The following is a 144,179-nucleotide window of genomic DNA, read 5'->3' on the forward strand; positions in this document are numbered from 1 at the left end:
CTACCCTATATACAGTAGACATGCCTCCTCCTACCCTATATACAGTAGACATGCCTCCTCCTACCCTATATACAGTAGACATGCCTCCTCCTACCCTATATACAGTAGACATGCCTCCTCCTACCCTATATACAGTAGACATGCCTCCTCCTACCCTATATACAGTAGACATGCCTCCTCCTACCCTATATACAGTAGACATGCCTCCTCCTACCCTATATACAGTAGACATGCCTCCTCCTACCCTATATACAGTAGACATACCCTATATACAGTAGACATGCCTCCTACCCTATATACAGTAGACATGCCTCCTCCTACCCTATATACAGTAGACATGCCTCCTCCTACCCTATAGTACAGTAGACATGCCTCCTCCTACCCTATATACAGTAGACATGCCTCCTCCTACCCTATATACAGTAGACATGCCTCCTCCTACCCTATATACAGTAGACATGCCTCCTCCTACCCTATATACAGTAGACATGCCTCCTCCTACCCTATATACAGTAGACATGCCTCCTCCTACCCTATATACAGTAGACATGCCTCCTACCCTATATACAGTAGACATGCCTCTAGCTCCTACCCTATATACAGTAGACATGCCTCCTCCTACCCTATATACAGTAGACATGCCTCCTCCTACCCTATATACAGTAGACATGCCTCCTCCTACCCTATATACAGTAGACATGCCTCCTCCTACCCTATATACAGTAGACATGCCTCCTCCTACCCTATATACAGTAGACATGCCTCCTAGCTCCTACCCTATATACAGTAGACATGCCTCCTCCTACCCTATATACAGTAGACATGCCTCCTCCTACCCTATATACAGTAGACATGCCTCCTAGCTCCTACCCTATATACAGTAGACATGCCTCCTCCTACCCTATATACAGTAGACATGCCTCCTCCTACCCTATATACAGTAGACATGCCTCCTCCTACCCTATATACAGTAGACATGCCTCCTCCTACCCTATATACAGTAGACATGCCTCCTCCCCCTATATACAGTAGACATGACCTGCCTCCTACCCTATATACAGTAGACATGCCTCCTACCCTATATACAGTAGACATGCCTCCTCCTACCCTATATACAGTAGACATGCCTCCTCCTACCCTATATACAGTAGACATGCCTCCTCCTACCCTATATACAGTAGACATGCCTCCTCCTACCCTATATACAGTAGACATGCCTCCTCCTACCCTATATACAGTAGACATGCCTCCCTCCTACCCTATATACAGTAGACATGCCTCCTCCTACCCTATATACAGTAGACATGCCTCCTCCTACCCTATATACAGTAGACATGCCTCCTACCCTATATACAGTAGACATGCCTCCTATCTCCTACCCTATATACAGTAGACATGCCTCCTACCCCTAGACATGCCTCCTCCTACCCTATATACAGTAGACATGCCTCCTCCTACCCTATATACAGTAGACATGCCTCCTAGCTCCTACCCTATATACAGTAGACATGCCTCCTAGCTCCTACCCTATATACAGTAGACATGCCTCCTCCTACCCTATATACAGTAGACATGCCTCCTCCTACCCTATATACAGTAGACATGCCTCCTCCTACCCTATATACAGTAGACATGCCTCCTCCTACCCTATATACAGTAGACATGCCTCCTCCTACCCTATATACAGTAGACATGCCTCCTCCTACCCTATATACAGTAGACATGCCTCCTCCTACCCTATATACAGTAGACATGCCTCCTCCTACCCTATATACAGTAGACATGCCTCCTCCTACCCTATATACAGTAGACATGCCTCCTCCTACCCTATATACAGTAGACATGCCTCCTCCTACCCTATATACAGTAGACATGCCTCCCTCCTACCCTATATACAGTAGACATGCCCTCCTCCTACCCTATATACAGTAGACATGCCTCCTCCTACCCTATATACAGTAGACATGCCTCCTCCTACCCTATATACAGTAGACATGCCTCCTCCTACCCTATATACAGTAGACATGCTCTCCTCCTACCCTATATACAGTAGACATGCCTCCTCCTACCCTATATACAGTAGACATGCCTCCTCCTACCCTATATACAGTAGACATGCCTCCTCCTACCCTATATACAGTAGACATGCCTCCTCCTACCCTATATACAGTAGACATGCCTCCTAGCTCCTACCCTATATACAGTAGACATGCCTCCTCCTACCCTATATACAGTAGACATGCCTCCTCCTACCCTATATACAGTAGACATGCCTCCCTACCCTATATACAGTAGACATGCCTCCTCCTACCCTATATACAGTAGACATGCCTCCTCCTACCCTATATACAGTAGACATGCCTCCTCCTACCCTATATACAGTAGACATGCCTCCTCCTACCCTATATACAGTAGACATGCCTCCTACCCTATATACAGTAGACATGCCTCCTCCTCCTACCCTATATACAGTAGACATGCCTCCTCCTCCTCCTATATACAGTAGACATGCCTCCTCCTACCCTATATACAGTAGACATGCCTCCTCCTACCCTATATACAGTAGACATGCCTCCTCCTACCCTATATACAGTAGACATGCCTCCTCCTACCCTATATACAGTAGACATGCCTCCTCTCCTACCCTATATACAGTAGACATGCCTCCCTCCTACCCTATATACAGTAGACATGCCTCCTCCTACTCCTATATACAGTAGACATGCCTCCTCCTACCCTATATACAGTAGACATGCCTCCTCCTACCCTATATACAGTAGACATGCCTCCTCCTACCCTATATACAGTAGACATGCCTCCTCCTACCCTATATACAGTAGACATGCCTCCTCCTACCCTATATACAGTAGACATGCCTCCTCCTACCCTATATACAGTAGACATGGCTCCTCCTCCTACCCTATATACAGTAGACATGCCTCCTCCTACCCTATATACAGTAGACATGCCTCCTCCTACCCTATATACAGTAGACATGCCTCCTCCTACCCTATATACAGTAGACATGCCTCCTCCTACCCTATATACAGTAGACATGCCTCCTCCTACCCTATATACAGTAGACATGCCTCCTCCTACCCTATATACAGTAGACATGCCTCCTCCTACCCTATATACAGTAGACATGCCTCCTCCTACCCTATATACAGTAGACATGCCTCCTCCTACCCTATATACAGTAGACATGCCTCCTCCTACCCTATATACAGTAGACATGGCTCCTCCTACCCTATATACAGTAGACATGGCTCCTCCTCCTACCCTATATACAGTAGACATGGCTCCTCCTCCTACCCTATATACAGTAGACATGCCTCCTCCTACCCTATATACAGTAGACATGGCTCCTCCTCCTACCCTATATACAGTAGACATGGCTCCTCCTCCTACCCTATATACAGTAGACATGGCTCCTCCTCCTACCCTATATACAGTAGACATGGCTCCTCCTCCTACCCTATATACAGTAGACATGCCTCCTCCTACCCTATATACAGTAGACATGCCTCCTCCTACCCTATATACAGTAGACATGCCTCCTCCTACCCTATATACAGTAGACATGCCTCCTCCTACCCTATATACAGTAGACATGCCTCCTCCTACCCTATATACAGTAGACATGCCTCCTCCTACCCTATATACAGTAGACATGCTCCTCCTCCTACCCTATATACAGTAGACATGCCTCCTCCTACCCTATATACAGTAGACATGCCTCCTTCCTACCCTATATACAGTAGACATGCCTCCTCCTACCCTATATACAGTAGACATGCCTCCTCCTCCTACCCTATATACAGTAGACATGCCTCCTCCTACCCTATATACAGTAGACATGCCTCCTCCTACCCTATATACAGTAGACATGCCTCCTAGCTCCTACCCTATATACAGTAGACATGCCTCCTAGCTCCTACCCTATATACAGTAGACATGCCTCCTCCTACCCTATATACAGTAGACATGCCTCCTAGCTCCTACCCTATATACAGTAGACATGCCTCCTCCTACCCTATATACAGTAGACATGCCTCCTCCTACCCTATATACAGTAGACATGCCTCCTCCTACCCTATATACAGTAGACATGCCTCCTCCTACCCTATATACAGTAGACATGCCTCCTCCTACCCTATATACAGTAGACATGCCTCCTCCTACCCTATATACAGTAGACATGCCTCCTCCTCCTACCCTATATACAGTAGACATGCCTCCTACCCTATATACAGTAGACATGCCTCCTCCTACCCTATATACAGTAGACATGCCTCCTCCTACCCTATATACAGTAGACATGCCTCCTACCCTATATACAGTAGACATGCCTCCTCCTACCCTATATACAGTAGACATGCCTCCTCCTACCCTATATACAGTAGACATGCCTCCCTACCCTATATACAGTAGACATGCCTCCTCCTACCCTATATACAGTAGACATGCCTCCTCCTCCTACCCTATATACAGTAGACATGCCTCCTCCTACCCTATATACAGTAGACATGCCTCCTCCTCCTACCCTATATACAGTAGACATGCCTCCCTCCTACCCTATATACAGTAGACATGCCTCCTCCTACCCTATATACAGTAGACATGCCTCCTCCTACCCTATATACAGTAGACATGCCTCCTCCTCCTACCCTATATACAGTAGACATGCCTCCCTCCTACCCTATATACAGTAGACATGCCTCCTCCTACCCTATATACAGTAGACATGCCTCCTCCTACCCTATATACAGTAGACATGCCTCCTCCTCCTACCCTATATACAGTAGACATGCCTCCTACCCTATATACAGTAGACATGCCTCCTAGCCCTATATACAGTAGACATGCCTCCTAGCTCCCTATATACAGTAGACATGCCTCCTCCTACCCTATATACAGTAGACATGCCTCCTCCTACCCTATATACAGTAGACATGCCTCCTAGCTCCTACCCTATATACAGTAGACATGCCTCCTCCTACCCTATATACAGTAGACATGCCTCCTCCTACCCCTAGACATGCCTCCTCCTACCCTATATACAGTAGACATGCCTCCTAGCTCCTACTCATACAGTAGACATGCCTCCTCCTACCCTATATACAGTAGACATGCCTCCTCCTACCCTATATACAGTAGACATGCCTCCTCCTACCCTATATACAGTAGACATGCCTCCTCCTACCCTATATACAGTAGACATGCCTCCTCCTACCCTATATACAGTAGACATGCCTCCTCCTACCCTATATACAGTAGACATGCCTCCTCCTCCTACTCATACAGACAGCCTAATTGCATAGTTCTCATTTTGCGGCCTTAAATTAAAGTATAAAAAGTGCATTTATTTGGGATCGTTTTCCACCATTGATCAATATAAAAACTGTCACGAGGCGCTTTGCATCTCACTCAGACTGAAGTTCTCCTCCCTCTTTACCTCCCAGGATGGCGTCTCCCGTGGGGACCAGCATGCTCTGCTCTCTGTCTCGCTACAGCCGTTACATCTCCGTCCTGGACGCCGACCGGAAGACCCTCCGTTGCCCCGGCTACCGCGGAACCCTCCTGGCCAACGTGGCGGACCACCGAACACGTCTGCGTCGAGGTTCCACCTACTTCCTTCATCTCCAGAACGTGCTCAGTAGACTGGCTTCCCGGGCCTTCCTCCTTAGCTTTACGCATCACCTCCACCTTCCCATCAGCCACCTGGAGGAGAGACGGGAAGTGGAGGAGAGGACGAGAGGCTTCCTGAGGGATCAGCTCAGGCTCGGAGAAGACGACTGTTCCATCCTGATGTACCTGAGTCAGCTGATCACACAGCATTACCTGGACAGTACCTCAGGAGGAGCCGTTACGACACAACCCCACCTGGAGAAGGAGAACACACCTAGAACCACACAGCAGGACCTGGACAGTACCTCAGGAGGAGCTGTTACTACACAAACCCACCTGGAGAAGGAGAACACACCTAGAACCACACAGCAGGACCTGGACAGTACCTCAGGAGGAGCTGTTACTACACAAACCCACCTGGAGAAGGAGAACACGCCTAGAACCACACAGCAGGACCTGGACAGTACCTCAGGAGGAGCTGTTACTACACAAACCCACCTGGAGAAGGAGAACACACCTAGAACCACACAGCAGGACCTGGACAGTACCTCAGGAGGAGCTGTTACTACACAAACCCACCTGGAGAAGGTCAACACACCTAGAACCACACAGCAGGACCTGGACAGTACCTCAGGAGGAGCCGTTACTACACAACCCCACCTGGAGAAGGAGAACACACCTAGAACCACACAGCAGGACCTGGACAGTACCTCAGGAGGAGCTGTTACTACACAACCCCACCTGGAGAAGGAGAACACACCTAGAACCACACAGCAGGACCTGGACAGTACCTCAGGAGGAGCTGTTACTACACAAACCCACCTGGAGAAGGAGAACACACCTAGAACCACACAGCAGGACCTGGAAGCTAACAACATACTAGACCCTACCACTGGGGGCACTATAAACTCAGAGCAGTACCTAGACCCTACCACAGGGGGTGCTGTAGACCAACAAGACCCTGAGTCTAATACTGGAGGCAGACTGAATACAGGGCAGTACCTAGACCCTACCACTGGGGGCGCTATAACCCCAGAGCAGTACCTAGACCCTACCACTGGGGGCGCTATAACCCCAGAGACGGGCCTAGACCCTACCACTGGGGCCGCTATAACCCCAGAGCAGTATCTAGACCCTACCACTGGGGGCGCTATAACCCCAGAGCAGTACCTAGACCCTACCATCCATCAGTCTGCTACTAGGAGCAGAGCTCCACCCAGCTTCACCTTTAACTACACCACCAGTCTCCTATACAAGATCTGATCTGAAACACTGACTGGGAGTCGAACATCCTCGAGAGCCTTCAAGTCCTCTCTACTCACCTCCTCAAAACAACACCGGAGGAGACAGATCTGCGGTAGATTCACTCTGGGTTGGAGATGGGAGGACCCATCTCTGTCTCCTAGGTAACCAGGAGAGACTGGAGGGCCTGTCTCTGTCTCCTAGGTAATCAGGAGAGACTGGAGGACCCATCTCTGTCTCCTAGGTAACCAGGAGAGACTGGAGGGCCTGTCTCTGTCTCCTAGGTAACCAGGAGAGACTGGAGGGCCTGTCTCCTAGGTAACCAGGAAAGACGGAGGACCCATCTCTGTCTCCTAGGTAACCAGGAGAGACTGAGGGCCTGTCTCTGTCTCCTAGGTAATCAGGAGAGACTGAGGGCCTGTCTCTGTCTCCTAGGTAATCAGGAGAGACTGGAGGGCCTGTCTCTGTCTCCTAGGTAACCAGGAGAGACTGGAGGGCCTGTCTCTGTCTCCTAGGTAACCAGGAGAGACTGAGGGCCTGTCTCTGTCTTCTAGGTAACCAGGAGAGACTGAGGGCCTGTCTCTGTCTCCTAGGTAATCAGGAGAGACTGAGGGCCTGTCTCCTAGGTAACCAGGAAAGACGGAGGGCCTGTCTCTGTCTTCTAGGTAACCAGGAGAGACTGGAGGGCCTGTCTCTGTCTTCTAGGTAACCAGGAGAGACTGAGGGCCTGTCTCTGTCTCCTAGGTAATCAGGAGAGACTGAGGGCCTGTCTCCTAGGTAACCAGGAAAGACGAAGGGCCTGTCTCTGTCTTCTAGGTAACCAGGAGAGACTGGAGGGCCTGTCTCTGTCTCCTAGGTAATCAGGAGAGACTGAGGGCCTGTCTCTGTCTTCTAGGTAACCAGGAGAGACTGAGGGCCCATCTCTGTCTCCTAGGTAATCAGGAGAGACTGAGGGCCTGTCTCTGTCTTCTAGGTAACCAGGAGAGACTGAGGGCCCATCTCTGTCTCCTAGGTAATCAGGAGAGACTGAGGGCCTGTCTCCTAGGTAACCAGGAAAGACGGAGGGCCTGTCTCTGTCTTCTAGGTAACCAGGAGAGACTGAGGGCCTGTCTCTGTCTCCTAGGTAATCAGGAGAGACTGAGGGCCTGTCTCTGTCTTCTAGGTAACCAGGAGAGACTGAGGGCCTGTCTCTGTCTCCTAGGTAACCAGGAGAGACGGAGGGCCTGTCTCTGTCTCCTAGGTAACCAGGAGAGACTGAGGGCCTGTCTCCTAGGTAACCAGGAGAGACTGAGGGCCTGTCTCTGTCTCCTAGGTAACCAGGAGAGACTGAGGGCCTGTCTCTGTCTCCTAGGTAACCAGGAGAGACGGAGGGCCTGTCTCTGTCTCCTAGGTAACCAGGAGAGACGGAGGGCCTGTCTCTGTCTCCTAGGTAACCAGGAGAGACGGAGGGCCTGTCTCTGTCTCCTAGGTAACCAGGAGAGACTGAGGGCCTGTCTCTGTCTCCTAGGTAACCAGGAGAGACGGAGGGCCTGTCTCTGTCTCCTAGGTAACCAGGAGAGACGGAGGGCCTGTCTCTGTCTCCTAGGTAACCAGGAGAGACTGAGGGCCTGTCTCTGTCTCCTAGGTAACCAGGAGAGACGGAGGGCCTGTCTCTGTCTCCTAGGTAACCAGGAGAGACGGAGGGCCTGTCTCTGTCTCCTAGGTAACCAGGAGAGACGGAGGGGGTTTAGTGAATGTAATGTAGCAGTGTTCACGTCAGTGACGTCACAGTCATGCTGTCCATCAAGTCCTCCTTCCGATGAATGCCCTAACCTTGGGGGGGGGGGAACCTGGACGCTGATTTTGATTGGTTGACAAGTCACTATGAACCGTCCTTCTGATCTGAGCGAGAAGTGTGTGTGTGTGTGAAACGTTAATATGAGGCATGTTCTGTGTGTGTGTGTGAAACGTTAATATGAGGCATGTTCTGTGTGTGTGTTGTGTGTGAAACGTTAATATGTTCTGTGTGTGTGTTGTGTGTGAAACGTTAATATGTTCTGTGTGTGTGTGTGAAACGTTAATATGTTCTGTGTGTGTGTGTGAAACGTTAATATGTTCTGTGTGTGTGTGTGAAACGTTAATATGAGGCATGTTCTGTGTGTGTGTGTGTGAAACGTTAATATGTTCTGTGTGTGTGTGTGAAACGTTAATATGTTCTGTGTGTGTGTGTGAAACGTTAATATGTTCTGTGTGTGTGTGTGAAACGTTAATATGAGGCATGTTCTGTGTGTGTGTGTGTGTGTGTGAAACGTTAATATGTTCTGTGTGTGTGTTGTGTGTGAAACGTTAATATGTTCTGTGTGTGTGTGTGAAACGTTAATATGTTCTGTGTGTGTGTGTGAAACGTTAATATGTTCTGTGTGTGTGTGTGAAACGTTAATATGTTCTGTGTGTGTGTGTGTGTGAAACGTTAATATGTTCCATGTGTGTGTTCGTGCCAGTCTGTCTCCCGTGACGTTGCATGTTGTCCACGGAACCACAGTACTACTACAGTTGCTTAGGAACGGTGACGTTGTACAAAGACCAGCTTGGTGCCCATTCAACACATCTAATCTAACAACAGAGGATCAAAGACCAGATTGGTGTCCATTCAACACATCTAATCTAACAACAGAGGATCAAAGACCAGATTGGTGCCCATTCAACACATCTAATCTAACAACAGAGGATCAAAGACCAGATTGGTGCCCATTCAACACATCTAATCTAACAACAGAGGATCAAAGACCAGATTGGTGCCCATTCAACACATCTAATCTAACAACAGAGGATCAAAGACCAGATTGGTGCCCATTCAACACATCTAATCTAACAACAGAGGATCAAAGACCAGATTGGTGCCCATTCAACACATCTAATCTAACAACAGAGGATCAAAGACCAGATTGGTGCCCATTCAACACATCTAATCTAACAACAGAGGATCAAAGACCAGATTGGTGCCCATTCAACACATCTAATCTAACAACAGAGGATCAAAGACCAGATTGGTGCCCATTCAACACATCTAATCTAACAACAGAGGATCAAAGACCAGATTGGTGTCCATTCAACACATCTAATCTAACAACAGAGGATCAAAGACCAGATTGGTGCCCATTCAACACATCTAATCTAACAACAGAGGATCAAAGACCAGATTGGTGCCCATTCAACACATCTAATCTAACAACAGAGGATCAAAGACCAGATTGGTGCCCATTCAACACATCTAATCTAACAACAGAGGATCAAAGACCAGATTGGTGCCCATTCAACACATCTAATCTAACAACAGAGGATCAAAGACCAGATTGGTGCCCATTCAACACATCTAATCTAACAACAGAGGATCAAAGACCAGATTGGTGCCCATTCAACACATCTAATCTAACAACAGAGGATCAAAGACCAGATTGGTGCCCATTCAACACATCTAATCTAACAACAGAGGATCAAAGACCAGATTGGTGCCCATTCAACACATCTAATCTAACAACAGAGGATAATTTGTCATGATTTAAGTTTTGTAACAAACCCACGATGTAGTTACTTAAGTCCCGATATATTGGACTGTTTTTCCCTGCGTAACATGTAGAAGATGTCCCCCTTTTCAGGTTTAGAAGAAGAGGTGACCGCTAAAATGCTAACTCCCATCCGTATAAGCTGGTAGCATAGCTAGCATACAGAAATCGTTGATGGTAGGTCATGTCGTTTTAAAAAAAAAAACGAATGCACTTGATTGGTGACGATGACATGAGTTGATGTTAACGTCCACACAAGCATTTATACCTCAACATCGTGTGAAATAGACAATAGCTAATAGACAATAAATGTAGGCTAATTTAGCTTTGGGGTAGGGGTAGGGGGGTGGGGACAATGAGGAAACTCTGGACTGCTGATTGCTTTGTTTTGGCCATTTAGAGGCTTTAAGCCACCGGTCGGCCATTTTGACAGTCCTCCGTAGGATTGCATGGAATTATACAGCATTTCAATTAAAGGTTTCGAGGACCAAATTACATGTATTTCAGTATTTGTTGTTGTTGTTTTGTGTAGCTCACGTGTGTAAAATTATATATTTAAGGTGTATAATGGAATAAACGTGTCAGAAATGAATGTTGTGACATTAGTAAATGGATTTCTATATCTTCCAACATATTATTTACAATTGAGAGCCAAAATGGCTGCCTGGTTGCTTCAATACAGCACCCCCCTGTCAGCCATCCAGGGTTTATACACAGCATTAAGGAGAGCCAAGATGGCTGCCGGTGGCTTCAATACAGCACCCCCCTGTCAGCCATCCAGGGTTTATACACAGCATTAAGGAGAGCCAAAATGGCTGCCTGGTTGCTTCAATACAGCACCCCCTGTCAGCCATCCAGGGTTTATACACATCATTAAGGAGAGCCAAGATGGCTGCCGGTGGCTTCAATACAGCACCCCCTGTCAGCCATCCAGGGTTTATACACATCATTAAGGAGAGCCAAGATGGCTGCCTGGTGGCTTCAATACAGCACCCCCCTGTCAGCCATCCAGGGTTTATACACATCATTAAGGAGAGCCAAGATGGCTGCCGGTGGCTTCAATACAGCACCCCCCTGTCAGCCATCCAGGGTTTATACACAGCATTAAGGAGAGCCAAAATGGCTGCCGGTGGCTTCAATACAGCACCCCCCCGTCAGCCATCCAGGGTTTATACACATCGTTAAGGAGAGCCAAGATGGCTGCCTGGTGGCTTCAATACAGCACCCCCTGTCAGCCATCCAGGGTTTATACACATCATTAAGGAGAGCCAAGATGGCTGCCGGTGGCTTCAATACAGCACCCCCTGTCAGCCATCCAGGGTTTATACACATCATTAAGGAGAGCCAAGATGGCTGCCTGGTGGCTTCAATACAGCACCCCCCCGTCAGCCATCCAGGGTTTATACACATCATTAAGGAGAGCCAAAATGGCTGCCGGTGGCTTCAATACAGCACCCCCCCGTCAGCCATCCAGGGTTTATACACATCGTTAAGGAGAGCCAAGATGGCTGCCTGGTGGCTTCAATACAGCACCCCCTGTCAGCCATCCAGGGTTTATACACATCATTAAGGAGAGCCAAGATGGCTGCTGGTGGCTTCAATACAGCACCCCCCTGTCAGCCATCCAGGGTTTATACACATCATTAAGGAGAGCCAAGATGGCTGCCGGTGGCTTCAATACAGCACCCCCCTGTCAGCCATCCAGGGTTTATACACATCATTAAGGAGAGCCAAGATGGCTGCCGGTGGCTTCAATACAGCACCCCCCTGTCAGCCATCCAGGGTTTATACACATCATTAAGGAGAGCCAAGATGGCTGCCTGGTGGCTTCAATACAGCACCCCCCTGTCAGCCATCCAGGGTTTATACACATCATTAAGGAGAGCCAAGATGGCTGCCTGGTGGCTTCAATACAGCACCCCCTGTCAGCCATCCAGGGTTTATACACATCATTAAGGAGAGCCAAGATGGCTGCCGGTGGCTTCAATACAGCACCCCCTGTCAGCCATCCAGGGTTTAAACACATCATTAAGGAGAGCCAAGATGGCTGCCGGTGGCTTCAATACAGCACCCCCCTGTCAGCCATCCAGGGTTTATACACATCATTAAGGAGAGCCAAGATGGCTGCCGGTGGCTTCAATACAGCACCCCCCTGTCAGCCATCCAGGGTTTATACACAGCATTAAGGAGAGCCAAGATGGCTGCCCGGTGGCTTCAATACAGCACCCCCCTGTCAGCCATCCAGGGTTTATACACATCATTAAGGAGAGCCAAGATGGCTGCCTGGTGGCTTCAATACAGCACCCCCCTGTCAGCCATCCAGGGTTTATACACATCATTAAGGAGAGCCAAAATGGCTGCCCGGTGGCTTCAATACAGCACCCCCCCGTCAGCCATCCAGGGTTTATACACATCATTAAGGAGAGCCAAGATGGCTGCCGGTGGCTTCAATACAGCACCCCCCTGTCAGCCATCCAGGGTTTATACACATTAAGGAGAGCCAAAATGGCTGCCGGTGGCTTCAATACAGCACCCCCCTGTCAGCCATCCAGGGTTTATACACATTAAGGAGAGCCAAGATGGCTGCCGGTGGCTTTAATACAGCACCCCCCTGTCAGCCATCCAGGGTTTATACACATCATTAAGGAGAGCCAAGATGGCTGCCGGTGGCTTCAATACAGCACCCCCCTGTCAGCCATCCAGGGTTTATACACATCATTAAGGAGAGCCAAGATGGCTGCCTGGTGGCTTCAATACAGCACCCCGTCAGCCATCCAGGGTTTATACACATCATTAAGGAGAGCCAAGATGGCTGCCGGTGGCTTCAATACAGCACCCCCTGTCAGCCATCCAGGGTTTATACACATCATTAAGGAGAGCCAAGATGGCTGCCGGTGGCTTCAATACAGCACCCCCCTGTCAGCCATCCAGGGTTTATACACATCATTAAGGAGAGCCAAGATGGCTGCCGGTGGCTTCAATACAGCACCCCCGTCAGCCATCCAGGGTTTATACACATCATTAAGGAGAGCCAAAATGGCTGCCCGGTGGCTTCAATACAGCACCCCCTGTCAGCCATCCAGGGTTTATACACATCATTAAGGAGAGCCAAGATGGCTGCCGGTGGCTTTAATACAGCACCCCCCTGTCAGCCATCCAGGGTTTATACACATCATTAAGGAGAGCCAAGATGGCTGCCGGTGGCTTCAATACAGCACCCCCCCGTCAGCCATCCAGGGTTTATACACATCATTAAGGAGAGCCAAGATGGCTGCCGGTGGCTTCAATACAGCACCCCCCTGTCAGCCATCCAGGGTTTATACACATTAAGGAGAGCCAAAATGGCTGCCGGTGGCTTCAATACAGCACCCCCCTGTCAGCCATCCAGGGTTTATACACATTAAGGAGAGCCAAGATGGCTGCCGGTGGCTTCAATACAGCACCCCCTGTCAGCCATCCAGGGTTTATACACATCATTAAGGAGAGCCAAGATGGCTGCCGGTGGCTTCAATACAGCACCCCCCTGTCAGCCATCCAGGGTTTATACACATCATTAAGGAGAGCCAAGATGGCTGCCGGTGGCTTCAATACAGCACCCCCCTGTCAGCCATCCAGGGTTTATACACATCATTAAGGAGAGCCAAAATGGCTGCCTGGTGGCTTCAATACAGCACCCCCCTGTCAGCCATCCAGGGTTTATACACATCATTAAGGAGAGCCAAGATGGCTGCCGGTGGCTTCAATACAGCACCCCCCTGTCAGCCATCCAGGGTTTATACACATCATTAAGGAGAGCCAAGATGGCTGCCGGTGGCTTCAATACAGCACCCCCCTGTCAGCCATCCAGGGTTTATACACATCATTAAGGAGAGCCAAGATGGCTGCCGGTGGCTTCAATACAGCACCCCCCTGTCAGCCATCCAGGGTTTATACACATCATTAAGGAGAGCCAAGATGGCTGCCGGTGGCTTCAATACAGCACCCCCCTGTCAGCCATCCAGGGTTTATACACATCATTAAGGAGAGCCAAAATGGCTGCCGGTGGCTTCAATACAGCACCCCCCTGTCAGCCATCCAGGGTTTATACACATCATTAAGGAGAGCCAAAATGGCTGCCCGGTGGCTTCAATACAGCACCCCCCTGTCAGCCATCCAGGGTTTATACACATCATTAAGGAGAGCCAAGATGGCTGCCTGGTGGCTTCAATACAGCACCCCCCTGTCAGCCATCCAGGGTTTATACACATCATTAAGGAGAGCCAAGATGGCTGCCCGGTGGCTTCAATACAGCACCCCCTGTCAGCCATCCAGGGTTTATACACATCATTAAGGAGAGCCAAGATGGCTGCCGGTGGCTTCAATACAGCACCCCCCTGTCAGCCATCCAGGGTTTATACACATCATTAAGGAGAGCCAAGATGGCTGCCGGTGGCTTCAATACAGCACCCCCCTGTCAGCCATCCAGGGTTTATACACATCATTAAGGAGAGCCAAGATGGCTGCCGGTGGCTTCAATACAGCACCCCCCTGTCAGCCATCCAGGGTTTATACACATCATTAAGGAGAGCCAAGATGGCTGCCGGTGGCTTCAATACAGCACCCCTGTCAGCCATCCAGGGTTTATACACATCATTAAGGAGAGCCAAGATGGCTGCCGGTGGCTTCAATACAGCACCCCTGTCAGCCATCCAGGGTTTATACACATCATTAAGGAGAGCCAAGATGGCTGCCGGTGGCTTCAATACAGCACCCCCCTGTCAGCCATCCAGGGTTTATACACATCATTAAGGAGAGCCAAGATGGCTGCCGGTGGCTTCAATACAGCACCCCCCTGTCAGCCATCCAGGGTTTATACACATCATTAAGGAGAGCCAAGATGGCTGCCTGGTGGCTTCAATACAGCACCCCCTGTCAGCCATCCAGGGTTTATACACATCATTAAGGAGAGCCAAGATGGCTGCCGGTGGCTTCAATACAGCACCCCTGTCAGCCATCCAGGGTTTATACACATCATTAAGGAGAGCCAAGATGGCTGCCGGTGGCTTCAATACAGCACCCCCTGTCAGCCATCCAGGGTTTATACACATCATTAAGGAGAGCCAAGATGGCTGCCGGTGGCTTCAATACAGCACCCCCCTGTCAGCCATCCAGGGTTTATACACATTAAGGAGAGCCAAAATGGCTGCCGGTGGCTTCAATACAGCACCCCCCTGTCAGCCATCCAGGGTTTATACACATTAAGGAGAGCCAAGATGGCTGCCGGTGGCTTTAATACAGCACCCCCCTGTCAGCCATCCAGGGTTTATACACATCATTAAGGAGAGCCAAGATGGCTGCCGGTGGCTTTAATACAGCACCCCCGTCAGCCATCCAGGGTTTATAACATCATTAAGGAGAGCCAAGATGGCTGCCGGTGGCTTCAATACAGCACCCCCTGTCAGCCATCCAGGGTTTATACACATCATTAAGGAGAGCCAAGATGGCTGCCGGTGGCTTCAATACAGCACCCCCGTCAGCCATCCAGGGTTTATACACATCATTAAGGAGAGCCAAGATGGCTGCCGGTGGCTTCAATACAGCACCCCCTGTCAGCCATCCAGGGTTTATACACATCATTAAGGAGAGCCAAGATGGCTGCCGGTGGCTTCAATACAGCACCCCCCTGTCAGCCATCCAGGGTTTATACACATTAAGGAGAGCCAAAATGGCTGCCGGTGGCTTCAATACAGCACCCCCTGTCAGCCATCCAGGGTTTATACACATTAAGGAGAGCCAAGATGGCTGCCGGTGGCTTCAATACAGCACCCCCTGTCAGCCATCCAGGGTTTATACACATCATTAAGGAGAGCCAAGATGGCTGCCGGTGGCTTCAATACAGCACCCCCCTGTCAGCCATCCAGGGTTTATACACATCATTAAGGAGAGCCAAGATGGCTGCCGGTGGCTTCAATACAGCACCCCCCTGTCAGCCATCCAGGGTTTATACACATCATTAAGGAGAGCCAAAATGGCTGCCTGGTGGCTTCAATACAGCACCCCCCTGTCAGCCATCCAGGGTTTATACACAGCATTAAGGAGAGCCAAAATGGCTGCCGGTGGCTTCAATACAGCACCCCCCTGTCAGCCATCCAGGGTTTATACACATCATTAAGGAGAGCCAAAATGGCTGCCTGGTGGCTTCAATACAGCACCCCCCCGTCAGCCATCCAGGGTTTATACACATCATTAAGGAGAGCCAAGATGGCTGCCGGTGGCTTCAATACAGCACCCCCCTGTCAGCCATCCAGGGTTTATACACATCATTAAGGAGAGCCAAGATGGCTGCCGGTGGCTTCAATACAGCACCCCCCTGTCAGCCATCCAGGGTTTATACACATCATTAAGGAGAGCCAAAATGGCTGCCGGTGGCTTCAATACAGCACCCCCCTGTCAGCCATCCAGGGTTTATACACAGCATTAAGGAGAGCCAAAATGGCTGCCGGTGGCTTCAATACAGCACCCCCCTGTCAGCCATCCAGGGTTTATACACATCATTAAGGAGAGCCAAGATGGCTGCCCGGTGGCTTCAATACAGCACCCCCCTGTCAGCCATCCAGGGTTTATACACATCATTAAGGAGAGCCAAGATGGCTGCCCGGTGGCTTCAATACAGCACCCCCCTGTCAGCCATCCAGGGTTTATACACATCATTAAGGAGAGCCAAAATGGCTGCCCGGTGGCTTCAATACAGCACCCCCTGTCAGCCATCCAGGGTTTATACACATCATTAAGGAGAGCCAAGATGGCTGCCGGTGGCTTCAATACAGCACCCCCCTGTCAGCCATCCAGGGTTTATACACATCATTAAGGAGAGCCAAGATGGCTGCCGGTGGCTTCAATACAGCACCCCCCTGTCAGCCATCCAGGGTTTATACACATCATTAAGGAGAGCCAAGATGGCTGCCGGTGGCTTCAATACAGCACCCCCTGTCAGCCATCCAGGGTTTATACACATCATTAAGAGAGCCAAGATGGCTGCCGGTGGCTTCAATACAGCACCCCTGTCAGCCATCCAGGGTTTATACACATCATTAAGGAGAGCCAAGATGGCTGCCGGTGGCTTCAATACAGCACCCCCTGTCAGCCATCCAGGGTTTATACACATCATTAAGGAGAGCCAAGATGGCTGCCGGTGGCTTTAATACAGCACCCCCCTGTCAGCCATCCAGGGTTTATACACATCATTAAGGAGAGCCAAGATGGCTGCCGGTGGCTTTAATACAGCACCCCCCTGTCAGCCATCCAGGGTTTATACACATCATTAAGGAGAGCCAAGATGGCTGCCTGGTGGCTTCAATACAGCACCCCCCTGTCAGCCATCCAGGGTTTATACACATCATTAAAGAGAGCCAAGATGGCTGCCGGTGGCTTCAATACAGCACCCCGTCAGCCATCCAGGGTTTATACACATCATTAAGGAGAGCCAAGATGGCTGCCGGTGGCTTCAATACAGCACCCCCTGTCAGCCATCCAGGGCTTATACACATCATTAAGGAGAGCCAAGATGGCTGCCGGTGGCTTCAATACAGCACCCCCCTGTCAGCCATCCAGGGTTTATACACATTAAGGAGAGCCAAAATGGCTGCCGGTGGCTTCAATACAGCACCCCCCTGTCAGCCATCCAGGGTTTATACACATTAAGGAGAGCCAAGATGGCTGCCGGTGGCTTTAATACAGCACCCCCCTGTCAGCCATCCAGGGTTTATACACATCATTAAGGAGAGCCAAGATGGCTGCCGGTGGCTTCAATACAGCACCCTCCTGTCAGCCATCCAGGGTTTATACACATCATTAAGGAGAGCCAAGATGGCTGCCGGTGGCTTCAATACAGCACCCCCGTCAGCCATCCAGGGTTTATACACATCATTAAGGAGAGCCAAAATGGCTGCCCGGTGGCTTCAATACAGCACCCCCTGTCAGCCATCCAGGGTTTATACACATCATTAAGGAGAGCCAAAATGGCTGCCGGTGGCTTTAATACAGCACCCCCCTGTCAGCCATCCAGGGTTTATACACATCATTAAGGAGAGCCAAGATGGCTGCCTGGTGGCTTCAATACAGCACCCCCCCGTCAGCCATCCAGGGTTTATACACATCATTAAGGAGAGCCAAGATGGCTGCCGGTGGCTTTAATACAGCACCCCCCTGTCAGCCATCCAGGGTTTATACACATTAAGGAGAGCCAAGATGGCTGCCGGTGGCTTTAATACAGCACCCCCCTGTCAGCCATCCAGGGTTTATACACATCATTAAGGAGAGCCAAGATGGCTGCCGGTGGCTTCAATACAGCACCCTCCTGTCAGCCATCCAGGGTTTATACACATCATTAAGGAGAGCCAAGATGGCTGCCGGTGGCTTCAATACAGCACCCCCGTCAGCCATCCAGGGTTTATACACATCATTAAGGAGAGCCAAAATGGCTGCCCGGTGGCTTCAATACAGCACCCCCTGTCAGCCATCCAGGGTTTATACACATCATTAAGGAGAGCCAAGATGGCTGCCGGTGGCTTTAATACAGCACCCCCCTGTCAGCCATCCAGGGTTTATACACATCATTAAGGAGAGCCAAGATGGCTGCCTGGTGGCTTCAATACAGCACCCCCCCGTCAGCCATCCAGGGTTTATACACATCATTAAGGAGAGCCAAGATGGCTGCCGGTGGCTTCAATACAGCACCCCCCTGTCAGCCATCCAGGGTTTATACACATCATTAAGGAGAGCCAAGATGGCTGCCGGTGGCTTTAATACAGCACCCCCCTGTCAGCCATCCAGGGTTTATACACATCATTAAGGAGAGCCAAGATGGCTGCCGGTGGCTTCAATACAGCACCCCCCTGTCAGCCATCCAGGGTTTATACACATCATTAAGGAGAGCCAAGATGGCTGCCGGTGGCTTCAATACAGCACCCCCTGTCAGCCATCCAGGGTTTATACACATCATTAAGGAGAGCCAAGATGGCTGCCGGTGGCTTCAATACAGCACCCCCTGTCAGCCATCCAGGGTTTATACACATCATTAAGGAGAGCCAAGATGGCTGCCGGTGGCTTCAATACAGCACCCCTGTCAGCCATCCAGGGTTTATACACATCATTAAGGAGAGCCAAGATGGCTGCCGGTGGCTTCAATACAGCACCCCTTTGTCAGCCATCCAGGGTTTATACACATCATTAAGGAGAGCCAAGATGGCTGCCGGTGGCTTCAATACAGCACCCCCCTGTCAGCCATCCAGGGTTTATACACATCATTAAGGAGAGCCAAGATGGCTGCCCGGTGGCTTCAATACAGCACCCCCCTGTCAGCCATCCAAGGTTTATACACATCATTAAGGAGAGCCAAGATGGCTGCCGGTGGCTTCAATACAGCACCCCCCTGTCAGCCATCCAGGGTTTATACACATTAAGGAGAGCCAAAATGGCTGCCGGTGGCTTCAATACAGCACCCCCCTGTCAGCCATCCAGGGTTTATACACATCATTAAGGAGAGCCAAGATGGCTGCCGGTGGCTTCAATACAGCACCCCCCTGTCAGCCATCCAGGGTTTATACACATCATTAAGGAGAGCCAAGATGGCTGCCGGTGGCTTCAATACAGCACCCTCCTGTCAGCCATCCAGGGTTTATACACATCATTAAGGAGAGCCAAGATGGCTGCCGGTGGCTTCAATACAGCACCCCCGTCAGCCATCCAGGGTTTATACACATCATTAAGGAGAGCCAAAATGGCTGCCCGGTGGCTTCAATACAGCACCCCCTGTCAGCCATCCAGGGTTTATACACATCATTAAGGAGAGCCAAGATGGCTGCCGGTGGCTTTAATACAGCACCCCCCTGTCAGCCATCCAGGGTTTATACACATTAAGGAGAGCCAAGATGGCTGCCGGTGGCTTTAATACAGCACCCCCCTGTCAGCCATCCAGGGTTTATACACATCATTAAGGAGAGCCAAGATGGCTGCCGGTGGCTTCAATACAGCACCCTCCTGTCAGCCATCCAGGGTTTATACACATCATTAAGGAGAGCCAAGATGGCTGCCGGTGGCTTCAATACAGCACCCCCGTCAGCCATCCAGGGTTTATACACATCATTAAGGAGAGCCAAAATGGCTGCCCGGTGGCTTCAATACAGCACCCCCTGTCAGCCATCCAGGGTTTATACACATCATTAAGGAGAGCCAAGATGGCTGCCGGTGGCTTTAATACAGCACCCCCCTGTCAGCCATCCAGGGTTTATACACATCATTAAGGAGAGCCAAAATGGCTGCCCGGTGGCTTCAATACAGCACCCCCTGTCAGCCATCCAGGGTTTATACACATCATTAAGGAGAGCCAAGATGGCTGCCGGTGGCTTTAATACAGCACCCCCCTGTCAGCCATCCAGGGTTTATACACATCATTAAGGAGAGCCAAGATGGCTGCCTGGTGGCTTCAATACAGCACCCCCCCGTCAGCCATCCAGGGTTTATACACATCATTAAGGAGAGCCAAGATGGCTGCCGGTGGCTTCAATACAGCACCCCCCTGTCAGCCATCCAGGGTTTATACACATCATTAAGGAGAGCCAAGATGGCTGCCGGTGGCTTTAATACAGCACCCCCCTGTCAGCCATCCAGGGTTTATACACATCATTAAGGAGAGCCAAGATGGCTGCCTGGTGGCTTCAATACAGCACCCCCCTGTCAGCCATCCAGGGTTTATACACATCATTAAGGAGAGCCAAGATGGCTGCCGGTGGCTTCAATACAGCACCCCCCTGTCAGCCATCCAGGGTTTATACACATCATTAAGGAGAGCCAAGATGGCTGCCGGTGGCTTCAATACAGCACCCCCCGTCAGCCATCCAGGGTTTATACACATCATTAAGGAGAGCCAAGATGGCTGCCGGTGGCTTCAATACAGCACCCCTTTGTCAGCCATCCAAGGTTTATACACATCATTAAGGAGAGCCAAGATGGCTGCCGGTGGCTTCAATACAGCACCCCCCTGTCAGCCATCCAGGGTTTATACACATCATTAAGGAGAGCCAAGATGGCTGCCCGGTGGCTTCAATACAGCACCCCCCTGTCAGCCATCCAAGGTTTATACACATCATTAAGGAGAGCCAAGATGGCTGCCGGTGGCTTCAATACAGCACCCCCCTGTCAGCCATCCAGGGTTTATACACATTAAGGAGAGCCAAAATGGCTGCCGGTGGCTTCAATACAGCACCCCCCTGTCAGCCATCCAGGGTTTATACACATCATTAAGGAGAGCCAAGATGGCTGCCGGTGGCTTCAATACAGCACCCCCTTGTCAGCCATCCAGGGTTTATACACATCATTAAGGAGAGCCAAGATGGCTGCCGGTGGCTTCAATACAGCACCCCCCTGTCAGCCATCCAGGGTTTATACACATCATTGATTTATAGAGCCCCATAGTGGTGTCATAATTCCCATAAAACCTAGCGGTCAAATAGGGAAATGGTTCCAATCATTTTTCCACCATGTTAATCTCTCTCGGACAAGGTGACTTTTATCAATATATTCGGCTCAGTTTACTCTGATTTGAAAATGCTAATTAGCATCAAAGTAGACAACATGCAAAACTACAAATCCCAGCATGCTCCTGCACGTCATCTCTAGCTGACACCTTTGCTAACAGGTATTGTGTCAATTATAAACTTACACAAGACAGTGAGCAGAATTGTCCATTTAAATGAAATGTAGCCAATTTATTAATAACCATAATAATAAATACGGTAGTCTAGTACGGTCAACTAATGCCTTAACTGAACATGACATGATAAAAAAAATGGCAGTTAATAAACTGTCAATTAGACATTTAAACAGCATTGTTTTAGTCAACAAATGGACATTATGAATGATGGTCAGTTGGGGCTCTGTTATATAAAGGATTTCATTTTTTTTTTAAAAGAGACATCTTTAAAATGAACCTTTCTGATAACAGGTAAATAAGTAACATTGGAACAAGGTGAGAGGTTCATACATGATACACTTTGGTATTCACTTTATTTTTGACTTTACCTTTAGCTAACATTAGATAGTTAATACAGAGATTCTTACCTTTGTCTCGATTCGTCAGTCTCTTGTCCAGATCATCATGGTATTTGTAGTTCTTTATGATAGCCACATTAGCAGCTAATTAGCATTTTTTTTGTGTGTGTGGGGGGTAAATAAAGGCAACCTATATTTGATTTAAAGAATCACCTTGTCCAAGAGAGATTTACACAGCCCTTATTTTAAGATCCTGGACTGTATTCTGGGAAAAACCATTTCCCTGTTTATTGGGTCCTATGACTGTACTGTGGTACTCTATAGAGGAGGGACTGGTAGATGGGAACGATTTCCCTGTTTATTGGGTCCTATGACTGTACTGTGGTACTCTACAGAGGAGGGACTGGTAGATGGGAACCATTTCCCTGTTTATTGGGTCCGACAGTTCCTACTCTGTCTGTACGTTCCTGGTTACGGCGCTACTACACCCGGGGGTGAAGCGTCCGACAGTTCCTACTCTGTCTGTACGTTCCTGGTTACGGCGCTACTACACCCGGGGGTGAAGCGTCCGACAGTTCCTACTCTGTCTGTACGTTCCTGGTTACGGCGCTACTACACCCGGGGGTGAAGCGTCCGACAGTTCCTACTCTGTCTGTACGTTCCTGGTTACGGCGCTACTACACCCGGGGGTGAAGCGTCCGACAGTTCCTACTCTGTCTGTACGTTCCTGGTTACGGCGCTACTACACCCGGGGGTGAAGCGTCCGACAGTTCCTACTCTGTCTGTACGTTCCTGGTTACGGCGCTACTACACCCGGGGGTGAAGCGTCCGACAGTTCCTACTCTGTCTGTACGTTCCTGGTTACGGCGCTACTACACCCGGGCGGCGGCAACCACTTTCCCCATAGTAACCATCCAGCGTCTCCCTGGACACTTTTTTTAAAAGTACTACTAAATGTGACGTAATTGAAACTGTTTTTTGAAGGTTGTCGTAGTAACGTTGTCGTAGTAACGTTGTCGTAGTAACATTGTGGGAGTGTTGTGACGTCAGCATGAGGGTGTGACGAAGTTCGTTTTTAAACGTTGACGGGACGACCACCATTTTACGGAGATGTTGACCAAATGTTTGTGGATTGACACAATAACCTGCTACCAGACCATTCCATCTATAATCTGTTACCAGACCATTCCATCTGTTACCAGACCATTCCATCTATAACCTGTTACCAGACCATTCCATCTGTTACCAGACCATTCCATCTATAACCTGTTACCAGACCATTCCATCTGTTACCAGACCATTCCATCTGTTACCAGACCATTCCATCTGTTACCAGACCATTCCATCTGTTACCAGACCATTCCATCTATAACCTGTTACCAGACCATTCCATCTATAACCTGTTACCAGACCATTCCATCTATAACCTGTTACCCAGACCATTCCATCTATAACCTGTTACCAGACCATTCCATCTATAACCTGTTACCAGACCATTCCATCTATAACCTGTTACCAGACCATTCCATCTATAACCTGTTACCAGACCATTCCATCTATAACCTGTTACCCAGACCATTCCATCTGTTACCAGACCATTCCATCTGTTACCAGACCATTCCATCTATAACCTGTTACCAGACCATTCCATCTATAACCTGTTACCAGACCATTCCATCTATTGAAGCTGTTCTGATTGGTGGAGAGCCAGCGCCTGATCTAGGACCAGTGTTAAACAGAGCTGAATGTCTGGTTCACACCATTAGAGACTGATCTAGGACCAGTGTTGTTGTTATAATTACATTAAATTGTTGAATGTTTCTGTCGATTTGGAAGTTCTTGAAGTCTCCGTCATTTGTTGTTTGTTGTTACGAAGACGGATCCATCCTGATGGTTCCTCTCCAGTCAGATAAAACACAGCCGGTTCCTCTACAGCCGGTTCCTCTACAGCCGGCTCCTCTACAGCCGGCTCCTCTACAGCCGGCTCCTCTACAGCCGGTTCCTCTACAGCCGGTTCCTCTACAGCCGGTTCCTCTCCAGCCGGTTCCTCTACAGCCGGTTCCTCTCCAGCTGGTTCCTCTCCAGTCAGATAAAACACAGCCGGTTCCTCTCCAGCCAGTTCCTCTCCAGTCAGATAAAACACAGCCAGTCCCTCTCCAGACGGTTCCTCTACAGTCAGATAAAACACAGCCGGTTCCTCTACAGCCGGTTCCTCTACAGCCGGTTCCTCTCCAGTCAGATATTGGGTCCTATGACTGTACTGTGGTACTCTACAGAGGAGGGACTGGTAGATGGGAACCATTTCCCTGTTTATTGGGTCCGACAGTTCCTACTCTGTCTGTACGTTCCTGGTTACGGCGCTACTACACCCGGGGGTGAAGCGTCCGACAGTTCCTACTCTGTCTGTACGTTCCTGGTTACGGCGCTACTACACCCGGGGGTGAAGCGTCCGACAGTTCCTACTCTGTCTGTACATTCCTGGTTACGGCGCTACTACACCCGGGGGTGAAGCGTCCGACAGTTCCTACTCTGTCTGTACGTTCCTGGTTACGGCGCTACTACACCCGGGGGTGAAGCGTCCGACAGTTCCTACTCTGTCTGTACGTTCCTGGTTACGGCGCTACTACACCCGGGGGTGAAGCGTCCGACAGTTCCTACTCTGTCTGTACGTTCCTGGTTACGGCGCTACTACACCCGGGGGTGAAGCGTCCGACAGTTCCTACTCTGTCTGTACGTTCCTGGTTACGGTGCTACTACACCCGGGCGGCGGCAACCACTTTCCCCATAGTAACCATCCAGCGTCTCCCTGGACACTTTTTTTAAAAGTACTACTAAATGTGACGTAATTGAAACTGTTTTTTGAAGGTTGTCGTAGTAACGTTGTCGTAGTAACGTTGTCGTAGTAACATTGTGGGAGTGTTGTGACGTCAGCATGAGGGTGTGACGAAGTTCGTTTTTAAACGTTGACGGGACGACCACCATTTTACGGAGATGTTGACCAAATGTTTGTGGATTGACACAATAACCTGCTACCAGACCATTCCATCTATAACCTGTTACCAGACCATTCCATCTGTTACCAGACCATTCCATCTATAACCTGTTACCAGACCATTCCATCTGTTACCAGACCATTCCATCTATAACCTGTTACCAGACCATTCCATCTGTTACCAGACCATTCCATCTGTTACCAGACCATTCCATCTGTTACCAGACCATTCCATCTGTTACCAGACCATTCCATCTATAACCTGTTACCAGACCATTCCATCTATAACCTGTTACCAGACCATTCCATCTATAACCTGTTACCCAGACCATTCCATCTATAACCTGTTACCAGACCATTCCATCTATAACCTGTTACCAGACCATTCCATCTATAACCTGTTACCAGACCATTCCATCTATAACCTGTTACCCAGACCATTCCATCTGTTACCAGACCATTCCATCTGTTACCAGACCATTCCATCTATAACCTGTTACCAGACCATTCCATCTATAACCTGTTACCAGACCATTCCATCTATTGAAGCTGTTCTGATTGGTGGAGAGCCAGCGCCTGATCTAGGACCAGTGTTAAACAGAGCTGAATGTCTGGTTCACACCATTAGAGACTGATCTAGGACCAGTGTTAAACAGAGCTGAATGTCTGGTTCACACCATTAGAGACTGATCTAGGACCAGTGTTGTTGTTATAATTACATTAAATTGTTGAATGTTTCTGTCGATTTGGAAGTTCTTGAAGTCTCCGTCATTTGTTGTTTGTTGTTACGAAGACGGATCCATCCTGATGGTTCCTCTCCAGTCAGATAAAACACAGCCGGTTCCTCTACAGCCGGCTCCTCTACAGCCGGCTCCTCTACAGCCGGCTCCTCTACAGCCGGCTCCTCTACAGCCGGCTCCTCTACAGCCGGTTCCTCTACAGCCGGTTCCTCTCCAGCCGGTTCCTCTACAGCCGGTTCCTCTACAGCCGGTTCCTCTCCAGCTGGTTCCTCTCCAGTCAGATAAAACACAGCCGGTTCCTCTCCAGCCAGTTCCTCTCCAGTCAGATAAAACACAGCCAGTCCCTCTCCAGACGGTTCCTCTACAGTCAGATAAAACACAGCCGGTTCCTCTACAGCCGGTTCCTCTACAGCCGGTTCCTCTCCAGTCAGATAAAACACAGCCGGTTCCTCTACAGCCGGTTCCTCTCCAGCCGGTTCCTCTCCAGTCAGATAAAACACAGCCGGTTCCTCTCCAGTCAGATAAAACACAGCCGGTTCCTCTCCAGTCAGATAAAACACAGCCGGTTCCTCTCCAGTCAGATAAAACACAGCCGGTTCCTCTCCAGCCAGTTCCTCTCCAGTCAGATAAAACACAGCCGGTTCCTCTACAGCCGGTTCCTCTACAGTCAGATAAAACACAGCCGGTTCCTCTACAGCCGGTTCCTCTCCAGTCAGATAAAACACAGCCGGTTCCTCTCCAGCCGGTTCCTCTCCAGTCAGATAAAACACAGCCGGTTCCTCTCCAGCCGGTTCCTCTCCAGTCAGATAAAACACAGCCGGTTCCTCTCCAGCCGGTTCCTCTCCAGTCAGATAAAACACAGCCGGTTCCTCTCCAGTCAGATAAAACACAGCCGGTTCCTCTACAGCCGGTTCCTCTCCAGTCAGATAAAACACAGCTGGTTCCTCTCCAGTCAGATAAAACACAGCCGGTTCCTCTCCAGCCGGCTCCTCTCCAGTCAGATAAAACACAGCCGGTTCCTCTGCAGTCAGATAAAACACAGCCGGTTCCTCTCCAGTCAGATAAAACACAGCCGGTTCCTCTCCAGTCATATAAAACACAGCCAGTTCCTCTCCAGCCGGTTCCTCTCCAGTCAGATAAAACACAGCCGGTTCCTCTCCAGCCGGTTCCTCTACAGCCGGTTCCTCTCCAGTCAGATAAAACACAGCCGGTTCCTCTACAGCCGGTTCCTCTCCAGTCAGATAAAACACAGCCGGTTCCTCTACAGCCCGTTCCTCTCCAGTCAGATAAAACACAGCCGGTTCCTCTCCAGTCAGATAAAACACAGCCGGTTCCTCTCCAGTCAGATAAAACACAGCCGGTTCCTCTCCAGTCAGATAAAACACAGCCGGTTCCTCTCCAGTCAGATAAAACACAGCCGGTTCCTCTCCAGACGGGTCCTCTCCAGTCAGATAAAACACAGCTGGTTCCTCTCCAGTCAGATAAAACACAGCCGGTTCCTCTCCAGACGGGTCCTCTCCAGTCAGATAAAACACAGCTGGTTCCTCTCCAGTCAGATAAAACACAGCTGGTTCCTCTCCAGACGGTTCCTCTCCAGTCAGATAAAACACATACGGTTCCTCTCCAGTCAGATAAAACACAGCCGGTTCCTCTCCAGTCAGATAAAACACAGCCAGTTCCTCTCCAGCCGGTTCCTCTCCAGTCAGATAAAACACAGCCGGTTCCTCTCCAGTCAGATAAAACACAGCCGGTTCCTCTCCAGCCGGTTCCTCTCCAATCAGATAAAACACAGCCGGTTCCTCTACAGCCGGTTCCTCTGCAGTCAGATAAAACACAGCCGGTTCCTCTCCAGTCAGATAAAACACAGCCGGTTCCTCTCCAGTCAGATAAAACACAGCCGGTTCCTCTGCAGTCAGATAAAAAACAGCCGGTTCCTCTACAGCCGGTTCCTCTCCAGTCAGATAAAACACAGCCGGGTCCTCTCCAGCCGGTTCCTCTCCAGCCGGTTCCTCTCCAGTCAGATAAAACACAGCCGGTTCCTCTCCAGCCGGTTCCTCTCCAGTCAGATAAAACACAGCCGGTTCCTCTCCAGCCGGTTCCTCTCCAGTCAGTTAAAACACAGCCGGTTCCTCTCCAGTCAGATAAAACACAGCCGGTTCCTCTCCAGTCAGATAAAACACAGCCGGTTCCTCTCCAGTCAGATAAAACACAGCCGGTTCCTCTCCAGCCGGTTCCTCTCCAGTCAGATAAAACACAGCCGGTTCCTCACCAGTCAGATAAAACACAGCCGGTTCCTCTACAGCCGGTTCCTCTGCAGTCAGATAAAACACAGCCGGTTCCTCTCCAGTCAGATAAAACACAGCCGGTTCCTCTGCAGTCAGATAAAACACAGCCGGTTCCTCTACAGCCGGTTCCTCTCCAGTCAGATAAAACACAGCCGGGTCCTCTCCAGCCGGTTCCTCTCCAGCCGGTTCCTCTCCAGTCAGATAAAACACAGCCGGTTCCTCTACAGCCGGTTCCTCTCCAGTCAGATAAAACACAGCCGGTTCCTCTACAGCCGGTACCTCTCCAGTCAGATAAAACACAGCCGGTTCCTCTCCAGTCAGATAAAACACAGCCGGTTCCTCTCCAGTCAGATAAAACACAGCCGGTTCCTCTGCAGTCAGATAAAACACAGCCGGTTCCTCTCCAGTCAGATAAAACACAGCCGGTTCCTCTCCAGACGGGTCCTCTTCAGTCAGATAAAACACAGCTGGTTCCTCTGCAGTCAGATAAAACACAGCCGGTTCCTCTCCAGTCAGATAAAACACAGCCGGTTCCTCTGCAGTCAGATAAAACACAGCCGGTTCCTCTACAGCCGGTTCCTCTCCAGTCAGATAAAACACAGCCGGGTCCTCTCCAGCCGGTTCCTCTCCAGCCGGTTCCTCTCCAGTCAGATAAAACACAGCCGGTTCCTCTACAGCCGGTTCCTCTCCAGTCAGATAAAACACAGCCGGTTCCTCTACAGCCGGTACCTCTCCAGTCAGATAAAACACAGCCGGTTCCTCTCCAGTCAGATAAAACACAGCCGGTTCCTCTCCAGTCAGATAAAACACAGCCGGTTCCTCTGCAGTCAGATAAAACACAGCCGGTTCCTCTCCAGTCAGATAAAACACAGCCGGTTCCTCTCCAGACGGGTCCTCTTCAGTCAGATAAAACACAGCTGGTTCCTCTGCAGTCAGATAAAACACAGCCGGTTCCTCTCCAGTCAGATAAAACACAGCCGGTTCCTCTGCAGTCAGATAAAACACAGCCGGTTCCTCTGCAGTCAGATAAAACACAGCCGGTTCCTCTACAGCCGGTTCCTCTCCAGTCAGATAAAACACAGCCGGGTCCTCTCCAGCCGGTTCCTCTCCAGCCGGTTCCTCTCCAGTCAGATAAAACACAGCCGGTTCCTCTCCAGCCGGTTCCTCTCCAGTCAGATAAAACACTGCCGGTTCCTCTCCAGCCGGTTCCTCTCCAGTCAGTTAAAACACAGCCGGTTCCTCTCCAGTCAGATAAAACACAGCCGGTTCCTCTCCAGTCAGATAAAACACAGCCGGTTCCTCTCCAGTCAGATAAAACACAGCCGGTTCCTCTCCAGTCAGATAAAACACAGCCGGATCCTCTCCAGTCAGATAAAACACAGCCGGTTCCTCTCCAGCCGGTTCCTCTCCAGTCAGATAAAACACAGCCGGTTCCTCTACAGCCGGTTCCTCTCCAGTCAGATAAAACACAGCCGGTTCCTCTCCAGTCAGATAATACACAGCCGGTTCCTCTGCAGTCAGATAAAACACAGCCGGTTCCTCTACAGCCGCTTCCTCTCCAGTCAGATAAAACACAGCCGGGTCCTCTCCAGCCGGTTCCTCTCCAGCCGGTTCCTCTCCAGTCAGATAAAACACAGCCGATTCCTCTCCAGCCGGTTCCTCTCCAGTCAGATAAAACACAGCCGGGTCCTCTCCAGCCGGTTCCTCTCCAGCCGGTTCCTCTCCAGTCAGATAAAACACAGCCGATTCCTCTCCAGCCGGTTCCTCTCCAGTCAGTTAAAACACAGCCGGTTCCTCTCCAGTCAGATAAAACACAGCCGGTACCTCTCCAGTCAGATAAAACACAGCCGGTTCCTCTCCAGCTGGTTCCTCTCCAGTCAGATAAAACACAGCCGGTTCCTCTCCAGCCGGTTCCTCTCCAGTCAGTTAAAACACAGCCGGTTCCTCTCCAGTCAGATAAAACACAGCCGGTACCTCTCCAGTCAGATAAAACACAGCCGGTTCCTCTCCAGTCAGTTAAAACACAGCCGGTTCCTCTCCAGACGGTTCCTCTCCAGTCAGATAAAACACAGCCGGTTCCTCTCCAGCCGGTTCCTCTCCAGTCAGTTAAAACACAGCCGGTTCCTCTCCAGTCAGATAAAACACAGCCGGTTCCTCTCCAGTCAGATAAAACACAGCCGGTTCCTCTCCAGTCAGATAAAACACAGCCGGTTCCTCTCCAGCCGGTTCCTCTCCAGTCAGATAAAACACAGCCGGTTCCTCTCCAGCCGGTTCCTCTCCAGTCAGATAAAACACAGCCAGTTCCTCTACAGCCGGTTCCTCTCCAGTCAGATAAAACACAGCCGGTTCCTCTCCAGTCAGATAAAACACAGCCAGTTCCTCTCCAGACGGTTCCTCTACAGTCAGATAAAACACAGCCGGTTCCTCTACAGTCAGATAAAACACAGCCGGTTCCTCTCCAGCCGGTTCCTCTACAGTCAGATAAAACACAGCCAGTCCCTCTCCAGACGGTTCCTCTACAGTCAGATAAAACACAGCCGGTTCCTCTACAGCCGGTTCCTCTACAGTCAGATAAAACCCAGCCAGTCCCTCTCCAGACGGTTCCTCTACAGTCAGATAAAACACAGCCGGTTCCTCTCCAGCCGGTTCCTCTCCAGTCAGATAAAACACAGCCGGTTCCTCTCCAGCCGGTTCCTCTCCAGTCAGATAAAACACAGCCAGTTCCTCTACAGCCGGTTCCTCTCCAGTCAGATAAAACACAGCCGGTTCCTCTCCAGTCAGATAAAACACAGCCAGTTCCTCTCCAGACGGTTCCTCTACAGTCAGATAAAACACAGCCGGTTCCTCTACAGTCAGATAAAACACAGCCGGTTCCTCTACAGTCAGATAAAACACAGCCGGTTCCTCTCCAGCCGGTTCCTCTACAGTCAGATAAAACACAGCCAGTCCCTCTCCAGACGGTTCCTCTACAGTCAGATAAAACACAGCCGGTTCCTCTACAGCCGGTTCCTCTACAGCCGGTTCCTCTCCAGTCAGATAAAACACAGCCGGTTCCTCTCCAGTCAGATAAAACACAGCCGGATCCTCTCCAGTCAGATAAAACACAGCCGGTTCCTCTCCAGCCGGTTCCTCTCCAGTCAGATAAAACACAGCCGGTTCCTCTACAGCCGGTTCCTCTCCAGTCAGATAAAACACAGCCGGTTCCTCTGCAGTCAGATAAAACACAGCCGGTTCCTCTACAGCCGGTTCCTCTCCAGTCAGATAAAACACAGCCGGGTCCTCTCCAGCCGGTTCCTCTCCAGCCGGTTCCTCTCCAGTCAGATAAAACACAGCCGGTTCCTCTACAGCCGGTTCCTCTCCAGTCAGATAAAACACAGCCGGTTCCTCTACAGCCGGTACCTCTCCAGTCAGATAAAACACAGCCGGTTCCTCTCCAGTCAGATAAAACACAGCCGGTTCCTCTCCAGTCAGATAAAACACAGCCGGTTCCTCTGCAGTCAGATAAAACACAGCCGGTTCCTCTCCAGTCAGATAAAACACAGCCGGTTCCTCTCCAGACGGGTCCTCTTCAGTCAGATAAAACACAGCTGGTTCCTCTGCAGTCAGATAAAACACAGCCGGTTCCTCTCCAGTCAGATAAAACACAGCCGGTTCCTCTGCAGTCAGATAAAACACAGCCGGTTCCTCTGCAGTCAGATAAAACACAGCCGGTTCCTCTACAGCCGGTTCCTCTCCAGTCAGATAAAACACAGCCGGGTCCTCTCCAGCCGGTTCCTCTCCAGCCGGTTCCTCTCCAGTCAGATAAAACACAGCCGGTTCCTCTCCAGCCGGTTCCTCTCCAGTCAGATAAAACACTGCCGGTTCCTCTCCAGCCGGTTCCTCTCCAGTCAGTTAAAACACAGCCGGTTCCTCTCCAGTCAGATAAAACACAGCCGGTTCCTCTCCAGTCAGATAAAACACAGCCGGTTCCTCTCCAGTCAGATAAAACACAGCCGGTTCCTCTCCAGTCAGATAAAACACAGCCGGATCCTCTCCAGTCAGATAAAACACAGCCGGTTCCTCTCCAGCCGGTTCCTCTCCAGTCAGATAAAACACAGCCGGTTCCTCTACAGCCGGTTCCTCTCCAGTCAGATAAAACACAGCCGGTTCCTCTCCAGTCAGATAATACACAGCCGGTTCCTCTGCAGTCAGATAAAACACAGCCGGTTCCTCTCCAGCCGCTTCCTCTCCAGTCAGATAAAACACAGCCGGGTCCTCTCCAGCCGGTTCCTCTCCAGCCGGTTCCTCTCCAGTCAGATAAAACACAGCCGATTCCTCTCCAGCCGGTTCCTCTCCAGTCAGATAAAACACAGCCGGGTCCTCTCCAGCCGGTTCCTCTCCAGCCGGTTCCTCTCCAGTCAGATAAAACACAGCCGATTCCTCTCCAGCCGGTTCCTCTCCAGTCAGTTAAAAACACAGCCGGTTCCTCTCCAGTCAGATAAAACACAGCCGGTACCTCTCCAGTCAGATAAAACACAGCCGGTTCCTCTCCAGCTGGTTCCTCTCCAGTCAGATAAAACACAGCCGGTTCCTCTCCAGCCGGTTCCTCTCCAGTCAGTTAAAACACAGCCGGTTCCTCTCCAGTCAGATAAAACACAGCCGGTACCTCTCCAGTCAGATAAAACACAGCCGGTTCCTCTCCAGTCAGTTAAAACACAGCCGGTTCCTCTCCAGACGGTTCCTCTCCAGTCAGATAAAACACAGCCGGTTCCTCTCCAGCCGGTTCCTCTCCAGTCAGTTAAAACACAGCCGGTTCCTCTCCAGTCAGATAAAACACAGCCGGTTCCTCTCCAGTCAGATAAAACACAGCCGGTTCCTCTCAGTCAGATAAAACAGCCGGTTCCTCTCCAGCCGGTTCCTCTCCAGTCAGATAAAACACAGCCGGTTCCTCTCCAGCCGGTTCCTCTCCAGTCAGATAAAACACAGCCAGTTCCTCTACAGCCGGTTCCTCTCCAGTCAGATAAAACACAGCCGGTTCCTCTCCAGTCAGATAAAACACAGCCAGTTCCTCTCCAGACGGTTCCTCTACAGTCAGATAAAACACAGCCGGTTCCTCTACAGTCAGATAAAACACAGCCGGTTCCTCTCCAGCCGGTTCCTCTACAGTCAGATAAAACACAGCCAGTTCCTCTCCAGACGGTTCCTCTACAGTCAGATAAAACACAGCCGGTTCCTCTCCAGCCGGTTCCTCTACAGTCAGATAAAACACAGCCAGTCCCTCTCCAGACGGTTCCTCTACAGTCAGATAAAACACAGCCGGTTCCTCTCCAGCCGGTTCCTCTCCAGTCAGATAAAACACAGCCGGTTCCTCTCCAGCCGGTTCCTCTCCAGTCAGATAAAACACAGCCAGTTCCTCTACAGCCGGTTCCTCTCCAGTCAGATAAAACACAGCCGGTTCCTCTCCAGTCAGATAAAACACAGCCAGTTCCTCTCCAGACGGTTCCTCTACAGTCAGATAAAACACAGCCGGTTCCTCTACAGTCAGATAAAACACAGCCGGTTCCTCTACAGTCAGATAAAACACAGCCGGTTCCTCTCCAGCCGGTTCCTCTACAGTCAGATAAAACACAGCCAGTCCCTCTCCAGACGGTTCCTCTACAGTCAGATAAAACACAGCCGGTTCCTCTACAGCCGGTTCCTCTACAGCCGGTTCCTCTCCAGTCAGATAAAACACAGCCGGTTCCTCTCCAGTCAGATAAAACACAGCCGGATCCTCTCCAGTCAGATAAAACACAGCCGGTTCCTCTCCAGCCGGTTCCTCTCCAGTCAGATAAAACACAGCCGGTTCCTCTACAGCCGGTTCCTCTCCAGTCAGATAAAACACAGCCGGTTCCTCTCCAGTCAGATAATACACAGCCGGTTCCTCTGCAGTCAGATAAAACACAGCCGGTTCCTCTCCAGCCGGTTCCTCTCCAGTCAGATAAAACACAGCCGGTTCCTCTACAGCCGGTTCCTCTCCAGTCAGATAAAACACAGCCGGTTCCTCTCCAGTCAGATAATACACAGCCGGTTCCTCTCCAGTCAGATAAAACACAGCCGGTTCCTCTACAGCCGCTTCCTCTCCAGTCAGATAAAACACAGCCGGGTCCTCTCCAGCCGGTTCCTCTCCAGCCGGTTCCTCTCCAGTCAGATAAAACACAGCCGATTCCTCTCCAGCCGGTTCCTCTCCAGTCAGATAAAACACAGCCGGGTCCTCTCCAGCCGGTTCCTCTCCAGTTCTCTCCAGTCAGATAAAACACAGCCGATTCCTCTCCAGCCGGTTCCTCTCCAGTCAGTTAAAACACAGCCGGTTCCTCTCCAGTCAGATAAAACACAGCCGGTTCCTCTCCAGTCAGATAAAACACAGCCGGTTCCTCTCCAGCTGGTTCCTCTCCAGTCAGATAAAACACAGCCGGTTCCTCTCCAGCCGGTTCCTCTCCAGTCAGTTAAAACACAGCCGGTTCCTCTCCAGTCAGATAAAACACAGCCGGTACCTCTCCAGTCAGATAAAACACAGCCGGTTCCTCTCCAGTCAGTTAAAACACAGCCGGTTCCTCTCCAGACGGTTCCTCTCCAGTCAGATAAAACACAGCCGGTTCCTCTCCAGCCGGTTCCTCTCCAGTCAGTTAAAACACAGCCGGTTCCTCTCCAGTCAGATAAAACACAGCCGGTTCCTCTCCAGTCAGATAAAACACAGCCGGTTCCTCTCCAGTCAGATAAAACACAGCCGGTTCCTCTCCAGTCAGATAAAACACAGCCGGTTCCTCTCCAGCCGGTTCCTCTCCAGTCAGATAAAACACAGCCAGTTCCTCTACAGCCGGTTCCTCTCCAGTCAGATAAAACACAGCCGGTTCCTCTCCAGTCAGATAAAACACAGCCAGTTCCTCTCCAGACGGTTCCTCTACAGTCAGATAAAACACAGCCGGTTCCTCTACAGTCAGATAAAACACAGCCGGTTCCTCTCCAGCCGGTTCCTCTACAGTCAGATAAAACACAGCCAGTCCCTCTCCAGACGGTTCCTCTACAGTCAGATAAAACACAGCCGGTTCCTCTACAGCCGGTTCCTCTACAGTCAGATAAAACACAGCCAGTCCCTCTCCAGACGGTTCCTCTACAGTCAGATAAAACACAGCCGGTTCCTCTCCAGCCGGTTCCTCTCCAGTCAGATAAAACACAGCCGGTTCCTCTCCAGCCGGTTCCTCTCCAGTCAGATAAAACACAGCCAGTTCCTCTACAGCCGGTTCCTCTCCAGTCAGATAAAACACAGCCGGTTCCTCTCCAGTCAGATAAAACACAGCCAGTTCCTCTCCAGACGGTTCCTCTACAGTCAGATAAAACACAGCCGGTTCCTCTACAGTCAGATAAAACACAGCCGGTTCCTCTACAGTCAGATAAAACACAGCCGGTTCCTCTCCAGCCGGTTCCTCTACAGTCAGATAAAACACAGCCAGTCCCTCTCCAGACGGTTCCTCTACAGTCAGATAAAACACAGCCGGTTCCTCTACAGCCGGTTCCTCTACAGCCGGTTCCTCTCCAGTCAGATAAAACACAGCCGGTTCCTCTACAGCCGGTTCCTCTCCAGTCAGATAAAACACAGCCGGTTCCTCTCCAGTCAGATAAAACACAGCCGGTTCCTCTCCAGTCAGATAAAACACAGCCGGTTCCTCTCCAGACGGTTCCTCTCCAGTCAGATAAAACACAGCCGGTTCCTCTACAGCCGGTTCCTCTCCAGCCGGTTCCTCTCCAGACGGTTCCTCTACAGTCAGATAAAACACAGCTGGTTCCTCTCCAGACGGTTCCTCTCCAGCCGGTTCCTCTCCAGACGGTTCCTCTCCAGTCAGATAAAACACAGCCGGTTCCTCTCCAGTCAGATAAAACACAGCCGGTTCCTCTCCAGTCAGATAAAACACAGCCGGTTCCTCTCCAGACGGTTCCTCTCCAGTCAGATAAAACACAGCTGGTTCCTCTCCAGACGGTTCCTCTCCAGCCGGTTCCTCTCCAGTCAGATAAAACACAGCCGGTTCCTCTCCAGTCAGATAAAACACAGCCGGTTCCTCTCCAGACGGTTCCTCTCCAGTCAGATAAAACACAGCTGGTTCCTCTCCAGACGGTTCCTCTCCAGCCGGTTCCTCTCCAGTCAGATAAAACACAGCCGGTTCCTCTCCAGACGGTTCCTCTCCAGTCAGATAAAACACAGCTGGTTCCTCTCCAGACGGTTCCTCTCCAGCCGGTTCCTCTCCAGACGGTTCCTCTCCAGTCAGATAAAACACAGCCGGTTCCTCTCCAGTCAGATAAAACACAGCTGGTTCCTCTCCAGTCAGATAAAACACAGCCGGTTCCTCTCCAGCCGGTTCCTCTCCAGACGGTTCCTCTCCAGTCAGATAAAACACAGCCGGTTCCTCTCCAGTCAGATAAAACACAGCTGGTTCCTCTCCAGCCGGTTCCTCTCCAGACGGTTCCTCTCCAGACGGTTCCTCTCCAGACGGTTCCTCTACAGCCGGTTCCTCTCCAGCCGGTTCCTCTCCAGACGGTTCCTCTCTCCAGACGGTTCCTCTCCAGACGGTTCCTCTCCAGACGGTTCCTCTCCAGACAGATAAAACACAGCCGGTTCCTCTCCAGCCGGTTCCTCTCCAGCCGGTTCCTCTCCAGACGGTTCCTCTCCAGACGGTTCCTCTAGTCATCTTTCTCTCTCAATGGAAACATGATAAATGTGTGTATCTGGAACCAAATCCTAATGGCCGACGGGCTCTACATCTACCCACAATGCTCTACTCATATCCATTGATCCACACATGCTACCTACAGTTCATCTCTAATCACATCCATTGATCCACACATGCTATCTACAGTTCATCTCTAATCACATCCATTGATCCACACATGCTACCTACAGTTCATCTCTAATCACATCCATTGATCCACACATGCTACCTACAGTTCATCTCTAATCACATCCATTGATCCACACATGCTATCTACAGTTCATCTCTAATCACATCCATTGATCCACACATGCTACCTACAGTTCATCTCTAATCACAGCCATTGATCCACACATGCTACCTACAGTTCATCTCTAATCACATCCATTGATCCACACATGCTATCATCTCTAATCACATCCATTGATCCACACATGCTACCTACAGTTCATCTCTAATCACAGCCATTGATCCACACATGCTATCATCTCTAATCACATCCATTGATCCACACATGCTACCTACAGTATCGTTCATCTTCTGAAGAAAAAGAGAAGGTAGAGACCGAGGTGTGTTCCACATCTTTGAGTTTTATTGGTGTTGGGTTTCATTACATTAAACCGTTAAGGCAGAGAAGGAAACACAGTCAGTCAAACTGTTAAGGCAGGGGACAAACCAGTCAGTCAAACCGTTAAGGCAGGGGACAAACCAGTCAGTCAAACCGTTAAGGCAGGGGACAAACCAGTCAGTCAAACTGTTAAGGCAGGGGACAAACCAGTCAGTCAAACTGTTAAGGCAGGGGACAAACCAGTCAGTCAAACCGTTAAGGCAGGGGACAAACCAGTCAGTCAAACTGTTAAGGCAGAGGACAAACCAGTCAGTCAAACCGTTAAGGCAGAGGACAAACCAGTCAGTCAAACCGGTAAGACAGAGGACAGCAGAGAAGGAAACAGTCAGTCAAACCGGTAAGGCAGAGGACAAACCAGTCAGTCAAACCGTTAAGGCAGAGGACAAACCAGTCAGTCAAACCGTTAAGACAGAGGACAGCAGAGAAGGAAACAGTCAGTCAAACCGTTAAGACAGAGGACAGCAGAGAAGGAAACAGTCAGTCAAACCGTTAAGGCAGAGGACAAACCAGTCAGTCAAACCGTTAAGGCAGGGGACAAACCAGTCAGTCAAACCGTTAAGACAGGGGACAAACCAGTCAGTCAAACCGTTAAGGCAGAGGACAAACCAGTCAGTCAAACCGTTAAGGCAGGGGACAAACCAGTCAGTCAAACCGTTAAGGCAGAGGACAAACCAGTCAGTCAAACCGTTAAGGCAGAGGACAAACCAGTCAGTCAAACCGTTAAGGCAGGGGACAGCAGAGAAGGAAACAGTCAGTCAAACCGGTAAGACAGAGGACAAACCAGTCAGTCAAACCGTTAAGGCAGGGGACAGCAGAGAAGGAAACAGTCAGTCAAACCGTTAAGGCAGGGGACAAACCAGTCAGTCAAACCGGTAAGGCAGAGGACAAACCAGTCAGTCAAACCGTTAAGACAGGGGACAGCAGAGAAGGAAACAGTCAGTCAAACCGTTAAGACAGAGGACAGCAGAGAAGGAAACAGTCAGTCAAACCGGTAAGGCAGAGGACAGCAGAGGTATGATGAGGTGACATGAAAACATTTCATCTTGAAAACAGGTCTTTAAAGTTCCTCCAGACCAGGCATGGGGAACCCCCCAGCGAAAGCCTCCACCTCCCCCCTCAGCTCTGATACCCTCTCCTGGTGCTTCCCCTCCCCTGCCAGGGCCTCCTTAAACTCCTTCAGGGTCGCCTTGGGCTGCAGAGAGGCCTGGAGGTCCAGGGTCATCTGGATACCTGTAAGAGAACGAGGGGTGAGAGGTCAAGGGGTTAGAGGTGGCCTTGGTCTGCTAGCTGGACATCTAGGGTCAGCACTATGTCTATAGACACAGAGGTCAGGGGTTAGAGGTGGCCTTGGTCTGCTAGCTGGACATCTAGGGTCAGCACTATGTCTATAGACACAGAGGTCAGGGGGTTAGAGGTGGCCTTGGTCTGCTAGCTGGACATCTAGTGTCAGCACTATGTCTATAGACACAGAGGTCAGGGGGTTAGGGGTGGCCTTGGTCTGCTAGCTGGACATCTAGGGTCAGCACTATGTCTATAGACACAGAGGTCAGGGGGTTAGAGGTGGCCTTGGTCTGCTAGCTGGACATCTAGGGTCAGCACTGTCTATAGACACAGAGGTCAGGGGGTTAGAGGTGGCCTTGGTCTGCTAGCTGGACATCTAGGGTCAGCACTATGTCTATAGACACAGAGGTCAGGGGGTTAGAGGTGGCCTTGGTCTGCTAGCTGGACATCTAGGGTCAGCACTATGTCTATAGACACAGAGGTCAGGGGGTTAGGGGTGGCCTTGGTCTGCTAGCTGGACATCTAGGGTCAGCACTATGTCTATAGACACAGAGGTCAGGGGTCAGGGGGTTAGAGGTGGCCTTGGTCTGCTAGCTGGACATCTAGGGTCAGCACTATGTCTATAGACACAGAGGTCAGGGGGTTAGGGGTGGCCTTGGTCTGCTAGCTGGACATCTAGGGTCAGCACTATGTCTATAGACACAGAGGTTAGGGGTCAGGGGTCACCTCTGTGGATGAACTCTGCGACCTTCCTGAAGTCGTCTTCAACCATTCCTCTGGAGGTCAGAGCAGGAGAGCCGAACCTCAGACCGCTGGGACGCAGCGCACTCTTATCACCTACACACACACACACACACACACACACACACACACACACATTATGTATATACACACACACACACATTATGTATACACACACACATTATGTATATACATACACACACATTATGTATACACACACACACACACATTATGTATACACACACACACACACATTATGTATATACACACACACACACATTATGTATACACACACACACACATTATGTATATACACACACACACATTATGTATACACACACACACACACATTATGTATACACACACACACACATTATGTATATACACACACACACATTATGTATACACACACACATTATGTATACACACACACACACATTATGTATATACACACACACACATTATGTATACACACACACACATTATGTATACACACACACACACATTATGTATATACACACACACACATTATGTATACACACACACATTATGTATACACACACACACACACATTATGTATACACACACACACACACATTATGTATATACACACACACACACACACACACACATTACGTATATACACACACATGTACAGACAACTGGGGACACAGAGCACTCTGACCACCTACAGAGGACTGTGTCTGTTACTATATACAGACAACTGGGGACACAGAGCACTCTGACCACCTACAGAGGACTGTGTCTGTTACTATATACAGACAACTGGGGACACAGAGCACTCTGACCACCTACAGAGGACTGTGTCTGTTACTATATACAGACAACTGGGGACACAGAGCACTCTGACCACCTACAGAGGACTGTGTCTGTTACTATATACAGACAACTGGGGACACAGAGCACTCTGACCACCTACAGAGGACTGTGTCTGTTACTATATACAGAGGACTGGGGACACAGAGCACTCTGACCACCTACAGAGGACTGTGTCTGTTACTATATACAGACAACTAGGGACACAGAGCACTCTGACCACCTACAGAGGACTGTGTCTGTTACTATATACAGACAACTGGGGACACAGAGCACTCTGACCACCTACAGAGGACTGTGTCTGTTACTATATACAGACAACTGGGGACACAGAGCACTCTGACCACCTACAGAGGACTGTGTCTGTTACTATATACAGACAACTGGGGAGACAGAGCACTCTGACCACCTACAGAGGACTGTGTCTGTTACTATATACAGACAACTGGGGAGACAGAGCACTCTGACCACCTACAGAGGACTGTGTCTGTTACTATATACAGACAACTGGGGACACAGAGCACTCTGACCACCTACAGAGGACTGTGTCTGTTACTATATACAGACAACTGGGGAGACAGAGCACTCTGACCACCTACAGAGGACTGTGTCTGTTACTATATACAGACAACTGGGGACACAGAGCACTCTGACCACCTACAGAGGACTGTGTCTGTTACCATATACAGACAACTGGGGACACAGAGCACTCTGACCACCTACAGAGGACTGTGTCTGTTACTATATACAGACAACTGGGGACACAGAGCACTCTGACCACCTACAGAGGACTGTGTCTGTTACTATATACAGACAACTGGGGACACAGAGCACTCTGACCACCTACAGAGGACTGTGTCTGTTACTATATACAGAGGACTGTGTCTGTTACTATATACAGACAACTGGAGACACAGAGCACTCTGACCACCTACAGAGGACTGTGTCTGTTACTATATACAGACAACTGGAGACACAGAGCACTCTGACCACCTACAGAGGACTGTGTCTGTTACTATATACAGACAACTGGGGACACAGAGCACTCTGACCACCTACAGAGGACTGTGTCTGTTACCATATACAGAGGACTGTGTCTGTTACTATATACAGACAACTGGGGACACAGAGCACTCTGACCACCTACAGAGGACTGTGTCTGTTACTATATACAGACAACTGGGGACACAGAGCACTCTGGCCACCTACAGAGGACTGTGTCTGTTACCATATACAGAGGACTGTGTCTGTTACTATATACAGACAACTGGGGACACAGAGCACTCTCACCACCTACAGAGGACTGTGTCTGTTACTATATACAGACAACTGGGGACACAGAGCACTCTGACCACCTACAGAGGACTGTGTCTGTTACTATATACAGACAACTGGGGAGACAGAGCACTCTGACCACCTACAGAGGACTGTGTCTGTTACTATATACAGACAACTGGGGAGACAGAGCACTCTGACCACCTACAGAGGACTGTGTCTGTTACTATATACAGACAACTGGGGACACAGAGCACTCTGACCACCTACAGAGGACTGTGTCTGTTACTATATACAGACAACTGGGGACACAGAGCACTCTGACCACCTACAGAGGACTGTGTCTGTTACTATATACAGACAACTGGGGACACAGAGCACTCTGACCACCTACAGAGGACTGTGTCTGTTACCATATACAGACAACTGGGGACACAGAGCACTCTGACCACCTACAGAGGACTGTGTCTGTTACTATATACAGACAACTGGGGACACAGAGCACTCTGACCACCTACAGAGGACTGTGTCTGTTACTATATACAGAGGACTGTGTCTGTTACTATATACAGACAACTGGGGACACAGAGCACTCTGACCACCTACAGAGGACTGTGTCTGTTACCATATACAGACAACTGGGGACACAGAGCACTCTGACCACCTACAGAGGACTGTGTCTGTTACTATATACAGACAACTGGGGACACAGAGCACTCTGACCACCTACAGAGGACTGTGTCTGTTACTATATACAGACAACTGGGGACACAGAGCACTCTGACCACCTACAGAGGACTGTGTCTGTTACTATATACAGACAACTGGGGACACAGAGCACTCTGACCACCTACAGAGGACTGTGTCTGTTACTATATAAAGACAACTGGGGACACAGAGCACTCTGACCACCTACAGAGGACTGTGTCTGTTACCATATACAGACAACTGGGACACAGAGCACTCTGACCACCTACAGAGGACTGTGTCTGTTACTATATACAGAGGACTGTGTCTGTTACTATATACAGACAACTGGAGACACAGAGCACTCTGACCACCTACAGAGGACTGTGTCTGTTACTATATACAGACAACTGGAGACACAGAGCACTCTGACCACCTACAGAGGACTGTGTCTGTTACTATATACAGACAACTGGGGACACAGAGCACTCTGACCACCTACAGAGGACTGTGTCTGTTACCATATACAGAGGACTGTGTCTGTTACTATATACAGACAACTGGGGACACAGAGCACTCTGACCACCTACAGAGGACTGTGTCTGTTACTATATACAGACAACTGGGGACACAGAGCACTCTGGCCACCTACAGAGGACTGTGTCTGTTACCATATACAGAGGACTGTGTCTGTTACTATATACAGACAACTGGGGACACAGAGCACTCTCACCACCTACAGAGGACTGTGTCTGTTACTATATACAGACAACTGGGGACACAGAGCACTCTGACCACCTACAGAGGACTGTGTCTGTTACTATATACAGACAACTGGGAGACAGAGCACTCTGACCACCTACAGAGGACTGTGTCTGTTACTATATACAGACAACTGGGGAGACAGAGCACTCTGACCACCTACAGAGGACTGTGTCTGTTACTATATACAGACAACTGGGGACACAGAGCACTCTGACCACCTACAGAGGACTGTGTCTGTTACTATATACAGACAACTGGGGACACAGAGCACTCTGACCACCTACAGAGGACTGTGTCTGTTACTATATACAGACAACTGGGGACACAGAGCACTCTGACCACCTACAGAGGACTGTGTCTGTTACCATATACAGACAACTGGGGACACAGAGCACTCTGACCACCTACAGAGGACTGTGTCTGTTACTATATACAGACAACTGGGGACACAGAGCACTCTGACCACCTACAGAGGACTGTGTCTGTTACTATATACAGAGGACTGTGTCTGTTACTATATACAGACAACTGGGGACACAGAGCACTCTGACCACCTACAGAGGACTGTGTCTGTTACCATATACAGACAACTGGGGACACAGAGCACTCTGACCACCTACAGAGGACTGTGTCTGTTACTATATACAGACAACTGGGGACACAGAGCACTCTGACCACCTACAGAGGACTGTGTCTGTTACTATATACAGACAACTGGGGACACAGAGCACTCTGACCACCTACAGAGGACTGTGTCTGTTACTATATACAGACAACTGGGGACACAGAGCACTCTGACCACCTACAGAGGACTGTGTCTGTTACTATATAAAGACAACTGGGGACACAGAGCACTCTGACCACCTACAGAGGACTGTGTCTGTTACCATATACAGACAACTGGGGACACAGAGCACTCTGACCACCTACAGAGGACTGTGTCTGTTACTATATACAGAGGACTGTGTCTGTTACTATATACAGACAACTGGAGACACAGAGCACTCTGACCACCTACAGAGGACTGTGTCTGTTACTATATACAGACAACTGGAGACACAGAGCACTCTGACCACCTACAGAGGACTGTGTCTGTTACTATATACAGACAACTGGGGACACAGAGCACTCTGACCACCTACAGAGGACTGTGTCTGTTACCATATACAGAGGACTGTGTCTGTTACTATATACAGACAACTGGGGACACAGAGCACTCTGACCACCTACAGAGGACTGTGTCTGTTACTATATACAGACAACTGGGGACACAGAGCACTCTGGCCACCTACAGAGGACTGTGTCTGTTACCATATACAGAGGACTGTGTCTGTTACTATATACAGACAACTGGGGACACAGAGCACTCTCACCACCTACAGAGGACTGTGTCTGTTACTATATACAGACAACTGGGGACACAGAGCACTCTGACCACCTACAGAGGACTGTGTCTGTTACTATATACAGACAACTGGGGAGACAGAGCACTCTGACCACCTACAGAGGACTGTGTCTGTTACTATATACAGAGGACTGTGTCTGTTACTATATACAGAGGACTGTGTCTGTTACTATATACAGAGGACTGTGTCTGTTAGTTACCTGGACAGGTGTTCTTGTTGCAGGCGATGGCAGCAGCTTCTAGAACCTTCTCAGCTCGTCCTCCGTCCGTCCCGTTGGGTCTCAGGTCCAGTAAGATCAGATGGTTATCAGAACCCCCTACAGCAACATTAACACAACCATACAACAACATTAACACAACCATACAACAACATTAACACAACCATACAACAACATTAACACAACCATACAACAACATTAACACAACCATACAACAACCCTACAGCAACATTAACACAACCATACAACAACATTAACACAACCATACAACAACATTAACACAACCATACAACAACCCTACAGCAACATTAACACAACCATACAACAACCCTACAGCAACATTAACACAACCATACAACAACCATACAGCAACATTAACACAACCATACAACAACCATACAGCAACATTAACACAACCATACAACAACATTAACACAACCATACAACAACCCTACAGCAACATTAACACAACCATACAGCAACATTAACACGACCATACAACAACATTAACACAACCATACAACAACATTAACACAACCATACAGCAACATTAACACAACCATACAGCAACATTAACACAACCATACAACAACCCTACAGCAACATTAACACAACCCTACAGCAACATTAACACAACCATACAGCAACATTAACACAACCCTACAGCAACATTAACACAACCATACAGCAACATTAACACAACCATACAACAACATTAACACAACCATACAGCAACATTAACACAACCATACAGCAACATTAACACAACCATACAGCAACATTAACACAACATTAACACAACCATACAGCAACATTAACACAACATTAACACAACCCTACAGCAACATTAACACAACCATACAGCAACATTAACACAACCCTACAGCAACATTAACACAACCATACAGCAACATTAACACAACCATACAGCAACATTAACACAACCATACAGCAACATTAACACAACATTAACACAACCATACAGCAACATTAACACAACATTAACACAACCCTACAGCAACATTAACACAACCATACAGCAACATTAACACAACCATACAGCAACATTAACACAACATTAACACAACCATACAGCAACATTAACACAACATTAACACAACCCTACAGCAACATTAACACAACCATACAGCAACATTAACACAACCCTACAGCAACATTAACACAACCATACAGCAGCATTAACACAACCATACAGCAACATTAACACAACATTAACACAACCATACAGCAACATTAACACAACATTAACACAACCATACAGCAACATTAACACAACATTAACACAACCCTACAGCAACATTAACACAACCATACAGCAACATTAACACAACATTAACACAACCCTACAGCAACATTAACACAACCCTACAGCAACATTAACACAGGTTACAGTCTGTTAACCACAACCCTACAGCAACATTAACACAACATTAACACAACCCTAGAGCAGCATTAACACAACCATACAGCAACATTAACACAACCATACAGCAACATTAACACAACCATACAGCAACATTAACACAACATTAACACAACCATACAGCAACATTAACACAACATTAACACAACCCTACAGCAACATTAACACAACCCTACAGCAACATTAACACAACATTAACACAACCATACAGCAACATTAACACAACCCTACAGCAACATTAACACAACCCTACAGCAACATTAACCCAACATTAACACAGGTTACAGTCTGTTAACCACAACCCTACAGCAACATTAACACAACCCTAGAGCAACATTAACACAACATTAACACAGGTTACAGTCTGTTAACCACAACCCTACAGCAACATTAACACAACCATACAGCAACATTAACACAACATTAACACAACATTAACCCAACCATGACATTATTGTCTCACCGGTGACGATCTTGTACCCGTGGTTGATGAGGGCGTTGGCCATCGCTCTGCAGTTAGAGAGCACCTGGTACTGATACGCCTTGAACTCTGGGGTCAGAGCCTGCTTCAGGGCCACGGCCACACCTAGAGAAACATTAACCCTTAAACTGGGGCCATCGCTCTGCAGTTAGAGAGCACCTGGTACTGATACGCCTTGAACTCTGGGGTCAGAGCCTGCTTCAGGGCCACGGCCACACCTAGAGAAACATTAACCCTTAAACTCTGGGGCCATAGCTCTGCAGTTAGAGAGCACCTGGTACTGATACGTCTTGAACTCTGGGGTCAGAGCCTGCTTCAGGGCCACCGCCACACCTAGAGAAACATTAACCCTTAAACTCTGGGGCCATAGCTCTGCAGTTAGAGAGCACCTGGTACCGATACGCCTTGAACTCTGGGGTCAGAGCCTGCTTCAGGGCCACGGCCACACCTAGAGAAACATTAACCCTTAAACTCTGGGGCCATCGCTCTGCAGTTAGAGAGCACCTGGTACTGATACGCCTTGAACTCTGGGGTCAGAGCCTGCTTCAGGGCCACCGCCACACCTAGAGAAACATTAACCCTTAAACTCTGGGGCCATAGCTCTGCAGTTAGAGAGCACCTGGTACTGATACGTCTTGAACTCTGGGGTCAGAGCCTGCTTCAGGGCCACCGCCACACCTAGAGAAACATTCATACACATTAACACCCTAACCCTTAAACTCTGGGGTCAGAGCCTGCTCCACCTGGAGAAACATTAACCCTTAAACTCTGGGGTCAGACCCTGCTCCACCTAGAGAAACATTAACCCTTAAACTCTGGGGTCAGAGCCTGCTCCACCTGGAGAAACATTAACCCTTAAACTCTGGGGTCAGAGACTGCTCCACCTGGAGAAACATTAACCCTTAAACTCTGGGGTCAGAGCCTGCTCCACCTGGAGAAACATTAACCCTTAAACTCTGGGGTCAGAGCCTGCTCCACCTGGAGAAATACACAGTGCATTCAGAAAGTATTGAGACCAACTTGGCTTTTTCCACATTTTGTTACGCTGCAGCATCATTCTAAAGTGGATTCAATATTTTTTTCCCCTTATCAATTTACACACAATACCCCATAATGACATCCCAATACCCCATAATGACATCCCAATACCCCATAATGACATCCCAATACCCCATAATGACATCCCAATACCCCATAATGACATCCCAATACCCCATAATGACATCCCAATACCCCATAATGACATCCCAATAACCAATAATGACATCCCAATAACCAATAATGACATCCCAATACCCCATAATGACATCCCAAAACCCCATAATGACATCCCAATACCCCATAATGACATCACAATACCCCATAATGACATCCCAATACCCCATGATGACATCACAATACCCCATAATGACATCCCAATACCCCATGATGACATCACAATACCCCATAATGACATCACAATACCCCATGATGACATCACAATACCCCATAATGACATTACAATACCCCATAATGACATCCCAATACCCCATAATGACATCACACTACCCCATAATGACATCACACTACCCCATAATGACATCCCAATACCCCATGATGACATCACAATACCCCATAATGACATCACAATACCCCATGATGACATCACAATACCCCATAATGACATCACAATACCCCATGATGACATCACAATACCCCATAATGACATCACAATACCCCATGATGACATCACAATACCCCATGATGACATCCCAATACCCCATAATGACATCCCAATACCCCATAATGACATCCCAATACCCCATAATGACATCCCAATACCCCATAATGACATCCCAATACCCCATAATGACATCCCAATACCCCATAATGACATCCCAATACCCCATAATGACATCACAATACCCCATAATGACATCACAATACCCCATGATGACATCACAATACCCCATAATGACATCACAATACCCCATGATGACATCACAATACCCCATGATGACATCACAATACCCCATAATGACATCCCAATACCCCATAATGACATCACAATACCCCATGATGACATCACAATACCCCATGATGACAAAGCAAAAACGGGTTTTTTGATTTTTTTTGCAAATGTATAAAAAATAAAAAACTGAAACATCACATTTCCATAAGTATTCAGACCCTTTACTCAGTACTTTGTTAATGCACCTTTGGCAGCGATTACAGCCTCTAGTCTTCTTGGGTGTGATGCTACAAGCTTGGCACACCTGTATTTGGGGAGTTTCTCCCGTTCTTCTCTGCAGATCCTCTCAAGCTCTGTCAGGTTGGACAGGGAGTGTCACTGCATAGCTATTTTCAGGTCTCTGTAGAGATGTTCGATCAGGTTCAAGTCCGGGCTCTGGCTGGGCCATTCAAGGACATTCAGAGACTTGTCCCGAAGCCACTCCTGTGTTGTCTTGGCTGTGTGCTTAGGGGTCATTGTCCTGTTGGAAGGTGAACCTTCTCCCTAGTCTGAGGTTCTGAGCGCTCTGGAGCACCTTTTCATTAAGGATCTCTCTGCACTTTGCTCCGTTCATCTTTCCCTCGATCCTGACTAGTCTCCCAGTCCCTGCAGCTAAAAAACATCCCCACAGCATGATGCTGCCACCACCACGCTTCACCGTAGGGACGCTGCCACCACCGTGCTTCACCGTAGGGATGCTGCCACCACCGTGCTTCACCGTAGGGATGCTGCCACCACCGTGCTTCACCGTAGGGATGCTGCCACCACCGTGCTTCACCGTAGGGATGCTGCCACCACCGTGCTTCACCGTCATGGTGCCAGGTTTCCTCCAGACATGAAGCTTAGCATTCATGCCAAAGACTTCAATCTTGGTTTTATCAGACCAAAGAATCTTGTTTCTCATGGTCTGTCCTTTAGTTGCCTTTTGGCAAACTCTAAGCGGGCTGTCATGTCCCTTTTACGGAGGAGTGGCTTCCGTCTGGCCACTCTACCATAAAGGCCTGATTGGTGGAGTGCTGCAGAGATGGTTGTCCTTCTGGAAGGTTCTCCACAGAGGAAATCTGGAGCTCTGCCAGAGACCATCGGGTCTTTGGTCACCTCCCTGACCAAGGCCCTTCTCCCACGATTGCTCAGTTTTCCTGGGCGGCCAGCTCTAGGAAGAATTTTGGGGGCTTCCAAACTTTTTCCATTTAGGTTTAACTTAACCTTTATTTAACTGGGCAAGTCAGTTAAGAACAAATCCTTATTTACAATGACGGCCTAGGAAGTGGGTTTAACTGGTCTAGGAACAGTGGGTTAACTGGTCTAGGAACAGTGGGTTAACTGGTCTAGGAACGGTGGGTTAACTGGTCTAGGAACGGTGGGTTAACTGGTCTAGGAACGGTGGGTTAACTGGCCTAGGAACAGTGGTTTAACTGGCCTAGGAACAGTGGGTTAACTGGTCTAGGAACAGTGGGTTAACTGGTCTAGGAACAGTGGGTTAACTGGTCTAGGAACAGTGGGTTAACTGGTCTAGGAACAGTGGGTTAACTGGTCTAGGAACAGTGGGTTAACTGGTCTAGGAACAGTGGGTTTAACTGGTCTAGGAACAGTGGGTTAACTGGTCTAGGAACAGTGGGTTAACTGGTCTAGGAACAGTGGGTTAACTGGTCTAGGAACAGTGGGTTAACTGGTCTAGGAACAGTGGGTTTAACTGGTCTAGGAACAGTGGGTTAACTGGTCTAGGAACAGTGGGTTAACTGGTCTAGGAACAGTGGGTTAACTGGTCTAGGAACAGTGGGTTAACTGGTCTAGGAACAGTGGGGTTAACTGGTCTAGGAACAGTGGGTTAACTGGTCTAGGAACAGTGGGTTAACTGGTCTAGGAACAGTGGGTTAACTGGTCTAGGAACAGTGGGTTAACTGGTCTAGGAACAGTGGGTTTAACTGGTCTAGGAACAGTGTGTTAACTGGTCTAGGAACAGTGTGTTAACTGGTCTAGGAACAGTGGGTTAACTGGTCTAGGAACAGTGGGTTAACTGGTCTAGGAACAGTGGATTAACTGGTCTAGGAACAGTGGGTTAACTGGCCTAGGAACAGTGGGTTAACTGGTCTAGGAACAGTGGGTTAACTGGTCTAGGAACAGTGGGTTAACTGGTCTAGGAACAGTGGGTTAACTGGTCTAGGAACAGTGGGTTAACTGGTCTAGGAACAGTGGGGTTAACTGGTCTAGGAACAGTGGGTTAACTGGTCTAGGAACAGTGGGTTAACTGGTCTAGGAACAGTGGGTTAACTGGTCTAGGAACAGTGGGTTAACTGGTCTAGGAACAGTGGGTTAACTGGTCTAGGAACAGTGGGTTTAACTGGTCTAGGAACAGTGGGTTAACTGGTCTAGGAACAGTGGGTTTAACTGGTCTAGGAACAGTGGGTTAACTGGTCTAGGAACAGTGGGTTAACTGGTCTAGGAACAGTGGGTTAACTGGTCTAGGAATAGTGGGTTAACTGGTCTAGGAACAGTGGGTTAACTGGTCTAGGAACAGTGGGGTTAACTGGTCTAGGAACAGTGGAACAGTGGGTTAACTGGTCTAGGAACAGTGGGTTAACTGGTCTAGGAACAGTGGGTTAACTGGTCTAGGAACAGTGGGTTTAACTGGTCTAGGAACAGTGGGTTAACTGGTCTCTGGTCTAGGAACAGTGGGTTAACTGGTGTAGGAACAGTGGGTTAACTGGTCTAGGAACAGTGGGTTTAACTGGTCTAGGAACAGTGGGGTTAACTGGTCTAGGAACAGTGGGTTAACTGGTCTAGGAACAGTTGGTTAACTGGTCTAGGAACAGTGGGTTAACTGGTCTAGGAACAGTGGGTTAACTGGTCTAGGAACAGTGGGTTAACTGGTCTAGGAACAGTGGGTTAACTGGTCTAGGAACAGTGGGTTAACTGGTCTAGGAACAGTGGGTTTAACTGGTCTAGGAACAGTGGGTTAACTGGTCTAGGAACAGTGGGTTTAACTGGTCTAGGAACAGTGGGTTAACTGGTCTAGGAACAGTGGGTTAACTGGTCTAGGAACAGTGGGTTAACTGGTCTAGGAATAGTGGGTTAACTGGTCTAGGAACAGTGGGTTAACTGGTCTAGGAACAGTGGGGTTAACTGGTCTAGGAACAGTGGAACAGTGGGTTAACTGGTCTAGGAACAGTGGGTTAACTGGTCTAGGAACAGTGGGTTAACTGGTCTAGGAACAGTGGGTTTAACTGGTCTAGGAACAGTGGGTTAACTGGTCTCTGGTCTAGGAACAGTGGGTTAACTGGTCTAGGAACAGTGGGTTAACTGGTCTAGGAACAGTGGGTTAACTGGTGTAGGAACAGTGGGTTAACTGGTCTAGGAACAGTGGGGTTAACTGGTCTAGGAACAGTGGGTTAACTGGTCTAGGAACAGTGGGTTAACTGGTCTAGGAACAGTGGGTTAACTGGTCTAGGAACAGTGGGTTAACTGGTCTAGGAACAGTGGGTTAACTGGTCTAGGAACAGTGGGTTTAACTGGTCTAGGAACAGTGTGTTAACTGGTCTAGGAACAGTGGGTTAACTGGTCTAGGAACAGTGGGTTAACTGGTCTAGGAACAGTGGGTTAACTGGTCTAGGAACAGTGGGTTAACTGGTCTAGGAACAGTGGGTTAACTGGCCTAGGAACAGTGGGTTAACTGGTCTAGGAACAGTGGGTTAACTGGTCTAGGAACAGTGGGTTAACTGGTCTAGGAACAGTGGGTTAACTGGTCTAGGAACAGTGGGTTAACTGGTCTAGGAACAGTGGGTTAACTGGTCTAGGAACAGTGGGGTTAACTGGTCTAGGAACAGTGGGTTAACTGGTCTAGGAACAGTGGGTTAACTGGTCTAGGAACAGTGGGTTAACTGGTCTAGGAACAGTGGGTTAACTGGTCTAGGAACAGTGGGTTAACTGGTCTAGGAACAGTGGGTTTAACTGGTCTAGGAACAGTGGGTTAACTGGTCTAGGAACAGTGGGTTTAACTGGTCTAGGAACAGTGGGTTAACTGGTCTAGGAACAGTGGGTTAACTGGTCTAGGAACAGTGGGTTAACTGGTCTAGGAATAGTGGGTTAACTGGTCTAGGAACAGTGGGTTAACTGGTCTAGGAACAGTGGGGTTAACTGGTCTAGGAACAGTGGAACAGTGGGTTAACTGGTCTAGGAACAGTGGGTTAACTGGTCTAGGAACAGTGGGTTAACTGGTCTAGGAACAGTGGGTTTAACTGGTCTAGGAACAGTGGGTTAACTGGTCTCTGGTCTAGGAACAGTGGGTTAACTGGTGTAGGAACAGTGGGTTTAACTGGTCTAGGAACAGTGGGTTTAACTGGTCTAGGAACAGTGGGGTTAACTGGTCTAGGAACAGTGGGTTAACTGGTCTAGGAACAGTTGGTTAACTGGTCTAGGAACAGTGGGTTAACTGGTCTAGGAACAGTGGGTTAACTGGTCTAGGAACAGTGGGTTAACTGGTCTAGGAACAGTGGGTTAACTGGTCTAGGAACAGTGGGTTAACTGGTCTAGGAACAGTGGGTTAACTGGTCTAGGAACAGTGGGTTTAACTGGTCTAGGAACAGTGGGTTAACTGGTCTAGGAACAGTGGGTTAACTGGTCTAGGAACAGTGGGTTTAACTGGTCTAGGAACAGTGGGTTAACTGGTCTAGGAACAGTGGGTTAACTGGTCTAGGAACAGTGGGTTAACTGGTCTAGGAATAGTGGGTTAACTGGTCTAGGAACAGTGGGTTAACTGGTCTAGGAACAGTGGGGTTAACTGGTCTAGGAACAGTGGAACAGTGGGTTAACTGGTCTAGGAACAGTGGGTTAACTGGTCTAGGAACAGTGGGTTAACTGGTCTAGGAACAGTGGGTTTAACTGGTCTAGGAACAGTGGGTTAACTGGTCTCTGGTCTAGGAACAGTGGGTTAACTGGTCTAGGAACAGTGGGTTAACTGGTCTAGGAACAGTGGGTTAACTGGCCTAGGAACAGTGGGTTAACTGGTCTAGGAACAGTGGGTTTAACTGGTCTAGGAACAGTGGGGTTAACTGGTCTAGGAACAGTGGGTTAACTGGTCTAGGAACAGTTGGTTAACTGGTCTAGGAACAGTGGGTTAACTGGTCTAGGAACAGTGGGTTAACTGGTCTAGGAACAGTGGGTTAACTGGTCTAGGAATAGTGGGTTAACTGGTCTAGGAACAGTGGGTTAACTGGTCTAGGAACAGTGGGTTAACTGGTCTAGGAACAGTGGGTTTAACTGGTCTAGGAACAGTGGGTTAACTGGTCTCTGGTCTAGGAACAGTGGGTTAACTGGTGTAGGAACAGTGGGTTTAACTGGTCTAGGAACAGTGGGTTAACTGGTCTCTGGTCTAGGAACAGTGGGTTAACTGGTCTAGGAACAGTGGGTTAACTGGTCTAGGAACAGTGGGTTAACTGGTCTAGGAACAGTGGGTTAACTGGTCTAGGAACAGTGGGTTTAACTGGTCTAGGAACAGTGGGTTAACTGGTCTCTGGTCTAGGAACAGTGGGTTAACTGGTGTAGGAACAGTGGGTTTAACTGGTCTAGGAACAGTGGGTTTAACTGGTCTAGGAACAGTGGGGTTAACTGGTCTAGGAACAGTGGGTTAACTGGTCTAGGAACAGTTGGTTAACTGGTCTAGGAACAGTGGGTTAACTGGTCTAGGAACAGTGGGTTAACTGGTCTAGGAACAGTGGGTTAACTGGTCTAGGAACAGTGGGTTAACTGGTCTAGGAACAGTGGGTTAACTGGTCTAGGAACAGTGGGGTTAACTGGTCTAGGAACAGTGGGTTAACTGGTCTAGGAACAGTGGGTTAACTGGTCTAGGAACAGTGGGTTAACTGGTCTAGGAACAGTGGGTTAACTGGTCTAGGAACAGTGGGTTAACTGGTCTAGGAACAGTGGGTTAACTGGTCTAGGAACAGTGGGTTTAACTGGTCTAGGAACAGTGGGTTAACTGGTCTAGGAACAGTGGGTTTAACTGGTCTAGGAACAGTGGGTTAACTGGTCTAGGAACAGTGGGTTAACTGGTCTAGGAACAGTGGGTTAACTGGTCTAGGAATAGTGGGTTAACTGGTCTAGGAACAGTGGGTTAACTGGTCTAGGAACAGTGGGGTTAACTGGTCTAGGAACAGTGGAACAGTGGGTTAACTGGTCTAGGAACAGTGGGTTAACTGGTCTAGGAACAGTGGGTTAACTGGTCTAGGAACAGTGGGTTTAACTGGTCTAGGAACAGTGGGTTAACTGGTCTCTGGTCTAGGAACAGTGGGTTAACTGGTCTAGGAACAGTGGGTTAACTGGTCTAGGAACAGTGGGTTAACTGGCCTAGGAACAGTGGGTTAACTGGTCTAGGAACAGTGGGTTTAACTGGTCTAGGAACAGTGGGGTTAACTGGTCTAGGAACAGTGGGTTAACTGGTCTAGGAACAGTTGGTTAACTGGTCTAGGAACAGTGGGGTTAACTGGTCTAGGAACAGTGTGGTTAACTGGTCTAGGAACAGTGGGTTAACTGGTCTAGGAACAGTGGGTTAACTGGTCTAGGAACAGTGGGTTAACTGGTCTAGGAACAGTGGGGTTAACTGGTCTAGGAACAGTGGGTTTAACTGGTCTAGGAACAGTGGGTTAACTGGTCTAGGAACAGTGGGTTAACTGGTCTAGGAACAGTGGGTTAACTGGTCTAGAACAGTGGGGTTAACTGGTCTAGGAACAGTGGGTTAACTGGTCTAGGAACAGTGGGTTAACTGGTCTAGGAACAGTGGGTTAACTGGTCTAGGAACAGTGGGGTTAACTGGTCTAGGAACAGTGGGTTAACTGGTCTAGGAACAGTGGGTTAACTGGTCTAGGAACAGTGGGTTAACTGGTCTAGGAACAGTGGGTTAACTGGTCTAGGAACAGTGGGTTAACTGGTCTAGGAACAGTGGGTTAACTGGTCTAGGAACAGTGGGTTTAACTGGTCTAGGAACAGTGGGTTAACTGGTCTAGGAACAGTGGGTTTAACTGGTCTAGGAACAGTGGGTTAACTGGTCTAGGAACAGTGGGTTAACTGGTCTAGGAACAGTGGGTTAACTGGTCTAGGAATAGTGGGTTAACTGGTCTAGGAACAGTGGGTTAACTGGTCTAGGAACAGTGGGTTAACTGGTCTAGGAACAGTGGGTTTAACTGGTCTAGGAACAGTGGGTTAACTGGTCTCTGGTCTAGGAACAGTGGGTTAACTGGTCTAGGAACAGTGGGTTAACTGGTCTAGGAACAGTGGGTTAACTGGCCTAGGAACAGTGGGTTAACTGGTCTAGGAACAGTGGGTTTAACTGGTCTAGGAACAGTGGGGTTAACTGGTCTAGGAACAGTGGGTTAACTGGTCTAGGAACAGTTGGTTAACTGGTCTAGGAACAGTGGGTTAACTGGTCTAGGAACAGTGGGTTAACTGGTCTAGGAACAGTGGGTTAACTGGTCTAGGAACAGTGGGTTAACTGGTCTAGGAACAGTGGGTTAACTGGTCTAGGAACAGTGGGGTTAACTGGTCTAGGAACAGTGGGTTTAACTGGTCTAGGAACAGTGGGTTAACTGGTCTAGGAACAGTGGGTTAACTGGTCTAGGAACAGTGGGTTAACTGGTCTAGGAACAGTGGGGTTAACTGGTCTAGGAACAGTGGGTTAACTGGTCTAGGAACAGTGGGTTAACTGGTCTAGGAACAGTGGGTTAACTGGTCTAGGAACAGTGGGTTAACTGATCTAGGAACAGTGGGTTAACTGGTCTAGGAACAGTGGGTTAACTGGTCTAGGAACAGTGGGTTAACTGGTCTAGAAACAGTGGGTTAACTGGTCTAGGAACAGTGGGTTAACTGGTCTAGGAACAGTGGGTTAACTGGTCTAGGAACAGTGGGTTAACTGGTCTAGGAACAGTGGGTTAACTGGTCTAGGAACAGTGGGGTTAACTGGTCTAGGAACAGTGGGTTAACTGGTCTAGGAACAGTGGGTTAACTGGTCTAGGAACAGTGGGTTAACTGGTCTAGGAACAGTGGGTTAACTGGTCTAGGAACAGTGGGGTTAACTGGTCTAGGAACAGTGGGTTAACTGGTCTCTGGTCTAGGAACAGTGGGTTAACTGGTCTAGGAACAGTGGGTTAACTGGTCTAGGAACAGTGGGTTAACTGGCCTAGGAACAGTGGGTTAACTGGTCTAGGAACAGTGGGTTTAACTGGTCTAGGAACAGTGGGGTTAACTGGTCTAGGAACAGTGGGTTAACTGGTCTAGGAACAGTTGGTTAACTGGTCTAGGAACAGTGGGTTAACTGGTCTAGGAACAGTGGGTTAACTGGTCTAGGAACAGTGGGTTAACTGGTCTAGGAACAGTGGGTTAACTGGTCTAGGAATAGTGGGTTAACTGGTCTAGGAACAGTGGGTTAACTGGTCTAGGAACAGTGGGTTTAACTGGTCTAGGAACAGTGGGTTAACTGGTCTCTGGTCTAGGAACAGTGGGTTAACTGGTGTAGGAACAGTGGGTTTAACTGGTCTAGGAACAGTGGGTTAACTGGTCTCTGGTCTAGGAACAGTGGGTTAACTGGTCTAGGAACAGTGGGTTAACTGGTCTAGGAACAGTGGGTTAACTGGTCTAGGAACAGTGGGTTAACTGGTCTAGGAACAGTGGGTTTAACTGGTCTAGGAACAGTGGGTTAACTGGTCTCTGGTCTAGGAACAGGAACAGGAACAGTGGGTTTAACTGGTCTAGGAACAGTGGGTTTAACTGGTCTAGGAACAGTGGGGTTAACTGGTCTAGGAACAGTGGGTTAACTGGTCTAGGAACAGTAGGGTTAACTGGTCTAGGAACAGTGGGTTAACTGGTCTAGGAACAGTGGGTTAACTGGTCTAGGAACAGTGGGTTAACTGGTCTAGGAACAGTGGGTTAACTGGTCTAGGAACAGTGGGGTTAACTGGTCTAGGAACAGTGGGTTAACTGGTCTAGGAACAGTGGGTTAACTGGTCTAGGAACAGTGGGTTAACTGGTCTAGGAACAGTGGGTTAACTGGTCTAGGAACAGTGGGTTAACTGGTCTAGGAACAGTGGGTTAACTGGTCTAGGAACAGTGGGTTTAACTGGTCTAGGAACAGTGGGTTAACTGGTCTAGGAACAGTGGGTTTAACTGGTCTAGGAACAGTGGGTTAACTGGTCTAGGAACAGTGGGTTAACTGGTCTAGGAACAGTGGGTTAACTGGTCTAGGAATAGTGGGTTAACTGGTCTAGGAACAGTGGGTTAACTGGTCTAGGAACAGTGGGGTTAACTGGTCTAGGAACAGTGGAACAGTGGGTTAACTGGTCTAGGAACAGTGGGTTAACTGGTCTAGGAACAGTGGGTTAACTGGTCTAGGAACAGTGGGTTTAACTGGTCTAGGAACAGTGGGTTAACTGGTCTCTGGTCTAGGAACAGTGGGTTAACTGGTCTAGGAACAGTGGGTTAACTGGTCTAGGAACAGTGGGTTAACTGGCCTAGGAACAGTGGGTTAACTGGTCTAGAACAGTGGGTTTAACTGGTCTAGGAACAGTGGGGTTAACTGGTCTAGGAACAGTGGGTTAACTGGTCTAGGAACAGTTGGTTAACTGGTCTAGGAACAGTGGGTTAACTGGTCTAGGAACAGTGGGTTAACTGGTCTAGGAACAGTGGGTTAACTGGTCTAGGAACAGTGGGTTAACTGGTCTAGGAACAGTGGGTTAACTGGTCTAGGAACAGTGGGGTTAACTGGTCTAGGAACAGTGGGTTTAACTGGTCTAGGAACAGTGGGTTAACTGGTCTAGGAACAGTGGGTTAACTGGTCTAGGAACAGTGGGTTAACTGGTCTAGGAACAGTGGGGTTAACTGGTCTAGGAACAGTGGGTTAACTGGTCTAGGAACAGTGGGTTAACTGGTCTAGGAACAGTGGGTTAACTGGTCTAGGAACAGTGGGGTTAACTGGTCTAGGAACAGTGGGTTAACTGGTCTAGGAACAGTGGGTTAACTGGTCTAGGAACAGTGGGTTAACTGGTCTAGGAACAGTGGGTTAACTGGTCTAGGAACAGTGGGTTAACTGGTCTAGGAACAGTGGGTTAACTGGTCTAGGAACAGTGGGTTTAACTGGTCTAGGAACAGTGGGTTAACTGGTCTAGGAACAGTGGGTTTAACTGGTCTAGGAACAGTGGGTTAACTGGTCTAGGAACAGTGGGTTAACTGGTCTAGGAACAGTGGGTTAACTGGTCTAGGAATAGTGGGTTAACTGGTCTAGGAACAGTGGGTTAACTGGTCTAGGAACAGTGGGTTAACTGGTCTAGGAACAGTGGGTTAACTGGTCTAGGAACAGTGGGTTTAACTGGTCTAGGAACAGTGGGTTAACTGGTCTCTGGTCTAGGAACAGTGGGTTAACTGGTCTAGGAACAGTGGGTTAACTGGTCTAGGAACAGTGGGTTAACTGGCCTAGGAACAGTGGGTTAACTGGTCTAGGAACAGTGGGTTTAACTGGTCTAGGAACAGTGGGGTTAACTGGTCTAGGAACAGTGGGTTAACTGGTCTAGGAACAGTTGGTTAACTGGTCTAGGAACAGTGGGTTAACTGGTCTAGGAACAGTGGGTTAACTGGTCTAGGAACAGTGGGTTAACTGGTCTAGGAACAGTGGGTTAACTGGTCTAGGAACAGTGGGTTAACTGGTCTAGGAACAGTGGGGTTAACTGGTCTAGGAACAGTGGGTTTAACTGGTCTAGGAACAGTGGGTTTAACTGGTCTAGGAACAGTGGGTTAACTGGTCTCTGGTCTAGGAACAGTGGGTTAACTGGTCTAGGAACAGTGGGTTAACTGGTCTAGGAACAGTGGGTTAACTGGCCTAGGAACAGTGGGTTAACTGGTCTAGGAACAGTGGGTTTAACTGGTCTAGGAACAGTGGGGTTAACTGGTCTAGGAACAGTGGGTTAACTGGTCTAGGAACAGTTGGTTAACTGGTCTAGGAACAGTGGGTTAACTGGTCTAGGAACAGTGGGTTAACTGGTCTAGGAACAGTGGGTTAACTGGTCTAGGAACAGTGGGTTAACTGGTCTAGGAACAGTGGGTTAACTGGTCTAGGAACAGTGGGGTTAACTGGTCTAGGAACAGTGGGTTTAACTGGTCTAGGAACAGTGGGTTAACTGGTCTAGGAACAGTGGGTTAACTGGTCTAGGAACAGTGGGTTAACTGGTCTAGGAACAGTAGGGGTTAACTGGTCTAGGAACAGTGGGGTTAACTGGTCTAGGAACAGTGGGTTAACTGGTCTAGGAACAGTGGGTTAACTGGTCTAGGAACAGTGGGTTAACTGGTCTAGGAACAGTGGGTTAACTGGTCTAGGAACAGTGGGTTAACTGGTCTAGGAACAGTGGGTTAACTGGTCTAGAAACAGTGGGTTAACTGGTCTAGGAACAGTGGGTTAACTGGTCTAGGAACAGTGGGTTAACTGGTCTAGGAACAGTGGGTTAACTGGTCTAGGAACAGTGGGTTAACTGGTCTAGGAACAGTGGGGTTAACTGGTCTAGGAACAGTGGGTTAACTGGTCTAGGAACAGTGGGTTAACTGGTCTAGGAACAGTGGGTTAACTGGTCTAGGAACAGTGGGTTTAACTGGTCTAGGAACAGTGGGTTAACTGGTCTAGGAACAGTGGGTTAACTGGTCTAGGAATAGTGGGTTAACTGGTCTAGGAACAGTGGGTTAACTGGTCTAGGAACAGTAGGTTAACTGGTGTAGGAACAGTGGGTTAACTGGTCTAGGAACAGTGGGTTAACTGGTCTAGGAACAGTGGGTTAACTGGTCTAGGAACAGTGGGTTAACTGGTCTAGGAACAGTGGGTTAACTGGTCTAGGAACAGTGGGTTAACTGGTCTAGGAACAGTGGGTTAACTGGTCTAGGAATAGTGGGTTAACTGGTCTAGGAACAGTGGGTTAACTGGTCTAGGAACAGTGGGTTAACTGGTCTAGGAACAGTGGGTTAACTGGTCTAGGAACAGTGGGTTCAGGGGTAGAATGACAGATTATACTGTATATATATATATATTAATGACAGCCTACCAGGGAACAGTGGGTTCAGGGGTAGAATGACAGATTATACTGTATATCTACCAGGGAACAGTGGGTTCAGGGGTAGAATGACAGATTATACTGTATATATATATATATATTAATGACAGCCTACCAGGGAACAGTGGGTTCAGGGGTAGAATGACAGATTATACTGTATATATATATATATTAATGACAGCCTACCAGGGAACAGTGGGTTCAGGGGTAGAATGACAGATTATACTGTATATATATATATATTAATGACAGCCTACCAGGGAACAGTGGGTTCAGGGTAGAATGACAGATTATACTGTATATATATATATATTAATGACAGCCTACCAGGGAACAGTGGGTTCAGGGTAGAATGACAGATTATACTGTATATATATATATATTAATGACAGCCTACCAGGAACAGTGGGTTCAGGGGTAGAATGACAGATTATACTGTATATATATATATATTAATGACAGCCTACCAGGGAACAGTGGGTTCAGGGGTAGAATGACAGATTATACTGTATATATATATATATTAATGACAGCCTAGGAACAGTGGGTTCAGGGGTAGAATGACAGATTATACTGTATATATATATATATTAATGACAGCCTACCAGGGAACAGTGGGTTCAGGGGTAGAATGACAGATTATACTGTATATATATATATTAATGACAGCCTACCAGGGAACAGTGGGTTCAGGGGTAGAATGACAGATTATACTGTATATATATATTAATGACAGCCTACCAGGGAACAGTGGGTTCAGGGTAGAATGACAGATTATACTGTATATATATATTAATGACAGCCTACCAGGAACAGTGGGTTCAGGGGTAGAATGACAGATTATACTGTATATATATATATATTAATGACAGCCTACCAGGGAACAGTGGGTTCAGGGTAGAATGACAGATTATACTGTATATATATATATTAATGACGGCCTACCAGGGAACAGTGGGTTCAGGGTAGAATGACAGATTATACTGTATATATATATTAATGACAGCCTACCAGGGAACAGTGGGTTCAGGGGTAGAATGACAGATTATACTGTATATATATATTAATGACAGCCTACCAGGGAACAGTGGGTTCAGGGGTAGAATGACAGATTATACTGTATATATATATATATTAATGACAGCCTACCAGGGAACAGTGGGTTCAGGGGTAGAATGACAGATTATACTGTATATATATATTATACTGTACTATACTACCGTAACCCGGACGACGCTGGGCCAATTGTGCGCCGCCCTATTGCACTCCCAATCATGGCTGGTTGTGATACAGCCTGGAATCAAACCAGGGTCTGTAGTGAGGCCTCTAGCGCTGAGATGCAGTGGTTTAGACCGCTGCACCACTCGGGAGTGATGGAGACCCACTGTGTTCAATGCCGCAGATATATCCTTTTGGTACCTTTCCCCAGATCTGTGCCTCGACACAATCCTGTCATTATGGGGTATTGTGATGTCATTATAGTGTATTGTGATGTCATTATGGGGTATTGTGATGTCATTATGGGGTATTGTGATGTCATTATCCCGTCTCGGAGCTCGACGGACAAAATGGTTTTACCTCATGGCTCGGTGTTTGCTCTGACATGCACAAACATCTCAAGGATGATCAATGGAAACAGGAAGCATCTGAGCTCAATTTCAAGTCTCATAGCAAAGGGTCTGAATACTTATGTAAATAAGGTATGTTTTTTATTCTAATTATACATTTGCCAACAATTCTAAAAACCTGTTTTCACTTTGTCATTATGGAGCATCGTGATGTCATTATGGGGTATCGTGATGTCATTATGGAGTATCGTGATGTCATTATGGAGTATCGTGATGTCATAATGGAGTATCGTGATGTCATAATGGAGTATCGTGATGTCATAATGGGGTATCGTGATGTCATTATGGAGTATCGTGATGTCATAATGGAGCATCGTGATGTCATTATGGAGTATCGTGATGTCATAATGGAGCATCGTGATGTCATTATGGAGTATCGTGATGTCATAATGGAGCATCGTGATGTCATTATGGAGTATCGTGATGTCATAATGGAGCATCGTGATGTCATTATGGAGTATCGTGATGTCATAATGGAGCATCGTGATGTCATTATGGAGTATCGTGATGTCATAATGGAGCATCGTGATGTCATTATGGAGTATCGTGATGTCATAATGGAGCATCGTGATGTCATTATGGAGTATCGTGATGTCATAATGGAGCATCGTGATGTCATTATGGAGTATCGTGATGTCATAATGGAGCATCGTGATGTCATTATGGAGTATCGTGATGTCATAATGGAGCATCGTGATGTCATTATGGAGTATCGTGATGTCATAATGGAGCATCGTGATGTCATTATGGAGTATCGTGATGTCATAATGGAGCATCGTGATGTCATAATGGAGCATCGTGATGTCATTATGGAGTATCGTGATGTCATTATGGAGTATCGTGATGTCATTATGGAGTATTGTGATGTCATTATGGAGTATCGTGATGTCATAATGGAGCATCGTGATGTCATTATGGAGTATCGTGATGTCATTATGGAGTATCGTGATGTCATTATGGAGTAGTGAGGTGTCCTGGTTACTGTACCTGTCATAGTGAGGTGTCCTGGTTACTGTACCTGTCATAGTGAGGTGTCCTGGTTACTGTACCTGTCATAGTGAGGTGTCCTGGTTACTGTACCTGTCATAGTGTGGTGTCCTGGTTACTGTACCTGTCATAGTGAGGTGTCCTGGCTACTGTACCTGTCATAGTGAGGTGTCCTGGCTACTGTACCTGTCATAGTGAGGTGTCCTGGCTACTGTACCTGTCATAGTGAGGTGTCCTGGTTACTGTACCTGTCATAGTGAGGTGTCCTGGTTACTGTACCTGTCATAGTGAGGTGTCCTGGTTACTGTATATTAGAACACCACACACACTGAGGTGTCCTGGTTACTGTACCTGTCATAGTGAGGTGTCCTGGCTACTGTACCTGTCATAGTGAGGTGTCCTGGCTACTGTACCTGTCATAGTGTGGTAGTGAGGTGTCCTGGTTACTGTACCTGTCATAGTGAGGTGTCCTGGCTACTGTACCTGTCATAGTGTGGTAGTGAGGTGTCCTAGCTACTGTACCTGTCATAGTGTGGTGTCCTGGCTACTGTACCTGTCATAGTGTGGTAGTGAGGTGTCCTAGCTACTGTACCTGTCATAGTGTGGTAGTGAGGTGTCCTAGCTACTGTACCTGTCATAGTGAGGTGTCCTGGTTACTGTACCTGTCATAGTGAGGTGTCCTGGTTACTGTACCTGTCATAGTGAGGTGTCCTGGCTACTGTACCTGTCATAGTGTGGTAGTGAGGTGTCCTGGCTACTGTACCTGTCATAGTGTGGTGTCCTGGCTACTGTACCTGTCATAGTGTGGTAGTGAGGTGTCCTGGCTACTGTACCTGTCATAGTGAGGTGTCCTGGCTACTGTACCTGTCATAGTGAGGTGTCCTGGCTACTGTACCTGTCATAGTGTGGTGTCCTGGCTACTGTACCTGTCATAGTGTGGTAGTGAGGTGTCCTAGCTACTGTACCTGTCATAGTGTGGTAGTGAGGTGTCCTAGCTACTGTACCTGTCATAGTGAGGTGTCCTGGTTACTGTACCTGTCATAGTGAGGTGTCCTGGTTACTGTACCTGTCATAGTGAGGTGTCCTGGCTACTGTACCTGTCATAGTGTGGTAGTGAGGTGTCCTGGCTACTGTACCTGTCATAGTGTGGTGTCCTGGCTACTGTACCTGTCATAGTGTGGTAGTGAGGTGTCCTGGCTACTGTACCTGTCATAGTGAGGTGTCCTGGCTACTGTACCTGTCATAGTGAGGTGTCCTAGCTACTGTACCTGTCATAGTGTGGTAGTGAGGTGTCCTAGCTACTGTACCTGTCATAGTGAGGTGTCCTGGTTACTGTACCTGTCATAGTGAGGTGTCCTAGCTACTGTACCTGTCATAGTGAGGTGTCCTGGTTACTGTACCTGTCATAGTGAGGTGTCCTGGCTACTGTACCTGTCATAGTGAGGTGTCCTGGCTACTGTACCTGTCATAGTGTGGTAGTGAGGTGTCCTGGCTACTGTACCTGTCATAGTGTGGTAGTGAGGTGTCCTAGCTACTGTACCTGTCATAGTGAGGTGTCCTGGCTACTGTACCTGTCATAGTGAGGTGTCCTGGCTACTGTACCTGTCATAGTGAGGTGTCCTAGCTACTGTACCTGTCATAGTGAGGTGTCCTGGCTACTGTACCTGTCATAGTGTGGTGTCCTGGCTACTGTACCTGTCATAGTGTGGTGTCCTGGCTACTGTACCTGTCATAGTGAGGTGTCCTGGCTACTGTACCTGTCATAGTGAGGTGTCCTGGCTACTGTACCTGTCATAGTGAGGTGTCCTGGCTACTGTACCTGTCATAGTGAGGTGTCCTGGCTACTGTACCTGTCATAGTGAGGTGTCCTAGCTACTGTACCTGTCATAGTGAGGTGTCCTGGCTACTGTACCTGTCATAGTGTGGTGTCCTGGCTACTGTACCTGTCATAGTGTGGTGTCCTGGCTACTGTACCTGTCATAGTGTGGTGTCCTGGCTACTGTACCTGTCATAGTGAGGTGTCCTGGCTACTGTACCTGTCATAGTGAGGTGTCCTGGCTACTGTACCTGTCATAGTGAGGTGTCCTGGTTACTGTACCTGTCATAGTGAGGTGTCCTGGTTACTGTACCTGTCATAGTGAGGTGTCCTGGTTACTGTACCTGTCATAGTGAGGTGTCCTGGTTACTGTATATTAGAACACCACACACACTGAGGTGTCCTGGTTACTGTACCTGTCATAGTGAGGTGTCCTGGCTACTGTACCTGTCATAGTGAGGTGTCCTGGCTACTGTACCTGTCATAGTGTGGTAGTGAGGTGTCCTGGTTACTGTACCTGTCATAGTGAGGTGTCCTGGCTACTGTACCTGTCATAGTGTGGTAGTGAGGTGTCCTAGCTACTGTACCTGTCATAGTGTGGTGTCCTGGCTACTGTACCTGTCATAGTGTGGTAGTGAGGTGTCCTAGCTACTGTACCTGTCATAGTGTGGTAGTGAGGTGTCCTAGCTACTGTACCTGTCATAGTGAGGTGTCCTGGTTACTGTACCTGTCATAGTGAGGTGTCCTGGTTACTGTACCTGTCATAGTGAGGTGTCCTGGCTACTGTACCTGTCATAGTGTGGTAGTGAGGTGTCCTGGCTACTGTACCTGTCATAGTGTGGTGTCCTGGCTACTGTACCTGTCATAGTGTGGTAGTGAGGTGTCCTGGCTACTGTACCTGTCATAGTGAGGTGTCCTGGCTACTGTACCTGTCATAGTGAGGTGTCCTGGCTACTGTACCTGTCATAGTGTGGTGTCCTGGCTACTGTACCTGTCATAGTGTGGTAGTGAGGTGTCCTAGCTACTGTACCTGTCATAGTGTGGTAGTGAGGTGTCCTAGCTACTGTACCTGTCATAGTGAGGTGTCCTGGTTACTGTACCTGTCATAGTGAGGTGTCCTGGTTACTGTACCTGTCATAGTGAGGTGTCCTGGCTACTGTACCTGTCATAGTGTGGTAGTGAGGTGTCCTGGCTACTGTACCTGTCATAGTGTGGTGTCCTGGCTACTGTACCTGTCATAGTGTGGTAGTGAGGTGTCCTGGCTACTGTACCTGTCATAGTGAGGTGTCCTGGCTACTGTACCTGTCATAGTGAGGTGTCCTAGCTACTGTACCTGTCATAGTGTGGTAGTGAGGTGTCCTAGCTACTGTACCTGTCATAGTGAGGTGTCCTGGTTACTGTACCTGTCATAGTGAGGTGTCCTAGCTACTGTACCTGTCATAGTGAGGTGTCCTGGTTACTGTACCTGTCATAGTGAGGTGTCCTGGCTACTGTACCTGTCATAGTGAGGTGTCCTGGCTACTGTACCTGTCATAGTGTGGTAGTGAGGTGTCCTGGCTACTGTACCTGTCATAGTGTGGTAGTGAGGTGTCCTAGCTACTGTACCTGTCATAGTGAGGTGTCCTGGCTACTGTACCTGTCATAGTGAGGTGTCCTGGCTACTGTACCTGTCATAGTGAGGTGTCCTAGCTACTGTACCTGTCATAGTGAGGTGTCCTGGCTACTGTACCTGTCATAGTGTGGTGTCCTGGCTACTGTACCTGTCATAGTGTGGTGTCCTGGCTACTGTACCTGTCATAGTGAGGTGTCCTGGCTACTGTACCTGTCATAGTGAGGTGTCCTGGCTACTGTACCTGTCATAGTGAGGTGTCCTGGCTACTGTACCTGTCATAGTGAGGTGTCCTGGCTACTGTACCTGTCATAGTGAGGTGTCCTGGCTACTGTACCTGTCATAGTGAGGTGTCCTGGCTACTGTACCTGTCATAGTGAGGTGTCCTGGCTACTGTACCTGTCATAGTGTGGTGTCCTGGCTACTGTACCTGTCATAGTGTGGTGTCCTGGCTACTGTACCTGTCATAGTGAGGTGTCCTGGCTACTGTACCTGTCATAGTGAGGTGTCCTGGCTACTGTACCTGTCATAGTGAGGTGTCCTGGTTACTATACCTGTCATAGTGTGGTGTCCTGGTTACTGTACCTGTCATAGTGAGGTGTCCTGGCTACTGTACCTGTCATAGTGAGGTGTCCTGGCTACTGTACCTGTCATAGTGTGGTAGTGAGGTGTCCTGGTTACTGTACCTGTCATAATGAGGTGTCCTGGCTACTGTACCTGTCATAGTGAGGTGTCCTGGCTACTGTACCTGTCATAGTGTGGTGTCCTGGTTACTGTACCTGTCATAGTGAGGTGTCCTGGTTACTTTACCTGTCATAGTGTGGTAGTGAGGTGTCCTGGCTACTGTACCTGTCATAGTGTGGTAGTGAGGTGTCCTGGCTACTGTACCTGTCATAGTGTGGTAGTGAGGTGTCCTGGCTACTGTACCTGTCATAGTGTGGTAGTGAGGTGTCCTGGCTACTGTACCTGTCATAGTGAGGTGTCCTGGTTACTGTACCTGTCATAGTGAGGTGTCCTGGCTACTGTACCTGTCATAGTGTGGTAGTGAGGTGTCCTGGCTACTGTACCTGTCATAGTGAGGTGTCCAGCTACTGTACCTGTCATAGTGTGGTAGTGAGGTGTCCTGGCTACTGTACCTGTCATAGTGAGGTGTCCTGGTTACTGTACCTGTCATAGTGAGGTGTCCTGGCACTGTACCTGTCATAGTGTGGTAGTGAGGTGTCCTGGTTACTGTACCTGTCATAGTGAGGTGTCCTAGCTACTGTACCTGTCATAGTGTGGTAGTGAGGTGTCCTGGCTACTGTACCTGTCATAGTGTGGTGTCCTGGCTACTTTACCTGTCATAGTGTGGTGTCCTGGTTACTGTACCTGTCATAGTGAGGTGTCCTGGCTACTTTACCTGTCATGGTGAGGTGTCCTAGCTACTTTACCTGTCATAGTGTGGTAGTGAGGTGTCCTAGCTACTGTACCTGTCATAGTGAGGTGTCCTGGCTACTTTACCTGTCATGGTGAGGTGTCCTAGCTACTTTACCTGTCATAGTGTGGTAGTGAGGTGTCCTAGCTACTGTACCTGTCATAGTGAGGTGTCCTGGCTACTGTACCTGTCATAGTGAGGTGTCCTGGCTACTGTACCTGTCATAGTGAGGTGTCCTGGCTACTGTACCTGTCATAGTGAGGTGTCCTGGTTACTGTACCTGTCATAGTGAGGTGTCCTGGTTACTGTACCTGTCATAGTGAGGTGTCCTGGTTACTGTACCTGTCATAGTGAGGTGTCCTGGTTACTGTACCTGTCATAGTGAGGTGTCCTGGCTACTGTACCTGTCATAGTGTGGTGTCCTGGTTACTATACCTGTCATAGTGTGGTGTCCTGGTTACTGTACCTGTCATAGTGAGGTGTCCTGGCTACTGTACCTGTCATAGTGAGGTGTCCTGGCTACTGTACCTGTCATAGTGTGGTGTCCTGGTTACTGTACCTGTCATAATGAGGTGTCCTGGCTACTGTACCTGTCATAGTGAGGTGTCCTGGTTACTGTACCTGTCATAGTGTGGTGTCCTGGTTACTGTACCTGTCATAGTGAGGTGTCCTGGCTACTGTACCTGTCATAGTGAGGTGTCCTGGCTACTGTACCTGTCATAGTGAGGTGTCCTGGCTACTGTACCTGTCATAGTGAGGTGTCCTGGTTACTGTACCTGTCATAGCGATAGTGAACACACACACACTGAGGTGTCCTGGTTACTGTACCTGTCATAGTGAGGTGTCCTGGCTACTGTACCTGTCATAGTGAGGTGTCCTGGCTACTGTACCTGTCATAGTGTGGTAGTGAGGTGTCCTGGTTACTGTACCTGTCATAGTGAGGTGTCCTGGCTACTGTACCTGTCATAGTAAGGTGTCCTGGCTACTGTACCTGTCATAGTGTGGTGTCCTGGCTACTGTACCTGTCATAGTGTGGTAGTGAGGTGTCCTAGCTACTGTACCTGTCATAGTGTGGTAGTGAGGTGTCCTAGCTACTGTACCTGTCATAGTGAGGTGTCCTGGTTACTGTACCTGTCATAGTGAGGTGTCCTGGCTACTGTACCTGTCATAGTGTGGTAGTGAGGTGTCCTGGCTACTGTACCTGTCATAGTGTGGTGTCCTGGCTACTGTACCTGTCATAGTGTGGTAGTGAGGTGTCCTGGCTACTGTACCTGTCATAGTGAGGTGTCCTGGCTACTGTACCTGTCATAGTGAGGTGTCCTAGCTACTGTACCTGTCATAGTGTGGTAGTGAGGTGTCCTAGCTACTGTACCTGTCATAGTGAGGTGTCCTGGTTACTGTACCTGTCATAGTGAGGTGTCCTAGCTACTGTACCTGTCATAGTGAGGTGTCCTGGTTACTGTACCTGTCATAGTGAGGTGTCCTGGCTACTGTACCTGTCATAGTGAGGTGTCCTGGCTACTGTACCTGTCATAGTGTGGTAGTGAGGTGTCCTGGCTACTGTACCTGTCATAGTGTGGTAGTGAGGTGTCCTAGCTACTGTACCTGTCATAGTGAGGTGTCCTGGCTACTGTACCTGTCATAATGAGGTGTCCTGGCTACTGTACCTGTCATAGTGAGGTGTCCTAGCTACTGTACCTGTCATAGTGAGGTGTCCTGGCTACTGTACCTGTCATAGTGTGGTGTCCTGGCTACTGTACCTGTCATAGTGTGGTGTCCTGGCTACTGTACCTGTCATAGTGAGGTGTCCTGGCTACTGTACCTGTCATAGTGAGGTGTCCTGGCTACTGTACCTGTCATAGTGAGGTGTCCTGGTTACTGTACCTGTCATAGTGAGGTGTCCTGGTTACTGTACCTGTCATAGTGAGGTGTCCTGGTTACTGTACATAGTGAGGTGTCCTGGTTACTGTACCTGTCATAGTGAGGTGTCCTGGCTACTGTACCTGTCATAGTGTGGTGTCCTGGTTACTATACCTGTCATAGTGTGGTGTCCTGGTTACTGTACCTGTCATAGTGAGGTGTCCTGGCTACTGTACCTGTCATAGTGAGGTGTCCTGGCTACTGTACCTGTCATAGTGTGGTAGTGAGGTGTCCTGGTTACTGTACCTGTCATAATGAGGTGTCCTGGCTACTGTACCTGTCATAGTGAGGTGTCCTGGCTACTGTACCTGTCATAGTGTGGTGTCCTGGTTACTGTACCTGTCATAGTGAGGTGTCCTGGCTACTTTACCTGTCATAGTGTGGTAGTGAGGTGTCCTAGCTACTGTACCTGTCATAGTGTGGTAGTGAGGTGTCCTGGCTACTGTACCTGTCATAGTGTGGTAGTGAGGTGTCCTGGCTACTGTACCTGTCATAGTGTGGTAGTGTGTGTCCTGGCTACTGTACCTGTCATAGTGAGGTGTCCTGGTTACTGTACCTGTCATAGTGAGGTGTCCTGGCTACTGTACCTGTCATAGTGTGGTAGTGAGGTGTCCTGGCTACTGTACCTGTCATAGTGAGGTGTCCTGGCTACTGTACCTGTCATAGTGTGGTAGTGAGGTGTCCTGGCTACTGTACCTGTCATAGTGAGGTGTCCTGGTTACTGTACCTGTCATAGTGAGGTGTCCTGGCTACTGTACCTGTCATAGTGTGGTAGTGAGGTGTCCTGGTTACTGTACCTGTCATAGTGAGGTGTCCTAGCTACTGTACCTGTCATAGTGTGGTAGTGAGGTGTCCTGGCTACTGTACCTGTCATAGTGTGGTGTCCTGGCTACTTTACCTGTCATAGTGAGGTGTCCTGGTTACTGTACCTGTCATAGTGAGGTGTCCTGGCTACTTTACCTGTCATGGTGAGGTGTCCTAGCTACTTTACCTGTCATAGTGTGGTAGTGAGGTGTCCTAGCTACTGTACCTGTCATAGTGAGGTGTCCTGGCTACTTTACCTGTGAGGTGTCCTAGCTACTTGTACCTGTCATAGTGTGAGGTGTCCTAGCTACTGTACCTGTCATAGTGTCCTGGCTACTGTACCTGTCATAGTGAGGTGTCCTGGCTACTGTACCTGTCATAGTGAGGTGTCCTAGCTACTGTACCTGTCATAGTGAGGTGTCCTGGTTACTGTACCTGTCATAGTGAGGTGTCCTGGTTACTGTACCTGTCATAGTGAGGTGTCCTGGTTACTGTACCTGTCATAGTGAGGTGTCCTGGCTACTGTACCTGTCATAGTGTGGTGTCCTGGTTACTATACCTGTCATAGTGTGGTGTCCTGGTTACTGTACCTGTCATAGTGAGGTGTCCTGGCTACTGTACCTGTCATAGTGAGGTGTCCTGGCTACTGTACCTGTCATAGTGTGGTGTCCTGGTTACTGTACCTGTCCTGGCTACTGTACCTGTCATAGTGAGGTGTCCTGGTTACTGTACCTGTCATAGTGTGGTAGTGAGGTGTCCTGGTTACTGTACCTGTCATATGAGGTGAGGTGTCCTGTCATAGTGAGGTTACTGTACCTGTCATAGTGAGGTGTCCTGGTTACTGTACCTGTCATAGTGAGGTGTCCTGGCTACTTTACCTGTCATAGTGTGGTAGTGAGGTGTCCTACCTGTACCTGTCATAGTGTGGTAGTGAGGTGTCCTGGCTACTGTACCTGTCATAGTGTGGTAGTGAGGTGTCCTGGCTACTGTACCTGTCATAGTGTGGTAGTGAGGTGTCCTGGCTACTGTACCTGTCATAGTGAGGTGTCCTGGTTACTGTACCTGTCATAGTGAGGTGTCCTGGCTACTGTACCTGTCATAGTGTGGTAGTGAGGTGTCCTGGCTACTGTACCTGTCATAGTGAGGTGTCCTGGCTACTGTACCTGTCATAGTGTGGTAGTGAGGTGTCCTGGCTACTGTACCTGTCATAGTGAGGTGTCCTAGCTACTGTACCTGTCATAGTGTGAGTGAGGTGTCCTGGCTACTGGTCATAGTGAGGTGTCCTGGTCATAGTGAGGTGTCCTGGCTACTGTACCTGTCATAGTGTGGTAGTGAGGTGTCCTGGTTACTGTACCTGTCATAGTGAGGTGTCCTAGCTACTGTACCTGTCATAGTGTGGTAGTGAGGTGTCCTGGCTACTGTACCTGTCATAGTGTGGTGTCCTGGCTACTTTACCTGTCATAGTGTGGTGTCCTGGTTACTGTACCTGTCATAGTGAGGTGTCCTGGCTACTTTACCTGTCATGGTGAGGTGTCCTAGCTACTTTACCTGTCATAGTGTGGTAGTGAGGTGTCCTAGCTACTGTACCTGTCATAGTGAGGTGTCCTGGCTACTGTACCTGTCATAGTGTGGTAGTGAGGTGTCCTGGTTACTGTACCTGTCATAGTGAGGTGTCCTACCTGTCATACTGTAGTGAGGTGTCCTGTTCTGTACCTGTCATAGTGAGGTGTCCTGGCTACTGTACCTGTCATAGTGTGGTAGTGAGGTGTCCTGGTTACTGTACCTGTCATAGTGAGGTGTCCTGGCTACTGTACCTGTCATAGTGTGGTAGTGAGGTATCCTGGTTACTGTACCTGTCATAGTGAGGTGTCCTGGCTACTGTACCTGTCATAGTGAGGTGTCCTAGCTACTGTACCTGTCATAGTGAGGTGTCCTAGCTACTGTACCTGTCATAGTGAGGTGTCCTGGTTACTGTACCTGTCATAGTAGGTGTCCTGGTTACTGTACCTGTACCTGAGGTGTCCTGGTTACTGTACCTGTCATAGTGAGGTGTCCTGGCTACTGTACCTGTCATAGTGAGGTGTCCTGGTTACTGTACCTGTCATAGTGAGGTGTCCTGGCTACTGTACCTGTCATAGTGAGGTGTCCTGGTTACTGTACCTGTCATAGTGAGGTGTCCTGGTTACTGTACCTGTCATAGTGGTGTCCTGGCTACTGTACCTGTCATAGTGAGGTGTCCTGGTTACTGTACCTGTCATAGTGAGGTGTCCTGGCTACTGTACCTGTCATAGTGAGGTGTCCTGGTTACTGTACCTGTCATAGTGAGGTGTCCTGGTTACATTACCTGTCATAGTGAGGTGTCCTGGTTACTGTACCTGTCATAGTGTGGTAGTGAGGTGTCCTGGCTACTGTACCTGTCATAGTGAGGTGTCCTGGTTACTGTACCTGTCATAGTGAGGTGTCCTGGTTACTGTACCTGTAATAGTGTGGTAGTGAGGTGTCCTAGCTACTGTACCTGTCATAGTGAGGTGTCCTGGCTACTGTACCTGTCATAGTGTGGTAGTGAGGTGTCCTAGCTACTGTACCTGTCATAGTGAGGTGTCCTGGTTACTGTACCTGTCATAGTGAGGTGTCCTGGTTACTGTACCTGTAATAGTGTGGTAGTGAGGTGTCCTGGCTACTGTACCTGTCATAGTGAGGTGTCCTGGTTACTGTACCTGTCATAGTGTGGTAGTGAGGTGTCCTGGCTACTGTACCTGTCATAGTGAGGTGTCCTGGCTACTGTACCTGTCATAGTGAGGTGTCCTGGTTACTGTACCTGTCATAGTGAGGTGTCCTGGTTACTGTACCTGTCATAGTGAGGTGTCCTGGTTACTGTACCTGTCATAGTGTGGTGTCCTGGCTACTGTACCTGTCATAGTGAGGTGTCCTGATTACTGTACCTGTCATAGTGAGGTGTCCTGGTTACTGTACCTGTCATAGTGAGGTGTCCTGGCTACTGTACCGGTCATAGTGAGGTGTCCTGGCTACTGTACCTGTCATAATGAGGTGTCCTGGTTACTGTACCTGTCATAGTGTGGTAGTGAGGTGTCCTGGTTACTATACCTGTCATAGTGAGGTGTCCTAGCTACTGTACCTGTCATAGTGTGGTTGTTCCTAGTTAATATCCACCTTAGAGATGTCTGTGTAGGTGCCTGTATATAAAGCCAATATAGGTGTCCAGAGAAGTGCCTGTACCTGCGATGGCGTGGTTGTGGGGTCCTCCCTGTAGTCCTGGGAACACTGCCTGGTTGATGAGAGACTCCAGATTATACAGAGTCTCCTTTCCCTTAGGGTCCACACTACGTATTCCTGGAGGACAGGGATACAGAGAGAGACCAGCATAACACACACACTAAACCCCACAGAGAGAGAGAGAGAGAGACCAGCAAGATACACACACTAAACCCCACAGAGAGAGAGAGAGAGACCAGCAAGATACACACACTAAACCCCACAGAGAGAGAGAGAGAGACCAGCATGATACACACACTAAACCCCACAGAGAGAGAGAGAGAGACCAGCAAGATACACACACTAAACCCCACAGAGAGAGAGAGAGAGACCAGCATGATACACACACTAAACCCCACAGAGAGAGACCAGCATGATACACACACTAAACCCCACAGAGAGAGAGACCAGCATGATACACACACTAAACCCCACAGAGAGAGACCAGCATGATACACACACTAAACCCCACAGAGAGAGACCAGCAAGATACACACACACTAAACCCCACACAGAGAGAGACCAGCATGATACACACACTAAACCCCACAGAGAGAGAGACCAGCATGATACACACACACTAAACCCCACACAGAGAGAGAGAGAGAGAGAGACCAGCATGATACACACACTAAACCCCACAGAGAGAGACCAGCATGATACACACACTAAACCCCACAGAGAGAGACCAGCATGATACACACACTAAACCCCACAGAGAGAGACCAGCATGATACACACACTAAACCCCACAGAGAGAGAGACCAGCATGATACACACACTAAACCCCATAGAGAGAGAGACCAGCATGATACACACACTAAACCCCACAGAGAGACCAGCATGATACACACACTAAACCCCACAGAGAGAGACCAGCATGATACACACACTAAACCCCACAGAGAGAGAGAGAGAGACCAGCAAGATACACACACTAAACCCCACAGAGAGAGAGAGAGAGACCAGCATGATACACACACTAAACCCCACAGAGAGAGAGAGACCAGCATGATACACACACACTAAACCCCACAGAGAGAGAGAGAGAGAGACCAGCATGATACACACACTAAACCCCACAGAGAGAGAGACCAGTATGATACACACACTAAACCCCACACAGAGAGAGACCAGCATGATACACACACTAAACCCCACAGAGAGAGAGAGACCAGCATGATACACACACTAAACCCCACAGAGAGAGAGACCAGCATGACACACACACTAAACCCCACAGAGAGAGAGACCAGCATGATACACACACTAAACCCCACACAGAGAGAGACCAGCATGATACACACACTAAACCCCACAGAGAGACCAGCATGATACACACACTAAACCCCACACAGAGAGAGACCAGAATGATACACACACTAAACCCCACAGAGAGAGACCAGCATGATACACACACTAAACCCCACACAGAGAGAGAGACCAGCATGATACACACACACTAAACCCCACAGAGAGAGAGACCAGCATGATACACACACACTAAACCCCACAGAGAGACCAGCATGATACACACACACTAAACCCCACAGAGAGACCAGTATGATACACACACTAAACCCCACAAACCCCCACAGAGAGACCAGCATGATACACACACACTAAACCCCACAGAGAGACCAGTATGATACACACACTAAACCCCACAGAGAGAGAGACCAGCATGATACACACACACTAAACCCCACAGAGAGAGAGAGAGAGAGAGAGAGACCAGCATGATACACACACTAAACCCCACAGAGAGAGAGACCAGCATGATACACACACACTAAACCCCACACAGAGAGAGAGAGACCAGCATGACACACACACTAAACCCCACAGAGAGAGAGAGACCAGCATGATACACACACTAAACCCCACAGAGAGACCAGCATCATACACACACACTAAACCCCACAGAGAGACCAGCATGGTACCCCCCCCTCCTCTCCGTACCCTTTCTGTAGAAGATGACCCCGGAGCGACAGCCCCGCAGCGTCTTGTGGGTTGTCGTGGAGACCACGTCACAGTACTCGAACGGAGACGGGACGACCCCGGCCGCCACCAGTCCGCTGATGTGTGCCATGTCGGCCAATAGGAAAGCTCCGTTCTCATCGGCGATACGACGCAGCCGAGCGTAGTCGAGGTTACGGGAATAACAGCTGGTACCTGGAGAGAAGAACGGAACGATTAACAGGAAACGGGCTCATTTTTTAAAACCTCATCTTCAGCACCATTCCCAACATCAACTGTGAAAATGACAGATTTCAATGTTTTGTATTTAAAAAGATGCCAGGCCCAAATTATACAATGTCAACAGGAGATTCTGTGTCTGGGAAACCAGGCCCAAATGATACAACAGGAGATTCTGTGTCTGGGAAACCAGGCCCAAATGATACAACAGGAGATTCTGTGTCTGAGAAACCAGGCCCAAATGATACAATGTCAACAGGAGATTCTGTGTCTGAGAAACCAGGCCCAAATGATACAACAGGAGATTCTGTGTCTGGGAAACCAGGCCCAAATGATACAATGTCAACAGGAGATTCTGTGTCTGAGAAACCAGGCCCAAATGATACAACAGGAGATTCTGTGTCTGAGAAACCAGGCCCAAATGATACAATGTCAACAGGAGATTCTGTGTCTGGGAAACCAGGCCCAAATGATACAACAGGAGATTCTGTGTCTGGGAAACCAGGCCCAAATGATACAACAGGAGATTCTGTGTCTGAGAAACCAGGCCCAAATGATACAATGTCAACAGGAGATTCTGTGTCTGGGAAACCAGGCCCAAATGATACAACAGGAGATTCTGTGTCTGGGAAACCAGGCCCAAATGATACAACAGGAGATTCTGTGTCTGAGAAACCAGGCCCAAATGATACAATGTCAACAGGAGATTCTGTGTCTGGGAAACCAGGCCCAAATGATACAACAGGAGATTCTGTGTCTGGGAAACCAGGCCCAAATGATACAACAGGAGATTCTGTGTCTGAGAAACCAGGCCCAAATGATACAATGTCAACAGGAGATTCTGTGTCTGAGAAACCAGGCCCAAATGATACAACAGGAGATTCTGTGTCTGGGAAACCAGGCCCAAATGATACAACAGGAGATTCTGTGTCTGGGAAACCAGGCCCAAATGATACAACAGGAGATTCTGTGTCTGAGAAACCAGGCCCAAATTATACAATGTCAACAGGAGATTCTGTGTCTGGGAAACCAGGCCCAAATTATACAATGTCAACAGGAGATTCTGTGTCTGGGAAACCAGGCCCAAATGATACAACAGGAGATTCTGTGTCTGGGAAACCAGGCCCAAATGATACAACAGGAGATTCTGTGTCTGAGAAACCAGGCCCAAATGATACAATGTCAACAGGAGATTCTGTGTCTGAGAAACCAGGCCCAAATGATACAACAGGAGATTCTGTGTCTGGGAAACCAGGCCCAAATGATACAACAGGAGATTCTGTGTCTGGGAAACCAGGCCCAAATGATACAACAGGAGATTCTGTGTCTGAGAAACCAGGCCCAAATGATACAATGTCAACAGGAGATTCTGTGTCTGAGAAACCAGGCCCAAATGATACAACAGGAGATTCTGTGTCTGAGAAACCAGGCCCAAATGATACAACAGGAGATTCTGTGTCCGGGAAACCAGGCCCAAATGATACAATGTCAACAGGAGATTCTGTGTCTGGGAAACCAGGCCCAAATGATACAACAGGAGATTCTGTGTCTGGGAAACCAGGCCCAAATGATACAACAGGAGATTCTGTGTCTGAGAAACCAGGCCCAAATGATACAACAGGAGATTCTGTGTCTGAGAAACCAGGCCCAAATGATACAATGTCAACAGGAGATTCTGTGTCTGAGAAACCAGGCCCAAATGATACAACAGGAGATTCTGTGTCTGGGAAACCAGGCCCAAATGATACAACAGGAGATTCTGTGTCTGGGAAACCAGGCCCAAATGATACAACAGGAGATTCTGTGTCTGAGAAACCAGGCCCAAATGATACAATGTCAACAGGAGATTCTGTGTCTGAGAAACCAGGCCCAAATGATACAACAGGAGATTCTGTGTCTGGGAAACCAGGCCCAAATGATACAACAGGAGATTCTGTGTCTGGGAAACCAGGCCCAAATGATACAATGTCAACAGGAGATTCTGTGTCTGGGAAACCAGGCCCAAATGATACACCAGGAGATTCTGTCCCTGGGAAACAGGAGGATCTATAGTCTGATTGGACACACTGGTGGTGTGTGTGTGTATATGATGATGATGATGATGATATGATGGTGTGTGTTACCTCGATGATCAGTCTAGGGGTGGAACAGCCGGGCGTTCTCCAACAGTCGGAGTAGTTGATGAGACCAGTGTCTGGATCCACCTGATACAACACAGATTAACGTCACTAGTGGATGAGACCAGTGTCTGGATCCACCTGATACAACACAGATTAACATCACTAGTCGTAGTGGATGAGACCAGTGTCTGGATCCACCTGATACAACACAGATTAACGTCACTAGTGGATGAGACCAGTGTCTGGATCCACCTGATACAACACAGATTAACATCACTAGTTGATGAGACCAGTGTCTGGATCCACCTGATACAACACAGATTAACATCACTAGTCGGAGATGGATGAGACCAGTGTCTGGATCCACCTGATACAACACAGATTAACATCACTAGTTGATGAGACCAGTGTCTGGATCCACCTGATACAACACAGATTAACATCACTAGTTGATGAGACCAGTGTCTGGATCCACCTGATACAACACAGATTAACATCACTAGTGGATGAGACCAGTGTCTGGATCCACCTGATACAACACAGATTAACATCACTAGTTGATGAGACCAGTGTCTGGATCCACCTGATACAACACAGATTAACGTCACTAGTCGTAGTGGATGAGACCAGTGTCTGGATCCACCTGATACAACACAGATTAACGTCACTAGTCGTAGTGGATGAGACCAGTGTCTGGATCCACCTGATACAACACAGATTAACATCACTGTAGTCTGATGAGACCAGTGTCTGGATCCACCTGATACAACACAGATTAACATCACTAGTCATAGTGGATGAGACCAGTGTCTGGATCCACCTGATAAAACACAGATTAACATCACTAGTTGATGAGACCAGTGTCTGGATCCACCTGATACAACACAGATTAACATCACTAGTTGATGAGACCAGTGTCTGGATCCACCTGATACAACACAGATTAACGTCACTAGTTGATGAGACCAGTGTCTGGATCCACCTGATACAACACAGATTAACGTCACTAGTCGTAGTTGATGAGACCAGGGAACTCAAATGGCACCTTGTCGAGTCCATGACTTTATAACACCTGTCAGCAACAGACGTGGCTGAAACATAATCCACTCATTTGAAAAGGGTTGTCCACATACTTTTGTCTACAAAGTGGTTTTTTTTTGTGTCAGCTAGAAAGAAATTCAGAAATGGAGAAAGAGGAGAGAAAGCTCTAGAAATGTCTAGACAGCTTTAGAAAGCTTTAGAAAAGCTCCGTTATCTGCTGCCTCTTCAACAAGAAGCCACATTGATCCTACGATCCAGAAATACACTTCCTCCCCTCCCACTTCCCCCACCCCCATCCCCCCCACCCCCCACCCCCGATCCAGAACGACTGCAGACGATCTTTGGTCTACAGTATGGAAAGCCTCCGATAGGTCAATAAATGGGCTGCACAGTACCTCCGTCCTATCCAGTCCTTTGACGTCATTTAAATCAGCCAATCAGGTGTTGAGGATGGGTAAAGGTCAGTGAGACAACTCCATCTGGTCAAGGCCTTTGCACAGCGACATTGTTGCAACATAAAGACAACACTGACACAACCAACTAACCGTGTCAAGGTCAGTCTCTGGTGTGATGACAGAACGGTCGTCAGACAGTTCCGTTCTCCCCGTGGTTACCTTGACAGAACGGTCGTCAGGAGTTCCGTTCTCCCCGTGGTTACCTTGACAGAACGGTGCGTCAACAGTTCCTCGTTCCGTTCTCCCGTGGTTACCTTGACAGCCCAACGGTGATACAGACAGTTCCGTTCTCCCCGTGGTTACCTTGACAGAACGGTGCGTCAGACAGTTCCGTTCTCCCGTGGTTACCTTGACAGAACGGTGCGTCAGACAGATTCTCCCGTGAAACAGTTACCTTGACAGAACGGTGCGTCAGATTCAGTTCCGTTCTCCCGTGGTTACCTTGACAGAACGGTGCGTCAGACAGTTCCGTTCTCGTGGTTACCTTGACAGAACGGTGCGTCAGACAGTTCCGTTCTGTGGTTACCTTGACAGAACGGTGCCCAGACAGTTCCGTTCTCCCTGTGGTTACCTTGGCTGGACAGGCAGGCAGAAGGACGTTGATCTCAAATAAACTGTGTGGTGTGTGTCTCTGCTCCAGGCCTCTCTCTGCTACAACTCTCTCTGATCTCTCTGTCTCTCTCTGCTCCCAGGCTCCTCTCTCTCTGCTCCCCTCTCTCTCTCTCCCCTCCCCTCTCTCTCTGCCCTCCTCTCTCTCTCTGCTCCTCTCTGTGCTCCCTCTCTCTATGCTCCCTCTCTCTATGCTCCTCTCTCTATGCTCCTCTCTGTGCTCCTCCTCTCTCTGTGCTCCTCTCTCTATGCCCTTTACATCTATGCTCATTCTGTCTGGCTCTTATCCAGAGCGATTTACTCTCTCTGTGCCCCTCTATGATCCTCTCTCTGTGCTCCTCTCTCTCTGCCCTCTCTCTATGCTCCTCTCTATGCCCTGGCTCCTCTCTCTGTGCTCCTCTCTCTGATCTCTCTGTGCTCCTCTCTCTGTGCTCCTCTCTCTATGCTCCTGGCTCTCTATGCTCCTCTCTCTGTGGAGATTCTCTCTCTGTGCTCCTCTCTCTATGCTCCTCTCTCTGTGCTCCTCTCTCTGGCCCTCTATCCTCTCTCTATGCCCCCTCTCTCTCTATGCTCCTCTCTCTATGCTCTCTCTATGCTCCTCTCTCTGTGCTCCTCTCTCTGTGCTCCTCTCTCTGTGCTCCTCTCAAAATGCTCCTCTCTCTCTATGCTCTCTGTGCTCTGTGAAACCTATGCTCCTCTCTCTCTATGCTCCTCTCTCTATGCTCCTCTCTCTGTGCTCCTCTCTCTATGCTCCTCTCTCTATGGCCTCAAATGCTCCTCTCTCTGTGCTCCTCTCTCTATGCTCCTCTCTCTGCTCCTCTCTCTGTGCTCCTCTCTCTCTGCTCTCTCTATGCTCTCTCTCTATGAAACCTCCTCTCTCTGTGCTCCTCTCTCTCTCTATGCTCCTCCTCTCTATGCTCTCTCTGTGCCCTCTCTCTATACTCTCTGTGCTCTCTCTCTGTGCTCCTCTCTCTATGCTCCTCTGATCTCTATGATCCTCTCTCTCTGTGCTCCTCTCTCTGTGCTCCTCTCTCTGTGCTCCCTCTGCTCCCTCTCTCTATGCTCTCTCTCTATGCTCCCTCTCTCTGTGCTCCTCTCTCTGTGCTCCTCTCTCTGTGCTCCTCTCTCTGTGCTCCTCTCTCTATGCTCCTCTCTCTGTGCTCCTCTCTCTCTATGCTCCTCTCTCTGTGCTCCTCTCTCTGTGCTCCTCTCTCTGTGCTCCTCTCTCTGTGCTCCTCTCTCTATGCTCCTCTCTCTGTGCTCCTCTCTCTATGCTCCCCTCTCTCTGTGCTCCTCTCTCTCTGTGCTCCTCTCTCTGTGCTCCTCTCTCTGTGCCCTCTCTCTGTGCTCCTCTCTCTATGCTCCTCTCTCTGTGCCTCTCTCTGTGCCCCTCTCTCTGTGCTCCTCTCTCTGTGCCCCTCTCTCTGTGCCCCTCTCTCTGTGTGCCCCTGTCTCTGTGCTCCTCTCTCTATGCTCCTCTCTCTGTGCTCCTCTCTCTATGATCCTCTCTGTGCTCCTCTCTCTGTGCTCCTCTCTCTGTGCTCCTCTCTCTGTGCCCCTCTCTCTCTGTGCTCCTCTCTCTGTGCTCCTCTCTCTGTGCCCCTCTCTCTCTATGCTCCTCTCTCTGTGCTCCTCTCTCTCAACAGGATGCTCCTCTCTCTGTGCTCCCTCTCTCTGTGCTCCTCTCTCTGTGCTCCTCTCTCTCTATGCTCTCTCTCTCTGTGCTCCCTCTCTGTGCTCCTCTCTCTGTGCTCCTCTCTCTCTATGCTCCTCTCAAATGCTCCTCTCTCTGTGCTCCTCTCTCTCTGTGTCCTCTCTCTCTATGCTCTCTCTATGCTCCTCTCTCTGTGCTCCTCTCTCTCTGTGCTCTCTGTGCTCTCTCTCTGTGCTCCTCTCTCCTCTCTCTGTGCTCCTCTCTCTGTGCTCCTCTCTCTGTGCTCCCTCTCTCTATGCCCTCTCTCTCTGTGCTCCTCTCTCTGTGCTCCTCTCTCTCTATGCTCCCTCTCTCTGTGCTCCTCTCTCTGTGCTCCTCTCTCTGTGCTCCTCTCTCTGTGCCCTCTCTCTCTGTGCTCCTCTCTCTGTGCTCCTCTCTCTGTGCTCCTCTCTCCAAATGCTCTCTCTCTCTGTGCTCCCTCTCTCTGTGCTCCCTCTCTCTGTGCTCCTCTCTCTATGCTCCTCTCTCTGTGCTCCTCTCTCTGTGCTCCTGATGCTCCCTCTCTCTATGCTCCTCTCTCTGGGAAACCTCTCCAAATGCTCCTCTCTCTATGCTCCTCCTCTCTATGCTCCTCTCTCTATACTCCTCTCTCTATGCTCCTCTCTCTATGCTCCTCTCTCTATGCTCTCTCTGTGCTCCTCTCTCTGTGCTCTCTCTCTGTGCTCCTCTCTCTATGCTCCTCTCTCTGTGCCCTCTCTCTGTGCTCCTCTCTCTGTGCTCCCTCAAATGCTCCTCTCTCTGTGCTCTCTCTCTCTATGCTCCTCTCTCTATGCTCCTCTCTCTATGCTCCTCTCTCTATGCTCCTCTCTCTATGCTCCTCTCTCTATGCTCCTCTCTCTATGCTCCTCTCTCTGTGCTCCTCTCTGATGCTCCTCTCTATGCTCTCTCTCTATGCTCCTCTCTCTGTGCTCCTCTCTCTCTGCTCCCTCTCTCTATGCTCCTCTCTCTCTATGCTCCTCTCTCAATGCTCCTCTCTCTATGCTCCTCTCTCTGTGCCCTCTCTCTGTGCTCCTCTCTCTGTGCTCCTCTCTCTCTATGCTCCTCTCTCTATGCTCCTCTCTCAGGATGCCTCTCTCTCTGTGCTCCTCTCTCTATGCTCCTCTCTCTCTGTGCTCCTCTCTCTCTGTGCTCCTCTCTCTATGCTCCTCTCTCTATGCTCCCTCTCTCTATACCTCTCTCTATGCTCCTCTCTCTGTGCTCCTCTCTCTCTATGCTCCTCTCTCTATGCTCCTCTCTCTGTGCTCCTCTCTCTATGCTCCCTCAAATGCTCCTCTCTCTATGCTCCTCTCTCTGTGCTCCTCTCTCAGTGCTCCTCTCTCTCTATGCTCCTCTCTCTCTGTGCTCCTCTCTCTATGCTCCTCTCTCTGTGCTCCTCTCTCTGTGCTCCTCTCTCTATGCTCCTCTCTCTATGCTCCTCTCTCTCTATGCTCCTCTCTCTATGCTCCTCTCTCTGTGCTCCTCTCTCTATGCCAGGCTCTCTCTATGCTCCTCTCTCTGTGCTCCTCTCTCTATGCTCCTCTCTCTATGCTCCTCTCTCTATGCTCCTCTCTCTCTATGCTCCTCTCTCTATGCTCCTCTCTCTATGCTCCTCTCTCTCTATGCTCCTCTCTCTATGCTCCTCTCTGTGCTCCTCTCTCTATGCTCCTCTCTCTATGCTCCTCTCTCTGTGCTCCTCTCTCTGTGCTCCTCTCTCTATGCTCCTCTCTCTATGCTCCTCTCTCTCTATGCTCCCTCTCTCTGTGCTCCTCTCTCTCTGTGCTCCTCTCTCAAATGCTCCTCTCTCTATGCCTCAGCTCCTCTCTCTATGCCCCTCTCTCTATGCTCCCTCTCTCTATGCCCCAGCTCTCTCTCTGTGCTCCTCTCTCTGATACCTCTCTCTGTGCCCTCTCTCTATGCTCCTCTCTCTATGCCCCTCTCTCTATGCTCCTCTCTCTATGCCCCAGCTCCTCTCTCTGTGCTCCTCTCTCTGTGCTCCTCTCTCTGTGCTCCTCTCTCTGTGCTCCTCTCTCTATGCTCCTCTCTCTGTGCTCCTCTCTCTGTGCTCCTCTCTCTCTGTGCTCCTCTCTCTATGCCCCAGCTCCTCTCTCTATGCCCCTCTCTCTATGCTCCTCTCTCTATGCCCCAGCTCCTCTCTCTGTGCTCCTCTCTCTGTGCTCCTCTCTCTGTGCCCCTCTCTCTATGCTCCTCTCTCTATGCTCCTCTCTCTGTGCTCCTCTCTCTGTGCTCCTCTCTCTGTGCTCCTCTCTCTGTGCTCCTCTCTCTGTGCTCCTCTCTCTATGCTCCTCCCTCTATGCTCCTCTCTCTATGCTCCTCTCTCTCTGTGCTCCTCTCTCTATGCTCCTCTCTCTCTGTGCTCCTCTCTCTGTGCTCCTCTCTCTATGCTCCTCTCTCTATGCTCCTCTCTCTATGCTCCTCTCTCTATGCCCCAGCTCCTCTCTCTATGCTCCTCTCTCTATGCTCCTCTCTCTCTGTGCTCCTCTCTCTATGCTCCTCTCTCTATGCTCCTCTCTCTATGCTCCTCTCTCTGTGCTCCTCTCTATGCTCCTCTCTCTGTGCTCCTCTCTCTGTGCTCCTCTCTCTGTGCTCCTCTCTCTGTGCTCCTCTCTCTGTGCTCCTCTCTCTATGCTCCTCTCTCTATGCCCCAGCTCCTCTCTCTATGCTCCTCTCTCTGTGCTCCTCTCTCTGTGCTCCTCTCTCTGTGCCCCTCTCTCTATGCTCCTCTCTCTATGCTCCTCTCTCTATGCTCCTCTCTCTGTGCTCCTCTCTCTGTGCTCCTCTCTCTGTGCCCCTCTCTCTATGCTCCTCTCTCTATGCCCCTCTCTCTATGCTCCTCTCTCTGTGCTCCTCTCTCTGTGCTCCTCTCTCTGTGCTCCTCTCTCTATGCTCCTCTCTCTATGCTCCTCTCTCTCTATGCTCCTCTCTCTCTGTGCCCCGGCTCCTCTCTCTATGCTCCTCTCTCTCTGTGCTCCTCTCTCTGTGCTCCTTTCTCTGTGCTCCTCTCTCTGTGCTCCTCTCTCTCTGTGCTCCTCTCTCTGTGCTCCTCTCTCTGTGCTCCCTCTCTCTGTGCTCCCTCTCTGTGATGCTCCTCTCTCTGTGCTCCTCTCTCTGTGCTCCCTCTCTCTGTGCTCCTCTCTCTGTGCTCCTCTCTCTGTGCTCCTCTCTCTGTGCTCCTCTCTCTGTGCTCCTCTCTCTCTGTGCTCCTCTCTCTGTGCTCCTCTCTCTCTGTGCTCCTCTCTCTATGCTCCTCTCTCTGTGCCCTCTCTCTCTATGCTCCCTCTCTCTATGCTCTCCAGCTCCTCTCTCTGTGCCCCTCTCTCTATGCTCCCTCTCTATGCTCCTCTCTCTATGCTCCTCTCTCTATTAGCTCCTCTCTCTATGCTCCTCTCTCTGTGCTCCTCTCTCTATGCCCCTCTCTCTATGCCTCTCTCTCTCTATGCCCCTCTCTCTGTGCCCCTCTCTCTATGCTCCTCTCTCTATGCTCCTCAGATTAACTCTCTCTCTATGCTCCCTCTCTCTATGCTCCTCTCTCTATACTCCTCTCTCTCTGTGCTCCCCTCTCTCTGTGCTCCTCTCTCTCTGTGCCCTCTCTCTGTGCTCCTCTCTGATGCTCCTCTCTCTGTGCTCCTCTCTCTCTGTGCTCCTCTCTCTCAGTGCTCTCTCTCTCTGTGCTCTCTCTCTCTGTGCTCCTCTCTCTGTGCTCCTCTCTCTGTGCCTCTCTCTCTATGCCTCCTCTCTCTGTGCTCCCTCTCTCTATGCTCCTCTCTGAGACTCCTCTCTCTATGCTCCTCTCTCTGTGCTCCTCTCTCTAGGCTCCTCTCTCTATGCTCCTCTCCTCTCTCTCTATGCTCCTCTCTCTCTAGGCTCCTCTCTCTGCTCCTCTCTCTAGCCCCTCTCTCTGTGCTCCCTCTCTCTATGCCCCAGCTCCTCTCTCTATGCTCCTCTCTCTATGCCCCTCTCTCTATGTGCTCCTCTCTCTATGCTCCTCTCTCTATGTGCTCCTCTCTCTGTGCTCCTCTCTCTGTGCTCCTCTCTCTGTGCCCCTCTCTCTGTGCTCCTCTCTCTATGCTCCTCTCTTATGCTCCTCTCTCTCTGTGCCCCTCTCTCTGTGCTCCTCTCTCTATGCTCCTCTCTCTATGCTCCTCTCTCTATGCCCCTCTCTCTGTGCTCCTCTCTCTATGCTCCTCTCTCTGTGCTCCTCTCTCTGTGCTCCTCTCTCTGTGCTCCTCTCTCTGTGCTCCTCTCTCTATGCCCCTCTCTCTGTGCTCCTCTCTCTGTGCCCCTCTCTCTATGTGCTCCTCTCTCTATGCCCCTCTCTCTATGCTCCTCTCTCTATGCCCCTCTCTCTATGCCCCTCTCTCTATGCCCCAGCTCCTCTCTCTATGCTCCTCTCTCTATGCTCCTCTCTCTCTATGCCCCTCTCTCTATGCTCCTCTCTCTGTGCTCCTCTCTCTGTGCTCCTCTCTCTATGCTCCCTCTCTCTATGCTCCTCTCTCTGTGCTCCTCTCTCTCTGTGCTCCTCTCTCTGTGCCCCTCTCTCTGTGCTCCTCTCTCTGTGCTCCTCTCTCTATGCTCCTCTCTCTGTGCTCCTCTCTCTGTGCCCCTCTCTCTGTGCTCCTCTCTCTGTGCTCCTCTCTCTGTGCTCCTCTCTCTATGCTCCTCTCTCTCTATGCTCCTCTCTCTCTGTGCTCCTCTCTCTCTGTGCCCCTCTCTCTGTGCCCCTCTCTGTGCTCCTCTCTCTCTGTGCTCCTCTCTCTATGTGCTCCTCTCTCTATGCTCCTCTCTCTGTGCTCCTCTCTCTATGCTCCTCTCTCTCTGTGCCCCTCTCTGTGCTCCTCTCTCTCTGTGCCCCTCTCTGTGCTCCTCTCTCTCTGTGCTCCTCTCTCTCTGTGCTCCTCTCTCTATGCTCCTCTCTCTCTATGCTCCTCTCTCTGTGCTCCTCTCTCTGTGCTCCTCTCTCTCTATGCTCCTCTCTCTATGCTCCTCTCTCTGTCTCTCTCTCTATGCTCTCTCTCTCTATGCTCTCTCTCTATGCTCTCTCTCTCTGTGCTCTCTCTCTGTGCTCCTCTCTCTGTGCTCCCTCTCTCTGTGCTCCTCTCTCTGTGCTCTCTCTCCTCTCTGTGCTCCTCTCTCTCTGTGCTCCTCTCTCTCTATGCTCCTCTCTCTATGCCCCTCTCTCTATGCTCCTCTCTCTATGCTCCTCTCTCTGTGCTCCTCTCTCTGCTCTCTCTCTATGCTCCTCTCTCTATGCTCCTCTCTCTATGCTCCTCTCTCTATGCTCCTCTCTCTGTGCTCCTCTCTCTCTATGCTCCTCTCTCTGTGCTCCTCTCTCTGTGCTCCTCTCTCTATGCTCCCTCTCTCTATGCTCCTCTCTCTATGCTCCCTCTCTCTATGCTCCTCTCTCTCTGTGCTCCTCTCTCTGTGCTCCTCTCTCTGTGCTCCTCTCTCTGTGCTCCTCTCTCCTATGTGCTCCTCTCTCTGTGCTCCTCTCTCTGTGCTCCTCTCTCTGTGCTCCTCTCTCTACAACCCTCTCTCTGTGCTCCTCTCTCTGTGCTCCTCTCTCTGTGCTCCTCTCTCTATGCTCCTCTCTCTGTGCTCCTCTCTCTATGCTCCTCTCTCTGTGCTCCTCTCTCTATGCTCCTCTCTCTGTGCTCCTCTCTCTATGCTCCTCTCTCTGTGCTCCTCTCTCTCTATGCTCCTCTCTCTATGCCCCTCTCTCTATGCCCCTCTCTCTATGCCCCTCTCTCTATGCCCCAGCTCCTCTCTCTATGCTCCTCTCTCTATGCTCCTCTCTCTATGCTCCTCTCTCTATGCTCCTCTCTCTGTGCTCCTCTCTCTGTGCTCCTCTCTCTATGCTCCTCTCTCTATGCTCCTCTCTCTATGCTCCTCTCTCTATGCCCCTCTCTCTATGCCCCTCTCTCTATGCCCCTCTCTCTATGCCCCTCTCTCTGTGCTCTCTCTGCTCCTCTCTCTATGCTCCTCTCTCTGTGCTCCTCTCTCTATGCTCCTCTCTCTATGCTCCTCTCTCTATGCTCCTCTCTCTGTGCTCCTCTCTCTGTGCTCCTCTCTCTGTGCTCCCTCTCTCTGTGCTCCTCTCTCTGTGCTCCTCTCTCTATGCTCCTCTCTCTGTGCTCCTCTCTCTCTGTGCTCCCTCTCTCTGTGCTCCTCTCTCTATGCTCCCTCTCTGTGGATGCTCCTCTCTCTGTGCTCCTCTCTCTGTGCTCCTCTCTCTGTGCTCTCTCTCTCTGTGCTCCCTCTCTCTATGCTCCTCTCTCTGTGCTCCTCTCTCTATGCTCCTCTCTCTGTGCCCCGGCTCCTATGCTCCTCTCTCTATGCCCCTCTCTCTATGCTCCTCTCTCTGTGCCCCAGCTCCTCTCTCTATGCTCCTCTCTCTGTGCTCCTCTCTCTGTGCCTCTCTCTATGCTCCTCTCTCTGTGCTCCTCTCTCTATGCTCCTCTCTCTATGCTCCTCTCTCTGTGCTCCTCTCTCTGTGCTCCTCTCTCTCTGTGCTCCTCTCTCTGTGCTCCTCTCTCTATGCTCCTCTCTCTGTGCTCCTCTCTCTATGCTCCTCTCTCTCTGTGCCCCTCTCTCTGTGCTCCTCTCTCTATGCTCCTCTCTCTGTGCTCCTCTCTCTATGCTCCTCTCTCTCTGTGCTCCTCTCTCTATGCTCCTCTCTCTCTGTGCCCCTCTCTGTGCTCCTCTCTCTCTGTGCTCCTCTCTCTCTGTGCCCCTCTCTCTGTGCTCCTCTCTCTGTGCTCCTCTCTCTGTGCTCCTCTCTCTGTGCTCCTCTCTCTGTGCTCCTCTCTCTCTATGCTCCTCTCTCTATGCTCCGGCTCCTCTCTCTCTATGCTCCTCTCTCTATGCACCTCTCTCTATGCTCCTCTCTCTATGCTCCCCTCTCTCTGTGCTCCCTCTCTATGCTCCTCTCTCTATGCCCCTCTCTGTCTCTCTATGCTCCTCTCTCTATGCTCCTCTCTCTCTATGCTCCTCTCTCTATGCACCTCTCTCTATGCTCCTCTCTCTATGCTCCCCTCTCTCTGTGCTCCTCTCTCTCTATGCTCCTCTCTCTATGCTCCGGCTCCTCTCTCTCTATGCTCCTCTCTCTATGCTCCTCTCTCTATGCTCCTCTCTCTATGCTCCTCTCTCTATGCTCCTCTCTCTATGCTCCCCTCTCTCTATGCTCCTCTCTCTATGCTCCTCTCTCTCTGTGCTCCTCTCTCTCTGTGCCCCTCTCTGTGCTCCTCTCTCTCTATGCTCCTCTCTCTATGCTCCTCTCTCTCTGTGCCCCTCTCTGTGCTCCTCTCTCTATGCTCCTCTCTCTCTGTGCTCCTCTCTCTATGCTCCTCTCTCTCTGTGCCCCTCTCTGTGCTCCTCTCTCTCTATGCTCCTCTCTCTATGCTCCTCTCTCTCTATGCTCCTCTCTCTATGCACCTCTCTCTATGCTCCTCTCTCTATGCTCCTCTCTCTATGCTCCTCTCTCTATGCTCCTCTCTCTATGCTCCTCTCTCTGTGCTCCTCTCTCTATGCTCCTCTCTCTGTGCTCCTCTCTGTGATTTCTCTCTATGCTCCTCTCTCTATGCTCCTCTCTCTCTGTGCCCCTCTCTCTGTGCTCCTCTCTCTATGCTCCTCTCTCTCTGTGCTCCTCTCTCTGTGCTCCTCTCTCTGTGCTCCTCTCTCTATGCTCCTCTCTCTATGCTCCTCTCTCTATGCTCCTCTCTCTGTGCTCCTCTCTCTGTGCTCCTCTCTCTATGCTCCTCTCTCTATGCTCCTCTCTCTGTGCTCCTCTCTCTGTGCTCCTCTCTCTGTGCTCCTCTCTCTCTATGCTCCTCTCTCTATGCTCCTCTCTCTATGCTCCTCTCTCTATGCTCCTCTCTCTATACTCCTCTCTCTCTGTGCTCCTCTCTCTCTATGCTCCTCTCTCTATGCTCCTCTCTCTATGCTCCTCTCTCTATGCTCCTCTCTCTGCTCTCTGGCTCCTCTCTCTCTATGCTCCTCTCTCTATGCTCCTCTCTCTATGTGGCTCATCCTCCTGTTGACCCACCTGTTGTTTACCTTGTAGGGCATGGACTCAAAGAAGATGGATGTGTTGTTGTTTACCTTGTAGGGCATGGACTCAAAGAAGATGGATGTGGCAGAGATCTTCTTCTTGTCCGTCATGAAGCCGTGCGTCAGGTGACCTCCATCGGGGAGGTCCAGACCCATGATCCTCCCGTGAGGCTCCACGATCGCAGTGTACACAGCGAAGTTAGCAGGGGAGCCTACGAACACATCGTCTAGTTAGACCCTACACAGCGAAGTTAGCAGGGGGAGCCTACGAACACATCGTCTAGTTAGACCCTACACAGCGAAGTTAGCAGGGAGCCTACGAACACATCGTCTAGTTAGACCCTACACAGCGAAGTTAGCAGGGAGCCTACGACACATCGTCTAGTTAGACCCTACACAGCGAAGTTAGCAGGGGGAGCCTACGAACACATCGTCTAGTTAGACCCTACACAGCGAAGTTAGCAGGGAGCCTACGAACACATCGTCTAGTTAGACCCTACACAGCGAAGTTAGCAGGGGAGCCTACGGACACATCGTCTAGTTAGACCCTACACAGCGAAGTTAGCAGGGGAGCCTACGAACACATCGTCTAGTTAGACCCTACACAGCGAAGTTAGCAGGGGAGCCTACGAACACATCGTCTAGTTAGACCCCACACAGCGAAGTTAGCAGGGGAGCCCAACACATCGTCTAGTTAGACCCCACAGATTAACATCACGAAGTTAGCAGGGAGCCTACGAACACATCGTCTAGTTAGACCCTACAGCGAAGTTAGCAGGGGAGCCTACGAACACATCGTCTAGTTAGACCCTACACAGCGAAGTTAGCATCCAGCCTACGAACACATCGTCTAGTTAGACCTAAGCGAAGTTAGCAGGGAGCCTACGAACACATCGTCTAGTTAGACCCACACAGCGAAGTTAGCAGGGGAGCCTACGAACACATCGTCTAGTTAGACCCTACACAGCGAAGTTAGCAGGGGAGCCTACGAACACATCGTCTAGTTAGACCCTACACAGCGAAGTTAGCAGGGGAGCCTACGAACACATCGTCTAGTTAGACCCTACACAGCGAAGTTAGCAGGGGAGCCTACGAACACATCGTCTAGTTAGACCCTACACAGCGAAGTTAGCAGGGGAGCCTACAACACATCGTCTAGTTAGACCCTACACAGCGAAGTTAGCAGGGGAGCCTACGAACACATCGTCTAGTTAGACCCTACACAGCGAAGTTAGCAGGGGAGCCTACGAACACATCGTCTAGTTAGACCCTACAGCGAAGTTAGCAGGGGAGCCTACGAACACATAGTCTAGTTAGACCCTACACAGCGAAGTTAGCAGGGGAGCCTACGAACACATCGTCTAGTTAGACCCTACAGCGAAGTTAGCAGGGGAGCCTACGAACACATCGTCTAGTTAGACCCTACAGCGAAGTTAGCAGGGGAGCCTACGAACACATCGTCTAGTTAGACCCTACAGAGCTGTACTGGGATGGCCTGGTTACACCTAGTTAGACCCTACAGAGCTGTACTGGGATGGCCTGGTTACACCTCCACCTAGTTAGACCCTACAGAGCTGTACTGGGATGGCCTGGTTACACCTAGTTAGACCCTACAGAGCTGTACTGGGATGGCCTGGTTACACCTCCACCTAGTTAGACCCTACAGAGCTGTACTGGGATGGCCTGGTTACACCTAGTTAGTTAGACCCTACAGAGCTGTACTGGGATGGCCTGGTTACACCTAGTTAGACCCTACAGAGCTGTACTGGGATGGCCTGGTTACACCTAGTTAGACCCTACAGAGCTGTACTGGGATGGCCTGGTTACACCTAGTTAGACCCTACAGAGCTGTACTGGGATGGCCTGGTTACACCTCCACCTAGTTAGACCCTACAGAGCTGTACTGGGATGGCCTGGTTACACCTAGTTAGACCCTACAGAGCTGTACTGGGATGGCCTGGTTACACCTAGTTAGACCCTGCAGAGCTGTACTGGGATGGCCTGGTTACACCTCCACCTAGTTAGACCCTACAGAGCTGTACTGGGATGGCCTGGTTACACCTAGTTAGACCCTACAGAGCTGTACTGGGATGGCCTGGTTACACCTCCACCTAGTTAGACCCTACAGAGCTGTACTGGGATGGCCTGGTTACACCTAGTTAGACCCTACAGAGCTGTACTGGGATGGCCTGGTTACACCTAGTTAGACCCTACAGAGCTGTACTGGGATGGCCTGGTTACACCTAGTTAGACCCTACAGAGCTGTACTGGGATGGCCTGGTTACACCTAGTTAGACCCTACAGAGCTGTACTGGGATGGCCTGGTTACACCTCCACCTAGTTAGAACCTACAGAGCTGTACTGGGATGGCCTGGTTACACCTAGTTAGACCCTACAGAGCTGTACTGGGATGGCCTGGTTACACCTAGTTAGACCCTACAGAGCTGTACTGGGATGGCCTGGTTACACACCTAGTTAGACCCTACAGAGCTGTACTGGGATGGCCTGGTTACACCTCCACCTAGTTAGACCCTACAGAGCTGTACTGGGATGGCCTGGTTACACCTCCACCTAGTTAGACCCTACAGAGCTGTACTGGGATGGCCTGGTTACACCTAGTTAGACCCTACAGAGCTGTACTGGGATGGCCTGGTTACACCTCCACCTAGTTAGACCCTACAGAGCTGTACTGGGATGGCCTGGTTACACCTCCACCTAGTTAGACCCTACAGAGCTGTACTGGGATGGCCTGGTTACACCTCCACCTAGTTAGACCCTACAGAGCTGTACTGGGATGGCCTGGTTACCTCCACCTAGTTAGACCCTACAGAGCTGTACTGGGATGGCCTGGTTACACCTCCACCTAGTTAGACCCTACAGAGCTGTACTGGGATGGCCTGGTTACACCTAGTTAGACCCTACAGAGCTGTACTGGGATGGCCTGGTTACACCTCCACCTAGTTAGACCCTACAGAGCTGTACTGGGATGGCCTGGTTACACCTCCACCTAGTTAGACCCTACAGAGCTGTACTGGGATGGCCTGGTTACACCTAGTTAGACCCTACAGAGCTGTACTGGGATGGCCTGGTTACACCTAGTTAGAGCCTGGGATGGCCTGGTTACACCTAGTTAGACCCTGCAGAGCTGTACTGGGATGGCATGGTTACCTCCACCTAGTTAGACCCTACAGAGCTGTACTGGGATGGCCTGGTTACACCTAGTTAGACCCTACAGAGCTGTACTGGGATGGCCTGGTTACCCACCTCCACCTAGTTAGACCCTACAGAGCTGTACTGGGATGGCCTGGTTACACCTCCACCTAGTTAGACCCTACAGAGCTGTACTGGGATGGCCTGGTTACACCTCCACCTAGTTAGACCCTACAGAGCTGTACTGGGATGGCCTGGTTACACCTAGTTAGACCCTACAGAGCTGTACTGGGATGGCCTGGTTACACCTCCACCTAGTTAGACCCTACAGAGCTGTACTGGGATGGCCTGGTTACACCTCACCTAGTTAGACCCTACAGAGCTGTACTGGGATGGCCTGGTTACACTCCACCTAGTTAGACCCTACAGAGCTGTACTGGGATGGCCTGGTTACACCTAGTTAGACCCTACAGAGCTGTACTGGGATGGCCTGGTTACACCTCCACCTAGTTAGACCCTACAGAGCTGTACTGGGATGGCCTGGTTTACACCTAGTTAGACCCTACAGAGCTGTACTGGGATGGCCTGGTTACACCTCCACCTAGTTAGACCCTACAGAGCTGTACTGGGATGGCCTGGTTACACCTCCACCTAGTTAGACCCTACAGAGCTGTACTGGGATGGCCTGGTTACACCTAGTTAGACCCTACAGAGCTGTACTGGGATGGCCTGGTTACCTCCACCTAGTTAGACCCTACAGAGCTGTACTGGGATGGCCTGGTTACACCTCCACCTAGTTAGACCCTACAGAGCTGTACTGGGATGGCCTGGTTACCTCCACCTAGTTAGACCCTACAGAGCTGTACTGGGATGGCCTGGTTACACCTCCACCTAGTTAGACCCTACAGAGCTGTACTGGGATGGCCTGGTTACACCTCCACCTAGTTAGACCCTACAGAGCTGTACTGGGATGGCCTGGTTACACCTCCACCTAGTTAGACCCTATAGAGCTGTACTGGGATGGCCTTGTTACACCCTAGTTAGACCCTACAGAGCTGTACTGGGATGGCCTGGTTACACCTCCACCTAGTTAGACCCTACAGAGCTGTACTGGGATGGCCTGGTTACACCTCCACCTAGTTAGACCCTACAGAGCTGTACTGGGATGGCCTGGTTACACCTCCACCTAGTTAGACCCTACAGAGCTGTACTGGGATGGCCTGGTTACACCTAGTTAGACCCTACAGAGCTGTACTGGGATGGCCTGGTTACACCTAGTTAGACCCTACAGAGCTGTACTGGGATGGCCTGGTTACACCTCCACCTAGTTAGACCCTACAGAGCTGTACTGGGATGGCCTGGTTACACCTAGTTAGACCCTACAGAGCTGTACTGGGATGGCCTGGTTACACCTCCACCTAGTTAGACCCTACAGAGCTGTACTGGGATGGCCTGGTTACACCTCCACCTAGTTAGACCCTACAGAGCTGTACTGGGATGGCCTGGTTACACCTCCACCTAGTTAGACCCTACAGAGCTGTACTGGGATGGCCTGGTTACACCACCACCTAGTTAGACCCTACAGAGCTGTACTGGGATGGCCTGGTTACACCTAGTTAGACCCTACAGAGCTGTACTGGGATGGCCTGGTTACACCTAGTTAGACCCTACAGAGCTGTACTGGGATGGCCTGGTTACACCTCCACCTAGTTAGACCCTACAGAGCTGTACTGGGATGGCCTGGTTACACCTCCACCTAGTTAGACCCTACAGAGCTGTACTGGGATGGCCTGGTTACCTCCACCTAGTTAGACCCTACAGAGCTGTACTGGGATGGCCTGGTTACACCTCCACCTAGTTAGACCCTACAGAGCTGTACTGGGATGGCCTGGTTACACCTAGTTAGACCCTACAGAGCTGTACTGGGATGGCCTGGTTACACCTCCACCTAGTTAGACCCTACAGAGCTGTACTGGGATGGCCTGGTTACACCTCCACCTAGTTAGACCCTACAGAGCTGTACTGGGATGGCCTGGTTACACCACCACCTAGTTAGACCCTACAGAGCTGTACTGGGATGGCCTGGTTACACCTAGTTAGACCCTACAGAGCTGTACTGGGATGGCCTGGTTACACCTAGTTAGACCCTACAGAGCTGTACTGGGATGGCCTGGTTACACCTCCACCTAGTTAGACCCTACAGAGCTGTACTGGGATGGCCTGGTTACACCTCCACCTAGTTAGACCCTACAGAGCTGTACTGGGATGGCCTGGTTACACCTCCACCTAGTTAGACCCTACAGAGCTGTACTGGGATGGCCTGGTTACACCTCCACCTAGTTAGACCCTACAGAGCTGTACTGGGATGGCCTGGTTACACCTAGTTAGACCCTACAGAGCTGTACTGGGATGGCCTGGTTACACCTCCACCTAGTTAGACCCTACAGAGCTGTACTGGGATGGCCTGGTTACACCACCACCTAGTTAGACCCTACAGAGCTGTACTGGGATGGCCTGGTTACACCTCCACCTAGTTAGACCCTACAGAGCTGTACTGGGATAGCCTGGTTACACCTCCACGTAGTTAGACCCTACAGAGCTGTACTGGGATGGCCTGGTTACACCTAGTTAGACCCTACAGAGCTGTACTGGGATGGCCTGGTTACACCTCCACCTAGTTAGACCCTACAGAGCTGTACTGGGATGGCCTGGTTACACCTAGTTAGACCCTACAGAGCTGTACTGGGATGGCCTGGTTACACCTCCACCTAGTTAGACCCTACATAGCTGTACTGGGATGACCTGGTTACACCTCCACCTAGTTAGACCCTACAGAGCTGTACTGGGATGGCCTGGTTACACCACCACCTAGTTAGACCCTACAGAGCTGTACTGGGATGGCCTGGTTACACCTAGTTAGACCCTACAGAGCTGTACTGGGATGGCCTGGTTACACCTAGTTAGACCCTACAGAGCTGTACTGGGATGGCCTGGTTACACCTAGTTAGACCCTACAGAGCTGTACTGGGATGGCCTGGTTACACCTAGTTAGACCCTACAGAGCTGTACTGGGATGGCCTGGTTACACCTAGTTAGACCCTACAGTGCTGTACTGGGATGGCCTGGTTACACCTCCACCTAGTTAGACCCTACAGAGCTGTACTGGGATGGCCTGGTTACACCTCCACCTAGTTAGACCCTACAGAGCTGTACTGGGATGGCCTGGTTACACCTAGTTAGACCCTACAGAGCTGTACTGGGATGGCCTGGTTATACCTCCACCTAGTTAGACCCTACAGAGCTGTACTGGGATGGCCTGGTTACACCTAGTTAGACCCTGCAGAGCTCTCTGTGTAGTGGGGGGTACCTGAGTATGTGTCTCTGCTGTAGTGGGGGGGTACTACCTGACCTATGTGTCTCTGTGCTGTACTACCTGAGTATGTGTCTCTGTGTAGTGGGGGATGGGGGTACTACCTGAGTATGTGTCTCTGTGTAGTGGGGGGGTACTACCTGAGTTTGTGTCTCTGTGTAGTGGGGGGGTACTACCTGAGTATGTGTCTCTGTGTAGTGGGGGGGTTACTACCTGAGTATGTGTCTCTGTGTAGTGGGGGGGATACTACCTGAGTATGTGTCTCTGCTGTGTGGGGAGGGGGTACTACCTGTATGTGTCTCTGTGTAGTGGGGGGTACTACCTGAGTTTGTGTCTCTGTGTAGTGGGGGGTACTACCTGAGTATGTGTCTCTGTGTAGTGGGGGGTACTACCTGACCTATGTGTCTCTGTGTAGTGGGGGGTACTACCTGAGTATGTGTCTCTGTGTAGTGGGGGGTACTACCTGAGTATGTGTCTCTGTGTAGTGGGGGGGGATGGTACTACCTGAGTATGTGTCTCTGTGTAGTGGGGGGTACTACCTGAGTATGTGTCTCTGTGTAGTGGGGGGTACTACCTGAGTATGTGTCTCTGTGTAGTGGGGGGTACTACCTGAGTATGTGTCTCTGTGTAGTGGGGGGAGGGGGGCTACCTGAGATGTGTCTCTGTGTAGTGGGGGGGGGTACTACCTGTGTCTCTGTGTAGTGGGGGGTACTACCTGAGTGTGTCTCTGTGTAGTGGGGGGTGGGGTACTACCTGAGTATGTGTCTCTGTGTAGTGGGGGTGGGTACTACCTGAGTATGTGTCTCTGTGTAGTGGGGGGTACTACCTGAGTATATGTCTCTGTGTAGGCCTGGTACTACCTGAGTATGTGTCTCTGTGTAGTGGGGGGAGGGGGTACTACCTGAGTATGTGTCTCTGTACTGGGGGTACTACCTGAGTTTGTGTCTCTGTGTAGTGGGGGGTACTACATGAGTATGTGTCTCTGTGTAGTGGGGGGTACTACCTGAGTATGTGTCTCTGTGTAGTGGGGGGGTACTACCTGAGTATGTGTCTCTGTGTAGTGGGGGGTACTACATGAGTATGTGTCTCTGTGTAGTGGGGGGTACTACCTGAGTATGTGTCTCTGTGTAGTGGGGGGTACTACCTGAGTATGTGTCTCTGTGTAGTGGGGGGTACAACCTGAGTATGTGTCTCTGTGTAGTGGGGGGGGTACTACCTGAGTATATGTCTCTGTGTAGTGGGGGGGTACTACCTGAGTATGGCTGTACATTAACTCCCCACATGTCAGCGTCCAGTCCGTAGGCCTCCAGAGCTCTCTGTGTAGTGGGGGTACTACCTGAGTATGTGTCTCTGTGTAGTGGGGGGTACTACCTGAGTATGTGTCTCTGTGTAGTGGGGGGGGTACTACCTGAGTATGGCTGTACATTAACTCCCCACGTGTCAGCTCCAGTCCGTAGGCCTCCAGAGCTCTCTGTGTAGTGGGGGGTACTACCTGAGTGTGGCTGTACGTTAACTCCCCACGTGTCAGCGTCCAGTCCGTAGGCCTCCAGAGCTCTCTGTGTAGTATACTACCTGAGTATGTGTCTCTGTGTAGTGGGGGTACTACCTGAGTATGGCTGTACATTAACTCCCCACGTGTCAGCCTCCAGTCCGTAGGCCTCCAGAGCTCTCTGTGTAGTGGGGGGTACTACCTGAGTATGGCTGTACGTTAACTCCCCACGTGTCAGCCTCCAGTCCGTAGGCCTCCAGAGCTCTCTGTGTAGTGGGGGGGTACTACCTCCAGAGCTCTCTGTGTAGTGGGGGGTACTACCTGAGTATGGCTGTACATTAACTCCCCACATGTCAGCGTCCAGTCCGTAGGCCTCCAGAGCTCTCTGTGTAGTGGGGGGTACTACCTGAGTATGGCTGTACATTAACTCCCCACGTGTCAGCGTCCAGTCCGTAGGCCTCCAGAGCTCTCTGTGTAGTGGGGGGTACTACCTGAGTATGGCTGTACATTAACTCCCCACGTGTCAGCGTCCAGTCCGTAGGCCTCCAGAGCTCTCTGTGTAGTGGGGGGTACTACCTGAGTATGGCTGTACATTAACTCCCCACGTGTCAGCCTCCAGTCCGTAGGCCTCCAGAGCTCTCTGTGTAGTGGGGGGTACTACCTGAGTATGGCTGTACATTAACTCCCCACGTGTCAGCGTCCAGTCCGTAGGCCTCCAGAGCTCTCTGTGTAGTGGGGGGGGTGGGGTACTACCTGAGTATGGCTGTACATTAACGCCCCACGTGTCAGCCTCCAGTCCGTAGGCCTCCAGAGCTCTCTGTGTAGTGGGGGGTACTACCTGAGTATGTGTCTCTGTGTAGTGGGGGGGTACTACCTGAGTATGGCTGTACATTAACTCCCCACGTGTCAGCGTCCAGTCCGTAGGCCTCCAGAGCTCTCTGTGTAGTGGGGGGTACTACCTGAGTATGGCTGTGTACATTAACTCCCCACGTGTCAGCGTCCAGTCCGTAGGCCTCCAGAGCTCTCTGTGTAGTGGGGGGTACTACCTGAGTATGTGTCTCTGTGTAGTGGGGGGTACTACCTGAGTATGTGTCTCTGTGTAGTGGGGGGTACTACCTGAGTATGGCTGTACGTTAACTCCCCACGTGTCAGCCTCCAGTCCGTAGGCCTCCAGAGCTCTCTGTGTAGTGGGGGGTACTACCTGAGTATGTGTCTCTGTGTAGTGGGGGGTACTACCTGAGTATGTGTCTCTGTGTAGTGGGGGGTACTACCTGAGTATGTGTCTCTGTGTAGTGGGGGTACTACCTGAGTATGTGTCTCTGTGTAGTGGGGGGGGGGCCCTACCTGAGTATGTGTCTCTGTGTAGTTGGGGGGTACTACCTGAGTATGTGTCTCTGTGTAGTGGGGGGTACTACCTGAGTATGTGTCTCTGTGTAGTGGGGGGTACTACCTGAGTATGTGTCTCTGTGTAGTGGTGGGGGGTACTACCTGAGTATGTGTCTCTGTGTAGTGGTGGGGGGGTACTACCTGAGTATGTGTCTCTGTGTAGTGGGGGGGTACTACCTGAGTATGTGTCTCTGTGTAGTGGGGGGGGGTACTACATGAGTATGTGTCTCTGTGTAGTGGGGGGGTACTACCTGAGTATGTGTCTCTGTGTAGTGGGGGGGGTACTACCTGAGTATGTGTCTCTGTGTAGTGGGGGGTACTACATGAGTATGTGTCTCTGTGTAGTGGGGGGTACTACCTGAGTATGTGTCTCTGTGTAGTGGGGGTACTACCTGAGTATGTGTCTCTGTGTAGTGGGGGGTACTACCTGAGTATATGTCTCTGTGTAGTGGGGGGGTACTACCTGAGTATGGCTGTACATTAACTCCCACATGTCAGCGTCCAGTCCGTAGGCCTCCAGAGCTCTCTGTGTAGTGGGGGGTACTACCTGAGTATGTGTCTCTGTGTAGTGTGGGGGGTACTACCTGAGTATGGCTGTACATTAACTCCCCACTTGTCAGCCGTCCAGTCCGTAGGCCTCCAGAGCTCTCTGTGTAGTGGGGGGTACTACCTGAGTATGTGTCTCTGTGTAGTGGGGGGTACTACCTGAGTATGTGTCTCTGTGTAGTGGGGGGGTACTACCTGAGTATGGCTGTACATTAACTCCCCACGTGTCAGCGTCCAGTCCGTAGGCCTCCAGAGCTCTCTGTGTAGTGGGGGGTTCTACCTGAGTGTGGCTGTACGTTAACTCCCCACGTGTCAGCGTCCAGTCCGTAGGCCTCCAGAGCTCTCTGTGTAGTGGGGGGAGGGGGTACTACCTGAGTATGTGTCTCTGTGTAGTGGGGGGGTACTACCTGAGTATGGCTGTACGTTAACTCCCCCGTGTCAGCCTCCAGTCCGTAGGCCTCCAGAGCTCTCTGTGTAGTGGGGGGTACTACCTCCCCTGTGTAGTGGGGGGTGGGGTACTACCTGAGTATGGCTGTAGCCCCACGTGTCAGCCTCCAGTCCGTAGGCCTCCAGAGCTCTCTGTGTAGGGGGGTACTACCTCCAGAGCTCTCTGTGTAGTGGGGGGGGTACTACCTGAGTATGGCTGTACATTAACTCCCCACGTGTCAGCCTCCAGTCCGTAGGCCTCCAGAGCTCTCTGTGTAGTGGGGGGTACTACCTGAGTATGGCTGTACATTAACTCCCACGTGTCAGCCTCCAGTCCGTAGGCCTCCAGAGCTCTCTGTGTAGTGGGGGGTACTACCTGAGTATGGCTGTACATTAACTCCCCACTGTAACTCAGCCTCCAGTCCGTAGGCCTCCAGAGCTAGTACTACCTGTATGGCTGTACATTAACTCCCCACGTGTCAGCGTCCAGTCCGTAGGCCTCCAGAGCTCTCTGTGTAGTGGGGGGCTGGGGTACTACCTGAGTATGGCTGTACATTAACGCCCCACGTGTCAGCCTCCAGTCCGTAGGCCTCCAGAGCTCTCTGTGTAGTGGGGGGTACTACCTGAGTATGTGTCTCTGTGTAGTGGGGGGTACTACCTGAGTATGGCTGTACATTAACTCCCCACGTGTCAGCCCAGTCCGTAGGCCTCCAGAGCTCTCTGTGTAGTGGGGGGTACTACCTGAGTATGTGTCTCTGTGTAGTGGGGGGTACTACCTGAGTATGTGTCTCTGTGTAGTGGGGGGTACTACCTGAGTATGGCTGTGGGACGTTAACTCCCCACGTGTCAGCCTCCAGTCCGTAGGCCTCCAGAGCTCTCTGTGTAGTGGGGGGGGTACTACCTGAGTATGTGTCTCTGTGTAGTGGGGGGGGGGGGGGTACTACCTGAGTATGGCTGTACATTAACTCCCCACGTGTCAGCCTCCAGTCCGTAGGCCTCCAGAGCTCTCCTCTGACACAGACGCTCCAACTCGTCAACATGTTCTGTACCGCCGTAGTACCTACACACACACACACACACACACACACACACACACACAGACACAGACACAGACACACACACACAGACACACACACACACACACACACAAACACACAACATATTGTTGAGATCTCTGGTCTCCACAACCAAACCCATTAGATAACCCTGGAGATCTCTCTGGTCTCCACCATTCTCTCAGGGACAGATAACCCTGGAGATCATATAGTCTATACTCTAACCACCTAAAGCCATATAGTCTATACTCTAACCACCTAATGCCATATAGTCTATACTCTAACCACCTGACTAAAGCCATATAGTCTATACTCTAACCACCTAAAGCCATATAGTCTATACTCTAACCACCTAAAGCCATATAGTCTATACTCTAACCACCTAAAGCCATATAGTCTATACTCTAACCACCTAAAGCCATATAGTCTATACTCTAACCACCTAAAGCCATATAGTCTATACTCTAACCACCTAATGCCATATAGTCTATACTCTAACCACCTGACTAAAGCCATATAGTCTATACTCTAACCACCTAAAGCCATATAGTCTATACTCTAACCACCTAAAGCCATATAGTCTATACTCTAACCACCTAATGCCATATAGTCTATACTCTAACCACCTAAAGCCATATAGTCTATACTCTAACCACCTGACTAAAGCCATATAGTCTATACTCTAACCACCTAAAGCCATATAGTCTATACTCTAACCACCTGACTAAAGCCATATAGTCTATACTCTAACCACCTAAAGCCATATAGTCTATACTCTAACCACCTGACTAAAGCCATATAGTCTATACTCTAACCACCTAAAGCCATATAGTCTATACTCTAACCACCTGACTAAAGCCATATAGTCTATACTCTAACCACCTGACTAAAGCCATATAGTCTATACTCTAACCACCTAAAGCCATATAGTCTATACTCTAACCACCTGACTAAAGCCATATAGTCTATACTCTAACCACCTGACTAAAGCCATATAGTCTATACTCTAACCACCTAAAGCCATATAGTCTATACTCTAACCACCTAAAGCCATATAGTCTATACTCTAACCACCTAAAGCCATATAGTCTATACTCTAACCACCTAAAGCCATATAGTCTATACTCTAACCACCTAAAGCCATATAGTCTATACTCTAACCACCTAAAGCCATATAGTCTATACTCTAACCACCTGACTAAAGCCATATAGTCTATACTCTAACCACCTAAAGCCATATAGTCTATACTCTAACCACCTAAAGCCATATAGTCTATACTCTAACCACCTAAAGCCATATAGTCTATACTCTAACCACCTAAAGCCATATAGTCTATACTCTAACCACCTGACTAAAGCCATATAGTCTATACTCTAACCACCTAAAGCCATATAGTCTATACTCTAACCACCTAAAGCCATATAGTCTATACTCTAACCACCTAAAGCCATATAGTCTATACTCTAACCACCTAAAGCCATATAGTCTATACTCTAACCACCTAAAGCCATATAGTCTATACTCTAACCACCTAAAGCCATATAGTCTATACTCTAACCACCTAAAGCCATATAGTCTATACTCTAACCACCTGACTAAAGCCATATAGTCTATACTCTAACCACCTAAAGCCATATAGTCTATACTCTAACCACCTAAAGCCATATAGTCTATACTCTAACCACCTGACTAAAGCCATATAGTCTATACTCTAACCACCTAAAGCCATATAGTCTATACTCTAACCACCTAAAGCCATATAGTCTATACTCTAACCACCTAAAGCCATATAGTCTATACTCTAACCACCTAAAGCCATATAGTCTATACTCTAACCACCTAAAGCCATATAGTCTATACTCTAACCACCTAAAGCCATATAGTCTATACTCTAACCACCTGACTAAAGCCATATAGTCTATACTCTAACCACCTAAAGCCATATAGTCTATACTCTAACCACCTGACTAAAGCCATATAGTCTATACTCTAACCACCTGACTAAAGCCATATAGTCTATACTCTAACCACCTGACTAAAGCCATATAGTCTATACTCTAACCACCTGACTAAAGCCATATAGTCTATACTCTAACCACCTGACTAAAGCCATATAGTCTATACTCTAACCACCTAAAGCCATATAGTCTATACTCTAACCACCTAAAGCCATATAGTCTATACTCTAACCACCTAAAGCCATATAGTCTCCTCCCAGTTAGATATTCTGGTGCCTTCCTGGTATTTCTTATTATTGATTGAATACTTTTGCTACAGAATGCGATTGCTTTTCTTCCCTCTGTCCAGGATACCCCTCTGAGTGACTCCCTGGTTAAATACAGGTTCATAGTGCCTACCTCTGTCCAGGATACCCCTCTGAGTGACTCCCTGGTTAAATACAGGTTCATAGTGCCTACCTCTGTCCAGGATACCCCTCTGAGTGACTCCTGGTTAAATACAGGTTCATAGTGCCTACCTCTGTCCAGGATACCCTCTGAGTGACTCCTGGTTAAATACAGGTTCATAGTGCTCTACCTCTGACTCCAGGATACCCTCTGAGTGACTCCCTGGTTAAATACAGGTTCATAGTGCCTACCTCTGTCCAGGATACCCTCTGAGTGACTCCTGGTTAAATACAGGTTCATAGTGCCTACCTCTGTCCAGGATACCCCTCTGAGTGACTCCCTGGTTAAATACAGGTTCATAGTGCCTACCTCTGTCCAGGATACCCCTCTGAGTGACTCCCTGGTTAAATACAGGTTCATAGTGCCTACCTCTGTCCAGGATACCCCTCTGAGTGACTCCCTGGTTAAATACAGGTTCATAGTGCCTACCTCTGTCCAGGATACCCCTCTGAGTGACTCCCTGGTTAAATACAGGTTCATAGTGCCTACCTCTGTCCAGGATAGTTAGACCCCTCTGAGTGACTCCTGGTTAAATACAGGTTCATAGTGCCTACCTCTGTCCAGGATACCCCTCTGAGTGACTCCCTGGTTAAATACAGGTTCATAGTGCCTACCTCTGTCCAGGATACCCCTCTGAGTGACTCCCTGGTTAAATACAGGTTCATAGTGCCTACCTCTGTCCAGGATACCCCTCTGAGTGACTCCCTGGTTAAATACAGGTTCATAGTGCCTACCTCTGTCCAGGATACCCCTCTGAGTGACTCCTGGTTAAATACAGGTTCATAGTGCCTACCTCTGTCCAGGATACCCCTCTGAGTGACTCCCTGGTTAAATACAGGTTCATAGTGCCTACCTCTGTCCAGGATACCCTCTGAGTGACTCCTGGTTAAATACAGGTTCATAGTGCCTACCTCTGTCCAGGATACCCCTCTGAGTGACTCCCTGGTTAAATACAGGTTCATAGTGCCTACCTCTGTCCAGGATACCCTCTGAGTGACTCCTGGTTAAATACAGGTTCATAGTGCCTACCTCTGTCCAGGATACCCCTCTGAGTGACTCCCTGGTTAAATACAGGTTCATAGTGCCTACCTCTGTCCAGGATACCCCTCTGAGTGACTCCTGGTTAAATACAGGTTCATAGTGCCTACCTCTGTCCAGGATACCCCTCTGAGTGACTCCTGGTTAAATACAGGTTCATAGTGCCTACCTCTGTCCAGGATACCCCTCTGAGTGACTCCCAGGTTAAATACAGGTTCATAGTGCCTACCTCTGTCCAGGATACCCCTCTGAGTGACTCCCTGGTTAAATACAGGTTCATAGTGCCTACCTCTGTCCAGGATACCCCTCTGAGTGACTCCTGGTTAAATACAGGTTCATAGTGCCTACCTCTGTCCAGGATACCCCTCTGAGTGACTCCCTGGTTAAATACAGGTTCATAGTGCCTACCTCTGTCCAGGATACCCCTCTGAGTGACTCCTGGTTAAATACAGGTTCATAGTGCCTACCTCTGTCCAGGATACCCCTCTGAGTGACTCCCTGGTTAAATACAGGTTCCTCTGTGCCTACCTGGTTAAATACAGGTTCTGTCCAGGATACCCCTCTGAGTGACTCCTGGTTAAATACAGGTTCATAGTGCCTACCTCTGTCCAGGATACCCCTCTGAGTGACTCCCTGGTTAAATAAATACCCCTCAGGTTCCATAGTGCCTACCTCTGTCCAGGATACCCCTCTGAGTGACTCCTGGTTAAATACAGGTTCATAGTGCCTACCTCTGTCCAGGATACCCTCTGAGTGACTCCCTGGTTAAATACAGGTTCATAGTGCCTACCTCTGTCCAGGATACCCCTCTGAGTGACTCCTGGTTAAATACAGGTTCATAGTGCCTACCTCTGTCCAGGATACCCCTCTGAGTGACTCCCTGGTTAAACCAGGTTCATAGTGCCTACCTCTGTCCAGGATACCCCTCTGAGTGACTCCCTGGTTAAATACAGGTTCATAGTGCCTACCTCTGTCCAGGATACCCCTCTGAGTGACTCCTGGTGTAAATACAGGTTCATAGCCTACCTCTGCCTACCCCTCTGAGTGACTCCCCAGGATACTCTCCAGGTACCCCTCCACCTCTACAGAGCTGACTGATCCCTGGTTAAATACAGGTTCATAGTGCCTACCTCTGTCCAGGATACCCCTCTGAGTGACTCCTGGTTAAATACAGGTTCATAGTGCCACCTCTGTCCAGGATACCCCCTCTGAGTGACTCCTGGTTAAATACAGGTTCATAGTGCCTACCTCTGTCCAGGATACCCCTCTGAGTGACTCCTGGTTAAATACAGGTTCATAGTGCCTACCTCTGTCCAGGATACCCCTCTGAGTGACTCCCTGGTTAAATACAGGTTCATAGTGCCTACCTCTGTCCAGGATACCCCTCTGAGTGACTCCTGGTTAAATACAGGTTCATAGTGCCTACCTCTGTCCAGGATACCCCTCTGAGTGACTCCTGGTTAAATACAGGTTCATAGTGCCTACCCTCTGTCCAGGATACCCCTCTGAGTGACTCCTGGTTAAATACAGGTTCATAGTGCCTACCTCTGTCCAGGATACCCCTCTGAGTGACTCCTGGTTAAATACAGGTTCATAGTGCCTACCTCTGTCCAGGTTACCCCTCTGAGTGACTCCTGGTTAAATACAGGTTCATAGTGCCTACCTCTGTCCAGGATACCCCTCTGAGTGACTCCTGGTTAAATACAGGTTCATAGTGCCTACCTCTGTCCAGGATACCCCTCTGAGTGACTCCCTGGTTAAATAACAGGTTCATAGTGTCTGTCCAGGATACCCCTCAGTGACTGCCTACCTCTGTCCAGGATACCCCTCTGAGTGACTCCCTGGTTAAATACAGGTTCATAGTGCCTACCTCTGTCCAGGATACCCCTCTGAGTGACTCCCTGGTTAAATACAGGTTCATAGTGCCTACCTCTGTCCAGGATACCCCTCTGAGTGACTCCCTGGTTAAATACAGGTTCATAGTGCCTACCTCTGTCCAGGATACCCCTCTGAGTGACTCCCTGGTTAAATACAGGTTCATAGTGCCTACCTCTGTCCAGGATACCCCTCTGAGTGACTCCCTGGTTAAATACAGGTTCATAGTGCCTACCTCTGTCCAGGATACCCCTCTGAGTGACTCCTGGTTAAATACAGGTTCATAGTGCTCTACCTCTGTGACTCCAGGATAGTGCCTACCTCTCCAGGATACCCCTCTGAGTGACTCCTGGTTAAATACAGGTTCATAGTGCCTACCTCTGTCCAGGATACCCCTCTGAGTGACTCCTGGTTAAATACAGGTTCATAGTGACCCTACCTCTGTCCAGGATACCCCTCTGAGTGACTCCCTGGTTAAATACAGGTTCATAGTGCCTACCTCTGTCCAGGATACCCTCTGAGTGACTCCCTGGTTAAATACAGGTTCATAGTGCCTACCTCTGTCCAGGATACCCCTCTGAGTGACTCCTGGTTAAATACAGGTTCATAGTGCCTACCTCTGTCCAGGATACCCCTCTGAGTGACTCCTGGTTAAATACAGGTTCATAGTGCCTACCTCTGTCCAGGATACCCCTCTGAGTGACTCCTGGTTAAATACAGGTTCATAGTGCCTACCTCTGTCCAGGATACCCCTCTGAGTGACTCCCTGGTTAAATACAGGTTCATAGTGCCTACCTCTGTCCAGGATGACTCCCCCTCTGAGTGACTCCTGGTTAAATACAGGTTCATAGTGCCTACCTCTGTCCAGGATACCCCTCTGAGTGACTCCCTGGTTAAATACAGGTTCATAGTGCCTACCTCTGTCCAGGATACCCCTCTGAGTGACTCCCTGGTTAAATACAGGTTCATAGTGCCTACCTCTGTCCAGGATACCCCTCTGAGTGACTCCCTGGTTAAATACAGGTTCATAGTGCCTACCTCTGTCCAGGATACCCCTCTGAGTGACTCCCTGGTTAAATACAGGTTCATAGTGCCTACCTCTGTCCAGGATACCCCTCTGAGTGACTCCCTGGTTAAATACAGGTTCATAGTGCCTACCTCTGTCCAGGATACCCCTCTGAGTGACTCCCTGGTTAAATACACAGGTTCATAGTGCCTATACTCTGTCCAGGATACCCCTCTGAGTGACTCCTGGTTAAATACAGGTTCATAGTGCCTACCTCTGTCCAGGATACCCCTCTGAGTGACTCCTGGTTAAATACAGGTTCATAGTGCCTACCTCTGTCCAGGATACCCCTCTGAGTGACTCCTGGTTAAATACAGGTTCATAGTGCCTACCTCTGTCCAGGATACCCCTCTGAGTGACTCCTACTGGTTAAATACAGGTTCATAGTGCCTACCTCTGTCCAGGATACCCCTCTGAGTGACTCCCTGGTTAAATACAGGTTCATAGTGCCTACCTCTGTCCAGGATACCCCTCTGAGTGACTCTGGTTAAATACAGGTTCATAGTGCCTAGTGCCCTCTGTCCAGGATACCCCTCTGAGTGAACCCCTGGTTAAATACAGGTTCATAGTGCCTACCTCTGTCCAGGATACCCCTCTGAGTGACTCCTGGTTAAATACAGGTTCATAGTGCCTACCTCTGTCCAGGATACCCCTCTGAGTGACTCCTGGTTAAATACAGGTTCATAGTGCCTACCTCTGTCCAGGATACCCCTCTGAGTGACTCCCTGGTTAAATACAGGTTCATAGTGCCTACCTCTGTCCAGGATACCCCTCTGAGTGACTCCCTGGTTAAATACAGGTTCATAGTGCCTACCTCTGTCCAGGAACCCCTCTGAGTGACTCCCTGGTTAAATACAGGTTCATAGTGCCTACCTCTGTCCAGGATACCCCTCTGAGTGACTCCTGGTTAAATACAGGTTCATAGTGCCTACCTCTGTCCAGGATACCCCTCTGAGTGACTAACCCCTGGTTAAATACAGGTTCATAGTGCCTACCTCTGTCCAGGATACCCCTCTGAGTGACTCCTGGTTAAATACAGGTTCATAGTGCCTACCTCTGTCCAGGATACCCCTCTGAGTGACTCCTGGTTAAATACAGGTTCATAGTGCCTACCTCTGTCCAGGATACCCCTCTGAGTGACTCCCTGGTTAAATACAGGTTCATAGTGCCTACCTCTGTCCAGGATACCCCTCTGAGTGACTCCTGGTTAAATACAGGTTATAGTGCCCCTCTCCAGGAGTGACTCCTGGTTAAATACAGGTTCATAGTGCCTACCTCTGTCCAGGACCCCTCTGAGTGACTCCTGGTTAAATACAGGTTCATAGTGCCTACCTCTGTCCAGGATACCCCTCTGAGTGACTCCCTGGTTAAATACAGGTTCATAGTGCCTACCTCTGTCCAGGATACCCCTCTGAGTGACTCCTGGTTAAATACATAAGGTTCATAGTGCCTACCTCTGTCCAGGATACCCCTCTGAGTGACTCCTGGTTAAATACAGGTTCATAGTGCCTACCTCTGTCCAGGATACCCCTCTGAGTGACTCCTGGTTAAATACAGGTTCATAGTGCCTACCTCTGTCCAGGATACCCCTCTGAGTGACTCCCTGGTTAAATACAGGTTCATAGTGCCTACCTCTGTCCAGGATACCCCTCTGAGTGACTCCCTGGTTAAATACAGGTTCATAGTGCCTACCTCTGTCCAGGATACCCCTCTGAGTGACTCCTGGTTAAATACAGGTTCATAGTTTCATATGCCTACCTCTGTCCAGGATACCCCTCTGAGTGACTCCCTGGTTAAATACAGGTTCATAGTGCCTACCTCTGTCCAGGATACCCCTCTGAGTGACTCCTGGTTAAATACAGGTTCATAGTGCCTACCTCTGTCCAGGATACCCCTCTGAGTGACTCCTGGTTAAATACAGGTTCATAGTGCCTACCTCTGTCCAGGATACCCCTCTGAGTGACTACCCTGGTTAAATACAGGTTCATAGTGCCTACCTCTGTCCAGGATACCCCTCTGAGTGACTCCTGGTTAAATACAGGTTCATAGTGCCTACCTCTGTCCAGGATACCCCTCTGAGTGACCCTGGTTCTGAGTGACTGACTCCTGGTTAAATACAGGTTCATAGTGCCTACCTCTGTCCAGGATACCCCTCTGAGTGACTCCTGGTTAAATACAGGTTCATAGTGCCTATACTCTAGTACACTAGGTTCCTCTGCCTACCAGTCCAGGATACCCCTCTGAGTGACTCCTGGTTAAATACAGGTTCATAGTGCCTACCTCTGTCCAGGATACCCCTCTGAGTGACTCCCTGGTTAAATACAGGTTCATAGTGCCTACCTCTGTCCAGGATACCCCTCTGAGTGACTCCTGGTTAAATACAGGTTCATAGTGCCTACCTCTGTCCAGGATACCCCTCTGAGTGACTCCCTGGTTAAATACAGGTTCATAGTGCCTACCTCTGTCCAGGATACCCCTCTGAGTGACTCCTGGTTAAATACAGGTTCATAGTGCCTACCTCTGTCCAGGATACCCCTCTGAGTGACTCCCTGGTTAAATACAGGTTCATAAGGTTCTCTAGTGCCACCTCTGTCCAGGATACCTCCTCTGAGTGACTCCCTGGTTAAATACAGGTTCATAGTGCCTACCTCTGTCCAGGATACCCCTCTGAGTGACTCCCTGGTTAAATACAGGTTCATAGTGCCTACCTCTGTCCAGGATACCCCTCTGAGTGACTCCTGGTTAAATACAGGTTCATAGTTCATAGTGCCTACCTCTGTCCAGGATACCCCTCTGAGTGACTCCCTGGTTAAATACAGGTTCATAGTGCCTACCTCTGTCCAGGATACCCCTCTGAGTGACTCCTGGTTAAATACAGGTTCATAGTGCCTACCTCTGTCCAGGATACCCCTCTGAGTGACTCCTGGTTAAATACAGGTTCATAGTGCCTACCTCTGTCCAGGATACCCCTCTGAGTGACTCCCTGGTTAAATACAGGTTCATAGTGCCTACCTCTGTCCAGGATACCCCTCTGAGTGACTCCTGGTTAAATACAGGTTCATAGTGCCTACCTCTGTCCAGGATACCCCTCTGAGTGACTCCTGGTTAAATACAGGTTCATAGTGCCTACCTCTGTCCAGGATACCCCTCTGAGTGACTCCCTGGTTAAATACAGGTTCATAGTGCCTACCTCTGTCCAGGATACCCCTCTGAGTGACTCCTGGTTAAATACAGGTTCATAGTGCCTACCTCTGTCCAGGTTACCCCTCTGAGTGACTCCCTGGTTAAATAGGTTCAGTGTTCCATAATAAAGGTTCATAGTGCCTACCTCTGTCCAGGATACCCCTCTGAGTGACTCCTGGTTAAATACAGGTTCATAGTGCCTACCTCTGTCCAGGATACCCCTCTGAGTGACTCCCTGGTTAAATACAGGTTCATAGTGCCTACCTCTGTCCAGGATACCCCTCTGAGTGACTCCCTGGTTAAATACAGGTTCATAGTGCCTACCTCTGTCCAGGATACCCCTCTGAGTGACTCCCTGGTTAAATACAGGTTCATAAAGGTTCATAGTGCCTACCTCTGTCCAGGATACCCCTCTGAGTGACTCCTGGTTAAATACAGGTTCATAGTGCCTACCTCTGTCCAGGATACCCCTCTGAGTGACTCCTGGTTAAATACAGGTTCATAAAGGTTCATAGTGCCTACCTCTGTCCAGGATACCCCTCTGAGTGACTCCCTGGTTAAATACAGGTTCATAGTGCCTACCTCTGTCCAGGATACCCCTCTGAGTGACTCCCTGGTTAAATACAGGTTCATAGTGCCTACCTCTGTCCAGGATACCCCTCTGAGTGACTCCTGGTTAAATACAGGTTCATAGTGCCTACCTCTGTCCAGGATACCCCTCTGAGTGACTCCCTGGTTAAATACAGGTTCATAGTGCCTACCTCTGTCCAGGATACCCCTCTGAGTGACTCCTGGTTAAATACAGGTTCATAGTGCCTACCTCTGTCCAGGATACCCCTCTGAGTGACTCCTGGTTAAATACAGGTTCATAGTGCCTACCTCTGTCCAGGATACCCCTCTGAGTGACTCCCTGGTTAAATACAGGTTCATAGTGCCTACCTCTGTCCAGGATACCCCTCTGAGTGACTCCTGGTTAAATACAGGTTCATAGTGCCTACCTCTGTCCAGGATACCCCTCTGAGTGACTCCCTGGTTAAATACAGGTTCATAGTGCCTACCTCTGTCCAGGTTACCCCTCTGAGTGACTCCTGGTTAAATACAGGTTCATAGTGCCTACCTCTGTCCAGGATACCCCTCTGAGTGACTCCTGGTTAAATACAGGTTCATAGTGCCTACCTCTGTCCAGGATACCCCTCTGAGTGACTCCTGGTTAAATACAGGTTCATAGTGCCTACCTCTGTCCAGGATACCCCTCTGAGTGACTCCCTGGTTAAATACAGGTTTATAGTGCCTACCTCTGTCCAGGATACCCCTCTGAGTGACTCCCTGGTTAAATACAGGTTCATAGTGCCTACCTCTGTCCAGGATACCCCTCTGAGTGACTCCCTGGTTAAATACAGGTTCATAGTGCCTACCTCTGTCCAGGTTACCCCTCTGAGTGACTCCCTGGTTAAATACAGGTTCATAGTGCCTACCTCTGTCCAGGATACCCCTCTGAGTGACTCCCTGGTTAAATACAGGTTTATAGTGCCTACCTCTGTCCAGGATACCCCTCTGAGTGACTCCCTGGTTAAATACAGGTTCATAGTGCCTACCTCTGTCCAGGATACCCCTCTGAGTGACTCCCTGGTTAAATACAGGTTCATAAAGGTTCATAGTGCCTACCTCTGTCCAGGATACCCCTCTGAGTGACTCCCTGGTTAAATACAGGTTCATAAAGGTTCATAGTGCCTACCTCTGTCCAGGTTACCCCTCTGAGTGACTCCCTGGTTAAATACAGGTTCATAAAGCTTCATAGTGCCTACCTCTGTCCAGGATACCCCTCTGAGTGACTCCCTGGTTAAATACCGGATCATAAAGCTTCATAAAGCTTCATAGTGCCTACCTCTGTCCAGGATACCCCTCTGAGTACTTGTTGTTCATACAGGAGCCCAGGGCTTCTAGAACAGCTCTGGAGGTGAAGTTCTCTGATGCGATCAGCTCCAGGCCGAAGGTCTGACGGTGCTTCTCTCTCTTGATGATGGAGAACACCTAGACAATACACCGTTCCATTATAATACACCTAGACAATACACCGATTCATTATAATACACCGAACACAATACACCTTTCCATTATAATACACCTAACACAATACACTGATTCATTATAATACACCTAGACAATACACCGTTCCATTATAATACACCTAACACAATACACTGATTCATTATAATACACCTAGACCAGTGGTCACCGATTCATTATAATACACCTCTGAACAATACCAGATTCATATCGAATTTTATATTTACTCCAGAAAAAAAAATACTAGGCCCGGCCCTTCAAAAGAGAACGGAATAATGGCGAAAAGGTTAGGTAAGAGAAAAATTGATTCAGAATGCACCTAGACAATGCAGTGGACAAACAATTTTTTTGGTTCAATGCAAAGAAAAGGCTGTTTGTCTCATCTGTCAAGAGACTGTGGCGGTATTCAAATAATACATCTTCGCCGACACTATGAATCCCGTCACAAAGACAATACACGATAGCTTGCAAGGCCAAATACGAGCAGACAAACTCTCAAAGCTAAAAAGTGGACTACTGTCTCAGCAGAATACATTTATAATAGCTCAGCTGAACCAGGCATCCGTTCGGGCCATTCGGGTTGCTAAACTGATAGCAAGAAGCGGTAAGCCTTTCACTGACGGAGAGTTTGTTAAGAAATGGATGGATGCTGTCCGGAGGAGGTGTGTCCCGAGAAGAAAGATGCATTTAATGCCGTAAGTCTGTCAAGTACAATCACCAGACGCGTTGAAGAAATTATAATGTATATGCCCAGCTGCAGCAGAAGACGAAAGAATTTGACTTTTTTCATTAGCACTGGATGAGAGCACGGACGTGCAAGACACACGCAACTGCTCATTTTTATTCCCAGCCTTCATATCAGTTTGAGTTGGCTGAGTTACAGAACATTATGATGTTCTGAAAGACGCATTCAAGCCCAACAGTCTCATTGACTTCTATAACCGCCCTCCCAAACGACACATATCCAAACATCAAAAAACACGCAATGAAAATGTCCACAGTTTTTGGCAGCACGTATATCTGCGAGAAAATTTTTATAAACTGCTGAAAACCCCGATGAGATCAAGATTGACAGATGAACATTTGCATCAGTGCTTGAGACTGGCTGTAACTAGAATGGAACCTGATATTCAACTTCTCACCAGCCAGATGCAGGCCCACAGTTCACACTGATGAACATACATTATAAGCTCACTTTTCTGACTTGAATGAGTCATTCTAGCATAAACAAATATAATCATAATAAAATCTACTGGGATAAATCCATCTTTACAACCATACTGGTAGTGAAATGTCATTGTGCTGTGTAGGTGCTGTATCACTTAGTTCAGTTTCTCAACCTGCTTCTTTTGTGGTTTTCAGGGAAGTTGATGAGAGAGCTGCAAACAGCGGTGTCTACAAGCCTACTGGAACCTACAAAAAGGATTATAAGGAAGGAACACAAGAACTTTAAGAGACTGCTCATATGTGTCAGAGAGATTCTGCTCTGACAACTGAGCTGAACTTTTTATCTGTTAAGATTGTGCATGGCACGACAGAAAGTTAATGTTCCATTTTTTTTCTATGAAGAACCAAGAGAGAGTTATTTAGTTATTATTTCCTGATTTTTTCTGTGAAGAACTCAGAGAGGGTTATTTAGTTATTATTTATTTCATTAATAGTGTTATTATTTGTTTCCTGACTTTTTTTCTGTAAAGAACCTGGAAAGGGTTATTTGGTTATGTGTGGCTTTATGAAAACAATACATTTTTAAGCTCCCCTACGATCGTCACACTTTTTCTGTTACAAACTGACACCGGCCCCCCATCAGAGAAGGGAAAAGTTATGTGGCCCTCACAGGAAAAAGTTTGGGGACCCCTGACCTAGCCAATACACCGTTCCATTATAATACACACAATACACCGTTCCATTATAATACACCGAACACAATACACCGATTCATTATAATACATCTAGACAATACACCGATTCATTATAATACACCTAGACAATACACCGATTCATTATAATACACACAATACACCGATTCATTATAATACACCGAACACAATACACCGATTCATTATAATACACCTAGACAATACACCGATTCATTATAATACATCTAGACAATACACCGATTCATTATAATACACCTAGACAATACACCGATTCATTATAATACACCTAGACAATACACCGATTCATTATAATACACACAATACACTGATCCATTATAATACACCTAGACAATACACCGATTCATTATAATACACCTAGACAATACACCGATTCATTATAATACACCTAGACAATACACCGATTCATTATAATACACCTAGACAATACACCGATTCATTATAATACACACAATACACTGATTCATTATAATACACCTAGACAATACACGATTCATTATAATACACCTAGACAATACACGATTCATTATAATACACCTAGACAATACACCGATTCATTATAATACACCTAGACAATACACCGATTCATTATAATACACACAATACACCGATTCATTATAATACACCTAGACAATACACTGATTCATTATAATACACCTAACACAATACACTGATTCATTATAATACACCTAGACAATACACCGATTCATTATAATACACCTAGACAATACACCGATTCATTATAATACACCTAGACAATACACTGATTCATTATAATACACACAATACACCGATTCATTATAATACACACAATACACTGATTCATTATAATACACCTAACACAATACACTGATTCATTATAATACACTGAACACAATACACCGTTCCCTTATAATACACCTAGACAATACACCGATTCATTATAATACACACAATACACTGATTCATTATAATACACCTAGACAATACACTGATTCATTATAATACACCTAGACAATACACTGATTCATTATAATACACCTAGACAATACACTGATTCATTATAATACACCTAGACAATACACCGATTCATTATAATACACACAATACACTGATTCATTATAATACACCTAGACAATACACCGATTCATTATAATACACACAATACACTGATTCATTATAATACACCGAACACAATACACCTATTCATTATAATACACCGAACACAATACACCGATTCATTATAATACACCTAGACAATACACCGATTCATTATAATACACCTAGACAATACACTGATTCATTATAATACACACAATACACCGATTCATTATAATACACACAATACACTGATTCATTATAATACACACAATACACTGATTCATTATAATACACCTAACACAATACACTGATTCATTATAATACACTGAACACAATACACCGTTCCCTTATAATACACCTAGACAATACACCGATTCATTATAATACACACAATACACTGATTCATTATAATACACATAGACAATACACCGATTCATTATAATACATACAATACACTGATTCATTATAATACACCGAACACAATACACCGATTCATTATAATACACCGAACACAATACACCGATTCATTATAATACACACAATACACTGATTCATTATAATACACACAATACACTGATTCATTATAATACACCTAGACAATACACAGATTCATTATAATACACCTAGACAATACACCGATTCATTATAATACACCTAGACAATACACCGATTCATTATAATACACCTAGACAATACACCGATTCATTATAATACACCTAACACAATACACTGATTCATTATAATACACCTAACACAATACACCGATTCATTATAATACACCTAGACAATACACCGATTCATTATAATACACCTAGACAATACACTGATTCATTATAATACACACAATACACCGATTCATTATAATACACACAATACACTGATTCATTATAATACACACAATACACTGATTCATTATAATACACCTAGACAATACACTGATTCATTATAATACACTGAACACAATACACCGATTCATTATAATACACCTAACACAATACACCGATTCATTATAATACACCGAACAATAATACACCGATTCATTATAATACACGGAACACAATACACCGATTCATTATAATACACTGAACACAATACACTGATTCATTATAATACACCTAACACAATACACTGATTCATTATAATACACCTAGACAATACACTGATTCATTATAATACACACAATACACCGATTCATTATAATACACACAATACACTGATTCATTATAATACACCTAGACAATACACTGATTCATTATAATACACTGAACACAATACACCGATTCATTATAATACACCTAACACAATACACCGATTCATTATAATACACCGAACACAATACACCGATTCATTATAATACACTGAACACAATACACCGATTCATTATAATACACTGAACACAATACACTGATTCATTATAATACACCTAGACAATACACTGATTCATTATAATACACCTAGACAATACACCGATTCATTATAATACACCTAGACAATACACCGATTCATTATAATACACCTAGACAATACACCGTTCCCTTATAATACACCTAGACAATACACAGATTCATTATAATACACACAATACACCGATTCATTATAATACACCGAACACAATACACCGATTCATTATAATACACCGAACACAATACACCGATTCATTATAATACACCTAGACAATACACCGATTCATTATAATACACCTAGACAATACACCGATTCATTATAATACACCTAGACAATACACCGATTCATTATAATACACACAATACACTGATCCATTATAATACACCTAGACAATACACCGATTCATTATAATACACCTAGACAATACACCGATTCATTATAATACACCTAGACAATACACCGATTCATTATAATACACCTAGACAATACACCGATTCATTATAATACACACAATACACTGATCCATTATAATACACCTAGACAATACACCGATTCATTATAATACACCTAGACAATACACCGATTCATTATAATACACCTAGACAATACACCGATTCATTATAATACACCTAGACAATACACCGATTCATTATAATACACACAATACACCGATTCATTATAATACACCTAGACAATACACTGATTCATTATAATACACCTAACACAATACACTGATTCATTATAATACACCTAGACAATACACCGATTCATTATAATACACCTAGACAATACACCGATTCATTATAATACACCTAGACAATACACTGATTCATTATAATACACACAATACACTGATTCATTATAATACACCTAACACAATACACTGATTCATTATAATACACTGAACACAATACACCGTTCCCTTATAATACACCTAGACAATACACCGATTCATTATAATACACACAATACACTGATTCATTATAATACACCTAGACAATACACTGATTCATTATAATACACCTAGACAATACACCGATTCATTATAATACACACAATACACTGATTCATTATAATACACCTAGACAATACACCGATTCATTATAATACACACAATACACTGATTCATTATAATACACCGAACACAATACACCGATTCATTATAATACACCGAACACAATACACCGATTCATTATAATACACCTAGACAATACACCGATTCATTATAATACACCTAGACAATACACTGATTCATTATAATACACACAATACACCGATTCATTATAATACACACAATACACTGATTCATTATAATACACACAATACACTGATTCATTATAATACACCTAACACAATACACTGATTCATTATAATACACTGAACACAATACACCGTTCCCTTATAATACACCTAGACAATACACCGATTCATTATAATACACACAATACACTGATTCATTATAATACACCTAGACAATACACCGATTCATTATAATACATACAATACACTGATTCATTATAATACACCGAACACAATACACCGATTCATTATAATACACCGAACACAATACACCGATTCATTATAATACACACAATACACTGATTCATTATAATACACACAATACACTGATTCATTATAATACACCTAGACAATACACAGATTCATTATAATACACCTAGACAATACACCGATTCATTATAATACACCTAGACAATACACCGATTCATTATAATACACCTAGACAATACACCGATTCATTATAATACACCTAACACAATACACTGATTCATTATAATACACCTAACACAATACACCGATTCATTATAATACACCTAGACAATACACCGATTCATTATAATACACCTAGACAATACACTGATTCATTATAATACACACAATACACCGATTCATTATAATACACACAATACACTGATTCATTATAATACACACAATACACTGATTCATTATAATACACCTAGACAATACACTGATTCATTATAATACACTGAACACAATACACCGATTCATTATAATACACCTAACACAATACACCGATTCATTATAATACACCGAACACAATACACCGATTCATTATAATACACGGAACACAATACACCGATTCATTATAATACACTGAACACAATACACCGATTCATTATAATACACCTAACACAATACACTGATTCATTATAATACACCTAGACAATACACTGATTCATTATAATACACACAATACACCGATTCATTATAATACACACAATACACTGATTCATTATAATACACCTAGACAATACACTGATTCATTATAATACACTGAACACAATACACCGATTCATTATAATACACCTAACACAATACACCGATTCATTATAATACACCGAACACAATACACCGATTCATTATAATACACTGAACACAATACACCGATTCATTATAATACACTGAACACAATACACTGATTCATTATAATACACCTAGACAATACACTGATTCATTATAATACACCTAGACAATACACCGATTCATTATAATACACGTAGACAATACACCGATTCATTATAATACACCTAGACAATACACCGTTCCCTTATAATACACCTAGACAATACACAGATTCATTATAATACACACAATACACCGATTCATTATAATACACCGAACACAATACACCGATTCATTATAATACACACAATACACCGATTCATTATAATACACCGAACACAATACACTGATTCATTATAATAAACCTAGACAATACACCGATTCATTATAATACACACAATACACCGATTCATTATAATACACACAATACACTGATTCATTATAATACACCTAGACAATACACTGATTCATTATAATACACTGAACACAATACACCGATTCATTATAATACACCTAACACAATACACCGATTCATTATAATACACCGAACACAATACACCGATTCATTATAATACACTGAACACAATACACCGATTCATTATAATACACTGAACACAATACACTGATTCATTATAATACACCTAGACAATACACTGATTCATTATAATACACCTAGACAATACACCGATTCATTATAATACACCTAGACAATACACCGATTCATTATAATACACCTAGACAATTGTCGTTCCTTATAATACACCTAGACAATACACAGATTCATTATAATACACACAATACACCGATTCATTATAATACACCGAACACAATACACCGATTCATTATAATACACACAATACACCGATTCATTATAATACACCGAACACAATACACTGATTCATTATAATAAACCTAGACAATACACCGATTCATTATAATACACCTAGACAATACACCGATTCATTACAATACACACAATACACTGATTCATTACAATACACCTAGACAATACACTGATTCATTATAATACACCTAGACAATACACAGATTCATTATAATACACCTAGACAATACACAGATTCATTATAATACACACAATACACCGATTCATTATAATACACCTAGACAATACACCGTTCCCTTATAATACACCTAGACAATACACAGATTCATTATAATACACACAATACACTGATTCATTATAATACACCTAGACAATACACTGATTCATTATAATACACACAATACACCAATTCATTATAATACACCGAACACAATACACTGATTCATTATAATACACACAATACACTGATTCATTATAATACACCTAACACAATACACCGATTCATTATAATACACCTAACACAATACACCGATTCATTACAATACACCGAACACAATACACTGATTCATTATAATACACACAATACACCGATTCATTATAATACACACAATACACTGATTCATTATAATACACCTAGACAATACACCGATTCATTATAATACACCTAGACAATACACCGATTCATTATAATACACCTAACACAATACACTGATTCATTATAATAAACCTAGACAATACACCGATTCATTATAATACACCTAGACAATACACTGATTCATTATAATACACCTAACACAATACACCAATTCATTATAATACACACAATACACAGATTCATTATAATAAACCTAGACAATACACCGATTCATTATAATACACCTAGACAATACACTGATTCATTATAATACACCTAACACAATACACTGATTCATTATAATACACACAATACACCGATTCATTATAATACACCTAACACAATACACTGATTCATTATAATACACCTAGACAATACACTGATTCATTATAATACACCTAACACAATACACTGATTCATTATAATACACCTAGACAATACACCGATTCATTATAATACACACAATACACTGATTCATTATAATACACCTAACACAATACACTGATTCATTATAATACACCTAGACAATACACCGATTCATTATAATACACCTAGACAATACACCGTTCCCTTATAATACACCTAGACAATACACCGATTCATTATAATACACACAATACACTGATTCATTATAATACACACAATACACCGATTCATTATAATACACCTAGACAATACACCGATTCATTATAATACACACAATACACTGATTCATTATAATACACACAATACACCGATTCATTATAATACACCTAGACAATACACTGATTCATTATAATACACACAATACACCGATTCATTATAATACACACAATACACCGATTCATTATAATACACACAATACACCGATTCATTATAATACACACAATACACTGATTCATTATAATACACACAATACACAGATTCATTATAATACACCTAGACAATACACCGATTCATTATAATACACCTAGACAATACACTGATTCATTATAATACACACAATACACCGATTCATTATACTACACCTAGACAATACACCGATTCATTATAATACACACAATACACTGATTCATTATAATACACCTAGACAATACACAGATTCATTATAATACACCTAGACAATACACCGATTCATTATAATACACCTAGACAATACACCGATTCATTATAATACACACAATACACCGATTAATTATAATACACCGAACACAATACACAGATTCATTATAATACACCTAGACAATACACCGTTCCATTATAATACACCTAACACAATACACTGATTCATTATAATACACCTAGACAATACACTGATTCATTATAATACAGCTAGACAATACACCGATTCATTATAATACACCTAGACAATACACTGATTCATTATAATACACCTAGACAATACACCGTTCCATTATAATACACCTAACACAATACACAGATTCATTATAATACACCTAGACAATACACTGATTCATTATAATACACCTAGACAATACACTGATTCATTATAATACACCTAGACAATACACCGGCCTTAACCCAGCCTGTAGTTACCTGGCCTTAACCCAGCCTGTAGTTACCTGGCCTTAACCCAGCCTGTAGTTACCTGGCCTTAACCCAGCCTGTAGTTACCTGGCCTGTAGCTACCTGGCCTGTAGTTACCTGGCCTGTAGATACCCGGCCTGTAGATACCCGGCCTGTAGGTACCTGGCCTGTAGTTACCTGGCCTGTAGTTACCTGGCCTTAACCCAGCCTGTAGTTACCTGGCCTGTAGTTACCTGGCCTTAACCCAGCCTGTAGTTACCTGGCCTGTAGCTACCTGGCCTGTAGTTACCTGGCCTGTAGTTACCCGGCCTGTAGGTACCTGGCCTGTAGTTACCTGGCCTGTAGTTACCTGGCCTTAACCCAGCCTGTAGTTACCTGGCCTGTAGTTACCTGGCCTTAACCCAGCCTGTAGTTACCTGGCCTTAACCCAGCATGTAGTTACCTGGCCTCAACCCAGCCTGTAGTTACCCGGCCTTAACCCAGCCTGTAGTTACCTGGCCTGTAGTTACCTGGCCTTAACCCAGCCTGTAGTTACCTGGCCTTAACCCAGCATGTAGTTACCTGGCCTCAACCCAGCCTGTAGTTACACGGCCTTAACCCAGCCTGTAGTTACCTGGCCTGTAGTTACCTGGCCTTAACCCAGCCTGTAGTTACCTGGCCTTAACCCAGCATGTAGTTACCTGGCCTTAACCCAGCATGTAGTTACCTGGCCTCAACCCAGCCTGTAGTTACCTGGCCTGTAGTTACCTGGCCTCAACCCAGCCTGTAGTTACCTGGCCTTAACCCAGCCTGTAGTTACCTGGCCTTAAACCAGCCTGTAGTTACCTGGCCTGTAGCTACCTGGCCTGTAGTTACCTGGCCTGTAGTTACCCGGCCTGTAGGTACCTGGCCTGTAGTTACCTGGCCTGTAGTTACCTGGCCTGTAGTTACCTGGCCTTAACCCAGCCTGTAGTTACCTGGCCTGTAGTTACCCGGCCTGTAGGTACCTGGCCTGTAGTTACCTGGCCTGTAGTTACCTGGCCTGTAGTTACCTGGCCTTAACCCAGCCTGTAGTACCTGGCCTGTAGTTACCTTGCCTGTAGTACCTGGCCTGTAGTTACCTGGCCTGTAGTTACCTGGCCTGTAGTTACCTGGCCTGTAGTTACCCAGCCTGTAGTACCTGGCCTGTAGTTACCCAGCCTGTAGTTACCCGGCCTGTAGTTACCTGGCCTGTAGTACCTGGCCTTAACCCAGCCTGTAGTTACCTGGCCTGTAGTTACCTGGCCTGTAGTTACCTGGCCTGTAGTTACCTGGCCTGTAGTTACCCGGCCTGTAGTTACCCGGCCTGTAGTTACCCAGCCTGTAGTTACCCGGCCTGTAGTTACCTGGCCTGTAGTACCTGGCCTGTAGTTACCTGGCCTTAACCCAGCCTGTAGTTACCTGGCCTGTAGTTACCTGGCCTGTAGTTACCTGGCCTGTAGTACCTGGCCTGTAGTACCTGGCCTGTAGTACCTGGCCTGTAGTTACCTGGCCTGTAGTTACCTGGCATTAACCCATCCTGTAGTTACCTGGCCTGTAGTTACCTGGCCTGTAGTTACCTGGCCTGTAGTTACCTGGCCTGTAGTTACCTGGCCTTAACCCAGCCTGTAGTTATCTGGCCTGTAGATACCTGGCCTGTAGTTACCTGGCCTTAACCCAGCATGTAGTTACCTGGCCTTAACCCAGCCTGTAGTTACCTGGCCTGTAGTTACCCAGCCTGTAGTTACCTGGCCTGTAGTTACCTGGCCTGTAGTTACCTGGCCTTAACCCAGCCTGTAGTTACCTGGCCTTAACCCAGCCTGTAGTTACCTGGCCTGTAGTACCTGGCCTGTAGTTACCTGGCCTGTAGTTACCTGGCCTTAACCCAGCCTGTAGTACCTGGCCTGTAGTTACCCAGCCTGTAGTTACCTGGCCTTAACCCAGCCTGTACGTACCTGGCCTTAACCCAGCCTGTAGGTACCTAGCCTTAACCCAGCCTGTAGTTACCTGGCCTTAACCCAGCCTGTAGTTACCTGGCCTTAACCCAGCCTGTAGGTACCTGGCCTTAACCCAGCCTGTAGGTACCTGGCCTTAACCCAGCCTGTAGTTACCTGGCCTGTAGTTACCTGGCCTGTAGTACCTGGCCTGTAGTTACCCAGCCTGTAGTACCTGGCCTGTAGTTACCCAGCCTGTAGTTACCTGGCCTGTAGTACCTGGCCTGTAGTTACCTGGCCTTAACCCAGCCTGTAGTTACCTGGCCTGTAGTTACCTGGCCTGTAGTTACCTGGCCTGTAGTACCTGGCCTGTAGTTACCTGGCCTGTAGTACCTGGCCTGTAGTTACCTGGCCTTAACCCAGCCTGTAGTTACCTGGCCTGTAGTTACCTGGCCTGTAGTTACCTGGCCTGTAGTTACCTGGCCTTAACCCAGCCTGTAGTTATCTGGCCTGTAGATACCTGGCCTGTAGTTACCTGGCCTTAACCCAGCATGTAGTTACCTGGCCTTAACCCAGCCTGTAGTTACCTGGCCTGTAGTTACCCAGCCTGTAGTTACCTGGCCTGTAGTTACCTGGCCTGTAGTTACCTGGCCTTAACCCAGCCTGTAGTTACCTGGCCTTAACCCAGCCTGTAGTTACCTGGCCTGTAGTACCTGGCCTGTAGTTAACTGGCCTTAACCCAGCCTGTAGTACCTGGCCTGTAGTTACCCGGCCTGTAGTTACCCAGCCTGTAGTTACCTGGCCTTAACCCAGCCTGTACGTACCTGGCCTTAACCCAGCCTGTAGGTACCTAGCCTTAACCCAGCCTGTAGTTACCTGGCCTTAACCCAGCCTGTAGTTACCTGGCCTTAACCCAGCATGTAGTTACCTGGCCTTAACCCAGCCTGTAGGTACCTGGCCTTAACCCAGCCTGTAGGTACCTGGCCTTAACCCAGCCTGTAGGTACCTGGCCTTAACCCAGGCTGTAGTTACCTGGCCTTAACCCAGCCTGTAGTACCTGGCCTGTAGTTACCTGGCCTGTAGCTACCTGGCCTGTAGTTACCTGGCCTTAACCCAGCCTGTAGTACCTGGCCTGTAGTTACCTGGCCTGTAGTTACCTGGCCTGTAGTACCTGGCCTGTAGTTACCTGGCCAGTAGTTACCTGGCCTGTAGTTACCTGGCCTTAACCCAGCCTGTAGTACCTGGCCTGTAGTTACCTGGCCTGTAGTTACCCAGCCTGTAGTTACCTGGCCTGTAGTTACCTGGCCTGTAGTTACCTGGCCTGTAGTTACCCAGCCTGTAGCTACCTGGCCTGTAGTTTACCTGCCCCCTTGGTAGGTGATCGTACAGGACTCAGAGTCGTTGAGCTAGTGGTCCTGCATCATCTTGTTGTGAGACTCCACACGTTTTGGACATGGTGACTGGTACCATGTGCTATGAGACATGATGACTGGTAGGTTATCTATGAGACAAGACAGACAGTTAGTTAGTTAGTTAGTTAAGCTATGAGACAAGACAGACAGTTAGTTAGTTAGTTAGTTAGTTAGTTAAGCTATGATACAAGACAGACAGTTAGTTAAGCTATGAGACAAGACAGACAGTTAGTTAGTTAAGCTATGCCAAATAAGATTCAACAGTATCTTTGGTCAACCCCTCTAAATATCAGTTGTTGGGAAAATATAGTATTCAGGGCTATATTTAGTCAGGTTATCATCTGGTATTCAGGGCTATAGTTAGTCAGGTTATCTGGTATTCAGGACTATATTTAGTCAGGTTATCATCTGGTATTCAGGACTATATTTAGTCAGGTCATCTGGTATTCAGGACTATATTTAGTCAGGTTATCTGGTATTCAGGACCATATTTAGTCAGGTTATCATCTGGTATTCAGGGCTATATTTAGTCAGGTTATCATCTGGTATTCAGGGCTATATTTAGTCAGGTTATCTGGTATTCAGGGCTATATTTAGTCAGGTTATCTGGTATTCAGGGCTATATTTAGTCAGGTTATCTGGTATTCAGGGCTATATTTAGTCAGGTTATCTGGTATTGAGGGCTATATTTAGTCAGGTTATCTGGTATTGAGGGCTATATTTAGTCAGGTTATCTGGTATTCAGGGCTATATTTAGTCAGGTTATCTGGTATTCAGGGCTATATTTAGTCAGGTTATCATCTGGTATTCAGAGCTATATTTAGTCAGGTTATCTGGTATTCAGGGCTATATTTAGTCAGGTTATCTGGTATTCAGGGCTATATTTAGTCAGGTTATCTGGTATTCGGGGCTATATTTAGTCAGGTTATCATCTGGTATTCAGAGCTATATTTAGTCAGGTTATCTGGTATTCAGGACTATATTTAGTCAGGTTATCTGGTATTCAGGGCTATATTTAGTCAGGTTATCATCTGGTATTCAGGACTATATTTAGTCAGGTCATCTGGTATTCAGGACTATATTTAGTCAGGTTATCTGGTATTCAGGACTATATTTAGTCAGGTTATCTGGTATTCAGGACTATATTTAGTCAGGTTATCTGGTATTCAGGACTATATTTAGTCAGGTTATCTGGTATTCAGGGCTATATTTAGTCAGGTTATCTGGTATTCAGGGCTATATTTAGTCAGGTTATCATCTGGTATTCAGGGCTATATTTAGTCAGGTTATCATCTGGTATTCAGGGCTATATTTAGTCAGGTTATCATCTGGTATTCAGGGCTATATTTAGTCAGGTTATCTGGTATTCAGGACTATATTTAGTCAGGTTATCTGGTATTCAGGACTATATTTAGTCAGGTCATCTGGTATTCAGGACTATATTTAGTCAGGTTATCTGGTATTCAGGACTATATTTAGTCAGGTCATCTGGTATTCAGGACTATATTTAGTCAGGTTATCATCTGGTCTCCAGGATTATATTTAGTCAGGTTATCATCTGGTATTCAGGACTATATTTAGTCAGGTTATCTGGTATTCAGGACTATATTTAGTCAGGTTATCTGGTATTCAGGACTATATTTAGTCAGGTTATCATGGGAACAGCCATGTTTAAACCAACAGGACTATATTTAGTCAGGTTATCTGGTATTCAGGACTATATTTAGTCAGGTTATCACAGGAACAGCCATGTTTAAACCAACAGGACTATATTTAATCAGGTTATCTGGTATTCAGGACTATATTTAGTCAGGTCATCTGGTATTCAGGACTATATTTAGTCAGGTCATCTGGTATTCAGGACTATATTTAGTCAGGTTATCTGGTATTCAGGACTATATTTAGTCAGGTCATCTGGTATTCAGGACTATATTTAGTCAGGTCATCTGGTATTCAGGACTATATTTAGTCAGGTTATCACAGGAACAGTGTGTAAGGAATAGGGTGCTACTTGGTATGGTCCTGGTGGAAATAGTGGACTATGTAGGGAATAGGGTTCCATTTGGTATGGTCCTGGTGGAAATAGTGGACTATGTAGGGAATATGGTGTCATTTGGTATGGTTCTGGTGGAAATAGTGCACTATGTAGGGAATAGGGTTCCATTTGGTATGGTCCTGGTGGAAATAGTGGACTATGTAGGGAATAGGGTGCTACTTGGTATGGTCCTGGTGGAAATAGTGCACTATGTAGGGAATAGGGTTCCATTTGGTATGGTCCTGGTGGAAATAGTGGACTATGTAGGGAATAGGGTGCTATTTGGTATGGTCCTGGTGGAAATAGTGCACTATGTAGGGAATAGGGTTCCATTTGGTATGGTCCTGGTGGAAATAGTGCACTATGTAGGGAATAGGGTGCCATTTGGTATGGTCCTGGTGGAAATAGTGCACTATGTAGGGAATAGGGTGCCACCCCTGTCACTGCCACTCTGTGTCTGATGCAACAGCAGCTGGACTCATGACTTCTGTTATCTTGTTTGTCCAATTTAAAGAGGCCAGGCACCGTCAGCTAACTAACCTCCCTAGATAAAGTCACCCATTCTGTGTTGTAGTGTGTTAAAGAGGCCAGGCACCGTCAGCTAACTAACCTCCCTAGATAAAGTCACCCATTCTGTGTTGTAGTGTGTTAAAGAGGCCAGCCACCGTCAGCTAACTAACCTCCCTAGATAAAGTAACAAAATCTGTGTTGTAGTGTGTTAAAGCAGGGGGTTCTTTAACCTTTTCTGCCTGGGACCCAAATGAGAAATTCAATGTTTTCCTGGGACCCAAGCTTAGTAAAATATGCAACTATACATAAATATCGGTACATTTCATTGCCCTTATGCCTAAAACAAATAACAACGACATTAAATATCCATATAAATATCTATTCATGTTTAGTTTCCCCCATTAAAAACACTCTTACATATCTGTCTAGGTTGGAAATGTTGTAGACAAACAACCCAGAACTGTGTTCTCTGTCAGGCAGGAGACCACTTCCTGTTTGTAGATGAACAACCCAGAACTGTGTTCTCTGTCAGGCAGGAGACCACTTCCTGTTGTAGATGGAACAACCCAGAACTGTGTTCTCTGTCAGGCAGGAGACCACTTCCTGTTGTAGACAAACAACCCAGAACTGTGTGAGTGGGTTCTCAGTGAGGAGACCACTTCCTGTTTGTAGATGAACAACCCAGAACTGTGTTCTCTGTCAGGCAGGAGACCACTTCCTGTTGTAGATGAACAACCCAGAACTGTGTTCTCTGTCAGGCAGGAGACCACTTCCTGTTGTAGACAAACAACCCAGAACTGTGTTCTCTGTCAGGCAGGAGACCACTTCCTGTTTGTAGACAAACAACCCAGAACTGTGTTCTCTGTCAGGCAGGAGACCACTTCCTGTTGTAGACAAACAACCCAGAACTGTGTTCTCTGTCAGTCAGGAGACCACTTCCTGTTGTAGACAAACAACCCAGAACTGTGTTCTCTGTCAGGCAGGAGACCACTTCCTGTTGTAGACAAACAACCCAGAACTGTTCTCTGTCAGTCAGGAGACCACTTCCTGTTGTAGACAAACAACCCAGAACTGTGTTCTCTGTCAGTCAGGAGACCACTTCCTGTTGTAGACAAACAACCCAGAACTGTGTTCTCTGTCAGGCAGGAGACCACTTCCTGTTTGTAGACGAACAACCCAGAACTGTGTTCTCTGTCAGTCAGGAGACCACTTCCTGTTGTAGACAAACAACCCAGAACTGTGTTCTCTGTCAGTCAGGAGACCACTTCCTGTTGTAGACAAACAACCCACAACTGTGTTCTCTGTCAGTCAGGAGACCACTTCCTGTTTGTAGATGAACAACCCAGAACTGTGTTCTCTGTCAGTCAGGAGACCACTTCCTGTTGTAGACAAACAACCCAGAACTGTGTTCTCTGTCAGTCAGGAGACCACTTCCTGTTTGTAGATGAACAACCCAGAACTGTTTGAGTGGGTTCTCAGTCAGGAGACCACTTCCTGTTGTAGACAAACAACCCAGAACTGTGTTCTCTGTCAGTCAGGAGACCACTTCCTGTTTGTAGATGAACAACCCAGAACTGTGTGAGATGGGTTCTCAGTCAACCCTGGAGATCTCTGGTCTCCACAACCAAACCCATTAGATAACCCTGGAGATCTCTCTGGTCTCCACAACCAAACCCATTAGATAACCCTGGAGATCTCTCTGGTCTCCACAACCAAACCCATTAGATAACCCTGGAGATATCTCTGGTCTCCACAACCAAACCCATTAGATAACCCTGGAGATCTCTCTGGTCTCCACAACCAAACCCATTAGATAGCCCTGGAGATCTCTCTGGTCTCCACAACCAAACCCATTAGATAACCCTGGAGATCTCTCTGGTCTCCATAACCAAACCCATTAGATAACCCTGGAGATCTCTCTGGTGTCCATAACCAAACCCATTCTCTCAGGGATAGATAACCCTGGAGATCTCTCTGGTCTCCATAACCAAACCCATTCTCTCAGGGATAGATAACCCTGGAGATCTCTCTGGTCTCCACAACCAAACCCATTCTCTCAGGGATAGATAACCCTGGAGATCTCTCTGGTCTCCACAACCAAACCCATTCTCTCAGGGATAGATAACCCTGGAGATCTCTCTGGTCTCCACAACCAAACCCATTCTCTCAGGGATAGATAACCCTGGAGATCTCTCTGGTCTCCACAACCAAGCCCATTAGATAACCCTGGAGATCTCTCTGGTCTCCACAACCAAACCCATTAGATAACCCTGGAGATCTGTCTGGTCTCCACACCAAACCCATTCTCTCAGGGATAGATAACCCTGGAGATCTCTCTGGTCTCCACAACCAAACCCATTAGATAACCCTGGAGATCTCTCTGATCTCCATAACCAAACCCATTCTCTCAGGGATAGATAACCCTGGAGATCTCTCTAACTTCCTGTTTGCCTCAAAAAGCATCTTGCTTCAATCGGTTTATTCCAGTTCAGAATAACAATTATTATTGTATTTTAACAGCAACAGTTCCAACCTAGACTAGTTTTCTACAGTCAGATGTTCAGTAGGCCTGATCATATTCCATCTGTTCTGTTACTAAGGGTTGAACTATCAGTAGCTGGCTTTGGTGAATGTTAGATATTATCTGTGTACAAGACCAGGGGATTTGTTAGAAAGAGGAAGTCACATCTACTGAGAGAGTTAGTTAGTTAGTCCCTTATTTCTGTTGATCATCAACTGTTAGAAATTGACAACAATGTCTTGCTAGTTGACTGACTGGTCCAAGGTACGGGTCATTGTGTCTGTCTGTAGGGTAAGGTACGGGTCATTGTGTCTGTCTGTAGGGTAAGGTACGGGTCATTGTGTCTGTCTGTAGGTACGGGTCATTGTGTCTGTCTGTAGGGTAAGGTATGGGTCATTGTGTCTGTCTGTAGGTAAGGTACGGGTCATTGTGTCTGTCTATAGGGTAAGGTACGGGTCATTGTGTCTGTCTGTAGGGTAAGGTACGGGTCATTGTGTCTGTCTGTAGGTACGGGTCATTGTGTCTGTCTGTAGGGTAAGGTATGGGTCATTGTGTCTGTCTGTAGGTAGGTACGGGTCATTGTGTCTGTCTGTAGGTACGGGTCATTGTGTCTGTCTGTAGGTACGGGTCATTGTGTCTGTCTGTAGGGTAAGGTATGGGTCATTGTGTCTGTCTGTAGGTAAGGTACGGGTCATTGTGTCTGTCTGTAGGTAAGGTACGGGTCATTGTGTCTGTCTGTAGGTAAGGTACGGGTCATTGTGTCTGTCTATACGGGTCAAGGTATGGGTCATTGTGTCTGTGTCTGTCTGTAGGGTAAGGTACGGGTCATTGTGTCTGTCTGTAGGGTAAGGTACGGGTCATTGTGTCTGTCTGTAGGGTAAGGTACGGGTCATTGTGTCTGTCTGTCATTGTGTCTGGTAGGTACGGGTCATTGTGTCTGTCTGTAGGGTAAGGTACGGGTCATTGTGTCTGTCTGTAGGGTAAGGTACGGGTCATTGTGTCTGTCTGTAGGGTAAGGTACGGGTCATTGTGTCTGTCTGTAGGTACGGGTCATTGTGTCTGTCTGTAGGTACGGGTCATTGTGTCTGTCTAGGGTAGGGTCATTGTGTCTGTCTGTAGGTACGGGTCATTGTGTCTGTCTAAGGTACGGGTCATTGTGTAAGGTACGGGTCATTGTGTCTATCTGTAGGTACGGGTCATTGTGTCTGTCTGTAGGGTAAGGTACGGGTCATTGTGTCTGTCTGTAGGGTAAGGTACGGGTCATTGTGTCTATATGTAGGTACGGGTCATTGTGTCTGTCTGTAGGGTAAGGTACGGGTCATTGTGTCTGTCTGTAGGGTAAGGTACGGGTCATTGTGTCTATATGTAGGTACGGGTCATTGTGTCTGTCTGTAGGGTAAGGTACGGGTCATTGTGTCTGTCTGTAGGGTAAGGTACGGGTCATTGTGTCTGTCTGTAGGTACGGGTCATTGTGTCTGTCTGTACGGGGGTAAGGTACGGGTCATTTGTGTTTATCTGTCATTGTGGGTAAGGTACGGGTCATTGTGTTTATCTGTAGGGTAAGGTACGGGTCATTGTGTTTATCTGTAGGGTAAGGTACGGGTCATTGTGTCTATCTGTAGGGTCAAGGTACGGGTCATTTGTCTGTCTTTATCTGTAGGTCTGTCTGTAGGTACGGGTCATTGTGTTTATCTGTAGGGTAAGGTACGGGTCATTGTGTTTATCTGTAGGGTAAGGTACGGGTCATTGTGTCTATCTGTAGGGTAAGGTACGGGTCATTGTGTCTATCTTTAGGTACGGGTCATTGTGTCTGTCTGTAGGGTAAGGTACGGGTCATTGTGTCTGTCTGTAGGTACGGGTCATTGTGTCTGTCTGTAGGTACGGGTCATTGTGTCTGTCTGTAGGTACGGGTCATTGTGTCTGTCTGTAGGGTAAGGTACGGGTCATTGTGTCTGTCTGTAGGTACGGGTCATTGTGTCTGTCTGTAGGGTAAGGTACGGGTCATTGTGTCTATATGTAGGGTAAGGTACGGGTCATTGTGTCTGTCTGTAGGTACGGGTCATTGTGTCTGTCTGTAGGTACGGTTCATTGTGTCTGTCTGTAGTTACGGGTCATTGTGTCTGTCTGTAGGTATGGGTCATTGTGTCTATCTGTAGGTAGGTGGGTCATTGTGTCTGTCTGTAGGGTAAGGTACGGGTCATTGTGTCTGTCTGTAGGGTAAGGTACGGGTCATTGTGTCTGTCTGTAGGGTAAGGGTCAGTTAGAGTACGACCGTCCCGACGATCCCGTATAGCACTGACCCTCAAGTCAGCCAGCAGGTTCAGCTGTCTTGTGACATGCGGTCTAACTGTTTCACTACATTTACGACATTACGAGCTGATTTGACTAAATAGAAAAAAAATTTAGTTAATGCATAATACTTTTTTTTTTTTTTAATAGGACTCACATATTCAAGAAAAACTTACACATTGTATCATAGCTAACTTAGCTATGAGTTTCTAGCTAGAAAAAGTGTCAAACGTCACCTCAAAAACCGCACGCTAATCGAGCTATTTTATTTGTGAATAGTGTACAAAAAGCGTAAATATAACAACTAAAGAGTAGTTTAGCTGGGTACCCACCGGGTCGCTCGGCTGTGCAGCTATCACCGTCGGAAAGCTGACGTTTGGAGAAAGACAAACGTGCAAATTGAGTTTACTAGGAATACAAAGTCCGCGAAACCTATAAACCAATCAGTGTACAGAGAGACGTGATGTCCACGCCCCCTTTCTCGCTGTTAGCCAATAAAAACACATAACAGAAACTTCTGAACTGTCCATTGAAACTGATAGACAGTGATGAAATAATACCGTACTGTACAAAATATATTGATTAAAGTGCCTATAAATAGTTGAATTATGAAATTATTATTATGACACAACATGGTACATTCAGAACAGCATTTAAATTGCTTTAGTGATATGATAGATAGTATAGTACCTTTAGGTCCCACCCTGTCAAAGACAGACGGTTATAACAGACCAATAGGATCAGTTATAGTACCTTAGGTCCCACCCTGTCAAAGACAGACGGTTATAACAGACCAATAGGATCAGTTATAGTATTTTAGGTCCCACCCTGTCAAAGACAGACGGTTATAACAGACCAATAGGATCAGTTATTGAATTTTAGGTCCCACCCTGTCAAAGACAGACGGTTATAACAGACCAATAGGATCAGTTATTGAATTTTAGGTCCCACCCTGTCAAAGACAGACAGTTATAACAGACCAATTAGGATCAGTTATAGTACCTTAGGCCCCACCCTGTCAAAGACAGACAGTCATAACAGACCTACAGACTCTATATTAGTTGAACCTTTTAGGTCCCACCCAGTCAAAGACAGACAGTAATTATTACAGACCAATAGGATCAGTTATAGTCTGTCTCTTAGGTTCCCCTGGCCTCAGTCAAAGACAGACGGTTATAACAGACCAATAGGATCAGTTATTGAACCACAGGTCCCACCTTAATAAAACAGACAGTCATTACAGACCAAGCCTAGGATCAGTTATAGTACCTTGAAAGGTCCCCCAGGCCCTGTCAAAGACAGACAGTCATAACAGACCTGCACAGACTCTATATATAGTTGTCCTAGCCTACCTCTTTTAGGTAATAAATTCAATGCAGTATTAGCCTTATATTTAGCTAATTAATGATAGAGTATGCATAATAAGGTTCTAACTGGGTAGCTGTCTCTTGTGAAATGTTCCCCACTGGCCTCTCTCCTTAATAAAACACACTCCTTGGAGTCCCATGCAGAAGAAGCCTAGAACAGGTTGCTCTGTGAAATGTTCCCCACGGGCCTCTCTCCTTAATAAAACACAATTGGAGTTGCAGAAGAAGCCTAGAACAGGGTGCTGGACTGTGAAATGTTCCCCACGGGCCTCTCTCCTTAATAAAACACACTCCTTGGAGTCCCATGCAGAAGAAGCCTAGAACAGGGTGCTGGACTGTGAAATGTTCCCCACGGGCCTCTCTCCTTAATAAAACACACTCCTTGGAGTCCCATGCAGAAGAAGCCTAGAACAGGGTGCTGGACTGTGAAATGTTCCCCACAGGCCTCTCTCCTTAATAAAACACACTCCTTGGAGTCCCATGCAGAAGAAGCCTAGAACAGGTTGTCTCTTCTGAAATGTTCCCCACAGGCCTCTCTCCTTAATAAAACACACTCCTTGGAGTCCCATGCAGAAGAAGCTTGCCTAGAACAGGGTGCTGGACTGTGAAATGTTCCCCACAGGCCTCTCTCCTTAATAAAACACACTCCTTGGAGTCCCATGCAGAAGAAGCCTAGAACAGGGTGCTGGACTGTGAAATGTTCCCCACGGGCCTCTCTCCTTAATAAAACACACTCCTTGGAGTCCCATGCAGAAGAAGCCTAGAATAGGTTGCTGGACATCGTTTTTTGTTCCATTTCTTATACCAATAGACTATTGGAAGAGGTTCCATTTCTTATACCAATAGACTATTGGAAGAGGGACGCAAACTCCATGTTCGCTGAACGTTACATACAGCAGCCAATAGAACTCAGGGGTAGTTTGAATGAAGAGCGAATGCCCGATGGTGGTAGGAGCAGTTATTTATTCAGACCCATAACCATTCAGTCCCATAACCATTCAGACCAATAACCATTCAGACCCATAACCATTCAGACCCATAACCATTCAGACCCATAACCATTCAGACCCATAACCATTCAGACCCATAACCATTCAGACCCATAACCATTCAGATGGTGGTAGACTATAGCAGTTATTAATTCAGACCCATAACCATTCAGACCCATAACCATTCAGATGGTGGTAGACTATAGCAGTTATTAATTCAGACCCATAACCATTCAGATGGTGGTAGACTATAGCAGTTATTAATTCAGACCCATAACCATTCAGATGGTGGTGGACTATAGTAGTTATTAATTCAGTCCCATAACCATTCAGACCCATAACCATTCAACCATAACCATTCAGACCCCATTAACCATTCAGACCCATAACCATTCAGACCCATAACCATTCAGACCCATAAACATTAGACCATTCAGACCATAACCATAACCATTCAGACCCATAACCATTCAGACCCATAACCATTCAGACCACCATTAACCATTCAGACCAATAACCATTCAGACCCATAACCATTCAGATCCATAACCATTCAGACCCATAACCATTCAGACCCATAACCATTCAGACCCATAACCACTCAGACCCATAACCACTCAGACCCATAACCATTCAGACCCATAACCATTCAGACCCATAACCATTCAGACCCATAACCATTCAGACCCATAACCATTCAGACCCATAACCATTCAGGCCCATAACCACTCAGACCCATAACCACTCAGACCCATAACCACTCAGACCCATAACCATTCAGACCCATAACCACTCAGACCCATAACCATTCAGATGGTGGTAGACTATAGCAGTTATTACATTTACATTTAAGTCATTTAGCAGACGCTCTTATCCAGAGCGACTTACAAATTGGTGCGTTCACCTTATGACATCCAGTGAATTCAGACCCATAACCATTCAGATGGTGGTAGACTATAGCAGTTATTAAATTCAGACCCATAACCATTCAGACCCATAACCATTCAGACCCATAACCACTCAGACCCATAACCACTCAGACCCATAACCATTCAGACCCATAACCACTCAGACCCATAACCACTCAGACCCATAACCATTCAGATGGTGGTGGACTATAGCAGTTATTAATTCAGACCCATAACCACTCAGACCCATAACCACTCAGACCCATAACCATTCAGACCCATAACCATTACTAGCGTATATTTGTAACTTTGAAGACCACATTTGAGCACCAGAATTAGTTTAAACAATGTGTGTAACTTCAGACCATATAATGCAATACAGTAATACAATTCACACTCAAAAATATTAGCCTACTGGAGCTAGTTTAATTTATTTACACAACAGAGCATATATCTGTAATGTAGGCCTCATGAAATGTCTTTAGGGCTCATGAAATGTCTTTAATGTAGGCCTCATGAAATGTATTTAGGCCTCATGAAATGTCTTTAATGTAGACCTCATGAAATGTCTTTAATGTAGGCCTCATCAAATGTATTTAATGTAGGCCTCATGAAATGTCTTTAATGTAGGCCTCATGAAATGTATTTACTGTAGGCCTCATGAAATGTATTTAGGCCTCATGAAATGTCTTTAATGTAGGCCTCATGAAATGTCTTTAATGTAGACCTCATGAAATGTCTTTAATGTAGGCCTCATGAAATGTCTTTAATGTAGGCCTCATGAAATGTCTTTAATGTAGGCCTCATGAAATGTCTTTAATGCAGGCCTCATGAAATGTCTTTAATGTAGGCCTCATGAAATGCCTTTAATGCAGGCCTCATGAAATGTATTTAATGTAGGCCTCATGAAATGCCTTTAATGCAGGCCTCATGAAATGTATTTAATGTAGGCCTCATGAAATGTCTTTAGGGCTCATGAAATGTCTTTAATGTAGGCCTCATGAAATGTCTTTAATGTAGGCCTCATGAAATGTCTTTAATGTAGACCTCATGAAATGTCTTTAATGCAGGCCTCGTGAAATGTCTTTAATGTAGGCCTCATGAAATGTCTTTAATGTATGCCTCATGAAATGTCTTTAATGCAGGCCTCATGAAATGTATTTAGGCATCAAATGTCTTTAATGCAGGCCTCATGAAATCTCTTTAGGCCTCATCAAATGTCATTAATGCAGGCCTCATGAAATGTCTTTAGGCCTCATCAAATGTCTTTAATGCAGGCCTCATCAAATGTCTTTAATGCAGGCCTCATCAAATGTCTTTAATGCAGGCCTCATCAAATGTCTTTAATGCAGGCCTCATCAAATGTCTTTAATGCAGGCCTCATCAAATGTCTTTAATGTAGGCCTCATGAAATGTCTTTAATGTAGGCCTCATCAAATGTCTTTAATGCAGGCCTCATCAAATGTCTTTAATGTAGGCCTCATCCAGATGGAAATGTCTTTAATGCAGGCCTCATCAAATGTCTTTAATGTAGACCTCATGAAATGTCTTTAATGTAGGCCTCATCAAATGTCTTTAATGCAGGCCTCATCAAATGTCTTTAATGCAGGCCTCATCAAATGTCTTTAATGTAGGCCTCATCAAATGTCTTTAATGTAGGCCTCATCAAATGTCTTTAATGCAGGCCTCATCAAATGTCTTTAATGTAGGCCTCATCAAATGTCTTTAATGTAGGCCTCATCAAATGTCTTTAATGTAGGCCTCATCAAATGTCTTTAATGTAGGCCTCATCAAATGTCTTTAATGCAGGCCTCATCAAATGTCTTTAATGCAGGCCTCATCAAATGTCTTTAATGTAGGCCTCATCAAATGTCTTTAATGCAGGCCTCATTAAATGTCTTTAGGCCTCATGAAATGTCTTTAATGTAGGCCTCATGAAATGTCTTTAATGCAGGCCTCATCAAATGTCTTTAATGTAGGCCTCATCAAATGTCTTTAATGTAGGCCTCATCAAATGTCTTTAATGTAGGCCTCATCAAATGTCTTTAATGTAGGCCTCATCAAATGTCTTTAATGTAGGCCTCATCAAATGTCTTTAATGTAGGCCTCATCAAATGTCTTTAATGTAGGCCTCATCAAATGTCTTTAATGCAGGCCTCATGAAATGTCTTTAATGTAGGCCTCATCAAATGTCTTTAATGTAGGCCTCATCAAATGTCTTTAATGCAGGACCCCTTGACGTTTCCCACATTGTGTTACATTACAGCCTTATTCTGAAATTGATTTTTTTCAAATTAAAATTGTCATCAATCTACACACAATACCCCATAATGACATCACAATACCCCACAATGACATCACAATACCCCATAATGACATCACAATACCCCATAATGACAAAGCAAAATCGGGTTCTTAGAAATTTGTGGAAATTTATTACAAAATAAATAACTGAAATATGACATTTACATACTCATCCCCAGCTTCTAATTGGCTCATTCATCCCAAGAATCAACATGTGTTCACCCTTATGCCGTTATTAAGAGACTAAATACGAAAAGTTAATCCTGGATACCAATGTTCTAGATTAATGTATTGAGGTAAACAGGTCAGAGATGGTGGAACCCAGTGTTCTAGATTAATATATTGAGGAAAACAGGTATGAGATGTCAAGGTGGAATCCAGTGTTCTAGATTAATCTATTGAGGTAAACAGGTCAGAAACGGTGGAACCCAGTGTTCTAGTATTAATGTATTGAGGTAAACAGGTCAGAGATGGTGGAACCCAGTGTTCTAGTATTAATGTATTGAGGTAAACAGGTCAGAGATGGTGGAACCCAGTGTTCTAGATTAATGTATTGAGGTAAACCGGTCAGAGATGGTGGAACCCAGTGTTCTAGTATTAATGTATTGAGGTAAACAGGTCAGAGATGGTGGAACCCAGTGTTCTAGTATTAAATGTATTGAGGTAAACAGGTCAGAGATGGTGGAACCCAGTGTTCTAGATTAATATATTGAGGTAAACAGGTCAGAGATGGTGGAACCCAGTGTTCTAGTATTAATGTATTGAGGTAAACAGGTCAGAGATGTCAAGGTGGAACCCAGTGTTCTAGATTAATGTATTGAGGTAAACAGGTCAGAGATGGTGGAACCCAGTGTTCTAGTATTAATGTATTGAGGTAAACAGGTCAGTGATGTCAAGGTGGAACCCAGTGTTCTAGATTAATGTATTGAGGTAAACAGGTCAGAGATGGTGGAACCCAGTGTTCTAGTATTAATGTATTGAGGTAAACAGGTCAGAGATGGTGGAACCCAGTGTTCTAGTATTAATGTATTGAGGTAAACAGGTCAGTGATGTCAAGGTTGAACCCAGTGTTCTAGTATTAATGTATTGAGGTAAACAGGTCAGAGATGGTGGAACCCAGTGTTCTAGATTAATATATTGAGGAAAACAGGTATGAGATGTCAAGGTGGAATCCAGTGTTCTAGATTAATCTATTGAGGTAAACAGGTCAGAAACGGTGGAACCCAGTGTTCTAGTATTAATGTATTGAGGTAAACAGGTCAGAGATGGTGGAACCCAGTGTTCTAGTATTAATGTATTGAGGTAAACAGGTCAGAGATGGTGGAACCCAGTGTTCTAGATTAATGTATTGAGGTAAACCGGTCAGAGATGGTGGAACCCAGTGTTCTAGTATTAATGTATTGAGGTAAACAGGTCAGAGATGGTGGAACCCAGTGTTCTAGTATTAAATGTATTGAGGTAAACAGGTCAGAGATGGTGGAACCCAGTGTTCTAGATTAATATATTGAGGTAAACAGGTCAGAGTTGGTGGAACCCAGTGTTCTAGTATTAATGTATTGAGGTAAACAGGTCAGTGATGTCAAGGTGGAACCCAGTGTTCTAGATTAATGTATTGAGGTAAACAGGTCAGAGATGGTGGAACCCAGTGTTCTAGTATTAATGTATTGAGGTAAACAGGTCAGAGATGGTGGAACCCAGTGTTCTAGTATTAATGTATTGAGGTAAACAGGTCAGTGATGTCAAGGTTGAACCCAGTGTTCTAGTATTAATGTATTGAGGTAAACAGGTCAGAGATGGTGGAACCCAGTGTTCTAGATTAATATATTGAGGAAAACAGGTATGAGATGTCAAGGTGGAATCCAGTGTTCTAGATTAATCTATTGAGGTAAACAGGTCAGAAACGGTGGAACCCAGTGTTCTAGTATTAATGTATTGAGGTAAACAGGTCAGAGATGGTGGAACCCAGTGTTCTAGTATTAATGTATTGAGGTAAACAGGTCAGATATGGTGGAACCCAGTGTTCTAGATTAATGTATTGAGGTAAACCGGTCAGAGATGGTGGAACCCAGTGTTCTAGTATTAATGTATTGAGGTAAACAGGTCAGAGATGGTGGAACCCAGTGTTCTAGATTAATATATTGAGGTAAACAGGTCAGAGATGGTGGAACCCAGTGTTCTAGTATTAATGTATTGAGGTAAACAGGTCAGAGATGTCAAGGTGGAACCCAGTGTTCTAGATTAATGTATTGAGGTAAACAGGTCAGAGATGGTGGAACCCAGTGTTCTAGTATTAATGTATTGAGGTAAACAGGTCAGTGATGTCAAGGTGGAACCCAGTGTTCTAGATTAATGTATTGAGGTAAACAGGTCAGAGATGGTGGAACCCAGTGTTCTAGTATTAATGTATTGAGGTAAACAGGTCAGAGATGGTGGAACCCAGTGTTCTAGTATTAATGTATTGAGGTAAACAGGTCAGTGATGTCAAGGTTGAACCCAGTGTTCTAGTATTAATGTATTGAGGTAAACAGGTCAGAGATGGTGGAACCCAGTGTTCTAGTATTAATGTATTGAGGTAAACAGGTCAGAGATGGTGGAACCCAGTGTTCTAGTATTAATATATTGAGGTTAACAGGTCAGAGATGGTGGAACCCAGTGTTCTAGCATTAATGTATTGAGGTAAACAGGTCAGTGATGTCAAGGTGGAACCCAGTGTTCTAGATTAATATATTGAGGTAAACAGGTCAGAGATGGTGGAACTCAGTGTTCTAGAATTAATGTATTGAGGTAAACAGGTCAGAGATGGTGGAACCCAGTGTTCTAGTATTAATGTATTGAGGTAAACAGGTCAGAGATGGTGGAACCCAGTGTTCTAGTATTAATATATTGAGGTTAACAGGTCAGAGATGGTGGAACCCAGTGTTCTAGCATTAATGTATTCAGGTAAACAGGTCAGAGATGGTGGAACCCAGTGTTCTAGATTAATGTATTGAGGTAAACAGGTCAGAGATGCTGGAACCCAGTGTTCTAGTATTAATATATTGAGGTTAACAGGTCAGAGATGGTGGAACCCAGTGTTCTAGTATTAATGTATTGAGGTAAACAGGTCAGTGATGTCAAGGTGGAACCCAGTGTTCTAGTATTAATGTATTGAGGTAAACAGGTCAGAGATGTCAAGGTGGAACCCAGTGTTCTAGATTAATGTATTGAGGTAAACAGGTCAGAGATGGTGGAACCCAGTGTTCTAGTATTAATGTATTGAGGTAAACAGGTCAGAGATGGTGGAACCCAGTGTTCTAGTATTAATGTATTGAGGTAAACAGGTCAGTGATGTCAAGGTTGAACCCAGTGTTCTAGTATTAATGTATTGAGGTAAACAGGTCAGAGATGGTGGAACCCAGTGTTCTAGATTAATATATTGAGGAAAACAGGTATGAGATGTCAAGGTGGAATCCAGTGTTCTAGATTAATCTATTGAGGTAAACAGGTCAGAAACGGTGGAACCCAGTGTTCTAGTATTAATGTATTGAGGTAAACAGGTCAGAGATGGTGGAACCCAGTGTTCTAGTATTAATGTATTGAGGTAAACAGGTCAGAGATGGTGGAACCCAGTGTTCTAGATTAATGTATTGAGGTAAACCGGTCAGAGATGGTGGAACCCAGTGTTCTAGTATTAATGTATTGAGGTAAACAGGTCAGAGATGGTGGAACCCAGTGTTCTAGTATTAAATGTATTGAGGTAAACAGGTCAGAGATGGTGGAACCCAGTGTTCTAGATTAATATATTGAGGTAAACAGGTCAGAGTTGGTGGAACCCAGTGTTCTAGTATTAATGTATTGAGGTAAACAGGTCAGTGATGTCAAGGTGGAACCCAGTGTTCTAGATTAATGTATTGAGGTAAACAGGTCAGAGATGGTGGAACCCAGTGTTCTAGTATTAATGTATTGAGGTAAACAGGTCAGAGATGGTGGAACCCAGTGTTCTAGTATTAATGTATTGAGGTAAACAGGTCAGTGATGTCAAGGTTGAACCCAGTGTTCTAGTATTAATGTATTGAGGTAAACAGGTCAGAGATGGTGGAACCCAGTGTTCTAGATTAATATATTGAGGAAAACAGGTATGAGATGTCAAGGTGGAATCCAGTGTTCTAGATTAATCTATTGAGGTAAACAGGTCAGAAACGGTGGAACCCAGTGTTCTAGTATTAATGTATTGAGGTAAACAGGTCAGAGATGGTGGAACCCAGTGTTCTAGTATTAATGTATTGAGGTAAACAGGTCAGAGATGGTGGAACCCAGTGTTCTAGATTAATGTATTGAGGTAAACCGGTCAGAGATGGTGGAACCCAGTGTTCTAGTATTAATGTATTGAGGTAAACAGGTCAGAGATGGTGGAACCCAGTGTTCTAGATTAATATATTGAGGTAAACAGGTCAGAGATGGTGGAACCCAGTGT

General features: G+C 47.5%; 1 protein-coding gene and 1 pseudogene across 1 annotated transcript in view; one reads left to right on the top strand and one right to left on the bottom strand.

Annotated features, from left to right (window-relative positions):
- The window catches only part of LOC115119008 (guanine nucleotide exchange protein smcr8a-like), a 62,379-nt gene extending 54,335 nt beyond the window's left edge, over positions 1-8,044 (top strand). Inside the window, exon 6 of the mRNA XM_065010892.1 lies at positions 5,466-8,044. Within this exon, the coding sequence (XP_064866964.1) occupies positions 5,466-6,894 (1,429 nt within the window). The 3' untranslated portion in view covers positions 6,895-8,044. The remainder of the gene's footprint in view (positions 1-5,465) is intronic.
- A 29,705-nt stretch (positions 8,045-37,749) lies between these two features.
- LOC135564922 (serine hydroxymethyltransferase, cytosolic-like) lies at positions 37,750-113,900 on the bottom strand (annotated as a pseudogene).
- Between the last annotated feature and the right edge of the window lie 30,279 nt (positions 113,901-144,179).

This window comes from Oncorhynchus nerka, linkage group LG26 (assembly GCF_034236695.1).
Source record: "Oncorhynchus nerka isolate Pitt River linkage group LG26, Oner_Uvic_2.0, whole genome shotgun sequence".
NCBI lineage: Eukaryota > Metazoa > Chordata > Actinopteri > Salmoniformes > Salmonidae > Oncorhynchus > Oncorhynchus nerka.